At 37.1% G+C, this 144,179-nt stretch overlaps 1 protein-coding gene and 1 long non-coding RNA gene across 2 annotated transcripts; one reads left to right on the top strand and one right to left on the bottom strand.

The window, feature by feature from the left end:
- Positions 1–51,749: 51,749 nt before the first annotated feature.
- Positions 51,750–88,298, bottom strand: LOC129150052 (uncharacterized). The gene is made up of 3 exons (XR_008556823.1): positions 88,108–88,298; positions 86,077–86,174; positions 51,750–52,053 (listed from the first exon to the last, which is right to left on the bottom strand). It is a non-coding gene; the product is annotated as an uncharacterized LOC129150052 (long non-coding RNA).
- Positions 88,299–88,754: 456 nt separating this feature from the next.
- LOC103288378 (T-cell activation inhibitor, mitochondrial-like) lies at positions 88,755–133,840 on the top strand. The gene is given in 4 exon segments (XM_054719926.1): positions 88,755–89,099; positions 89,352–89,773; positions 103,468–103,529; positions 132,631–133,840. Coding segments are annotated over 4 exon segments (1,968 nt in total). The 5' UTR covers positions 88,755–88,825.
- The last annotated feature ends 10,339 nt before the right edge of the window (positions 133,841–144,179 follow it).

Here is a 144,179-nt window from a genome sequence, read left to right as displayed (position 1 = left end):
CTGCACCGGGCCTCTAATATATGTATATATATATATGTTTGAGCTACTAAGATCTGATTACTTTATTACTTTAATCAATCCTTCAATCCTACATATATGCTGACCAAATAACTCAGCTATCTTGCTATTAGCTATTTATCAAAACATTTTAAAAATTATGTCCACACAAAAGTCTGTATGTGAATACTTATAGCAGCTACATTGCTAATCATCAAAAACTGGAAGAAAACAAGGTATTTTTGTACAGATGCCCTTGAATGAATACGACTATGGTACATCCATAAAACAAAATACTGTCCATTGATAAATGGAATAAGCTATATGACTTATATGAAAATATAATGAAACTTAAATGCATTTTGTTAAGTAAAATGAAATGGACTAAAAATGCTATATATTGTATGATTCTATTTGTGTGATATTCTAGAAGTAACAATTATTAGCAGAAAACAGATATATCTGAGAGTGAAAGTTTACTACAAATATGCCATCCAGGACTTTTCTTAGAGTGATGAAATATGATACATTGATGATGTATTCTTCATATATTTACCAAACCCACACAGAATGTACTTTGCTGAAATTGGTTAAAACAAACAAACAGACAAACAAATCAACAAACAGAATCAAACAGGATATAGCGGCATCCCAGAATAGGATGGAAACAGTGACAAAATAATCAAATAACAAATGCATGACATAACCTCACTGAGAAAGGTGGAAGAAAATGGAGCTGACCTGATGCTAGGAACAGAATTGTTGTGTCCCAAATTCTTATGTTGAAGCCATATTCTCCAGGATGCTGATATGTGGAGCTGGGGCCATTAGAAGGTAATGAGGTTTAGCTGAGGTCATGAGGGTGGAGCCCCCGTGATGGGATTTGTGCCCTTAAAAGAAGAGACCAGAGAGCTTGTGCATATGCTCCCTTTCTCTCCACCATGTGAATGCACAATAAAAAGGTGCCTTTCTATAAACCAGAAAGAGGGCTTTCACCAGGAGCCCGGCTGTACCAGCACCTTGATCCTGGAGTATCAGCCTCCAGAATTGGTTTTCATTTAAAATATCCTGAGTCAGGTCCTGGCTCATGTGGTTCACTTGGTTGGGCATTGTCCCCTGCACTGAAAGACTGTGGGTTTAATTCCTGGTCAGGGCACATGCCCGGGTTGTGGGCTCAATCCCCAGGAGAGGGCATGAAGGAAGCAGCCAATTGATATATTTTTGCTCTCACATCTATGTTTCTCTCTCCCTCTCCCTTCCTCTCTCTCTAAAATTCAATTAACAAAACAAACAAACAAAAAAAATCTTTAAAATATGCTGAATCAGAGAGGAAGTTTTTTTTTAAGGAGTGAAAGGCATATTCCTAAATATGCGCATCTTTACCAACTGATCACAGCCATGTCCCTGTTATTAGATGGGGTAAAGCCTAAAAGAGTTTCCAAATAAAAAAATTTAAAAAGGTTTCTATCTTCAAATATATCCACAAACATTGTAATTGTCAATATTTGGAAAAATAAAGTTTCTTAAGGAAGATCATTTTATCAAAACAATAAAATAATTAGTATGTTGATATAGAATGTATTTTAGTACCCCTTTATATCTTTCTTGCATTTGGAAATCTTTTTCATCAGTGTAGAAATCTTGTAACATCATCCCTCCTTGTCCCAGTTTGATTTTCAGTAACACTAATATGAATGATAAATTTAATCATTTAAATCATCTAAATCAAAATGATTATTTTTATTTTTATAAAGTTTAAAGTAGTTTGAAAATTCAAGAGATAGCTTCTTTAAGAAAAATAAATATAAAAGCAAATATAGTACCCAAAATAATAAATAAAAAATTGTCAAAGCATTTCTTTGCTTACATTAGTCTGTGATATTCTAACTAAAATAATAATCATTTCAATTAAGTTCATGGCTTCTGTTGGAATTTAAGATTTTGAATAAAAATAATTCATATAAGTTATTTCCCTAAAATTTATGTTTTTCATATTTAACCAGTATATTACAAAAAGAATAATAGAAAGTTGTGACAGCTATTTTCAGGGAAAAAATCCATTGCAAAAGATTGAAAAATAATTTTAAGCTGTTAAAGGGGGTGTATTATAAACAGCACGTGGAAAGGTAGATAAGCAGTGCTTCATAGCCTAAGATGTTCAAAACTAATATACCCTAACAATCCATGTTAACCCACCACTGTCACCACTCCTAATAGCATATGCAATAATATTTCCTAAACTGTGCATACAAGAAATTATGGAAAGTTTTATCTAATACAATTTCATTGAAATTCAGAAAATATTTTGACTGAAAGTTTTTGTAATAACATAGTAAAGTAGTTCTTATAAATGGAATTTTAATGTAATCTTTTGGAGATGCATTTTTTCTGCCAAAAGAAGAGAATAGAAATTATCATTTTTATGAGTAATAATATCTAAGATACATGATAGCTAAGGAAAATACAATTATTATGTCCAATATGTTTATACATTAAATAGATTTATTCCTTTATATACATGCTAACACATGCACACACCCAATGCAGGCTGTACAGTACATTTATTACATACGTATTTGCCGAGAATCCTTTAGTAGTCCTAGTAGAGTATCTCTTTCAGTACTAGAGCTCACAGCAATGAACAAAATGGATAAAACTCATTTCCTCATGCACTTCCATTTTAATGAATGGAGAAGTAAATCCACAAACCAAATCTATATATATAAAAGCCTAAGTGACCAGCCAACTGGCTGACTGGCCGACTGGCCGGTAGCTGTGACATGCACTGACCACCAGGGGACAGATGCTCAACACAGGAGCTGCTGAGTGCCAGCAACTTTGCAAAGTGCCCTCTCACACTCCAGGACCCCTCGGGGGATGTTGGACTGCCAGTTTCAGCCCAATTCCTGCAGGCCAGGCAGAGGGACCCCACTGAGGGACATGAATCTATGCACCGGGCCTCTAGTAAATTATAAGTGCTAATGAGAAAAATAAAGGAACAATGAAGAAAAGAAATGGATTAAGGTCAATAGGAGTTTACTTTTTTTCCTAGAACTTTGCTAACAAGGAGAAAATTAATTTCATCCCACAGTTTGGATTAAAAAAATCTTAGTGATTGATTTTGTTTTACCTTGTTTGTGTCCCTTGCTTAACCCTTGGACCAATTTAGTCTTTCCATGTGCCCAGGAATCTAAGACAAACTGGATATCAATAAGTATAAGCTCTACCTCAAGCATATACTGAATTTTTCATTTCCTAAATTTCTCCTAATAATAAATTATATATTTTGTATATCTAATGTTTTTCTTTGTTGATTTAATTTCACTGAAAAATATTTTGTAATTTTTTTGCAGATTTAATTCTACAATTTTTGTAAGTATAATTTTCATTGATTTTAGAGAAAGAGGGAGAGAGAGAAACAACAATGTGAAAGAGAAACATAGATCAGCTGCCTCCTGCATGCCTCCTACTAGGGAATCAACATAAGCATGTGTCCTGACAGGAATACAATGAAAACCTTTTGGTGCATTGGATAGCACCCAACCAACTGAGCCACACTGGCCAGGCCAGAAAAACCATTATTTTTTATACCTTTTTTCTTATTTTTTATAGTACTCTTTCATCATCACATTCAATAATTAAAACATCCCATTTATAGACAGGCTTATGACTTGTTTTTCATGCAATATTAATTATTTCCTAATATTGATTCTTTTTTAATTACAGGGTAACTTTTTGATAATGAGAAAAATTAATTTCATTAGTGATCTGGATCCATCAGCACTCTCTGTATCATTCACCACCTTACCTGCATTCTTCCTTTATATGATAAGATATTTATAATTTACTCTTTTGCCTTGCTGTTTCTTCAATATGCAATTATCTTCTCTCAATGTATTAGTTTCTTGGGGCTACCATAACAAAATGCCACAAATGGGTGGCTTACCATAACAAAAATTTATTGTCTCACAGTTCTGGAGACTAATGTGCAAAATCCTGGTGTCAGCAGGCCCAGGCTCTCTCAAAAACCTGTAGGGGAACATCCTTCCTGCATTCTCTAGCTTATAGTGATTGTTGGAGTTCCTTGGCTTGCAACTGCAATATCTCAATCTCTGCCACCATTGTCACATGGCATGCTTGCCCTTGTGTCATTGTCTTCTCTTCTTCTGAGGAAACTCATCATATTGGCCTAGGCCTCCTCCTAAAGAGCTCACATTCATTTGATCACATCATCAAAAAACTTACTTCCAAGTAAGGTTCACATTCTCAGGTAATGAGGTTTAGAATTTCAACATATTTTGGGGGGGACACAATTCAACCCGTAAGGCCATAACTTCCTCTTTTGTTTCCTCAGTCTCTACTCAAATATTGCTCCATCAGACTGTTCATTCCTAATGATCCATTATAAAGTAATTACCTTTTATATTGTGTACCTTTAGTCTTCTCTATTTTTTTCAGGATATGAAATGGTATAGTTAACTGACACCATATTTATTTCTGATTCTGCTTATTAAACTAACTAGAGGCCCAGTGCATGAAATTCGTGCACAGGGAGGGGGGTGTCCCTTAGCCCAGCCTGCACCCTCTCCAACCTGGGAACCCTCAAGGGATCCCACCAGGATCGGGCCTCATCGGGCAGTCTGACATGCCTCTCAAAATCCAGTACTGCTGGCTCCCAACTGCTCACCTTCCTGCCTTCCTGATAGCCCCTAACCACTTCTGCCTGCCAGCCTGATCACCCCGTAACCCAGTGGTCGACAAATTGCGGCTCGCGAGCCACATGCGGCTCTTTGGCCCCTTGAGTGTTCTAACATCACTTCTTCAAAATAGACTCGCCCAGGCCAAAAACCGACTTCTGCACATGGGCCATGAAGTTTCAATCACACTGTACGTGCACACACGTACAGTATTTTGTAGAAGAGCCACACTCAAGAGGCCAAAGAGCTGCATGTGGCTCGCGAGCCGCGGTTTGCCGACCAGTGCCCTAACCACTCCCCCGCCAGCCTGATTGATGCCTAACTGCTCCCCTGCCAGGCTGATTGCCCATAACTAACCTCCCCTGCAGGCCTGTGTTCCCCCCAACTGCCCTTCCCTGCAGGTCCAGTCGCCCCCAACTTCCCTCCTCTGCTGGCCTGGTCACCCCTAACTGTCCTTCTCTGCAGGCTTGATCGCCCCCAACTGCCCTCCCTTGCAGGCCTGGTCCCTTCCAACTGCCCTCCACTGCAGGCCATCTTGTGGTGGCCATCTTGTGTCCACATGGGGGCATCCATCTTTGACCACATGGGGGCAGCTATCTTGTGTGTTGGCGTGATGGTCAATTTGCATATTACTCTTTTATTAGATAGGATTTCTGTTTGTGTGCACTAAATATGTCTCATGGAGATAACATGTCTTCAATAATATTGACTGCCCTGTTTGTAGCAATGGGAGCAGTTCTGGAAACAGTAGATGCTCAAGAAATGGTTATAGATTTTTTTGAGTAAATAAAACCAGATTAAAAGGAACTTGGTTACAGATTTAATCAAATGCCACATTGCAGTTTAAATCTTATCTACACTAATAAAAGAGAAAAATGCTAATTGTCCATACCTCCGCTACACCCATAGCCAATCAGGAGTGATATGCAAATTAACCCAGCAAAGTTGGCAGGTAAATTTGCATACACAAGCGGGGCAGGCAGAGGCCCTATGCAGCCGATGGTATCCAAGCTGAGATGGGGACCTGAGCAGGAAGCATCAGGCAACTTGGACCCGGGCAGGCAGCACCCGATGCCGCCTGCCTGGGTGCAAGCCACCCCGGTGTCCAAGCCGCCCCGCCGCCTGCCTGGGTCCAAGCCGCCCTGTGATCACAGGGCGAACAGGCCAGTCCAAGCCGCCCCACGATCATGGAGTGAACAGGCCAGGCCGAGCAGCCCCACGACCACGGGGTGAAGAGCCCGGGTCCAAGCCGCCCTGTGATCACAGGGCGAAGAGCCTGGGTCCAAGCCTCCCTGTGATCATGGGGCAAACAGGCCAGGCTGAGCTGACTCGTAATCAGGGGGTGAACAGGCCATGCAGTGCCTGGCCAAGCCACTCTGCAATCCCAGGCGAAGAAGCCGCTCTGCTGACCAACCTGCGCTAGGGACCTGTTCAGGCATGTGGTGCAGATTCCAGGGCCTCTAGCCTGCAGCCATGAGAAGTCTCCCTCTCCCCAGAGTTAGGAGCACCAGCCAAGGTCTACCCAGCGGCCTGGTCCTGACTGTGGAGGTGAGTTCCTGCAGACTGGTGTTTGATCCCCACACATTAGCAGTAGGAGACCAGTGCCTTTGTTATTGCTGTGTGTCCAGGTTTTAATTGGACAAATGCCTGGCAGTCCTGGTCACCAGCTTAGCAAAATCTTTTAGGAGGAGAATTCTGTCTGGGTTTCCTCAAATTCCCTCAGCCCCTACTCACCCCTCTGTAAAGGCACAGAACAAGTGAGGCCCTTAAATAAAAATCAGAGGTCTCCAGCAACGGAGGGCCTTTCTCATCACAGTCATTTGGACTGGATGGCATTTGAGTGTTTATCTAGACACCATGACAGAGAAACACAAGCTCAAGTCATGATCTCTGTCCTTAAAAAATTCACAATATTATTAGAGGGAGTGGATGATAAAAGTGCAGTAATAATATCAGAATGTAAGACAACAATACAGAGAGGAACAGAGGCAATTGCTAGGATGATTTTCCAGTAATTAGTACAGAGTATGTGCTATGAATTAAATAAAAAAATAAAAAAAAAACATGTGTGGAAGTAGCTGCTTCATGAGTATGGCATCCCTTCCTATTTTAAAGGAAGCTGAGTTCCACATGAACTGTGTACTATGCTATGATATCTGAGGCACAGGACAAGGAAGGTCCTAAGTGTACTATGCTTTGATATTTGAGTCTTTCTTTATTGTTCAATGTAATTTATTTCTGTACACCTCAGTTTTGTAATAGTTAAATTACTAGAATAATACATCTTGCTATAAAATATTACTAGAAAATCAAATGATCAGGTGACATTTATTGTTATTTTCTATAAATGAACACAATCTCTGGTATGCTAAAGTGATAGGTATTATAGAAATATTCAGATAGAGAGACCTACAGGCTTAATTACAAGTGAGGCTTACTATCACAACCCAAATATATTGCTTAAAAAAAAAGCAGGGAGCCAACTAGAAAATGAACCAAATATAAGCCCTTGAAGGGCAAATGTAAATTGGATAAGCTTTGCCATTACAAGAGCAAGAAGAGAAAATTCAGATGCAAGAATGAAAACCACATTGCATCCACTCTAAGTAGCTGTTAAAGAAAAAGAATGATATACTATGAAAATACTTAATACAGACTATAAAGACATTTGTTCAAAGAGGATTTCCTAGAGTAGGTGATGTTTCAGTTAATTTTTTTAAATATGAAGAGGTTAGCTAGATAAAAAAAAGGTGTAGGGGTCCCGAATTGCAGAGGGTGCAGGCAGAGCTGAGGGACCCCCCCCCCCCCCCCGCCTCTGTGCATGAATTTCGTGAACTGGGCCTCTAGTCTTCATAATAAAACTCTGTGAATCAGGCTTAATTAAGTAATAATAGCTTAAAAGAATGAGGAAAGACACTGTTTTAGTAACTTAACTTCTTCTGTGTTAAGTAATGTTAAAACTATTTCAATAGGTCTCTGATTAGGAGAAAAGCTTAGCCTTTTTTTTTTTTTTCTATTTTCTGGAGTTCTTGTATAGATGAACAGTTTAGCTTTCCAACAACCTGTTATTCTCATGGGTTTGTTTGATATAATGTCATTTTTTATCATTTCTTACCTGCAATTTGTTCTTTTCAATTTTTACTTTTATTATTTTTTAAAGTACATTTTTATTGCTTTCAGAGAGGAAGGGAGAGGGAGTGAGGGTAGAAACATCAATGATGTTTCTGGGATTGAGCCCACAACCCCAGCATGTGCCCTGACCTGGAATCAAACCTTAAATAGTCAAACCTCCGTTCATGCATGGGTCCACACTCAACCACTGAGCCACATATTGACTTATTCCCTTTGGGCCAATGGGTACAATTCTATTTTAATCCATGTTTTCTGTTGCATAGTGTCCAGATGGGGTGATGGAAAACAAGGTATTTGGAAAATGCAGAGCAGATACATAGCATGCACTCTATTTCATTTGTTATATGGCTTTTTCCTGCAATAAAATTAAAATGTTGGATGAAAAGATGTAGAGGTCTGCTTTGATGTTGTTAATTAAAATTCAAACAACACATTTTCAGTATACTTAAATAATTTATCAGGTAGGCACATTTTTAAATTGTGGGCATTAGGAAAATTATTTCTGAGTGAGTAGTGCAATAGGTGAGTAAATATGAGTTAGGCTCCTATATTCTTTACATGGTATTTGCATCTTTTGTAAATTTTGAACTACTTGAAAATGAGTGGCTTTTGTACTACTCTTGTTTTTTCTATAGCCTTTTTTTTTGAGTGTACAATCTTATACGGATTCATTCCTCAAAGGAGGGATTAACAAAGTTTCCTGCAGAAGTCAAGACTAATTGTCTTTGTTCATCATTAATTTCATATGAACTCTAAAATACGTTTCATTGTAAAAGTGATTCTGTAATTTATTAAGAATTGTATATTTTAGTGCTTAATATGTGCAGAATTGGCTTAATTAGCTGTTAATCATTATATGCATAATAAAATTTTATGAAAAATAGAATAAAAGTTCTTATACATATATATGAATACTTTTAATTAGAAAGCCTATAAATATAGATGTGTAGATGTATATATTTCAAAGCAAATGTATTCTGTTTTACTCAATCTCTCAAATTTATAGACAACATTAAATGTGTAGAGTGGGATTCGTTTTACTTGCCAAAATGATGCTGGCATATGGCAATAAAGTTTATAACTCACATTTCTGGGGTCGTCTAGAAGTCAGTGAGGAAGCTTTGCTGACCTTGACTGGGTTAGTTTACATATAGGGATTTGGCCAGCTGTCTGCTTATTAAAGATATACTTGGTTGGGACTACTGAAGCAAGTTATTCCTGGACTATATAACTCACATGCTATAGGCTAACCTGGAATGTTTTTATGACAATGGCAGAGGTGTAGAAAAGAGCAAGATCAATTATACATGTGCTTTTATCAGCCTTTCTTTCTATCACATTGATACAAATTCATTGGCCAAAGTAAGTTACACGCTCAAGACAACCATCAGAGTAGGATGGTATTTCAAAGCCATATGGCAAGAGGAGAGATGGAGACTTGGGGTCATTTTGCAATATCCCGAAACACATTTGTTGCACATAACTTACTTATGACTGCTATTTGATCCTATTTTATAATATAATATAATGTCCCACACCTGTCAGAATGGCTACTATCAACAAATCAAAAAACAACAAGTGCTGGCGAGGATGGAGAGGAAAGGCAACCCTGGTGCACTGCTAGTGGGCATGCAGATTGGTGCAGCCACTATTGGAGACAGTATGGAGTTTCCTCAAAAAATTCAAAATGAACTGCCTTTTCACTCAGAGATCCCACTTCGGAGAATATATCCTAAGAATCTTGAAACATCAATCAAAAAGAATATATTCATCCCTTTGTCAGTGGCAGTATTATTTATATCTGTAATAGTGTCAGCAACTTTAAAAAGTGGATTTATGGACCAATGAAAATCAAGAAGTGGTATTGCCATGGACTGGAACAAAGAATATCCTTACATGATATTATTCTACACTGTCATTAAAAATTTTCCCAGACTTGGATCACCCCCATTACATATAATAATTCCTCACACCCATGGGGTGGGGGGAATCATCTGTTTGGTGCTTGGAGACAAACGTAACACATCTCTAGATATTTTAGAATTACAACAGCATATTATATAATAACCCCAAACAAACTTACAAACTAATTCTTTGAATGTCTGGCAGCAATTTTAAAAGGACATGAAAGGGTTTAATCCCTTCCACTATGTAGAGGGCCCCCTGGGAAGGCACCTGAGCATTCTAAATTGGCCCCTCTTGCCCTTTTAGCCAAGAGGGACCTGCTTCTCACAATCCAATTGTCCACAGCTATTGCCTGAGCTTCTGTTCATGCCAAGGGTGAAACCTCATGATGGCTGGTACCATGGATGTGTCTCTCGCCCAGTGGGGTGAGCTGGGCCTCCCTGGAGAAGAAACCTGGGTTCCACAAGATATGTGATCAGTGCTGGGACCCTGCCAGCAGGCGAGGGGATCCCAAGACAGGTGCTGGGCGTGGAGGCCATGGGGACATAGGCGACCAAGGAGACAGAACTAAACCTCACATCACCCTGCTTGGCCCCGGAGGATGGCTGGTTAGCCAGAGACGGGTAAGATTCCTCAGGGAAGGAACAACCTAAGACAGGCACAGTCGCACAGGGGCCATCAGGAGAGAACTTGGGGGTCAACAGAGGTGGGGCACAGACCTTCACCCCCCCAAGTTTGCAGGGGCCTGAACCCTCACCCCTGCTGAAGGAGATCTCCTGCCCCCATGGCTGCTCAGCTTCACATGCCCAGCTCAAATCGGGACCCAGGTAACAGAGACTTGGCCGACAGCAGATGCCCTCTCACCGCAACAAGACTTGATGGAGATGTCTTGCACCCATGATCCGGGGAACTGGGGTCTAGGATATCTAAATCCAGCCTAGCACCAGGAATGCTCAGGGCCTACTCAAGAAGGCAAATAATCCTCTCCACTAATAATTACAGGGTAAAACAAGATGGTTGTTAGAATATTAAATTTGACAGTAAAATAGTAGTCAAGTTTTCAGACTAATTTAAATTGGCCAACCAAAATAAACAAATACTCTAGAAAAATCAATTGTACTGGACAAAAAAGCTGTTACTAAAGTGTTAACTAAAATTTTTATTGGTAGTTCATCTCATGGTAAAATTGCATAACATATAATGAACCTAAAGCAGTCACATTTTAGTGCAAAAAAGTAAAATTTAAAAGCTATCAAGATTACAGCATAAAATTTCCAAAAGCCTCCCAATATTTAAACCAAAAAAGGGGGGATAGTAGAAGAATATCATGTAAGGAAAAATATCCTGCAAATAAATTACATCTAGAAAATTTTTACTTTAGAAAATTAACTTTCATTTGTAATGCTAACAGCAAGTCACCCAGGTAAAACATACATGGTGTCAAAACAAGCCAAAGGAAAATCATTTGGGCAAAAAAATGAAAAAGGATCGCAAATCAAATTCATAGAAAATGTTCCTTTATTAACTTTTGGTCGAGAGTGTGTTTGTATGTTTTCAGAGAACAGCTCCGAGACATGTGGATTCCTGCGATAGAGGGGAATTGACAGGAGTGCTTCAGCCATGAAGTCAGGGGAGAGACAGTCCAGAGATGGAAGACGCTGACGATGCCTTGCCATACTAGCAGTCAGCAGATGTGCGTCACTGCAGATTGCCCAGGACCAAACCGGAGAGGGTCGGACCTGCAATACCACCATTTGTCCACCATCCAGAACTGAAGTATCATTGCTGTTATGAACACATTAACAACTGTTGGACATAGAAACCGGGACTCAAAAGAACTGTTGGCCCAGAAAGAAACTCACTACAGACTGATTCATTTGCCTCTCAGCATAACCATTATTGCTTGTCTCATTTTCAGTTCCTATAAGTGTATTCCTAGTATCACATGAGCTCACTCATCTAGGGGAAAAGATGAACAACATAGACTGAAGAACAAGAACAGCATCCATCAGACTGTCAGACCTCAGAGGGAAAGTAGGGGAGGGTGGGGACAAGGGAGATAGATCAACCAAAGGACTTGTGTGCTTGCATATAAGCCTAACCAATGATCACGGACAACAGGGGGAGGGGGGCTTGTGTGTGGGGGGGATTGGGAAGGGAACGGGGGGGAGGGGGTTGAGGACAAATATGTGATACCTTAATCAATAAAGTAATTAAAAAAAAAAAAGAAGTGGTACAATATACATAGTTTGAGTGCAATATGTTACTGATTCTTTTTCTTATATCTTTTACCTTAATAATTGATCATTAAATATAAATTTTTAATAAAGCAATGATAACATCTATGCATATTAAATGTATCATTTTCCATTGTTAATGCTTTTGCTTATATAATGAGTGTTATTTGAAAACCTTTACTGTAGTCAAACACTGAATGAATGATAAGTGAGAGATTAAATTATAACTAAGATATAGATCCTGGTGTTTTAACTTAACAACTCAGTGGTTGTACATGACAGAGGATTTACCATTAAAATGTTGCTTTGCACATGCTAAAATAAACAAACATGACCTCAGAATGCTAGAAGATGTACTCAATTAATCATGATGCAAATGGAGAAATGTAGGTTTAATCAAGAATTTCATGCTTTTATAACTTTGTACATGTTATTTAATGTTTATGATAAAATTTCCTACTACCTATTAGAGTAATACTAATTACTAAAACTTAGTTTGGATGTCCTCTGTGATTTCTCTTTGCAATCTCATAAATTTTTGTTTATTATTCTCTTTATTAAATCATTTAATCACAAGTGTTAGCTTTAATACTAGAATATGAAGGAAGTTTGGGAGGTCAAGGACTTTTTAAAAGATTTCTTGTTTCTGCTTTCCATACTAATTCAGTAATTGATATATGCTTAGTAGTAATGAGGAGTTGAGGATTTGGAGCCAAGTTGCAAGAATTCAAATATCACCTGCTAACTGCATAACATTACCTAAGAATTAGTTTCTCCTTTTTAATAAAGGATTTTATAATATCTGTATTATACAGATATTTTACAGATATATAAATTATACTTCATAATAAATTGTAGTTAGCTACCATTATCACATGCTAATAAGATCAGTGATATTTCTTATGAATGTGTTAAACTTACCAATGAATGGCCAAAGAAAGGACAAAAGAATAAAACCTTGATTATAAACTTCTATTTTTATTAGAGTTAAGTAAAATTAAATTATAACTTAAAATAATAGGCATTTAGAAAATAACACAGTATTTGGCTTCAATGACATTTCCAAGGGACATCCTATATAATAAAGAGGTAATATGCAAATTTAACCCTCACACCCTCGCACAAGATGGCTGCCCCCAAGTGGTCAAATATGGCCACCACAAGATGGCTGGCAGGGGAGGGTAGTTTTGGGCAATCAGGCCAGCAGGGGAGGGAAGTTGGGGGCAACTGGACCTGCAGGGGAGGGAGGGCAGTTGAGGGGAACCAGGCCTGCAGGGGAGGGCAGTTGGGAGTAATCGGGCTGGCAGTGGAGCAGTTAGGCATCGATCAGGCTGGTAGGGGAGTGGTTAGGGGCAATCAGGCAGGCAGGCAGGCGAGCGGTTGGGACCCAGCAATCCCGGATTATGAGAGAGACATCCCCCAAGGGGTCCCAGATTGGAGAGGATGCAGGCTGGGCTGGGGGACACCCCCCCCCAGTGCACAAATTTCGTGCACTGGGTCTCTAGTATTACTAATGAGCACATATTGAGGTATTGATATTAACCGTGAGATCTTTACTGCAGTCTTGTAATATTCTCTCCTAAATAAATGGATGTGTGAATCAATTGACATAATGACAGCACACAATAATCCTGAGTATGTTTCATTTCAAGATAATTAATCATCTATAAAAATAAAAGCATAATATGCAAATTGACCAAATGGACGAACAGCGGAATGACTGTCCAGACAAAACCAGGGGTCTGAGGGTCAAGGCATCAGGGCTGTGAGGGTCTAGGCAGTTGGGGCTGCGAAGGCCTATCCTTGCACGAATTTTGTGCATCAGCCTCTAGTTTTTATATAATTCATCAGTTATTTGATTTTAGGAATCAAAATGATAATTACATGCATCTGTATCTCAGAATTTTCTCTAATGTTAATCACCATCTGCTACCAGCTACGAATTATAAAATGCCACACTATTTTCTTACTATAGTAATTAATAATTTTTTTTTGTTATGTAAATAATTTGCATTAAATTTTTAGCAGGTAGGCTGCATATTTAAAAGTGGGCATGAATTACATCAAGTATTTGGTATTAATCACATGATCTAGAAATCCAAGCAACTTCTGTACTTTTTAAATAGTGTAATCATTCTTAATCTGCTTTATGCACATGTATTTAGTAAACAATACTGAAATGAGATAACATTATATCCTTAATGTGAATATTTATCTTATACACACTGTGTTCAGAGTTTATATGAGCATTAAAAACAGTGAGGAAGCATATGGATTAAGTCAAAGCATTAAATATCCATATGGAAACAATATTGTTATGGTTTTAAAATGTTATGACAACAGTTTTATTGGTTTTATAAACCAATTAAATTGTCAGACCTATTTTAATACTTTCTGAAATTTCACATGATGGAGATCTAAACATGATATAATGAAGGGGAATTTATAAACATATCAATTTAGAAAAATATAAGAAGGCCAGAAATTCATTTTACATATTTTGAATTAAATCCAAACTAAGTGATCTGGTACCTTAAGATATGTCTAATGCTCCTTAATTGGCAAATTAGAAGTGCCCTGAAACATGTAGTAATGAAAAGTTGGCATTTTCAACAAGTCTGTGTGTATGTCTTTTTCATCTCTACTCTTAAAGTAAAATTACTTGGGAATATGAAAATGACACTCAAAGAACTCCTATGCATGCAACTATACTAGTTTTACTTTTTTTATTGACTTGTACATATTTTGACATTTTCTCTTTTAGCAACTTACTTTAAAAAGAGTATTAGCCTGTTTGGTACACAGTGGAAACATAATTTAAAAGTGAATTTAAATTGAGCCTTTATTAAAAAAGCAATACCTTATATTCTTTTCAATGAATTATACTGCTAAATGAACACACCTCTAAAACTACAAATCTTCAAATTTATCTGGTGGAAAACTTTAAAATAGAAATTACTTTTCTTGCTTGCGAATTGCCCTATTTGTTTTCAGAGTAGTGCTGTCTTTAGAGAACAAAACACAATCTAGTCAAGAGACATTGTTATTTGTCACATGTTTTTCTGGAAACTTCCCCTACCCTTGTAAAAACTAAAGTTTAATTCCTCTCACCTTGAATCTTGGCAGCTATGAGTAGCCAGGAGTGAGCTGTGAGAATTCCCAGGTCTAGTTATCAACACGGATGCAGCTTCGACCTTTCTTACTGGAAAGCTGACTTACAAGGTAGAGACTGACTGGCAAACTTGTTCTTTAAAGGGTCAGATATTAAATATTTTAGACTTTGCCAGACATGTGAGCTCTGTTGCAACTACTCAACGCCGCTGTTGCAGTGCTAAAGCTGCCGTAGATGATCCCTAGATGATGCAGCTTGCCGTGTCCCACTTAAACCGTACGTCTGAAAAACAGAAAACTGTCCAGGTTTGGCTCATGGTTGTCAGATTTAGCAAATACAGGAAGCCCAGTTAAATTTGAACTTCAATTAAACAAATACTTTTTTAAAAAAATTGTAATTCAGTCCTAGGTATGGTCCAGAATGTATTTATATAAAGATTATTCATGTTTATCTGAAATTCAAATTTAACTGTCATTTTTCTGGCAATTCTACTTGTGCTGTAATTCCCTGACCTATGATACAACTGCTCTAATTCATGAGAAGTGACTCTGTTGTGAGGAATCAGCAAATAGGAGAAAATACATGGAGGAGAAATAAGACAACATGAAGAGAGAGAAACGTCCCGCTTGCATTCATGTATCCCACCTGACCCCTGCCATTTCAGCTTCAGCCACAATCTGCATAACTGTATGAGAGTCCCTAAGCCAGAAATCCAGATGAATCCTTGCTTAAATCATGGCATGCAAAACCATGAGTGATGAGAAATTGAGAGTAGTGATTATGTCACTAAATTCTGTGTGGTTTATTGTACAGTGATGTTAGCTGGCATATTCCTGCTACAAGATTTTTGTTTTGTGCTGTTGTGTTTTTCTTTTTTTTTTTTTTTTCCACCATTTCTCCCCTTTCTCCTGTCTGCATTGAGAATTCCAAGTTGTATGCTTATACATGAGATTTGAGATTTTTTTTTTTAATCCTCATCTGAGGACATGCTTAGAGAGAGGACGAGAGAGAGAGAGAGAGAGAGAGAGAGAGAGAGAGAGAGAGAATCAATGAGAATCGGTTGCCTTTCTTACGTGACCAGACCAGGGATCGAACCTGTAACCCAGGTATGTGCCCTGATGGAGAATAGGCAACCTTCCCATGCCAAGAATAATGCTCAACCAACTGTCACTTTAACTGGGCAACATGATATTTATTTATTTATTTATTTACTAGTGGCCCGGTGCACAAAATTCATGCATGGGTGTGGGTGTCCCTCAGCCCGGCCTGCACGCTCTCCAATCTGGGACCCCTTGAAGGATGTTCTACTGCCAGTTTACAGGGATCGGGCCTAAACCGACAGTTGGACATCCCTCTCGCAATCTGGGACTGCTGGCTCCTAACCACTCACCTGCCTGCCTGCCTGATTGCCCCTAACCACTCTGCCTGCTGGCCTGCTCACCCCAACATGCCCCCTCCCACCAGCCTGATCACCCCCAACTGCCCCCATGCCAGCATGCTCACCCCCAACTGCCCCCCCTGCTGGCCTGCTTGCCCCCACCTCCCCTCCCCACTGGTCTGCTCGCACCCAACTGCCCCCATGCTGGCCTGCTCATTCCAAACTGTCCCCCCCACTGCCCTGATCACCTCCAACGGACCCCCACTGACGTCCTGCTTGCCCCCAACTGGCCCTCCTACTGGTCTGCTTACCCCCAATGGCCCCAACCCCCACCAACCTGATCACTAACAACTGCTGTCCCATCCTGGCCTGATCACTCACAACTGCCCTCCCCTCTTGGCCTCTAACTGCCTCTACCTCGACCCTGCCACCATGGCTTTGTCCAGAAGAACATCCAGAAGGTCTCCTGGAAGGTCTCTCAGTCTAATTAGCATATTACCCTTTTATTAGTATAGATAGAGACCTGGTGCACAGTGGGGGCCGGCTGGTTTGCACTGAAGGGTGTCCCAAATCAGGGTGGGGGTCCTGCTGGGGTGCCTAGCCAGCCTGGGTGAGGGGCTGAGGGCCGTTTGCAGGCTGGCCATGCCCCCTGGTGATCCAGGCTCCCTATGGTGATGTGGCCAGCCTGGGTTAGGGGCTGAGGGCTGTTTCAGGCTGGCCACACCCCCTTCAGGTTGGGGTCCCCACTGGGGTGCCTGGCCAGCCTGGGTAAGGGGCTGAGGGATGTTTTCAGGCTGGCCACGCCCCCCGGTGACCCAGGCTCCCAGCCCCTCCTTTTTTTTTTTCCAGCACCTTCTTGAGCAGAGGCCAGGGTCGGCTGGAAGCAGGTATCTGGGATTTATCTTTTATAATTGAAACTTTGTAGCCTTGAGCGGATGCCAGAGAAGGCCAGAATAGGCAAGAAGCATGACTTCCTCCATTGCCGGGGGCAACCCAAGCCTCCTGCTTGCTCCAGCTCCGTGGCCACTGCCATCTTTGTTGGGTTAATTTGCATACTCACTCTGTTTGGCTGGTGGGCATAGTGGAGTTAAGGTCAATTCTCATCTTTCTCTTTGATTAGTGTAGATTTATTATTTATTTATTTATTTATTTATTTATTTATTTATTTATTTATTTTTGGGCAACTCTACCTGAAACAACACTCTATAAAGTTTGGTCATGGAATCAATATTTTTATATCAACTCAATCTCTACATCTTAATTTTCTGGTTCATTACCAACACAAGTAAAACAATTGCATTATTTAGAAAGCTATTCATTGAACATTTAGGTTCCCTCACACACAAAATTCAAATGTCAGTGAAAGTCCTCCTTTACCCCCATTCATGAGAAGTGTATTTGCAGTTAAATGACCACATATAGTGATCGCTACTCAAAGTTTAACAATGTCAAGCTAAAAATGACTGTTGCCAATGGAATAAAGGCTTTGACATCTATCAGATAACTTGCTTTCAGCTGTAGACCATTAGAAATGTCCTTTCAGAAACAAACGGTTTTTATTATCAAGGAAGAAGAGTAGTTTTTAAATCGTGTTGTGCAAAACTTTCACTTGGACGTTTATTAAAAATGTAGAAATTGTTTTTACCATGTGACTTCATGCTTTGTAAAAGAATTTGGACCAGGTTGGTGTCCAGAATATAAATTTCTAACATTTCCCTGCTGATCAAAATTGGGAAACAGTGAAGTGAAACTAAAACACTGAGTAATCTTAGTGTTATTTTAAAAGTTTCTCATTATTTTTTATTTATCTTTCAAGTTTCTATAATTAAAAAAATTATTAGCTTGATTTCCATTCACAGCTACACACACACACACACACACACACACACACGCACGCACGGATGTCATGAAAAGCTTCTATTAATTTTTGAGAGTGCAGTATTGGCAACAGAATCTGCTTCTATAAAGAAGTATACATGATACATGAAAAATAGTTTCTGTTTATTTTATATTTATATAAAGGTGCTTTGTGAACTGTAATTAGTAGAGAAATTGAAAAAAATTACTTTGGAGTCTGATCCATATTATTATTGTTAACTGCTTTCTATACTTCATATGTAGCTGCAAAATAAATGTCTTGAAAGTTAGTAATGTCTGAATTCTGTCTATCCATTTGTATTTTTAACAATTAATGTAATGAAATATATTAAGTCAAATAACTGGTGATATCAGTATGGATATCTGAACAAATGCTCAGAATATTACTAATGAAAATAATAGTAAAATATAGTATATCAATTCTGATATTACACAGGTAAAGAATATGTGTATCAGGTGATAAGGCTATTTTACCACAAAAACACTGTCAAGAATAATGAACATTCTCTCATTTTTTTTTGACAATGAAGTTTTTAATTTATGTAGTACATGTTATTGTTGTTAATTTTCAGAGCTAAGCTTAAGCCCAGGTGTAGACAGCATCTCAGTCTATATACTCGATATATTTGTTAAATAGAATTAATCATAAATGTTATGTGGTTTATACATCAAATTTATTTGCACCCATGACCATTTCTCTGCTTATCTTCATGTTTCTGTGAGAAGCCTCATTATCTAAGTCAAAGAGCCATTTAGACCAAATTTTATTTTTGAATATTAAACCAATATTATTATCCTGGAATAAACACAACTCAACTTGGTTGTGTTTTTTATTTCATGTGTTGGAGATCCAATCTGATAAAAATCTATTAATTTTTTTTGTATTGTTCATGACGTTGAATCCTAGCTTAGTTTAAGGTTTATATTTCCATTCAATCATATCTAACTTAGTGACTCTGATAGCCTTTCATATTTTTTCCCCAATGTCTAGTTGCTGTGCAATTCAAAATAGGTGTTGGCCATCAATGCTTCCAGCTTCAAACCCCTAAATTAAAAAGGATTTTGTATATTCTTCCTGAGTGTCTATTGCTTTTAGGATATCAAATTAAAATAATCCTTTATTTTTGGTGATATTTCTTTTATATATTTTTTAAATTATCTTTATTTTTTTTAAAGTATTATAGATGTCCCTCCTTTTACTTCCCTCCTTTTACAATTTTGCAGCTCAGTGGATTACCACAATATGATTGCATCTTTCTAACTATAACTGTCAAGAAATAGAAAAGTACTTACAACTCTGGAGACCCCTACTGCCCTGGCTCAATCACTATCAATCATTATCCTGATAATTAAGTGCCATTTCAATTTGCTTCTTTATGAATTTTAAGTAAAGGGCATTACAGCACCAATACTTTCCCACATTAGGTCTGTGAAGTTCACCCCACTGTTGTGCATAACTCTCATGCAGTGGTATTCAACCTTTTTCATCTCATGGCACATGTAAACTAATTATTAAAATTCTGCAGGACACCAAAAATATATTATAATATTTGCTGGTCTGACAAAAACATAGGTATAACTTTGATTCACTCACAGCGGGTAGCTATTGTTGTGCTGGCTGTTGTCATTTTTTTATTTGACAATATTAGGAAAAAGAAGTCATTGCCCCTGACTAAATAGTCAGGTACTGCATGTTTGAAAAATTCTTCAGCTAACCAGTGTGCCCCTTGAGGCACACTAATTGAAAATTGCTGCTCTACTGTAATCATTTTTATTACATACTAGGTGATAGCATAATATATCAACTTTTTCTATTTTTCAGTTGATACACATTTGGGTTGTGGCAGCTATTATAAAACAATCTCCCCATTTTCCTCATATATGTAACCAAGAGAGGAATTTCTGCTAAGGCACATGTGTACTAATCTTTAGTTGCTACTTCCAAAGCCGATATTCTCGCTTACACTCCCTTAAGAGCATATGTAATTACAAATTCCTCTACATTCTTGAAAATACCTGGTAATTAAAAAAAAAATAATTTAGCCATTTTGGTAGGAGCTAAAAATATCTCATTATAGGTTAGAATTAAATTTGTATTGATTACTTATAATTTGGACATGTTTTCATATGTTTCTTTGTCATTTGGATCATTATTGTGATGTACAAGTATTTTGATCATTTTTAAAATTTATGGATGTCTTTTTATAACTAATTGGTAGAATTGTTTGTGTGTTCTATATAGAAGATCCATAAAAGATATATGTATCACAAATATTTTCTCAGCCTTTTAAACTGTCCTAAATATTTTAATGAATCTTAATAGTAATGGTATCTAATTTTTAAGCTTTTTTTTTGAAAGAAAAATGCTCTTATACCTAATTTAAGAAATGTTAGCCTGCCCCAAGATTTTCCTGTTATGTTCTAGAAGTTTTATTTTTTTTACAGTTAGACTAGTGAAGTTAATGTTCTTAATTCCTATTGACATTAATATAAACTTATAATTAAATAAATATCCACTATACAAACAATAGTAACAAAGAGAAGGATACACAGAATCTCTCTGTATTATCTATCTGCATTACTATTACTAACATAATTGTATGTGAATATATAATTGAGAGGGTGGAGGGAGATGGGTGGAGGTGGTAGAGGGCAGAGGGGATAAAATATGATGGAAAAATTAAATTAAATAAAAAAATCAATAATCTTTACAAATAATGATACTAATAGCAAACAGATTTTATAAAAAATATGTCAAAAATTTCAAACACCACTTTTCATAATTGAAAAACCTTAAGAGCCATGCAACATCCACTTTCAGAACACGAATAATAAAAAGATAGTATATTTAAAGAATAAAATAGTATGCAGTATTGAAAACAAAAGACTATAGTATCATGCATCAGCATGGTTGGACTTTAAGAACAAAGTGAGTAAAACAATTCCTATAAAGATATGTTTTGTTTCATATTCCATGTATCTAATTTGAAATATATAGTCAAATTATGACATGTGTGCATAGATATGTGATAAGTTTTTAGAGAAACAAACAAAAAAAATGAATGAAAAACATTGGAATCAAGATAGTGCTTACCATGGGTGGGAGATGTACTTGTCAGCTTGGAGGAGGAGTACCTAGCTCTCTACAAGTTACTGGCAAGACTCTAACTCTTGTATTGTAGAGTGGATTAACAGATGCTCATTATTTTGAAAATAAGTACATAAATGTATGAATGAATTACAAATAATAAACAACATAGAAGCTCATATGTATACACACATTAATGAGCTGTTAATAATAAAGATTAAGGTTAATCAAATTCTAAATTTCAACTACATTCAATATGGATACTTTTAATAAATAAATATTTATTTTAAATGAATCCATTTAGTAGTACAACATCAAGCCTTATGATTGTCCCTTATTTCATTCAAGTTTTAAACATTAACATTTCTTCCATTGGCCTGTGCATACTGACTGTTCTCAGTACTAAATCTTTAACCAGGGAAAAATTATTGAACCGCTAAAACAAGATTACATTTTCATTAGGTTCCTAAGATAGCCTCTGAGTTTGCAATATTTTCTAATGCTCTTAGATCTTTTTTCTAAATAATCTAATGTAAATTCATATGCCCACATACAAATATAATTTTTGGTTAGGGAATTGTTAATGTATATAAGGCACATATCTAAAAAATATAAGAATTTAAGGAAGATGTATTTTTATGCTTATTTCAGTGAATATTTTATTGAGATCTCTAAATTGTTCAATTTTATTTTGTCTTAGAATCATGAATATACATGCTGTTTCAGGAATTATCTGCAAATAAGAGTGATGTATTGAATAGAGTAAGTTTTATAGTGCATGTATTGTTAATTATTTCTGTATTTTTCTTGTTTAATTACATTAAATTATTATCAGTGAATATTCAATTTATTTTAATAATTTTCAAACAATAAGGATAGTGAGAATTTTTAACTGTTTTATGTATTATTAGCTTAATCTAGAAAGAAAAAATACATACTCAAATAAGATTTAATTAAAGGCAATTATTTTAAGCTGTGGGGCTAGTGCTGACTTAAAACTCTATAATATTTTATCAGAGTGTGAGAGAAAAAAATTTATATTAAAGACGAGAGTTTTGATAATAAAAGGCAATGTTTCAGCAAAATCTTTATGCTTTGGTGGAAAAATATGCTTAACAGGCATATATTTTTTCTATAGTATGAATTATACATGTAGAGGAAAATGCATATAATAGTGTCAAATTACAAATCTCCAGGATTTCTTTGTCTAAAATAAAAGCCTTAACACTTTCCTTTACTGTCAAGAGTAATTTATAACAAGGTTTTTATGTTTAGATCCCAAGACGTTTCATTAAAAAAATACCATGGGCTTAGTAGCTCTGAAATCTTCTACTACAAAATTCAAGAACTGCTGTACAAAATGCATTAAGCCCATATTTGTAATATAGAGGCTTCTGATAGATCTTAAGGATAAACAAATCTTCTGAAACAAGATGAATTGTGGAAAAAATACTCAAAGAAATAAAAGATATTAGTGTATAAAACTGAAAATGTTTGTATGAAAGAAGACATTATAAAAAAAGTAAAATGATAAATCAACATTTAGGGAAATACATCTGCTACATAAAAGTGAACAAAGGTAATAAAAATAATAGAGAATAACTAGGTATAAATCCTTAAAACAATCAATCAATACTGCAATATGACAAAGGATAAAATAAGTGAACAAGTATTTACAGAGGAGAAATAAATGGATAGAAAAATAGTAAAAATATACTATAAATTAATGAGTAAAAATTAAAACCTTAATGAGGTACACTTTAACATATGTGAGAATAGCATAATTTAATAAAGAAAAATAAGAAGACTGAGATAGAGTGATGGTAGGAATCTTAAAGAAATAGATAGAGGAAAGAATAAGGAAGGAAGCGATACTACTATGTGGCTGTAAAATGTTAGAACTCCATATTGTCAATTGGGCTGTTAATTGCTACAACAATTTAGAGAGCATTTGGGCAACATTTAGGAAGAATGACAATGCACACGTTTGATTCTGAGAATTTCATTCTGAATCTAGATCTCAGGAAAGTGCGCATAGATGCACAAGGAAATGATATATAAAACTATAGATTGCAATATTGATTTTAATAGCAAAATATTGAAAACATACATGCCTATCATGAGTAAAATGAACAAGTATTTTGAGATTTATATTTACAATGTCAAAATCATAGAGTTAAAATAAATAAAACCAGTGTTGCACAGATGAATTTGAGTAAATGTCACAAATAACTAATTTAAAAGCCATAAATTGCTGATGGCTATGTACTAAGAGTAATAAAATACATTTTATATATAGTTTTAAACACACAAAACTATATATATGTGTGTTTTGCATATACACACTTATACATAAATATATATATATTTTCACATATACATATATATTCTAACTGTGATGATTTGGAACCCAGTATTGTGACATTTTAACTACCAATGTTATTTTATGAATTTACATTATAAAAATAACTGTACTACCTAGGTATAACTCAAAATATTAAAAATGATATAATGTTCCAACAATTTCCTCTAGTACTTTGTGTGAAATTAGCAGAAAATAAGGTTGTCGTTTGATCCATTACATTTTGGTTCAATAGTTTTGAAAGCAAGAAAATGTTATGAGGTGGTATAATGATTATTTCCTTTTCAGAAAGAAATAAATGGATCCAGTACTAAATGCAAAGAAGATTTTTTAAGGTAGTAAATGTTCACATATTTTCACACCTGAGTTTAATTTAAAATATCGCTAATTATATATTAGTCATTTTGCACAATTGCTGGAAAGTCACTAAAAAACACTATTTGAGGTTTGGATTTCTATAATTTAAACTGTTTCGCTACTTAGTATTTGCCACCTGCTAACTCATTTACAATATCATATTAATCATTGTCATGTTATTAGTCTTTCTAAAAGACACTTGTTATCCCAGGCTGGGGCTGCTCAGTTTGTTGAGGGTCTCCTTATGCACCAAGAGGTCGCTGGTTTGATTCCCAGTCAGGAAACCTGCCTGCCCTGGTTGTGGGCTTAATCTCTAGTAGGGGATGTGCAGGAGGCAGCCAGTTGACGTTTTTCTCTCATCCATGTTTCTTTCTCGCTCTCCCTCTCCCTCGCCCTCTAAAGTCAATAAAATAGACACTTGTTAGAGGGGATTTTTTCTGGGAAAGGACGTAAGTTTTAACTTCGTTTGTAGATATGATTTGTGGTCTTTCTTAGTATCACAAACAAATAACAGCCCATATAATAACTTAAGGTTTCAAATCTAATTTGTTAGTAATCTAGAAGGCCATTTTTAGGTGCTATGTGTCATATGTATTCTATCTAAATAATTATAATTTCAACTGTAAAAATAAAATTTATCATTAGAGAAAAAGTCATGAATTTGAAGTTTTTACTTTCCTACATCTTTTTTTCTTTTTAAATATCTGAAAGGCTGAAAGCAATGCTTTGGAATAATGTCATCCCCTATAATCAAAGAAGACGTATATATAAAATGTTTATCAGTGTGTAACTTAAAGATGGGAAACTGTGTAATAAATTTTGGCTATTCTCCCAGTTTAGCATAAAGAAAAACTATTAATTTATATTTATGAAATGCTTAATATTTGCAATTAAAACATTAAGCATAGGTGCTGTCATAATGATAATAATACAAGATAAAAATGATAACATGGAAACATTTTAAAAGTTGTTTTGTAGTTCATCCTTAAATCACAAACACAAATAAAGTTTACAGATAGAAAATTAAAAGTGTTCCCAAACAGAATATGGCATTAATGATAAGAACACTTCTATAATAATTGTGTGAACACCTTCTCAACTTTTCACAAAGGTTACTATTTATGGTTTATACAACTCCCTACTCCTTCATATCCCTGTCCCAATGGATTGTAGGTGCACAAGAAATAAATATCCGTAAACCCAAAGAACTTACTTTTCACCAGGAAGGGTTCTAAGAATCTTTTCTTGTAGCAGGGGCTCTTAAAAAGAGAATTCATATTAGTACTTTTTTTTTTTTTCTTCAGAGATATCACCCAAGTTGGTGCTAGTGCCTATATCTCATGTCTGTATTACCAGAAGTAATGGAACTATGACTAGGCTCACTTTCAGGGCAGATATTGTCACTACCATAATATTAGGGTTCTACCTGCAAGTCTATGTGAATAATCAACTAACGTTTCTTCTTTCTGATCAGACCCAGTTCTCTGAAGTACCAACCTCGCCTGCATGGCCACAACACACTAACAACTTCCACTGAGCACTTGGTAGAAGAACTTCTATTATCCCTCTAGGAATGAGATTCTAATTCTTAGTCACCTGGGTAGAGAATATATTAAAGGGTAGACATGGGAATCATCTTTCTACACTCAAAACCAACCCAATTCTGGCCACTAATATATTCCTGAAAGACATTCTAGGTATTTTCAAGTTTCTGTATTTAAAATATATTTCCATAGATACTTAATTTTGAGGTAAAATGTATGTTTCAGCTAATATTGATCATATTTAGTAGTTACTAAAGCAGCAATATTCTAGTTTCTGTTTGTTTTTACCTTGGTAAGATACAAGCATCACATTGTCCATTCTTCAATATATATTCTCATGGTAAACCTTGAATATTACACAAACATTATTCTGGTGCCAGAAAAATAGCCATAAAATATGCTGTGATTTATGTTAACTTAATAAAATATGCACTCTAGTCAGCCAAGAACATTGCTAAATCAGATATTCTTAATTAACATTATATTAAAAGAACAAAAGCTTTCTCCAAAGCAGCAGTAAAATGTATACAAATATACATAAATAAAAAAATGTGAATATTTCCATTGTCAGCTCAACATTTCACCATGATATCTAATCAGGATCACAAAATTAATATTTCTAAACATTAATTCTTGCCCACCATATTCACTTCTTTTTCTTCTCCTCTATTCCCCACTTAATTTTAGCATATTCTTGGCATAAAACAAGTAGAAAATTAATATTAGTGAATCTGTTTGTCGAGTGGTAGCCACTGGTATCACACTGCACGTGAGCTTACAGTGTGTTCATTATTATTAAAAAACTGCTGGAGTACTGCTCATGTGGTAGGAGCATTTTTTAGAGGGGCAATATTGCATATCCCTAGCCATGAAGCTGGAAGATCTCTCCAGTTATTTCTTCCTTTCTAATATGCATACATTTTATTTTGTTCGTTTGCTTTATTGAATTAGGTAGAATTTCCAATTGAGATTGAAATGGTGAGAGGGGCCATCCTTGCCTTGTAACAGATCTTAGAAGAAAAGCTTCTAGTCTCTCACCATTAAGTATGATGTTAGCTATAAGGTGTTTTGTTTGTTTGTTTGTTTTATTTTTATATATTTTTACAGAGACTTCAGAGAGAGGAAGGGAAAGGAAGAGAGAGAGAAAAAAAACATCAATGATGAGAGAGAATCTTTGATCAACTGCTTCCAGCATGCCCCCTACTGGGGATCAAGCCAGCAACCTGGGCATGTGCCCTGAACTGGAATGGAACAGGGAACCTTGACATCCTGGTTGATGGGTCTAAGTGCAATCACTGAGCAACACCGGCCAGGCTAGGGTTTTTGTAAATATTCATTATCAAGTTAAGGAAGTTCCCCTCTAATTTTAATTTACTAAGAGTTGTTATCATGAATGGATGTATGATTTTACCTTCCAAAATTGACATAATCAATAGTATATTATATACACTATAAAATAATAATATAGTAGTAATGTTAGTAATCCTCTATAATAAAAGGCTAATATGCAAATTGATCAAACAGCAGAACGACCTGACCAGCAAAACAACCAGTCGCTATGTCACACACTGACCACCAGGGGGCAGATGCTCAACATAGGAGCTACCCCTTGGTGGTCAGTCCACTCCCACAGCGGGAGAGCCGCTCAGCCAGAAACCAGGCTTATGGCTGATGAGCGCAGTGTTGGTGGCGGGAGCCTCTCTCACCTCCGAAGCAGTGCAAAGGATGTCCAACAAACAGCTTAGGCCCGCTTCCCATGGGGAGCAGGCCTAAGCCGTCAGTGGGACATCCCCCCACAGTTCCCAGACTGTGAGAGGGTGCAGGGCGGGCTGAGGGACCGACCCCCCCCCCCCCGCAGAGTGCATGAATTTTGTGTACTGGGCCTCTAGTAACAATATATTAATAGTATATTGTATACACAATAATCTGATTTTTCTTTTTTAACTTATTGGTGTAATGTGTTACATTAGTTGATTTTTAAATGTAATTGTTTCTGTACATTGTTGGAATTGATTTGCTAATATTTTATTGAGGACTTTTATATCTATGTTCATGAGACATATTGGTCTATAGTTTACTTTCTTTGTAAAGTTTTTGTCTAGTTTTGGTATTTGAGTGCTGGCTTTGTAGAATGAATCAGAAAGTATTCCTAACCTCTGAACTATATTGTAGAAAATTAATAAATATTTGGTAGAATTCCCCTGTGAGCTCAGCTGTACCTGGTGCTATCACTTTTGGAAGGTTACTAATTGTTGGTTCAATTCTTTAATTGATATAGGCCATTTCAGATTCCCTGTTTCTTTGTGTACATTCTGGCCGATTATATCATTCAATGAATTGGCTCATTTCACCTAAGCTATTAAATTTGTGGGCACAGAGATGTTCATTATCTTTTTTTTCTTTTATTTTCTTAATGTCCATAGGCTCTGTGGCAATGGCCCCTCTTTCATTATGGATATTAGTTATTTCCTCTATTTGTTTTTCCCCTTAGTTTTCCCAGCTAGAACTCATTGATTGCTTTGATCTTTTCAAAGAACCAGGTTTTGGTCTTGTTTGTTTTGTCTATTGATTCTATTCTCAATTTTATGAATATCTGTTCTAATATTTATTTCCTTCTATTTACTTTGAATTTAATTTGTTCTTCATTTTCTGGTTTCTTAACATGAAAACCTAGATTCTTGATTTCATATCCTTATTTTCCAACATATGCATTCAATGTTATAAATTTCCCTCTAGGCACTCTATGATTGCACTACACAAATTTTGATAAGTTGTATTTTTAGTTTCACTTAGTTCAAAATATTAAACTTTTTTTGAGATTTCTTCTTTGACCTATGTGTTATTTAGAAGTATATAGTTTAATCTCTATATATTTTAGAATCTTTCACTTGTTGATTTCTAGTTTAATTGCACTGTGAACTAAAAGCAGACATTATATTACATTCTTTTAAAATTGTTAAGATGTATTTTATGACAAAAAATGTGGTCTATCTTGGTGAATGTTCCATGTTAGATTTCATTTGAGAAGAATGTGTGTTTTGTTGTAGTTGGATAAAGTATTTTATATATGTTAATTAGCAAAATTACTTTGCCATGTCTTTTGGCCCATTCTGGTCCTTTCACGATCAAAACATGGTTCAAATTGATTATTTGTTGTTGGTAGCAATCAGTATTAATGGTTTCAGCTGGCTTTAGAAGCTCATAATACTCCATACCTTCCTGATCCCACCAAACTCAGAGCATTGTCTTCTTTCCAAAGCCATTTGGCCTTGCAGTCAATGTTGATGGTTGACCTGGATCAACCCATGATTTTGTGCATTTGGGATTCTCAAAATAAATCCACTTTTCATCGCCAGTCATAATTCAGTGGAAAAAAAGACTTTCTTTCATGCTGTTGAAGCAACATTTTACTGATGTCTTTTTGGTTTTCTATTTGTATTTTGTTCAGTTGATGTAGCACCCATTTTCCTTCCTTTAAAATCTTTCTCATTGCTTGTAAATTATCAGAAATTGTTTGCTGAGCAACGTTTAATCTTTTTTCAAGTTGTTTTTGAGTTTTACACGCATCTTCATCCAATAATGCTTGTAATAGTTGGTCTTCAAACTTTTTTGGTTGACCTGGATGTTCTTTTTATTTCACATCAAAATCTTCACTTTTAAAGCGTTTAAACCAACGTTCACAAGTATCTTGAGATGGAGCATGGTCCCCATAAGCTTCCTGAAATAAGATAACTTTCAGCAGCACTTTTCTTCAAAATAAAGTAATGAATTAAAACTTCCCACAAATGCTCTTATTTTTGGCACGAAATTTGCCATTTTTAAGCATAAAAATATCTATGATGTTAACACCTTCAGAAAATTTGACATATGAAGTTTTGAAGCTTGCTGTCAATACAACAAAATAACATACATATCAAATCACATATATATCAACATATGTATAACTTTATCTATTGAAAAAATTCGCATTATTAACCGGTACACTGTTACATTCTAATGGGTAAAAACAATTAGTCACATAAATATATAATATCAGGTGCTGTTTTAATTTTTTAAATATACCAATGAAAGTGAAGATACATTTGAGAGGGAAGGTGTCAATTTTGCCCAGAATTGGTCAAGAAAGCATTCTAGAAGAGTATTGTCATATCAAAAAGACATTTAAGTGAACAAAAGGGGGCTATTCTATGGAATTTTCTTAAGAAAAGAATTCCGTGTACATAGAACAAAAAAAATCAAAGTTCCCAAGGAAGAAAATTGGAAATTTATAAAACTGAAGTGTATTTATAGACTTGGTGATGTAGGAGAGTAGAGAGAATGTTGGAAGTGAAGTCAGAGCAGAAGGGAAGACATTTTAGAAGCTTGTCATAGTGAAATATTTGACCTTTTTTTCATAACTGTGCTGGGAAGTCATTTGAAGGTTTTTGTTTGTTTTTTAGTTGTGTACTAGCATATATATAAAGCAAATGGAAAGAAAAACTTAAGACTTTAATAGCTTTCATTTAGAGTACTTAAAACACAAATATAATCAGTTTATTTCAGAGTGGGTATTTCACAGTATGTTTAATTTTAGTTATCCTCCTAATCCTCTTAAATTATTTTGCCCTAAAATAATTATAAAAAGGTTTTCTACTTCATTTACAAAGCATCATTAGAAAAAGGTGCTTTATATAATTTTAAACATTAAATCAATTTTTTAAGTTTTACGAATGAACCAAAAATTGGTTACATTTAAGTTATATGCAGCTATCATTGTGTGTTTTTTAACAGAAATCTCATTTTTAAGGTTATTTTTTATTGATGTTTAGAAAGAGAGGAAGGGAGAAAGAGAGAAGCACTGATGTGAGAGGGAAACATCAATGGGCTGCCTTGTGCACCTAACAAGTCCATAAGCCAGGCCGTGCCCTGACCAGGAATCAAACTAGCAACCATTCAGTGCATGGGAGGGCTCCCAACCAACTGAGTCACACCAGCCAGGGCAGCTATCATTAAATTTTAATAATCTCCATAAATTAACTCACAGCTCATATTCATTTAACATATATTTATTTCCCTTCAATTTAGTGTAAGTGCTGGGGATATATGGATATTGTGTTCCTAATGGATCTTAGAGTCTATTAGCCAGAAAATTCTAAAACTATAGTTTACACTGTTTTTATCATTTCTAAAATTCATGTAAACTGCTGGAAGGCATGGTGATTGACAAAATGAGAGATGGGATGTATAAATTAACTTACTAGGTTTGTTCCAGGTTGTGAGCTAATTTTATTAACATTTCTACATAATGGTTGCTTATTAAGTGAGTAACTTCAAACCACGATGGTGATACAGAAGGCTCTTGACTTTCCCTTCTTCGACAGATGCACCAAATATACAGCTACACATTGAGCAATTTCATCTCAGAGAAATTTAAGTAATACCTGACTGATTCATACAGGTTGGGCAACTTAGAAAATGTTCACATTAAATAGGTAGTTAAGGCTGAGACACACTCTCACCTTAAAACCCTCACTAAGTATTGTGCCATACAATTGGAGGAAACCTCCAAATATTAGTTTCTCTATGAGGAGCAAAAAGTATACATCCAGTGCCCCAACTTTTAAGGTTGAATCCTGCGGGATGGGCATCCAAACTGCCTGGCTCTGAAAGCTAACAGAGGGTGCATTCATGAGGCCCACCAGACTATAACAGAAAAAGACATAGTTCTTAACAGGTTCTCTCCACAGCCATGCCTCCAGGGCTCAGTTCAGAAGGCTATCGCCTCACACATGTTAGAAAGTCTATTATCAAAAAGACAAGAGACCAGAAATGCTGGCAAAATATGGAGGAGAGGGCACCCTTTCTTACTGCTGGGAGGAGGGGATGTAAAGCCAGTATGGAAAACAGGGATTCCTGTCTTCCTGCAGACATGGATGGACCTTGAAGGTATTATGCTAAATTAATTTAATCAAATACTGTATCATCTCAGCCATATGTAGTATTGAAAGAAGCTGAACACATAGAAACACAGAGTAAAATAGTGTTTTACTCTGGGGAGATGTTAGTGAAAAGGTATACATTTTCAGAGTGGAATAACCATTATTTAACTCAGGGGTCCTCAAACTTTTTAAACAGGGGCCAGTTCACTGTCCCTCAGACCGTTGGAGGGCCGGACTATAGTTTAAAAAAAACTATGAACAAATTCCTATGCACATTGCACATATCTTATTTGAAGTAAACAAACAAAATAGCAAAAACACCCACATGTGGCCCGAGGGCCGTAGTTTGAGGATGCCTGATTTAACTAATGATTATGTTTGATAATACTATATTATATAATTCAATCTTACTAAGAGGATATAACTCAAATGTTCTCATAAAAATAAATTAATGAATATGTGAGATGGATGTGTTGACTCTATAGTGGAAATGTTTCCCCATGTACAGGTATATCAAATCAATACATTCTACACTTTCTATTATAATTTTATTTCTCAAGTATACATCAATAAAGCTGAAAAATAACAATAAATTATATGTATATAAATAGAATTAAATAAGAGCTATAAATTAATATATATTACAATCTACTCTATGTCACAAAACATTTAGTTTGATACTTAAAATGTATTATTATTTATCTGTATTCAGATTCATTTTTAACCCATATCTTAATGAAAAGCATAGATATTAAAACATTATTTTTAAATTAAATGCCTGATAATATAGATACAAATTCTGTTTGATATATTCTGTAATCTATGAGAGACCATGTGATCTAAGACAAAGGGTTTTTTAGGCAATTATAGATTCCAATTTTGATTATCAATGAAAACTTTTTCAAATTACTTATATTAGAAATTCTCATATTTTTAGGTAACTCTACTTAGTATTTTATTCAGTATTTTTTAAATGTATTTTTATTAATATCAGAGAGGAAGGGAGAGGGAAAGAGAGATAGAAACATCAATGATGAGAATCATTGATTGGCCACTTCCTGCACACCCCCTACTGGGGATGGAGCCTGCAACCCTGGCATGTGACAGACAGGGAATTGAACTGTGACTTCCTGGTTCATGGGTCAATGCCCTGGGCAATTGAGTATTAAATTATATAATCTGTTTAATAAAAATAAATAATAATGTTATTGATTCATAAAGCACACATATATCCTCAATATCATGCAAACAACTTTTCATACTATGGCTCTACTCTTTGCAGTACAATTGCAATATTTCTAGTTCTATTTTTTTTTTAAATAGAAACCTGAAATCGTTAAGTAAATGCCATTATTGTGTCTTTCAGTTATTATCAGACAAATTTTGAAATTAGAATATTCTAATGCAATCACTCTTTTGTCACAAACCCCAGAGTCTTTGAAAACAGAGTATTTGAATCAAAATAATGTCATTTTCTTAAGAGCAGTGGTTTTTCACTTTACAGTTTAATGCTGCTCATACTTAGAATAGTTCCTGACATAGTGATCACAAAATAAATGTCAGTATATTTTACTCACTATGGCTTTCCTTCAGAGGATCCAGCAGTTCAAAGAAGAGGTAACTGTTTATACAACTATTACAAAATATTGCTTTGAACTGTCCTTTTTTTTATAGCATCTTCTGACTGTATGTAATTACTTGTGTGATTTTAAAATTTATAAATGTTAGTTTTTATCTTGTCACGTGTGTTTATAACAGAACCAAGCATCAGAGCTTCAACTGTGTTTAATGTGTCAGCCAGGAAATTCTAAAGTCAGAATCATTTAACAAGTAGTTCCTGGAAACAAATATTAATAAGTGACCTACACTAACAAAAACATCAATAGGATATGGTGTATGCTACAGGTTATGAAAGCTTTTTTTCTCTTTTAAAGCGAATCATCAAGAGAGATAACAAGATACTGGAGACAAATACGAAAGAGAGATGCTTCAGAGGAAGAACTGTATATATTTTAACTCTCAAAGTCAGTGATCTCCAGGGACTGGAGCAAGGATAAAATATTGACTACAAATAAGCATATAAAAACAATTTAAAGGATGATAAAAATGTTTTATACCATGATTATGTTGCATGTCACATGACTGAATAATTTTTTTCCTCTTATTTTTACTATATATTTTATTGGTTTCAGAGAGGAAGGGAGAGGTAGAGAGAGGGAGAAAAAGGGAGAAACATCAATGATGAGAGAGAATCACTGATTGGCTGCCTCCTACATGCCCCACACTGGGGATGAAGTCAGCAACCTGGGCATGTGCCCCAACCCAGATTCAAACGGTGACCTCCTAGTTCATAGGTCGACGCTCAACCACTGAGCCATGCCAGCCGGGCACTGCATACTTTTTAAAGAACCCAATGATCTAGTCATTTTAAAAGCAAGAATTATACTGTACAGAAATGATACCTCACATACTTGAAAAAAATCGCCAGTTAATTGTTTTCTACAGTTAACATCTGTTGTTTCATTCTCTAATTCTGGATCCTATTGTGAGATTTGTCACTTTTTATATTCTACATGGCCACATTCAATCTGCTTTCCCTTTTTTAGGAAACTAACACTACCTAAACTCGTTCTTTAGTTCTTTTTCTAAAAGATAACCTGTGGACTAAAAAAGATCACCTCAAGACGAAGGCTACAGAGGGGGAAGCTGAGTGGAGACAGGCAAAGGAGGGGACAATAGGGACATCTGTGATAGTGTCAACAATAAAAATAAAGTTAAATAAAAGAAGAAGATTATTATTGTGAGGCTTTCATCTGTAGTCAATGCAAAAAGCAGTGCAGTCATCCAAAGTCAATCACAGCTGAGTCAGATTTTTTAAAAAGGAAGTTATCATACTGAGCAAAACCATGAATTGTGCCAAATGAATTGCTATGAGACTAATTGTATTTGGTACTAGTAAATTGTTTCTGAATAAGGATGCAGAGAAGAGTTCTAAAAATATTTTAAGTAAAGGAAGAAGCATTTAATTAGTTGTGTAGCCGCTAAAGATGACTATCATTATTATAATGATAAAATTTTATATGTGTCTTCATAGAGAATCATTTCTCTTGTTATATTATGAGATTTTTAATTAGTTTCTAATGCTCTTATGAACTACTTGGATTCTACCAATAACAAAAATGAGTAGAACAACACAGCAGAGTAGAAAACAATAATATAGCAGAGTAAAAAAATGCAGGTATCTTCGAGTGATAGAAAATTGAATTTTAATTTATCATGGGATTTTGGAAAAATGTAACTAAGCTTTATTAAGCTCAATTTACTCATGTAGAACATAATGATAAAAATATCTCTTTTATGAGGTTGTTGTGAAGATCATATGAGATACTTTATAAAAACCATCAACAACTTTATTTTAAAGGAATTTTAATAAATAGTACTTAATAAAATCATTATTTTTTATGCATGTGAGATACATTTTTCTTCAATCATTTATATTTCCTTTAATGTGGAAATGTATCCATGTTTAACAAATACATACAATCAATATAGGCAAAGAGCCAAAAAATAAAGAAATAAAAGAAAAGTAATTACAATTAATGCTAGAAATGGAAAGTATTCATGGCAAATCACACATCTCAGGGTCATACTGATTCTGACAAATTGCAAATAATATGAGCACAACTGTTGCAGTTCCAGGGTTTGTGTACTAGTTCATGTGCGGGGAGGAGGTGGGAGAATGGATTACTGGTTGCAAGCTGTTCATATAGTTTTCCCATTTCCTAGTTAAGAAAGAATCCTATATGATCCTAATATTTGACAAGTTTTTATTAATATAGCAGTTTGACTGATATTCAAACTTGTAGCTGTATTTGCTCATCACAGCAGTCCATTTTTGCAGATAAAAAGCTAAGAATTATAAGCCATTCTTGCTCTTTGTCCTACTCCCTAACCAAAGGAGAGAATCAATATTCAGATACAAAATATCCTTTTAAAGTTTGTTCATCTTTTACTCTTCAATACCCATAATAATTCTGAGGCAAATGTTTTAAAATTAGAGATATAAAGATTATATTTGAAAATAATTTTTAAAAAAAATATTTTTATTGATCTTTAGAGAGAGAGGAAGGGAGAGGGAAAGAGAAACATCCATGTGAGGATGTGAGGGCGGAACTTCGATCGGCTGCCTCCTGCATGTTCCTTATCAGGGATCAGGCTGCAACCTTTTGGTGCACAGGATGATGCCCAACCCACTGAGCAACACCTGCTAGTGCTGGAAATAGTTTTGATTTGTAACTAGTATATGTTTATAAAGGTGTCATACATACATGGCCCTGTGGAAGGCGGGCAAACTGAGAAGTCTAGTGTATGCCTATCAGAGAGATCCAGATGTTAAAAGCTAAGAATCCAGCCACACTAACCAAGTACATGATGTTGCAAGGGGGATGGGATGGAGGGTGGGAAAGTCTGTATATAATGATAAATAGAAGGTTATTAGGATAATAATTTGATTTCGATATTTAAAAACCATAAAATTAGATACTAACAAAGGAATATGGTGAATGATAGGTTTTCTACACATAGTACCCAAATAATGTCAGAGAAACCTTACATTAAAATAGAGAGCATAGGAACAGAAACAATCTTACTAGTGATGGGCAAAGCAAGGTGCCTTTCAATCTTAGATGAGTAGAAAATGTAACAGACAATCAAAAGGTGGGTCGGATTCACACAACCTATACAAAAACATTCTGAGGCGTAATTTGGAAACTAGTTCTGAGATAGGCATAGTATATGTTTGGAGAATCATCACAAGACCAGTTTGAGATGAGCAACAAGAGTGATGATGCAAAATCCAAAAACATGGGCTTAGGTGGTTTACAGTTTCTGTTCATAAATACTTTGTCCATAGAACAGTGACTCTCAAAATTCACTGCACCTAAGAGGCATCTGTGACACTTCATAACGTTGCAGATTTCTGGGTATCCTCTGCTGAACTTCTTATTCAGTGATCTGGAGTAGACTCAGGAATTTATTTCAAATTAATACCAAAGGCTTTTTTTCAAGCATGCTGTCCCTGAAGCTTCAGAACTTTTGAGAATGATTATTTAGATTAGAAGCTGGGAAATGCCTAAATCTTCCATTAGGTAATCTCAGAGCTGGACTCCCTTCGGAGCTTACAAAGAGAAATAAATAGTGATAGGAAGCATGTGGCATTAGAAGGGAAGAAACACTGTGTCCAAATGACTCTTAGTTCCTGCTTTTGTTAGAGACACAAACACATACATGACAATATTTGGTCTCATTAAATGGAGCTTTTACATTTTTTGTCACTGAATATTTTTAAAAGGTTATCATATTTTATTACACTTCTATGTGATGAAAAATAACAATTATTTTACTTTTTAGAGAAAACTTGTAGCCAATATATTGGTCAAGTCTTCTGATTTATTTATACATCATTAGTCACTTTCCAAAGGGAACTTGTTTTATTTTTCCATTTTCAAAGACGCAAACTTAAACTGAACTTCCTATTAACTGGAATGGCAGAAAAAACAAAAATAATTGTATCTATCTATCTATCATCTATCTATCTATCTATCTATCTATCTATCTATCTATCTATCTATCTATATCTATCTATCATCTATCTATCTATCTATCTATCTATCTATCTATCTATCTATCTATCTATCATCTATCTATCATCTATCTGTGTATCTATGTACCTATCTATCTATCTATCTATCTTCTATCTTGCTTTCTTTCTATCATGAATCTATCTATTCATCTGTTTATATCTATGACCAGAATTGATTTTGAGAAAGTTAAGTGTTGACAAGTTGTTTATGTGATTTTTATATGCCAGTTAATCTCATATTCCTTAATCCTTTGGTTAGTCCCACTATGTAATTACTAGTATTATGTTTTCAGAACAGAGGAAAGAGAGGCAGATAAGTTTCAAGTACCTTTGTCAAGATCACATAGTTTTAAAACCTGAATTTCTACCTGGAAATTCTGTCTACAAACTGTAGACTCCTATTTTACAGAAACAATGGAAAAAGGTCTTTCTTTGGAACTAGCAAATAGGGAGAGGGGAGTATAACAGTTATATATTAGTAAAAATACAAAACAATACATAGTTCTGAACTTTTTATTTACCCTACACAAATTATATTTCTCATCTCTGAACATCATTATCTAAAATTATATATACACCAAATTCATAGAAGGAAAATGCCAAAATGCAAAACAATTTTGTTGTGAAAAAAATGTGTAATCTAAAACAATTTCATATAAATTCTACAAGCAAAATAATCTGTCTGGATCAATAACATGTGCCAAGTATCTTTGATGATGTGAGAGGCAGGTGCTAGCAATTTTTTATTCAGTACAATATAAAGAAAATTAGCATAATCAATGGAAAAATATAGCATTGCTATGTAATCACCAATCGGGCAGCATCCTCCTAGGCTTAGCAATCACAACCAGTTGCATAATTCATTGAGATAATTAGGCAACACAATTTAAATATCGTAGAATCCCAGTATTTTTGTTCTAAGAATTCATGGGATTCTGAGGCTCAAATTAAACTAGAGAGATTTGCAACCATCCATATTTGTACCATGAATAGAGCAGTCACAGGAGGTAAACCTGATGATTACACATAAACACTGTCTGACATTTTGAAAAAGAAAAATGCATCAATAATTACAGGCACTGTAGGTGAGTATCTCCATGCCAGACTAACAGTGGGGTTTGCTAGTACAAAGATAATTGCTGCTGGTGGTATAGAACACCATGATAGATTGAGAAATTCATAACTACAAAATGAAGGTTGGAAAAGGTGCCAATTTTGCAGGTTTTCCTCACTTTATTTCCTAAATATAATACATATCAAACAAGAAGAAAATTCACTCATTTGTGACTTACTGACAAAGGGGAGTTATTGAAATAGCACTATTTTCATAATAAAAAGAAGGTTGGACACACTCTAATTCCCTCTGCATTTTTAATTCTTCTACATTTTCAGACAGTGAAAAGTTCCCATAGGGTATAGTCACACATTATGGATCAGAAGGTCTAGAAGCCGCAGCTCTGAGATCAGAACCCAACTTTCCTGAAAATTAGGTCAATGTTTTTCTTTTCTTCCCATTAATGTTATTGTCATCGATGTCCTTATTTGGATTGTGTTTCATATCTATTCATCCAATAAGTAATTTTTGAGCAAGCCACATGTCAAACACTATGCATTCTATTTTTGGCAAAAAAGTGTCCCAGGGTATATGGGTTTCATTTTTTTCTCTTGGTGGTGACACCAGCAGCCTAAAAGTCGCAAATAGTTGTGTTGCCTGATACCTGTGTTCTTTAGCTCAAAATGTATTTACATTTTCAATTACTGAGTCACTGTGAGGAGCGACTCAGATTATCTATCACTATGCACCTAGGATTATTTATTCTCTTGCTTCTCTGTACAAACTCTAATCAGAATCGATCTCTCAACCCTTCTTGCTTTTAAAGACTCACATTTTCCTTTAGAAACGAGTTTCTTATATCAGAACACCCACTGTTTGTCCCAAACCACTTCTCTTAATGTTTACTTTCCCACGAGAGCCCTGAGGAGAACCTAGTTTGTTTGTTTGTTTGTTTGGTTGTTTTACTTTCTCCCCCTACCCCCGCCCCCCGAGAATATTGTTCCTCCTGATGCATTCTCAAGGCAAGCCTTTAATTTTTCTGCTGTAAATTGTGTTCACTACATGGCAAAGGGTAGGCTGACTTTCTCATTCTCTACTTCTCTAAGAAATTCATTTCTTATAATGAGAGCATTTTGGAGAGGGATTATAGAAATACTGGAAAATGAAGCTGTTGAAATATTATTTCAAAGGAATCTTTCTTAGGATTTTGGTACTAAGTTTTGTAAGACATTACTTCTGAGTGGTTGATGGAAACAGATATGGAAAGTTAAAAGAATGTTTAAATAGGTGGTCAAGTAACTTTTCCATGATTTCTTGGAAGCTAGCTCATGAGCCTAATGTAATTGTATCTATATGAAAAGGGTTAAAGACAGAATATTAGTAACTCATTATAAAAAAAGGGACAAAATAGAAATCAGTTGCTGATTTATAAAGAGAAGAGAAAGTAATTTCAGAAAAAATGTCTAGCAATTTGGGGACTTACAGGATTGGAAAAGGCAAAGCTATAGCTCCACCACCAAAGGAAGATGAAAGTGAAAGCCATTTGAGCAATGATGTATGATTATAAACTCATCAAATTTTTCGCTGTTTAAAGGGGATATTATATATAAGCAAAGAACAACAACTACAATGAACTATGTCATATCACATAAAATTTGGAAACCCTGAAGTACAGGTGTGTTTTGAGCTAGGTTAGTATACACATTATTTTCCTTAGCTTTGTCTACTGAAAGACCTAAAAGCACTGTATATATAAATCTTATTTTAAAATAAAAGTTTATTACATGTTTAAAAAGAAACAAAGCAAAAGTAACTATGGATTTGAATGGAGACACAAAGAAATTCAGGAATTCCAGGTCTACCTTTCAAAAATAAATAGGTAATTTAATAGGATTTTTAAAATGCCACTTCTTTACCAACCAAAACTAAATAAATAAAATTAAAAATAAAAAGAAGTAAGTTTGAGTTGTGTGTTTTATGTATCTCTTAAAAGTCTACTAGTTTTCATTGAGCAGAACACCATAATAATAGAAAAAATATCAAAATCCCTGGCAAATAAATATATTTTAAAATATGTTGTAGTTACTAAGTTTAAAGGGTAATGAGATAGTCTTCATTTGTAATAGCTATAAAATTTAGGGGTACCTTTGTTTTCCTTTGTATGTTTTAATGATGAATTAATATTAACAGAAAACAAATCTAGAACATAGAAGCTGCCAATATAGACTTTAAAGTATGAAAATGTTTCCCTCTTCTCTTTATGCTACTTCCTATTTATCTGAAATCTTCCAGGGGAAAGGTTCTCAGGTATATTCTTAAGATACAGGCTGTCAATATAAATTGGTGAGAGTAATAGCTGGATAACTGTTGCACTGTTTGTGAGAGAGGAGATTAAGTAGCTGGTCATTGAGGATATGGAGAGAAGAAAAGACAGAAGTCAATAGCTTTGTATGATAATCCTATCTAATAAAGAGGGAATATGCTAATTGACCCTCATGCCATTGCAAAGATGGCAGCACCCACAGACAATAAGGAGGGAATATGCTAATTGACTGCCATGCCCTCAAAGATGGTAGTGCCCACAGCCACAAGATGGCAGTGCCTGGCCTTGCCTTGCACCTGCCTCCAGAGTCCCCCAGTCCCCTCAGCCCCACAGCTGCCCAGGGCCGGCCTGAGGTACAGGCAAGCCTTGGATGACGGCTTTCCAGCTGCCCAGGGCCCCTCGAGGCTCAGGTAACCAGGGCCTGCCGAGGCTTGCACTGCCGGCAGTGGCAGCAGCAGAGGTGTGATATGGCATCACCTTCTCCTGATCGCTGGGTCACCTCCCGCCCCTGAGGGCTCCCAGACTGTGAGAGGGGGCAGGCCGGGCTGAGGGACCCCCCCTCCAGTGCATGAATTTTCATGTACCGGGCCTCTAGTCTTTTCAATAAGAGTGACCTTTAAAATTAACAATATTAGGTATTATGTAAGGCATTCAAACAATTTATAGTTCCTGACCTGGGAAAAACACTTTGTGGGGGTGGATGTGTGTCCTGTAAGACTCAGAAGACAGATAAAGATAAAGATAAAGACTATGTACTTTCTATTTACTTTAGGTTTTATCCCACTATTCAAACATACCCTAACAACAACAAAAAAATTCTTTGGCCATGAAATGTTCAAAATAATTAGTTCCTAGAGAGAAGAAGATCTGTATTTTTTGCTGAGCCTACTAATTCAATCCAGACTCTAAGAAGTGCTGGGTCAGCATGATTCCATCCTTTATGAGAAAAAATATTTGAAGCAGCCTCCATTGGGTTACACATGTTTGCATGGGCAAAAGAAAACAAATGGGCAGATTGTCTTTGGGAATTATGTTCTTGCATATATACCAGGATTGGTCCTTAGTCATAGGGTACTGAATTTGTAATAATAAAATTGACCATCATAAATACTCATACAGTGCATATTATGTCTAAGGCTCATTTAATACTCACAACAACTTGATAAGTCATGTGTTATTACAGTTTTTCTGTTTACAAAATAGAACACATGCACAGAGTTTACATTAACTTACCAACAGTTACACAACTATGAAGTAGCTGGGCAGGTTTTCAAATCCAGTGAGTCCTATTCCAGTATACATGCTCTTAACCCTTGTGATATAATTTATCACCACATTAAAGAAATTCTTAATATTTTTAAGGAGTACTTTGGTAGTATTCCTGACAACTGAAAGATTTCTACTACCTCCATGACTTCAAACTAATCAATCCAAAGAATAAACTGTGGCTAGGAGGGACAGAAGCATTAGAACTCTAAGAAGATGGAACATCTGAAAAGCCAAGATGAGTGCAGGTCAAGTACCAAAGACCTAATTGCCAAGTCTAACAGAAATTCAAGTAATTTGAGCCCAATTTAGTATGACTCAAAATAGATTGATTTCAAAACTTTGCCATGAGAGTGATACTCTTTACCATACAAGAAGGGGGCACAAAAGGTTTAATTTTACTTAATCACCATAATTTGTTTTTATGCCATTTTCTGGTCCTCCAGCTTGTATGCACTTTTACTTCCAATCCTTCTTCAGAGACAATGTACTTACATGACCTATATTTTTCCTAAACTGTATGAATATATTTACACAAAGCATACAATATAAAAACAGAGCTTTGGAAGTGGAATCTTAGCGAGCAACAGGTGGGAAGAGGAGGGATGCTCAGATGTCTCTCTGTCACAACTCAATTATTCTCTAGAACTGCTCAAAATATTAAGTGACGGGCCAGGCTCATATCTGAACTTTATCTTTGGGTTAGAAGCATACACTGGCCATGATTAAACAAGGAAGAACCCTTATTCTTCTCTCCTCTCCATTTCATTAAGAATGTATTAACAGAAGTATGACCTGTCTCCAACTCATAAATTGAGTTGAATTTAACTAAAACAGCTCAATGTTTCCCTCAGCTTGACTGAACTTCAAACTTTTCTAATTGACTCTAGGCCCCTAACCATTTTCTTAGAGCATTTACTTTTGAAAATTTGCAATTGAAAATTCTTTCTCCACAGTTTGAGATGCAAATCCTTTTTCAATCTCTTGTCAGTTTTACAACCTAGGAATAACTTTATCTAGCACTTGAAAGTCATCCCTTTGCAATATAATCATTGAAGAAAATAGTGTCCAATCTCACAGTCTCTGTGCAAATTAGCAAACACACATGACCTAATCACATTGACAGACTTCACCGTGACATCTTCTAGTACATTTCCACTAGCTCACCACACCACTTAAAAACCATAGTTTTGTTTCACTGGAACAAAGTTCATTTTCTCCCTCTTGGTCTTGAATAAATTATTTCTTGCCTGTTTAACTTGCCTGGTCCAATTTTTCTTTGATATATTTTGTTATAAATGCATATTACTTGGATAATTGATTATGTATGGCTTAATCAAAATAAGTGTCCAATAAGATTATGCTTCCTTTTTTGACAAGGAAAATGTCAAAATCTTTAAAATCTTCAGTGAACATCCTCAAATTCTAAACCATTTAAAACCTATTTTAGTGGCCATTTTGAACATGTTGTCATTGTTATAGCTGTTGCTTTATATCACAAACAATTAGGAGATTACAGAAAAACACACAAACCCCCATTATTGTTTCTTTCTTTATATTAGTTCAGTGTTAAGATTGCTGAGTCATGGATCACATTCTTTACACAGGAAGTAGTGTATTCAACTGCAAGCAAAAAAAAAAATGCAATTCAAATTTCTTTAACCAATATAAAATTCTATTAGTCATGTTATAAGTCCAGAGATAAGTGTTTTGGGGATATTGACTGCTCAGAGATGCTATGAAACACCTCATCTTCCTGTTTGCTCTCTCCTCTCTCTGGCATGAGCTTTTAGTTTCATGAGTGTGAAATGACTGCTTTCAATTCAGTCATTGCACTTACATTTGAAAAGCAGAAGTGCAAAGGATGTAGCAATAAACTTTGAAGGGTCAAAACAGTAAGTCTTCTCTTTTAATAAACTTTCCTGAAAGTTGACATTGACTTCAGCTCACATTTTATTAGAGTCAGTCCTGGTCCACAAGACAAGCCCAGGCTACAAGGTCGTCTAAGAAGAAATATATTTATTCAACATCTCTGGAAGATAAAGAAAGGAGAGAAAGATGCCATGAATGGCTCTGGAGTGGTCAAGCCACAAAGTCTGCTTTAATGCTTTATTTATATTTTATCAACATTTTGATATATAATTTACATTAAAATATGCACATTTTAAATATACATTTTTGAGGCACTTTCACAAATGTATATTCTCATGGAACCACAACCCAATAGAAAACATTTCCATTACCACAGAAAGTTCCCTTACACCCTAGTGCTGCAAATCCCCCAACTTGTTACCCCAATTTAAAACTGATTTAACTTCTTTCATGAAAGGTTATTTTTCCTATTATAGAAATTCCCAAATGTATAGAATCAATAGTGTGAACTCTTTTGTGTCTCACTGTTTTTACTAGAATGATTTTGAGATTTCTATAAATTAAAACAACATAAAAACGCATTAGAAAGAATGACTTATTCTTGTGTTTGTTGCTGTATGATGGATTCAATTCTTAAAGAAACCCTTTTGCTATATCCTAAAAGTATTTTTATTGTTCTCTTTGTAAAATGACAAGTTTTACTTCCTTTTGTTCTCTTATTTAAAATTTGAATTCTATGCAGAATATAAGTATTGTTGGTTCTTTCTTGTAGGCGAAGCACTTCAGCAATTTTAGCATCACTGGTAATTCTAAGCAATGGTTCTTTGTTATAATAATGAACAAAGATAAATGGGAAAGAATTTGTTTTGTCAAAGCAGATATTACATTTTCACACATCAACTTCTCTATATGTTTGTCACAATTACAGCTCTTTGGCTTACAATCCACAAACTGAAAATTGCTGAAATTGGCCTTGACAGGCCCCGTTAATTGGCTCCCAAGGAGCCATTATGTTCTACCTGGTGAACAGTCCGTGACGCACACAACCACTTGTCCAAACCACACACAAGGCTAATTATAAAGCAGCAGGAGATATCACATGGCAACAGACCATGCACTGCTGTTAGTACATAATAATTCCATACCCATATCATCAATTAGAACACTCTCTCTACCTTGAGGAAAACAGTATCATGCAGGAACGATTACTTGGGGGCTCTTTCTGAGTAGAAACCATGCTATTTTTACTGTCTTACATGACTAATTCTTCTGATTTTCCTTAGGAGGTTAGAAACCCTGTCTAGTCACCAAACATAAAAACAAAATTAAATCATATAACAAAACAGAAACAAAGAAAAAGTCTCTTTCTGCTCTGTAGTAAGAAAAAGAAATATGATTCAAATAATGTTTATGTAAAAACTACTACTACTGCTAATTTTATTCTTTGTAATTTATGTTCAAATGTTTTATTTAATCTATAAATATTTTCAAAACACTTAATGCATCATTGCTTATAAATTTATTTTTATAAATATGTATGTACTTGCTTACTAATACACACATATCAGAAATGTCATTGCTATCATTCTTTGGGATGATCAATTATATTCATACAGAAAAGTGCTCTGTTTTAGCTTTGAAAAGTTATATAAAAACATATTTTTAAAAGCATAATTTATCCCAGACTGAGTCTGAGAAGTTGCTCTGCTTATTTAATTACCTTTTAAAGGAGTTTAGAGACAGGAGAGGCAGTTTAAGGGAAGGGAGTCCATGGGAGAGGAATGCATACCTGATGGGTGGAGACAGCTCCGAGCTGCCAGATTGTTTATCTCACATACACAGAGTATGGAGTAATGTTACAAGATAAGGGGAAGAAGAAGAGGGAGGCACTGGGTGGGTTTTGAAACTTTGGAACTGATACCTTGTAAGGAAAAGGGGGTGGGGGGGAAGCAGCTAATTAGGAGAGCACAGGGGACATAAAATGGGGAAGGGGTCAGATTAGAAGGTAGTGTATATACATAAAGAGCTGCCAGCATTTATAAACCCTTAGACAAAGAGGTTTCATTGGTTACCCATTTGGAAACCCCTCCCTACCCAGGAGTTTGTATATTCTTCCAATAAATTTCCACACTTTTACTAAAAAATCCGTTTAGTCCACAAATTTGTTCTTCAAACTTCGTGAATCAAGAACCTACTAGGGGAATCTGAGCTCACCAAATTCTGCGTATCACCTTCTTTTGGCAATCTATAATAATAAAAGAGTAATATGCTAATTAGACCAGATAGCCCAATGAACTTCCTGATGTCATTCCAGATGTTCTTCCAGATGAAGCAGCCACAGCAGGGGCCAAGGCAGATTTGGTTAGGGGTGATCAGGCAGGCAGGCAGAGGGATTAAGGGCAATCAGGCAGGCAGATGAGCAGTTAGGGGGAATCAGGCAAGCAGGCGAATGGTTAGGGGATATCAGGGAAGCAGGCAAGCAGTTAGGGCCAATGAGGCAGGCAGGCAGAGAGGTTAGGTTTGATCAGGCAGGCAGGCAGGCAGGCAAGCGGTTAGGAGCCAGAAGTCCCGGATTGCAAAAGGTATGTCCAAGGGATAGGGCCTAAACCAGCAGTCAGAAATCCCCCAAGGTGTCCCAGATTGCGAGAGGGTGCAGGCTTGGCTGAGGGACGCCCCCACCCTGTGCACAAATTCATGCACTGAGTCTCTAGTTTATTTTATAATCAGGTAGAGTTCTGTTCCAGACTTTTTTGATTTTGGTTTGGGGTCATCTTTTCTTGTCTTTAGATTGAAAAAAAAAAAGAAGCAAATTCTTGTAACCAAGAATGCTTCTAAATTTTTTCTTCCTCCTTACACTGTTTTCTAAAAATATATGTATATATATTTTAAAATATTTTAATTAATTATTATTTACACCACATATTTCAGGACACATTTTTTTTTATTTCTGCTCATTAAAATGGAGTTTAATTCTTTAATTCTTAGCTATTTTATTGGTACTAGACTCTTTTTTTTAAATACAACATGTGTAGTTTTTTTATAATTTTTTTAAAATATATTTTTATTGATTTTTTTACAGAGAGGAAGGGAGAGGGATAGAGAGTTGGAAACATTGATGAGAGAGAAACATCTCATCATGGATGTGCCCACAACCAAGGTACATGCCCTTGACCAGAATTGAACCTGGGACCCTTCAGTCTGCAGGCCAATGCTCTAATCCACTGAGCCAAACAGGTTAGGGCTAGACATTTTCTTTAACTCAGTTCCTGGATCTCAGTGGGGAATATAAATGAAGACAAAGCAAGAACTAATATTCATAACAAGGCACAGCTAACAAATTTTGTCTATAATAAAATGGTTTATGCTCAAAACTAATTGGTTAATAACTTTCAGTCATCTGTGTCTATTCAGAAAATTCAAAGTATATCAAAGATTTAAGCAGGCCAGTCATATATCATTTTGCTTTATGAATGATTTTACTTTATAAGTGTAATTTTTCCTAAAAAATACCTTATATATTTATTATTATATATCTTAAATAATTCAGATTTTGCCTATAAAATGAACCCATAAAATAAGATTTGAAGGCATATGTTTCCTTGTTTAATCAAAAGATACAAAGAAAATTTAATTTTATAAAATTGTTTCTTAAAATCCTTGACACAGTTTCTATGACTTTTTCATTATCATAAATGTTTTTATGGCAGAAGATTATTCAACTTGAGGCCATATTTCATAGATTTTAAGCCATAATTAATTATTATTATATTAGTATAACTGTTGAGAAAACTTCACCAGAGAGTCAGGGAGAATTATGATTTAATGTTCAATCCCTCTTTCCATCATTTTTTGGGATGACAGTTGGAAAATTTCCAAACACTCTAAATTTGAATCTCTTCAACTGTACCTAAGGGTGGCATGTGTTTTGGATCTGGATATAACTAGGTCCTTTGTATCCAAATCAATAACAAGTGCCTAGTCCTTCATGCAGATTTCATTTTGATAGAGGGCTTTTGTGTGGCCAGCTGACTACACCTAATTGCTTTATCTTAAGCTGCGTGATTGCTACTACAGCTTATAAACAAAAACACAAATCATGGAAAAGGAAAAATATTTGTAAAACATGTATCTGATAAGGGGCAATAACCAAAATACTATATATTTTTAAAAAAACTTCTACAACTCACCCAGCAGGTGTGGCTCAGTGGTGGCTCAGTGGTGGAATACTGACCCAGAAACCAAGAAGTTGCTGGTTCAATTCCCATTGGGGGTCATGCAGGAGGCAGCCAATCGATGACTTCCTCTCTTATCAATGTTTCGATCTCTCTATCCCTCTCCCTTCTTCTCTCTCTCAAAACCAATAAAAATATATTAAAAACAAAAAACAAAAAACATCTACAACTCAACAGCAAAAGAAGAAGAAAAAAAAAGGACATTGATATATTATGGCCAACGGCCTTGAGTAGATCTGTCTTCAAGGAAAATATACAGAATGATGCAGGGACATCATTCATCATCAGGGAAATGCAAATCAAAACAGTAATGAGATATCACTGCACACGTGTTAGGATGGCTAGTTAAGAAACAAAAGACTACACGTAGTGGTGAGGATATGTACAAATTTTAATCCTTGTATGCTGTTGGGAATGAGTAGTGGTGCAGTCACTATGAAAAACAGTATAAAGGTGCCTCAAAATTTAAAAATAGATTCAGCAATCCCACTGCTTGATATATATTCAAAATTATTGAAATCTAAGAGATATCTGTACTTCCATGTTTATTGTAGTATTGTTCACAATAGCCAAGATATGGAAACACCTCAAATGTCCATCCACTGATGAATGGGAAAGGAAAATGTGATATATCCATAAAATGGAGAATTGTTCAACTTTCAAAAAAAAAGGAAATCCTGCATTTGTGTCCAGGTGGATAAACCTTGAGGATGTTAGTATGTGAAATAAGCCAGTCACAAGAAAGACAAATACTGTGATTCCATTTGAATTAGGTAACTAAGATCGTCAAATTCGTAGAACCAGAGAATAAAATATTGGTTGTCAAGTCAGGGGGGAAGGTGAAAATGATGAGTTGTTCAGTATAAAATTCCAATTATGCAAGATGTGTTAAGTTCTAGAGATCTGCTGTAAGCTTAATGCCCCTAGCTAACAATACTGTGTTTTGCACCTAAAAAATTAAGAGTAGAGCATGTTCTTACAAAATAACCCCCCCCACACACACACACCCACACACACAAAACTCAAAACAAAGCAAAATAAAAACCAAAAAGGACAGGGAAAACTTTTAAAGGTGATGGACACATCTATTACCTTGATTACAGTGATAGTTTTACAGGCACATGCATATGCCCCAACTCATCATATTGTATCTATTAAATATGTGCAGTTATATGTATATCAATTATACTTTACAAAAACTTTTATAAAAGGATAAAGTGGCAAACATGATTTAACCAGTGGGCTAGCTACACATATGAAACATCAGAGAATAAGTCTTTAATTATGCATTTAATTTATGTAAAAATTTATGTTTAATGTGAAATTTTAAAAACAACATTCATGCTTGCTTAAAAATTTAAGAATCCATTAACCTCATAAAATACCCAAAACTAAATCTGAATAAAACTTGATGTTTACTTTTCTATTTAAATTAACCACTTGCTTTTCACTGATTTTGTGTTCTCTTCCTGTATATTTGAATATTTGTTTGCTTTAAGATTAATAGGATAAAATTGTCAGCATGTCATCATTTGATTAAGAGTTTCTATCTATACATGCATTTAAATACTTGTTATAATTGTGAATCAGTAGACTCATTTTTAAGCATATTTGAGGATTCCTGAAGTAATTTAAATAATGCTTGAAATTTTATGTAATTACCTGAGAAATAAGCAAATTTGTAATTTTGGTATAAATAGTAAAGACATTTATTTTTGTGCTTCAGTATCACTAAATCTAAAATCAAATCCTGAAGTCACAGGAAAGTGTTAAGTTATATTTTCTCCTCCAGCCAGGATAGTGAAGTAGTTACTCTGATTCCTGGTTAATTTTCTTCCCAAATTAATAAAGACATCTAAATGACATTTATTAATTTTTCAGGAATGCATTACTGATGAGACATTTCTGTATAGTAATGCCAATTTGAACAGAGTGTTGAGAATTGCATAAGTCACATAACAAAGTATCATTAATGAATATGTTACAATGTGTTGTAAGAGAGGAGCATAGAATGTGGGCAATACTGGAGAATTACAGAAATAATATGAAAGAATGATACATACACTTATGCAAATTTTGCAGTTAAATTTGATTTTTAATTTCTGCATCACAGAAAGTATTTTTCAAGAAAATTAATTGTAATATACATATTTAAAGTACATAGCCTCATTTAATGCATTTTTTTCAATGGAAGTGCACCCATGTAGATTATATTAGTAACTAAAGAAAGAATGAAAGACAAGCAACACACCAGTAATCTACCTTCTTCCCTCTCACTTCTTTCATTCTTTCCAAAGGTAACAACTATGTGAACTTTCATGATAAATAATTTCTACTATATAAGTACTTAGCCTCTCTAATATGATGCATATGCAGATTATTTTTATTTTGTGCTGATTAATATTTCCCTGCAATAAATTTATATGCATGACTGCAGAGATATGTATGCATATGTCCCAATTTCTCTTGAATATATAACTTCAAGTGAAATACTTCAAAGTGGAATAAGGTATGCATATGTAAAGATTTAGTAAAATGTGTCAAACATTAGTTCAAATAATTTGCATCAATTTATATTCTAATAAATAACATCAGAGTGATCTAATTCATCTATATCCTTGCCAACTCTTGATATGTGTGTGTCTGTGTTAATTTTTTAAGGCACTCTGAGGGATATATAGTGATATTGCATTGTAATATTATTTTATTGTTTTCTAATTTTCTGATGACTAAGATAATGAACTAGTCATAAGAGTCGATGACTATTTTGATATGCACTTTTGTGAAGTGATTTGTGCTCATTTTAATTAATTGATTCATCTTATTTTAAATTATTTTTCCAGATTATATGTGTGAACATGTATATATATTAATACATACATATATGTGTATATATGTATACATATACATTCTTATATTTTATTATTATTATTATTTTGTTAATCCTCACTTGAGGATATTTTTCCATTTGATTTTTAGAGAGAGTGGAAAGTTAGGGGAAGACACAGAAAGAAACATTGATGTGAGAGAGACTCAATGATTGATTGCCTCCTGCATGAGCCCCAACCAGGGCCAGGGATCAAGCCTGCAACTGGTAAGTGCCCTTGAACAGAATGGAACCCAGACCCTTCAGTCTGCAGGCTGACACTCTATCCACTGAGCCAAACCGACAAGGGCTACTTACATTATTGTTGCAAGGTTTTGTTGGCTAATAAATAAAGCACATTCTCCCACTCTGCTGCCTGTTTTTTCATTCACTTGATAATATCTCTTGATAAACAGAAAATCTAATTTTAAAGTAGAATAGTTTATCTCTTTATCTTGTTTTGTATCTTTTTAAAGAAATCTTTGCCTATAGGGGTCATGAAGATTTTAAACTATGTTGTCTTCTAAAACCTTTACTAGTTTAACATTTACATTTAGGTCTAGTATATATGCATATACCTATAAATGTGTGTATATATTCATGTATTAAATAACAATATTTTCATTTATATTTCCACTAGTTCTTGAAAAGTTAACTTATTAAAATGGAAATTCCTTTTTTTGTCCTCAACACTGTTCTTTAGCAAATCTCTCCCATTTTAGTGAATTGCATTGGCATATATCCAGTTCATTAAATTGAAAGCTTAATAGTCACTCATAATTTTCCATTTTCACCTCCCCCATCCATTCCATTAGCAATTATTCTTGCCCTGTCTCATTTTTACTTAACCCTCTGCATTTTTTCAGCAATTAAACTAAGAAAAGCCACTGTATTTTTCTCGAAAACGGCTTTTATTCATATTCTATTCAGCATTGCCCACCTGCAGGAAGTCATCTTGAAATGTTTCTATTTGATAATGTCACTCCTCTTAAATCATTTGATGGTTTTCATTGTACTTTTTATAAAGTCTATGTTCCACAATTTCTCTACAAATGTGTTGTTCTTTGTTGAAAATGTTATATACGCAGGAGTCATGAGGGTCACTTTGGCTTGGGTTTGTCCTGAATGACGTGGATGGCATGTGTTAATAAGCAGTTTTTGTCTTGTCAAGATGTCTTTTTGTTCGAGTAGCAGCTGAAAACATAATAAAATTAGTAGAGTTTAAGTTTTGCATCCCCCTAGTTGGTGTAATAGTTTAGTTTCTTACATCTCCAGGAAAAAAAAAAAAAAAAAAATCATATATTTTGTGGCTTAAGATAAAACAAATGTATTACCTTATAATTTTGGATGTCAAGAAAACCAAAATGGTTTTAAAAGGTAAAACTAAGGTGTCAGCAGACAGAGCTGCATTTTTCTGGAGGCTCTAGGGAGAATCCACTTCCTTGACTCTTAAAGCTTCCAGAAGCTGCCTCATCCCTTGGTTTATGGCCCCGTTTCTCCATTCACAAAGCCAGCAACGTTGAATTGAGTGTTCATCACAAGCCATCTCTCTGGTTCTTTCTCTTTTGCCTCTCTCTTCCACTTTTAAGGACCCTCGTGATTAAATTAGGCACAGCTGGATAATCCCATTTGAATATATTTGGAGCCCATTTTTCTGCCTACGATAGTAGGTAATCATAAATGTGTTGCTTTGTTTTGTTTTTCAATGAGTGAACAAATTATAAATTTTCATTTAAGTACCTGTCTTTTAACTCTCCACTAAAGATGTTTGTGTAGGTGTGCTGGTGACATTGCACTACTCCTAAGCGTATATGCAGAATTAATAAAAATGATTTTTTTATTTATTCATTCTTTACTGATAATATTCTCCTTCAAACAAACAAACAAAAACAGAATTATCCTAACTATATAAGACATAATATTACTGTGGGCAAGTTTGCATTTGGGGGGAAAAATACAGCTGAAATTAACTTGACACTATTACAGAAATTATTCAAATGGTTGGTAAAATCATGGTCAACATAGCAGAAAACAGCATGGTGATTGCCAGAGAGAAAGGTCTGATGGGGGAGGTAGAAAAAGGTAAAGAGGGGGGAGGGGAATGGTGATGGAAAGAGCCTTAATATAATATATAGAAGATGTATTGTAGAATTGTATATCTGAAACCTGCATAATTTTATTAAACATTGTCACTCCAATAAATTCAATAGAAAAAAAATATCAGGGATAACTCATATAACTTTTCTGTTTCTATTTCTTGATACACAAAATAGGGATATTATTTTTAATACTTTAATCCTATTTATGGGAAGTATTTCACTGCGGGGAGGTGTCAATAAGTACTACTAGTAGTTGTTGATGATATTTTTATAGTTATTATCATTAAAGAATACCTGCCTGAACAAAGATATTCAATAGTTAGAGTTACAGTAATTGGGACTGTTAAAATGTCTCCACTCAAAGCAACTCTTTTCAAATAGTCAGTGATTTGGCAACTCGTGTCTGTCAAAAGTGGACTATGAGGAAGGTCACTGAAAAGATTATTCCAGTTCTCTAATACCCCTTCTTCTCAAATGTTGGTTTCATTTCCTTTAAACATCTGCTCTGAAACAATTTACCATTTCAGCTCTGTTTAACTTCCAGCAGTGGTGACTCATTCTGCTTTCTTAATCACTTCCAAAAAAGTAGTCATAATCTTCCTCAATTGCTTAGGGGAGAGGAAGCCGAACACATTTAGTCCCTTTCATCACAATTTAAATGGGATGCTGTATTATTCTGAAAAGTGGATCAACTCATGTTTATAAAAATAATTTTCAAAGGATGACAAATTAAAACACTTCTTTTTATATCTCTTCTGATAAGAATTCATTGACTCTACAAGTTTTTGAAGATTGCAATGAGAGAAATGTTATAATAATTTCTATTACCCAATCCATTCTTCTTTGTTAGCCTTTTTATGTGAACTGTGAAACATCAGAAGTGTCATCAAAATTGCCTTCCTGTGTAAGCATGGATACTTTCAAGTAAACACACATATATATAGGTTTGTGTTTTCACTACATTTATACGTGAAGTTTATTTCACTTTATCTGTTCTACTATTATATATTTGATATTTGAGGGCTTTTTTATCATTTGTATTTTTAAGTTGCTTTTTGTTTGTTTTGTGCCTGAGAAGTAAATTTACATAGTTTTAAAGTCACAGTGATTTGTGATTTGTGAGCTTATCCTAAATAATAAAAGGCTAATATGCAAATTGTCCTCTCAACCAGGAGTTTGACCAGGGGGCAGGGCAGGCCGGCCAACCACCTGCAGCTCCTCCCCCTGGCCAGTCTGCCCCAATAGACCCCTATCAGGGCGGGCTGTCCGGACCCCACACATGCATGATTTCGTGCACTGGGCCTCTAGTAAAAAAAAATAATAATAATAATGGAAGTTCCCTGGCCTCTTCTTCTCTGAACACTATTCAACTTTTTCAAGGCAGGACTTTTCATTGTCTCATCTGTTCTCATCCACTCAAACTGTGATTGAGTTCCTTCATATGTAAAGGAGAGATAATAAAATACTAAGTGCTTCTTAAGGTTGATGTAAAATTTAAAGGATGTACTAACTATATTAAAAATATCAATAAAAAATTACTTATACATTGCCTGGTCCATAAGAGAAATATAAATGGTAGTGATTTATGTTACTTATTATTATTGTTATTATTCCTATGTGTATGCATATGATGTAAAATAACAGAAATATAAAATGCATATACTTATTATGCATACCTATCTATAATACTATCTATAATACATATCATCCTATATAATAAAGCACTAATATAGTAATTAGAATGGATGGCGGAATGTCCTTCCAGAACGAACTTCCAGAACGACCAGTGGGGTGGGGGCCGCAGGGCCATGAGACAGCCAGGGCTGCGAGGGCTGAGCCCCTTGCATGAATTTTGTGAATTGGGCCTCTAGTATTTATACATAATATTGCTGGCTTATTTATTAAGTAAGAATGACTCAGTTACTGAGATAGCTCTATATGAAATCTCTGTAGTTTTCTCTGATAATCTCAGTATGGTTAATAAGAAATATTTACATAACTGCATGTTCCAAAGGTATCTAAATTTCTACAGTTAGTATATGACAAACTTTGGAGTAAAGCTTAGTCAATTTAATTGATCAATTATTGGTTGATTAAGTATTTAATCTTTCAAACTTAGATATTTCCAAAGATAACATTTAGGAGCATTTATTTTAACTATAAGTGCATTTTATAAATCTTTATTTTTTTATAAGGTTAGTATTCAGGGTATTAAGAGAATTGTATAGAATATATTATAGCTAAACTTACTTTATTAATTTAAAGAGTCAGAAATTAGAGAACAACAACAAAACAAAGTACAGAAGGCCAGATAAAAACAAATAAGAAGGGAAAATATTTAAAAAGTAACATAGTAGATATGACCCTCAAATATTTGTAATTTGTAATTCATTTAAAAAGAAATGATCATATACTGAAATAAAAATACTAATGTTAGGTTAGAGGAGAACAAAATTCAACTATATGCTGCAGAAAAGAAGCACTTCAAATAGAAAGACTGAAAGTAGAAGGAAGGAAAAATTTATATCATGGGAACAATAACAATAAGGAATCTTGTATAACTGTACTAGTATTAAACAAAGTAGGTTTTAAAGCATGTATATGTAGAGATAAAGAGAGGAGTACTTCGAAATGATAAATGGTTCATTATATATGTATAACAATATTAGAATTATATGCATCCTATAATATGACTTCAACATATATAAAGCAAAAACTCAGTGAAGTAAAAGGAAAAATAGACAAATCCACATATCTCAATACATTCAATAAAAAATAAATTATGTATTAGAAAATGTCAACATCAAATGGTAAAATTTTGAAAGTCTAAAAACTAAGCAATCTCCTACAAGTCTGAAAAATGAGTGTGAAAGCAAGCACTAATTACCAATACAAAGCTTGCAAAGGAATATCATTAAAAATATCTGTCACTAGAAATTAATAAGAACATTGACTATAAAATATTTTAAATGAAACTAACAATATGCATGTTCATAGTATTTCAAGATGTCAATTCTCCTTAAGGCAAGATATATAATTGAACTTATCATAATAAAATTCCCAACATTAAAAAATATGTACAGAAATGCAAAGAACCAAATAACAGCCAAGGCAAACTTGAAAAGGGAGAAAGTTAGTTATCTGTGCAGTCATCTCTCCGTATCTCCAGGGGATTGGTTCCTCGATCCCCATGGATACCAAAAATTCCTGGATGCTCAAGTCACTTATAAAATGGTGTAGTATTTGCATATATTATATGCACATGCTCCCGTATTCTTTAAATCATCCCTCGATTACTTATAATACCTAAAACAATGAAAATACTGCACAAGTAGTAGTTACACTGTATTATTTAAGGAATTACAAGAAAAAAATCTGAATATTTTAGTACAGATTCAAACACCATAAGCCTAACTACATAGTACAAGTCAGCAACAATATAACATTTTTCCCAAATATTTTCTAACTGAGGTTAGTTGAATCCCTGTATGTGGAACCCTCAGATATGGAGGGCCAACTATGTCATGCTACATATAGCAAAAGCAACAATAAACAAGCGAGGGTGATGTTGTGAACAGGCCAGCAGGTAGATACACCATTGGAACAAAACTTCCTGCATATAGTCTCTTGGGTTATTACATGTGTAATAATGCAGTGCTATTGCAAAACTGTGATATTTTCAATAAATGATAATGAGGCAATAAGATAAACTATGAGAAGATTCTTGACATCATACTACATACAAAAATAAATTCCAGGTGGCATATACTAGTACATAAACACACACGAAGCATGCATTCATATTAGATTGTCTTTGTGTATAAAATTTAATGAGTCAGGCCACTATATTTTATTTGTGATTTTTAAAAAGATAAATGTACTGTAGCAATGTTTCTGATATTAATTAATAATACATATATTTTTATTTTGTTATAGATTCTTGAGGTTATACATAATGCGATGCTGTCATAATGTTGGTGAATAAAAATAATTATCTATGGGTTAAATAGTTATAACTCTTAATGAAATCCAAGTTAACATTTATTGCTACAAGATTATAAACCAACAGTTCTTAGAACAAGATAAACATAAACAAACAAAAAAAAACCCAGCAATATTATAGGAAGATTTACTTTGCTCTTTTTAAAATAGAATATAAATATATATATTGTAGATGTCAAGATAGACAAAAAATTGAATTTAAATTATGTTATATGGTAACTGGTATGCAAATATTCATTAATATGCATCCTTTTTTAAATCCAAACAAACACAAATTGTTAAGTGCATTGAATTCTCAAACGCATTTGTGTCCTGTCAAGTTTTCTGCTATTGGCATGTGGCATATGGTGTTAATCAAATTTTATCAAGGCTAAATTAAAGATATTTACAGCTTGTGATTATGATTTTACAAGTGTGAAGCATCAGCCAGAAACCTGGGAGATGATTGGCACAGAATTTATATATAAAAACCACAAGAATGGATGAGATGACTCAGAAAGTATAAAGAGGAAAAAGAAAAGAAAATCTCAGTACTCGATTCTGAGGCATTTCATGGAGAGATGTTGGGTATAATACGAGTGGCAAATGAGGTGGGAGGACAGCCCCAAGAATCTAGGGCGATTTAATCCAAGATAAAATGAGAGTCGTTCTCTGTATTAAATAAGAGGTTGAGTAAAATGCGGACAAAGCCTCTAATAAAACACAGTGGTAGCCAAAATTTTATTCCCCGCTGTGGAAAGCTTATGGAACTCCTCATGAGTGGCCATGGGAAAAAGCCACATTGCAGAGTGAACGCAAAGCCTAGACTCTGCCATTTTATAGCAAAAGGTGAAAACAGAAATCAGCTATTTGCCTATGCTGGAGGGAAGAAGCAGAGACCCCTGTTCAAAGAAAAAAAAAGTCCTGATAATTGATTTTTTTTAAATAATCATGTATTTATCAATCTAATTTGTGAATTCTCTAGGAGAGAATAACTTACGGTTTCAGATAATGCTCTTAACCTAGCAAAATGGAATAAAAAGTTCAATAGCTCTTCATGTGTAGGCCAAAATTTATACCCCTAATTAAAAATTCAGTGTTCTCACCATCCCATCCCAGCTTTCACTGAAAACATATCCTTCTATTATTGGTTACATGGATTCTGTAGCTATCAACTAATTACAAAGCCATGTGTATTCTTAATCAAGCTTGACACCCTCATTCTCTTTAATAACTACCAGAACACTAGTCATTTTAATAAGCCTTTTAAATTCAAGTGAAACCATCATACAGAAAAACCACAGTAATGATAAATGGGCTCAATGAATGATCTCAAAGCGAACATATTATAAACACCACCCAGGTCAAGCAAAAGAACATCAGGTGCACACCAAAAAAGCCTCCCTGTGCCTCTTCCCCTTCACCGGGTCCCGTCTTCTCTCTGATAAACACAATATTAACTTCTTGCACTTTTACCACTTTTGAGCTTTATATAAGTGGAAATATAGAATATGTATTATTTTGTATCTGCTTTCTGTCAGTCAACACATTTGTGAGTTTCATCTATGTTATGCTTATAGCAGTTTTCTATTTATTTGTTATTACTGTACAGTTTCATTTTATGTTTATCTACTTAAATTTGGACAGTTGCAAATAACGTTGCTATTAGTACTTGTGTAAATCATGAGAGTTCATGTATACATTTATACTAAAGTACAAACTATCTGAATAATCAGATACTAAAAAACTCAGTAGCCTAGCTGGTGTAGCTCAGTGGTTGAGCATCCACCTATGAGCCAGGATGTCAGGGTTAGATTCCTGGGTTGCAGGCTCAAGCCACAACCTGGACATGAGCCCTGAATCAAATCGGCGACCCCTCAGGTGTCTGGGTCTCTGCTCAACTAACCTGGTCACACTGGCCAGGGCTAAAAAATATTTTTTTTAAAAGCCACTTTATTGAGGACTGTTTACCATACCAAAAAATATAGTTATAATCCAGGCTATGGAGCCTCATAATTTGTTCTGTGTAGTTACAGTGGAGATGAAGGGTAAAGTGGATTGATTTGGGAGGTATTGATAAATTAGTTGGTAGGGGAAATAGTTAAAGAAGGAAAGATAAACTAGAGATAACTCTGAAGTATTAAATTGAGCCACGTAGGCAGATATGACTCCTACTTCCCCAAAACTGAAGGCAGTTCAGATTTGGTGATGGGAGAAGTATGGAAATAAAAAATAAAAAATAAATTGTGCCTGGCCATAGTGGCTCAGTGGTTGAGCAATGACCTGTGAACCAAGAGGTCATGGTTCCGTTGCCAGTCAGGGCACAAGCCTGGGTTCTGGCCCGATCCCTTGTGGGGGGAGTGCAGAGGCAGCCAATCAATGATTCTCTCTCATCATTGATGTTTCTATCTCTCTCTTCCTCTTCCTTCCTCTGTGAATCAATAAAAATATGTAATTTTTAAATTGGCTATTTTAATGTAAGGAATAATGCCAAATGCAGAATAAGTGCTCATAAGTATTAATTTATATTTTCTGTCTTTTGGACCTTTAGAAATAATACTTTCTCATTCAAAAGTACCATTACCAATTTAGGATACAACCAGTTACTTAAATCAATAGAAGACATTCAATAAGAAAGAAAGCAATATATCTACCCACCTATTAAATATTAGTTACTGACAGACATTTTATTGTTTACCTAGAGGCCTGGTGCATGAAACTCGTGCACAGGGGGGAGGGGTGGGGGGGTCACTCAGCCAGGCCTGCACCCTCTCCAATCTGGGACCACGGCTCCTCACTGCTCACCTGCCTGCCTGCCTGATTGCCCCTAATCACCTCTGCTTGCCTGCCTGATAGCCCCTAACCACCTCTGCCTGTTGGCCTGATTGTCCCTAACTGTCCTCCCCTGCTGGCCTGTTCTCCCTTAACTGCCCTCCCCTGCCAGCCTGGTTGCCCCTAACTGCCTCTGCCTCGACCCCCGCCATCATGGCTTTGTGCAGAAGGACATCCAGATGAATGTCCGGAAGACGTCCAGTCTAATTAGCATATTACCCTTTTATTAGTATAGATTATACAACATAAGCTTTAAGGTAGAATTGCATTAGTAGAAATGAAGTGACATTTCATTAAAAAAATGTATATTGGTTTGATATGATTCAAATCCACTTATTTATGACAAAAATCAAATCTTTAAGAATAGGATTGCTTGCCCTAGCTGGTTTGACTCAGTGGCTAGAGCTTCGGCCTGAGGACTGAAGGGTCCCAGGTTTGATTCTGGTCAAAGGAACATCTTATTGCTTTAAATTTGCCTGAAAAAAATAAGTGGGAAATAAACACATGAAATTACTGATCCAAAAAATCACAAGAAAAATACATTTTTTAAAAAGATATAAAAATGTAAAAGAAAATCTCAGTGATTTTGTACCAATTTCTTGCCAATATAAAGTGTTTTCCTGCAGCCTGGCCAGCATGCTCAGTGGTTGAGTGTGGACCAATGAACCAGGAGGTCATGGATCAATTTCCAGTCAGGGCACATGCCTGGGTTGCAGGCTTAATCCCCAGTAGGGCACATGCAGGAGGCAGCTGATCAATGATTCTCTCTCATCATTGATGTTTCTACCTCTCTCCCTCTCCCTTCCTGTCTGAAATCAATAAAAATCTATTAAAAAATAAAATAAAAGAATAAGATTGTTTTGCTATCAAAGCCAAGTAAGATGTATCATTCATTGTCCCTGACGAAGTCTGAGCAGCTCAGTTGCTAAGCGACCTCGTTGGGTTCTTAGCAAATAAAATCTGTGGAGAAGCAACTAAGCCCACCATGCATTTAGGCTATAAAGACCGAAAGTTGGGGAGGACAGAGTGCTTCTGGGGTAGGAGACAGTGAGGGTCAGCGGCTGGGAGGCAGGGAAGATGTGGGAATGCCTGGTGCCTGGAAGCACCTGAGGGTCTGGGATATGCAAATCCGCTGGGGGCCGGGTCAGGCCCTGCACTCCTCCAAGAGGTCAGGTTCAGGGCTGCAGTTCCCAGAGATCCACTTCCTGCGAGGCTCCTCCTCCTCCCCTTAACCCCCTAACCTGTCCATTTGGATGAAGGGGGTGGGAAGCAGGTACGCAATGCCTGGGCGGGACACCCCTCAGTCCCAGATCCCTCCCAGGGTGGGGAGGGCTGTTTGTATTGGTTTATTTGATTCTTCTTACACATTGATGGGGGTGGCAGGGGAGTCGTCTGCCAGACATGGTTTCCTTCTGCTTGCTCACCTGAGCTGCCCTGCATGATGCCTTTTTCCTTCCTTCTCTGCTGCCCCGAGCTAACACGGGGCCCCCATTGTATTGCGTGGAGATTGTGCTCCACAGGAACCTGCCTGATCCAGGGAGGGTTGGGCTCATTCACTGTGGGAAAGGCTCAATTTAAATGAAGATGCCACTTAGGTAGGTGCCAGCTGAGCTGTTTGTGGAGGGTTTATCATCCCTTCTGGCTGTGTCCTTGGAAACCACAAACTCAAGATAGCAGTGAATGCTGAGTCCCCTTATCTAACACCCTGATTCTCTAGGCCAGTGACTTAGATGCCCCAGGCAAGTGTGGGATATCCCTTTCTTACAGATATGATGGCATATAGCCACGTTTTACATAGGCTAGGATTTGGACTCCTACCTGGGCCTGCGCAGGGGGCAGGGATGCAACCTGCTGACCCGGTTGTTACATGATGGCATCCCGGACAATTTGCATATTCCTCTATTATTAGTATAGATTTTTAAAACAATTCTGGATTATAGATAACTAGAGGTGCATGAAATTCATGCACAGGGCGGGGGGTGTCGGTCAGCCTGGCCTGCATCCTCTCACAATCCGGGACCCCTCATGGGATGTCAGGCCTAAAGTAGCAGTTGGACATCCCTCTCACAATCTGGGATGCTGCATGCATCAGTGACCATACTTTTCATACAGGTGAAAGGCATCTTGCTGTTGTATGGGCAGCTACATTTTTTTGCCCTGATTACAAAAAGTAGTACATAACATGATCTTTCTGAGGCAGTAGTATCATTTTCCCCATCTTATGGGTGGAAAAACTGAAGCAGAGAGAAGTTAAGTAATTGGCTTTGTCACACAGTAATAAGTGTTAGAATCAGGGCTGACTACAAAATGTGCAAGCCAGAGTCCACACGTGTTATCACTGCATCATTATGTTTTTTCAGTGTTAGAATAACCTTGCCAGGTTTTAATTTTTAAATCTAAAAGACTGTTCCCAATACATAGGGTAGGGTCCCTAGACCTGGCTGGCAATCAAGGCCATCTGTGGGACCACTGGCGGGCAGGGCAATCAGGGGGCCACCGCTGGTGCCTGCCTTGGCTGGTGCCTGGCGCTGCCCACTGGTCAGCCCCATCCCCCCGATCACCACCACTGGTTCTCCCTCTTGGGGAGCAGACACTCAATTCAGGAGCTGCCCCTGGGGAAGGTCCTGCATTGAGAGTCTACTCCCTGGTGGTCAGTGTGCATCATAGCAACCAGTTGTTCCAATGTTCAGTCAATTTGTATATTAGGGTTTTATTATATAGGATTAGAGGCCCGGTGTATGAATTCATGCACCAGTGAGGTCCCTCAGTCTGTGGAATTGGGCTGAAAATGATTCTCTGACATCCCCCGAGGAGTCCCAGATTCCAAGAGGGTGCAGGCCAGGCTGAGGGACCCTACTGGTGCATGATCAGGGCTGGGGAGGGATGTGTGAGGTTGGCCAGCCAGGGAGGAACCACAGGAGGGCTCCAGGGTGTGTCTGGCCCATCTCGCTCAGTCCTGATTGGCCGGACCCCAGCAGCAAGCTAACCTACTGGTAGGAGCATCTGCCCCCTGGTGGTCAGTGCATGTCATAGCGACTGGTCAGCCAGTCAATTGTCTTCCCCCTCTAGTGGTCAGTGCATGTCATAGCGAGTGGTTGAGCAGCCTTAGCATATCATTAGCATATTATGCTTTGATTGGTTGAACAGACAACTGGACGAACGTACAGTTAGCATATTAGGCTTTTATTATATAGGGTAATAAGGGGTAATAATATGCTGCTATTAAAAGAGCTTAAATAACACTTTATAATATTTTCCCCATAAAATGTGATGAGTCAATATCACATATAGGTTTTTGAAATATAAGTTATGTGAATTTTATTTGTCTCTCCACACTTCTTTCTCTAGGATATGGTAGTAATCTTCCATAGTGATGTTGCAGTGTGATTACTCTGACAAAGATATGTGACTCTAATTGCAAATTAGCCGGGGAGAAAGGAGTTTGGTGCTAAGACAATAATGGATATTGTATTAAGGTTGGAGCACAATCTTTGCAGAAGTGCAGTATCTCTTATGTTCTGTTTTATATCAAAGAAAGGTAGAATACCAATTCAAATATTCTGATTTCACCCCTTGGAAATGAATCAGATGCCCAGAATGAAAATTAAAGGAACAGATGTCTAGTCTAGGACATTTTCTAATTCTCATTAAATTTATGAGGCATTTTACAAAAACTTTGTATAGAGGTTTTTAAATGGTCAGCATAATGTAAAAATTTGATTGATCTAAATACACATCCAAAGCATAATAAAATGTCAACTTTGTGGCATTCCCCATATTGGGATATGAGGCTCTAGTGTCATAAAGGAGACACTTTGAGTTGAAATTAAAATGAAATTGCATTGAGTGTAATTATTTTGTTTTTACTTTTACTGCTTCCCATGAGTATAATATTTTTATTATTGACTTAATATCTTTACATATTTAGTTTAGTTTTACATTTTTACAAAATTAATTACATCTTTTTATTGTTCATTTGACAGTTCAAACATTTGAATAAAATGACATTGATATGAAATATTACTAAATAATTAAGAATGCAGTGATTTGTAAAGCTTTTCTTTGCTTTTGGAAATGGCATTTTAATGCCATTTGATTGCTCTAATTGTCTATAGCTACTTAAAGTATTATTAATTATGGACATAAGAAAGTTAATAATCTTCATATCATATTTTTTAATAATTTTGTTTTATCTGAATTTAAAAAGTAGAATTTTACAAACATATTTTAAACTCAAAGACTGCTGAGAAGTATTTCTAGTGATTAGACTTTCTAATAGCTTAAAAATAATATATACTTCCTTTAATAGTGAAAATATATTTTGCCTATGGTATATCTATAAATGTGTTTGTTTGTTTATATGTAGATTTGTGAGTTTAAGAATCACTGATATATTGGTATAATAAACTTTTGAGCTAATAACTTCAGCTCTATTAATGAGCTTTTCATTCTCATTAATCCTTTTTACTCAAATCAGTAGATTTTCCACACTGGTTCTTATGGTTTAGGAAAGCAACTTGAGGATAACAGAAGTGCTTTCTTAATATTCCACAGTTAAGAATCTGAAGAACATTTATATCAGGCAGTTCCCCCCATACCCTGCTCTCTCACTAAGTAAGTTTTTAAAGAGGAAATGTCTTGTCTTAATTACAAAATAAGCCAGCGAGGATATCAGAGGAATATCTGATCACGAAACATATTAGTAAGAGCAATGCTCTATGACATTTTTAGAATAGATGCCACAAATATTGTTCTTGTTGCATATTTCCTGAAAAATCAGTTGTGCTTATCACTACTTTGAAATTAGTGTTTTATTAACACAACACTATATGATGTTATTAACTACATTAATACAGAAGAACATAAGTTTCCATATTACAAAATGTTTATTAACTACCATGTTAACAGAATTAGTTTCCTTTAAATTCCCCTCTATTTTTTTTGGTATTTTTGCATTTTTAGAAACATTCTAAAAAGAGGTCCATAAGCTTCACCATACTACCAACAAGGTCCACTCCAAAACAAAAGGTTAGAACTCTGTGAGAGGGAAGAGGGGAGGAGAGGGGGAAGGGGAAGAGGGAAAAGGGGAAAGAAGAGTGAGAGTGGAGGGGTTAGAGGAATGGGTTGGGGAAAAGCAGTGACAATAGAGAGGAAGATGGGACTTCTGCTTCTTGAGATCTCACTTTTCCTTACCTTCACTTAGTACTAGCAGGAGAAATATTCATGGGTAATATAACAGGTCCTTGTAAGTAGATAATAGGAAACTTCTTCACTGTTGAACCTTGCATGAGCTCTTCCAAGGAGCTGCTCTACTTAGGGAAGCTCCTTTGACATTTCCACACTGTCTGAGTGTATTTCTGACATGGTTGAGGGTAATAGAATTTCTGAAATGTGCATTTCACCTCTCAAATTCTATGCCTAAGGAGGGAATCCTAATCTTCTCATCAGTACTTATGGATAATGTATTCATCCACTCTCTGCACCAGGTGCTCTGCCCTGAGAATTGTTTTTATCTGTTCTTTCTTCTCTTTTCCTCTCTCTCTCTCCTAGGGCTCCCCTCCCTCCTCCTGCTCCTGTCTCCAGCCTGAGCCCTGTCTCTCCAACTCTCATTCTCTCTCTCCTTCCCTCCCTTACTGCTACCTCCTCCCCAAGTTCCTCTCTCTTCCTCCCTCCCTCCTTCCCTCTCTACTGTCTTTGTTCCCTTTTCTTTTATTCTTTCTCTGCCCACCCCTGGAATATGATAGCAAAATTATTCTCAGCCTAATGTGAGCTAAATATATATTTGGAGAAACATTTTTATAAATTAACACTTTTTTAAAACTTTATACTTCATAAACTTACGCTTTATAATTCTCTCAAGAACTGTTTTATCTGAAAAGCATCCTTTAAATAGGTGTGAATAATTTTTAAGAGGCTCCAAATGTGAAACATTTCTTGAAAACCATATATAGAACAAATATGTTATATGCAAACTACAAATAAATTCACACACATAGTTGAAGGCTTCAATTATTCATATAGATTTTTTTAATATATTTTCTGAGTATGGTGCTTGCAATAAAGTCTAAGCGCGCCCCCCTCCCTAATTATATACATTTAAAGGAGATACAAAAAAAGTATTTATCCCTCTGTAATGTGAAGAAACATTATTAGCATAATTAACTTCATGATAACATGATGTTCCACTATTGAATTCTTAAACCATGTGTCAGTAAGGCGTGTCCACTGCTTATGATAAAAAATGCAATAACTACAATTGAAATATTATAAAAATAATTCATATATTTATTACATTCTTGATCCTCCTTTGAAAAAATCTCCAGTTGCCTAATTTTTAAACTCAGACTTTATTAGCATATTGTTAATACATAAAGAACTTTCCACTAATACATTGGGATTTTAGATTTTTTTATAAACATTTTGTGGAATTTTTCCTATATCCTTGTGAAGTTTGAAACATTTCCACATAATATTTTATATGATAATAAGAAGTATTTGATTTCTGCCTGATTTTCTATTACATTACTTTGGAAATCATTTCAGCCCTATTAATAACAATATTTTTTACCGTGGGGATTTCCCCCCCAAAAAAGATAGTTATTTCATGAACATATCAAGTCTGAAATCATACACATTTGCATGGATATGTATTCTGAATGTGAATCAGCAAGGCATGTGATGTCTAAAGTAGTATCCATCATGCTTCTCCATCAACGAAATACGATGCTCATCAATAGCTGAAGCTTCTTGGCGGTGTCTTTTTCTCTGGCTGGAAAGTGTTATTTGTTTCCATTCCTTCCATCTTCCTGCTTTTTACCATGTTTCTCTTTAGTCCTTATTTCGTTTGAGTGGTGAGTGAGCACAATACTTTGTGACTCTTTTTTCTCTACTAGGAAATATTTTCCACTATTGAACCTGATCACTCTGTGAATGCAGACTTTCTTGGATACCATTCAATGGATGTTTTTGGGCCACCTGTTAGGTCCCAGACCCTGTATTGGACACATGTTTTTAAAAAAATAAAGATGTAATATTAATTTTTCCTCTAAAACTTACATATTTGGGGCATCTGAAGAGATAGCAGTACATTAACAAAGAAATATTACCTTATCTGCGAGTAAATTTACTGAGCAAGTTCATGAAATGCAACTTGGGGATATCAAACTTCATTTATACCTAATAACAAAGGCTCTTTAAATAAACTAAGGACAATAGGTCATTGCAAATAGTGAAATATATATATATATATATATATATATATATATGAACATTCATTGTGAATAGTTAAATACTATTATAAAAACTGTTGATTATAGTCTTCATTTAATAATATAGGTTATATTTGTATGTGTGAAATTTGATAATTCAGTTATCTGTTTGAATTTTTTAACATTGCAATATAATATCATGTTATCAAGTCTTGCATTTTGTATTTGATTTTTTTTTCCATCAAAATCATCAGGGGAACTTATATTTAAAAAAAAAAATCAAGAGATGCATCAATTGTCTAAATAACCATTTTTTTTTCTTGCATTTACCTGTCATTTTCTTTTTTCTTTTTTCTTTCTTGTACTGTGATTTTTAGCACTTCTCTAGGATCATTTCAATATATATGACAGAACTGTATTTTTGGCTGTATTTGCAATTTTACTTTGCAATTGATTTTATTGCAAATCCTACAATCAGCAAGTCACTGATTCAAAGCAAATTGCCATTATAAGTAAGGAATAGAATCAAGATGTGAAAAATATATTTTTTTAGATCAGACAAATTTAATACATTGTCATTAAGGATATTTGCTTGTCATTATTTGTTTTGCTTTAATATACCACAGAAACTCATGTAAAGAATTCTTGAATAATTAGGACACATATAACTATAGAGAATAAGAAAGTAGTAGGGTGAGTCAAGAGCAGGACAGGAGATTTAAAAAAAAAAAATGGCCAAAACTTTTAAAAGACACAGATAGTATAATGTGCTTGTAAAGCAAATTATGTAAATGCTGTTAAATAATGGTTATATACAGATGTACTTATGCAATTCTAAAGATGTTAAGTAGAGGCAAGTCTAACATACTATAAAGAATGTATTTTATTACAAAGGGAATGAAAAACCATTGAAATTTCCTCTTCAAAAAACTGGTCAGATTGTATTTAAGGTAGACTTTGTCGCCAGCAAGATCAATTGATCTAGTGAGGAAAAACTGGAGGAAAAGAGACAAGTAAGGAAGCTACAGAGATTTTTAAGGAGGGGTGGTGTAGTAGATTGTCACTACACATGAAATGAACCACCACAGGTGGTCAAGCAAGACAAAAACAAATTGACTGATCGATCTACTATATAACAAAACCACCACTCTACTATGTAACAAAGAAGAAAAATAAGCAAACCTTAGCAGTTGACTATGTGTCAAAAGTTTGTTTATTTTTTAATGAAGAGTTAAAGGCAAATAATTTCTAACTTGGGAGATTAAAAGCTGATAAAGACAAAGGTTGAAAAATAAAGACTGGGATGGAAGAGACACGTGGGGCAGGTATGTGCACAGTCTAAGATGCCTATGGCAAATGTAGCTGAGGCTACACAGCAAGAAAATGCACAGATGCAAAAGAAGTACATTGCTGGGGATGTTGGTGTTTGCTTTCCCTTGTCTGATAAGTGTTATTGGAAATGAAGTCAAGAGAACACTAAGAGTGACTTTTGAAAGTTGATTGCAGTGGATATATGTATAAAACAATAAAAATATAGGAGACATAATACTTTAGAGAAAGATAATGAGATTCTGATTTTATATAGGACATCTAGATGGAGATAATCTGAAAAGATGGTGTTGATCTCAAATTTTAGTTGCAAAGTACACCAATCCAAAATGGATCTGGAGATTAGTTAACAGTTGAAATATAAGTAGCAGCTGAAGCAATGAGAATAACTTTTTTGGGAAATTGTATGGAACAAAGGAGGATAGGATTTTAGAAAAAAAATGGAAGAAATGACAAAGAATGGTGCTAAATAAGGTTCTGATAAGAGATCTAGAAGGAAGATGGAAAAAGCAGATGTAGGACTTATAAAGTATGTTTCAAAAGAATCCAAAGAAGAAAATAATTCAGTACAGAGGCTGTGACTAATAACATAAAACACATTCTAGATTCCTCTGTAAGGAAAAAGGTATATAATGGAATGACAAATCATGAGAGCAATAAAGACTTCATTGTGAAAATCTTATATGAGAGATGAGAGAAGAGCTCAGATTGAAGTATATTAAGAAGTTAAAGTAAATAACAAAAGGGTGCCTTCTATTTCATGGAAAGTAATAACAGTGTGCAGAGATAAGGGAGGGTGTTTTATTTTTTTTTCCTTGGGAAAGTCCTGAGTGTATTTCTAGATTAGCTTAAACAGTGAAATAGCAATAGATTCAAGGTATTGAAAAGGGTTTTAAAAGGACAGGTATGGACTGAATTACAAAAATCAGTGAAGGAATAGGAAGAGAAAGAGCCACCTGAGAAGAGTGAATGTGCAAGTATGTGTGTGTAAGTGTTTGTGTTTATAGAATTAATTTTTAGTGCAAAAGTATTGACAGTGATGCAGTTTTTACCCAATAGATTAAATTTTTCTGAAGGAAGTAGGGGATGGTTACACAGGAAAGTTCTCATATCAGCAGAAGAAAGGAGATGCACAAACATCAGTGAAAGGTATGAAAGGGCAAGAGGATTAAAGAGTAGTGCCAGTTGCCCTACCCATGTTGCAAATCATTTATCTGAAGTCATCCAGCAGTACTGGAGTCGCTAATCATTATTAACTTATTGGACTTAGAGCTGAAGAGGTAGGCTGTAAGATTGATTAAACTTTAGAATTTTCCAAGGGTAACTTTCTCCTTTTCGTTAACCAAACATCAGATATATGCCAATTTGGCATATAACAATTCCAAATACATGAATCTTACAAAGGTTATCTCCACAGAGGGCTGCCCTAAATGGTAAATCAATACTTGGCTTTGTTTTCCTTAGACTTACTCTGCCTTCAGAGCAGGGGCAAGCACTAGCACCAGCCATGGAGACCAGGAAATAGAAGAAACTCTAAGAGAAGAGGTCAAACTGCATTTGCTATGCTCTCAGTGAGTCTCTGTCTATGAGAAAGGCTCCTTCAAATTTTCTATCTAAAAACAGTGAAATTGTAGAGTGCAGGAGTCATCCTGAGGGTAAAAATTCCTGCTGTGTGTTTTTTCTCCCCCAGAAATCAGAACATAGACGAGTCCAGAAGCACTTTTCCAAAATAGTACTTCTTCTGAGGGTTGACCTTTACAGTGAATGTCATTTTCTATATAGAATCATTTTATGACCAGAAGCCCTTATAGCTGATTGCTGATTCCAAGAGTTCAAAAGAAAGTTATGAGAATACAGAATCAATGTTGATTTCAAAAATGCTCAAGACAAGACCATCCAACTCATGCACCCAAAATATCTCTCTCTCTCTCTCTCTCTCTCTCTCTCTTCTCTCTCTCTCTCTCTCTCTCTCTCCAGTTGGAGAGAATACCCAATTCTTCAGATGGAATAATCTCCCATCTCTTTGACCACAAAAGCAGGTCTGCTTCCCCATTATGTAATACATAGGACGTTGAAATTTTCCTTTCTATGACCATTAGATATAGTTATCCTAGAAGGTGTCTGGTTGGTTTTATTTAGAATTACTGTCAGGTGCTTCTTAAGAGTGACTAACCATTTGTCTCCAATATGTTTGCACACTGCTGACAAAAATGGCAACAATCATTTTAGTTATTGACAGTTAATACAAATTTCATTGCCCCATACCTATGTGTTCTCTTCTCTACTACAAATCTGTGCCTGATATCCCCTTTTATTTATGACACTGCATTAAATGCATGCTCTCTATCTATCATCTCTAGAGCAGAACTCCAACGCTGATGTTCAGCTGCAAAAAAATGACTATGTCTCTATGGGTTATTTCCAGTGCACAAAGATTCTGGTTGCTTGGTTCTTGTACCATACTGGTAGTTATGTATTTAAATTGCCTATAACATGATCTGTACATTTAGACTTAATAGCTCTTTTCCTCCAAATTACCAACTTTTCTAGAATGTATTTTGAAAGTCCTATATGGTCAATAAGTGTTCCTTTGAATGTTACTCCTTGTTTTTATTATTTATTTTTTACCATTTAACACTATTACTTTCTTTTAGGCTACATAACTCAGGGGATGGAGGTGGCACTGGTATCAGCCTTGCTTCCAAACATCACTTTCAAAATATTGCTTTTCTGTTATTTGTTAAAAATGCTGCTTCCTCTGAGTATCATGTTATGTGTCAATTGCTTTCCCATGACCTTCCAATGAGGATTATGTATTTACCTCTGCTAAACCTCTATAATCCTTTAACAGCTTAAGCTTCTACATTACTTTCCTCTATTGCATTCAAACTCTTCTCATTGATATATGCTATATGAACATCCATGTGAAAGGGCCATCTGTCACAGTGCTTCTCTTCCGCTTCTATTCCACTTCAAATACCCATAGAGAGTCTCAGCCCAGAATTTTTTATCATCTAAAAATGAGTCATCTCTTAAATCACAAACTCAAACAAGCTATTTTCTAGTTACAACCTCTTTACTTGCAATAGGCTTATACAAGTTAATAACTGAACATTCTATTCAATTATTCTTTTGCTTCATCAGATTTTCCATTCTCTAGCATAGCTAGTTATAGACTATCTATCATCAACTTCATTTATTTAGTTATTTTCTGAATAATTTTCTTCATTGGTATATTCTGAATATACTTGATTATCTCACAAAACATTACACTTTTATCATCTAACAATATCAACTCTATTAAAAGGCAACCATATGACTTATCCATATGCAAGAAGTAAGGTGCTTCTAAAAAAAAACCAACATCTCATAAATTGGAATAAAACTGTGACTTAGATTGTTCATTATCAGTCTCAACTAGGCCTTAAATTTTCTAGAAATATCACTACAGTGATAGATCCAGGGAGTGTAGATTAACATTTTGGAGAGCATCTGACATAAGACTTTTGGTAGTTGCTCAGCTAGGTGGTTCTGGCTTGGGACCTCATGAGTTATCCTGCTATTTGTAAAATTTTATTCATATATATATATATATATATATATTTAGAAAAGTTTTATAAAATTTCTAATACATATACATGTACAATTGTACTAAGTATAATTGGAAATAAAATTAATTTTAAAAAAAACATGTTTATAATATTATGTTATCCCACTCAATATCATGGGGTGTCTTTTCATTTATCCAGTTTTCCTATTACTTTATTTTAAAATGTTATAGAGTTTACCAAATGGAATTCTTATGAATTTTTAGGTTCTAGATTCTTACTGCTTTTATTCTATAACAGTGTATTTGGCTATCAAAACTGTATCAAAGAATCAGAAATTAATTGTAGATATGAACTTTTACAAAATTGAGGGGGCTGATTGAAGAGTCTTTGGGTGGGAGTTGCTTCTGCATATGGTATTGGGTTTGAAAAACCTATAGGTCAATCACTGAGGCAGCTGTGAAGAAAGGATGGATGTGAAACGGAAGAACAAACTGAAACCCATGAGGACAAACTAAAAGCAGTAAGGATGAGGCAGATCTTTTAAGGATGAGGAAGAGCATATTTACCTGAAAAAATGAACCTGCATGTGTCTCTGATCTCCTCCAACTTCAGTGAGCAGGTGAAACTCAGGAGACCCTGGTGTCCTTAGCTATGGAGCTGGAGATGTTTATTCCCCTAGCGTGGGACGTGTAGAATCCACAGGAGGAGATTCAGTGGTGGCTGGAACACCTGTGCCCCTGCTGCTACTTCACACCACAAGGTAATTTAGCACATCATTCACAATGTGCTTGAGCTATGATGGTGCTTGAATACGGACATCAAATTCCAGAGCTTAAAACATAGCTTCTGCTAATTTCTATCATGGGTTACCATATTCTAGACCTAAAGAAGAATTTTGCAAAAAAGCATTCCAACTTTGTTAGATTAGTTGCATATAAAGCCACCACAGTATATAATTTTTTAAAAAAATATATTGTATTGGCTTTATAATGATAAAGTAAAATAATATAGATTTTAAAATTGATCTTGTATGTACTATCCTTTTGAACTCTTATTAATTTTAAAGACAGCAGTGAAAATTGCTGATTCTGTACTTTGTTTTACAAATACTCTTCAAATAATGACTGATTATCTCTTACTTTTTCATCCTTACACATATATTATTTTGGGGGGTGGGGTTTCTTTCCTTATAGCATTGACCAGGAGCTTTAAGTACTGGCCAGGATAATGTTTCTTAATCATGATAATTCGTATCTCACTCTAAAATTTAAAGCCCCTTGAGATAGAGAACTCTCCTAGATTTTCTGGAAACCCTAAATGCAATCACCTTTCTTATAAAAGGGAGTCACAGGGAGATTTAACTACAGAAGACAAAAAGTGATGGGATTTTGGAGGCAAAGACTGCAGTAATTAACTTTAAAGATGAACTATAAACCAGAAACACAGTGATCTGCAAGCTGAAAAAATCAAAAGAACAGATTATCCTCTCAGAGCTTCCAGAATCAACCAGCCATGTTGACACATGGAAACAAATTAGTCGAGGGAAACTAATAATTTTGGACTTTTGGCCTCCAGAAATGTAAGACAAGAATTTGTGTTGTTTAAAGCTACTACATTTCTACATTAGTAGTAATTCATTATAGTAGCAATAGGAAACTAATATAGGTACCACTGTAAGGAAGTAAAAAAAAAAAAAAAAAAAAGGCCAGGCAGACTATTGGAAGCTAATGCAGAAAGTACGTGCAGTAGAGTGAAGAGTAACCCTTGAGCCAGGAAGCCATCAGGGGCATTTTATTTTGAGGATAATTTCTTCTAAAATATAATGTAAGGAATCTAAGATACATCTGAGAAGTAGCTATTATTCTTTGTAAAAGGCTAATTGGAAGTAAACATATCTTGACTCCTCACAAATGCATGGTTATTAAATACACATTTATTTCAAATATATGAAATGAATAAATTATTATAAAATGAATAATTTAAAATATTAAAATAAAATAGTTTAAAAAGCATATGTCATTATAAAACAACAGTATTTTAAATATTAACAATTAGCCAATTAAGAATTATCCATAGGTATGAAAAATCAATTGCAAAATGTTAAAGTAACATGAATTTGAGATGAAAGAATTGGATCTTGTATGTACTATCCTTTTGAACTCTTATTAATTTTAAAGACAGCAGTGAAAATTGCTGATTCTGTACTTTGTTTTACAAATACTCTTCAAATAATGACTGATTATCTCTTACTTTTTCATCCTTACACATATATTATTTTTTGGGGTGGGGCTACTTTCCTTATAGCATTGACCAGGAGCTTTAAGTACTGGCCAGGGATAAAGAGAGGCCCTTAATCTCTAGCCTTTATCTCTGTTCTCTAGTAAATATACATATATAACTTTCCAGGGAAAAAATTATCTTGCAATTAATAAGAACTCTTTCCAAGGAATGCCCTAGCTAGGCATTTGGAACCTGAAATACTTGGACTTCTACTAGATCACATGAACCCATAAAATATAAATGCTAATGACTGTGCCCAGGTATGTGTGTGTGTGTGTGTGTGTGTGTGTGTGTGTGTGTGTGTGTGTGTTTGAACCTGAAGATTAATTGCTTTCTTCTGCTTCTCAAAAATGTATAATTAAAGCCATTTCAATGTCTCAGAAACTTTCTACTATTTTTAATTAAAATATTATTTTAACTTATGAAATTTTAAATTGGAATTTTAAACTTCAGTTTAAATGTTTTGTACCATGGCAAAAAAAAAATCTCCTATAAAATTTAAAAACTTCTCTCAAACAGAACACATAATGTACACATCGAAAACCAATATTCATATTTGGAGAGAGAACTTTTTGTAAAGATAAGAGAATCTCAGCTGCAGATTTGGGCACTTAAATGTTCTAAAGTCTGGGGAATTGACCATTTCATCTATCTTACTGAATGAAATGTGAATCAATCATAGTCCACCTGAAAAAGGAGCAGTCTGAATAAATCTTCAGCAGACACTTTGAAGAAATGATTTCAAACTGCAGTAAGATGAAGTAGAGGATAGCCTTTTTGAGGTCTCAATTGAACGCCTGAGGTGCTTGGTGAGATCTCTCCTGTCTGGTTACCCAGGGACTCCAAGGACCAGAGCATTGCATAACTGATTGTCATTCAGTTCTTGTCTCTGTAGGAAGCAATCTTTCTTCAGCTGTATGTGAGCATATGATTTTACTTTTTTTTTTTAAAGAAAATTGACCTTTAACAGATTTGATTCTTTGGATTATATTCTTCACACTTTTGTTTGTACTTGATGCTTAGTGCAGAGCATTTAAAAATGATCTGACTTAAAAGTCTCATTTTACAAATGACATAATTAGAGCTCAAAAAGTTTCAGTGACTTCCCTATGGATACATCTAACCATCTTAGCATAAGATAGAATATAACTTCATATATGCCGGTTTTTTTTTTTTTTGTTTTGTTTTGTTTTTATATATGCCGGTTTTTATCTGGGGACAGAAAATGGAAGAGAGAATGGGGTTCACAGGGAGAAAAAGAAGGAATCACATGACACTCTCTAAAGGAGTAAAGGAACTCTACAATTTACTCTACAGAATAGATCCTGACACTCTCTAAAGGAGTAAAGGAACTCTACAATTTACTCTACAGAATCAGGGCATTTGTTCTTTTATTAATGGACACTATATATATTTTTTAAGCCTCAGTCATTGGTACCTTAATCCTGATTATTTAATCCATAAAAGTAAATCTAAAAAAGTAAATTTATAAATGGGTTGCATCTTAAGTTGTCCTAAAATTCCAACTGTGTTGGCAGACAGTAATATCTTCACAGAACTTTTAAATTAAAATCTAACATGTGAATTTTATCACTCAGTTAGACATTTTAAATATAATTGCCAAACTAAAATTTCAGAGTCTCTAATATAGCTAATTATCTTAAGAATTACATTTTTATTTTAAATGCAAAAATTGTCCCTAAACAAAATATTACTAATGTGTGCTTAATTTACTCCATCATCTCTATATTTTAATCTAAACCTCTCCGGGGTTAAAAGAATCAAGGTAAAATTACAACATTCCAAGTAAATTGGAATTATCTCAAGTGAATTGAATTTAGTAACTCAAGTTACTAAGAATACTTATTTGACGAATAATTGTTGGTGAGATGAGAATATGTTCAGAGCAATAATTTAATGCAAACATGCACACATACATACACTCACAGAGACCAATTTTTCATAGTTGTCAGGTAACTGGGGCAATTGTGCTTTCACTTTTCAAAACCCTGTCCCTAAGTCTCGTGTTTGAACCATGGAGATAAGCATGTCTAAACCTCTGTCCCACCTACACACACATATACTAAAAAAGGTTAATACTCTTTATAATCAGGATACATTTTATATTTTTCAGTGTTAGAATTTAAAGTTTTCTATTTTATCTTAATAATAGTTTAGTACCAATCTATCTGATTTTCTATCCTTACACAGATTTGCACATACCTGTTTCTATGGATTGACTGAGCACTTAGTCTCTTTCTTTACTTTCTGTCAGGATAGGCCACAACTACTGCTGTTAAAATTAACAATGCATGACTTATGGGTATTTACCAGGGGTTTGTCTGGATCTAAAGTTACCTACTTATATCACTAAAATAAAATATTTTAGAAAGTCACTTCCTAAAATACAGTTTGTTATTTGACAGAACTTCTTATCAACCTATTTTTCATTTTATCTATACTAAATCAATGAGAAAAATTGATATAATTAGTTGAATTGTGTCTGCATAAATATATGCTCATATATTTCATTATTCAATATTAAAAAATCCAAGGTTAAAAGTGAAAGGAACAAAACTACAGGACTTAAAGCCTATATTAAAATTTTAACAAAGAATATCATTTCCACAAGTTTCTCTTTTTTTATTGTTGACACTATTACACATACCTCTTCCCTTTGCCCCCTCATCCTATGAGTTTCTAGAGAGTAATTTATGAGTACACCAAAAAATATTGTGTTCTAGAGATACAGTGACTAGCAGTCCTTTCTTCCCCTTCCTAGTTGTAAACAGAGTAGACAGAAAGTGGGTCCGGGTAGTATAAATGTAAATGTCTGCTTTATACCAATGATACTATTGCAATTAAGTAGTTATAATAGGAAAGAAGCAAAAGGGAGGCCAGACATTATAAACAATTTTTTTGTAAAACACTCAGGGGAGGGAACCACATAGGGAAGGTACTTTGTTGTCAATCACACCTGGGGGAAGAGATGATTGGCCAGAAAGGGTGTGGCCACTGAAAGCAAGCAGAAATTTAGGATATAAACCCCTAAACAAAGAAGTTCCTTCTCTTATGCTCTGGGCTCCTTTTGATATGCTTGGCTCATGGTTCACACTTGTCGTCCTGGCATTCTCTTGTGTTTTAATTGGCCATACAGACCACCCCACACAATGGACTAATGAACTGCAACTAGCCTGATGCTGAACTGGACCCAGTTCTAACATGGAACAGAAACTCCAGACACTGAGTCTGATTTTAGCTCTACTGAGATCCCAGATACACTTCTTCTATGACTGGGCTAAGGGAATGAGACTTTATGAATAGAGTGCTTTAATTCTATGAACATACAAATCACTCATTCTCCCATATGAGTCTCAGACAATTCTCTTTTCTTGGGATATTATAAAAAGCCCACCAGCAGCAGCACCCAGTGGAGAAGAGGGCTCCCTACTTTGTCCGTTATCACTGATAGGCGTAGAACAGGCAAAATTCTACCCTCTTTGGATTTCTGGCTGGGCTCAAGAATTAAATTGACCTAAGACATTAACAGGAGAAAAACATACAAATGTAAGTTTTATGTTACACAAGAGCCCTCATAAGGAAATGATGAAACAAGAAATGACAAAACCCAAATGCTTTAATACTAGGTTGAACAAAGAAAACCATTTGCGGAAAAATAAGTAAACTGTGGGAATGCTGAAGGAACATAATTATTTTAACAAGGTCTGTTTGCACAGAATTTCCCCTTGACTTTGACTGCCTGATGAAGAATGTTTCTTTTCTCCTGGTACAGGGAGAGGATCATTCACATGGGAGTTTTAGCTCCTGTTTTCAGGAAGAAAAGTGGATAGTAGAATGTTTTCCTTACATCTGCTATTTCTCAAGTGCCTTTAGCTCAAAATAATCCTTATGCCAGAGTGGCATATTGTGTCAGGTTCATAGGCTAATTGGAGAAAAGCTGCTCTAGATTTGAGGATCTGAATATCCACCTCCATCCTGAAACTTGGAACAGCCTTTCCTAGGACAATATTGACATAGAAGACTGGATATGTTTAAGTGGGTTTGATTTCTCACAGGAGGGTGGAGTAGAGGAAAAACCAAGAAGAAAAAGATCTCCAGTGTTTGTGACTATTTAATAGACTGGTTCCACACAGAGAAACACGACACAACACACGCCACACACCAGCAGGGCACACAGTGGGGAAGGCTGAATATAGAGTGCAAGAGACAGAGGCTGACTCTATCTAACAACCTCTTCACATGGAAATCTGAGGCAGGGGAAGAGAAGTGCCCCCAAACTGCAATGTAGTGCAAGACATAACAGTTTACTTGAAAGGATTGTTAAACATATTATCTTATAAATGAAATATATATATATATATATATATATATATATATATATATATATATTTCAGAGAGGAAGAAAGAAGGAGAGAGATAAAAGCATCAATGACGAGAGAGAATCAATTGGATGACTCCTGCACACACCCCACTGGAGTTTGAGCCCTCAACTTGGACATGTGTCCGTGACTGGCATGAAACCGTGACCTCCTGGTTTATAGGTCTACATTCAACCACTGAGCCATGCCAGCCAGGCTCTTATAAATTTTAATAGAAAGGGTGTATACAATGCTAATTGTTTGTAATATTTTAAATTAACATAGCAGAAAGCAATATTGCTATGCTATTCAAAATGTTGCATTAACATGAGATGTGTAAGAACTCTCAAATGTTTTTGTTTTGTTTTTAATATATTTTATTGAATTTTTACAGAGAGGAAGGGAGAGGGATAGTTAGAAACATCAGTGAGAGAGAAACATTGATCAGCTGCCTGCAACCAAGGTACATGCCCTTGGACGGAATCGACCCTGTGACCCTTCAGTCTGCAGGCCGATGCTCTATCCACTGAGCCAAACCAGTTAGGGCAGAACTCTCAAGTTTTAAATAGGAAATCAGGCACTTCAAATAAATTCTACACACATTTTGTCTAAATTTTTTTTAAAATTTATATGTGTTGTCATGCTGTAATTTGAGATTTGTTCCTTTAAAATTTGGCAAAACAAGCCTATTTTTGCTGTTGTTTTTGTATTTTTTTTTGCTTTCTTTTCTTTTTTTTCTTTTTGACATTTATATGCACTGAACATTTATGTGTCTTGCCCAAAGCACCAGCCAATAGTCTAAGCAGTGTTAACATTAGTCACCTTCAAACCTTGTACCATAGCAGCAAATGATTTTCATTACCACTAATGCATGTATCTCCAACACAGCTCCTGCCTCTCTTTTGAGGAACAAATACCCTTCCTGGTGAACAATAAATAATATTTGTGCTTTTCAGGATATGCCCTGATTTCTCAAGTTTCTAAATTAACTGTTGAGCTTCCTAAAAATAGTAAGTTGCCTGCTTTTATTATATTTCCATTACAAACGCTACTGACTTTGCAACATGGAATTGTCTCTGTTTTCTGTTTATGTCCTACATAAGCATATGAGTTAGTTTGTTGCAGATTTTATATTACTCACTTTATTGAGTATCTACATTTTCTTAAAGTCATACTTCCCAGTCAATAAATAATTAGTGGAATAAATGAAGGAAGAGAAGAAAAATAAAAAAGAGAGGGAACATAACTGGATATATGTCATCATACATTTTTCAAAATTCTTAGAATGTACAATACAAAGAGGCTTTATTTGTTTATCTCCCATACTTGTTTACCTCCCAGAACAGTATGGGGATAATGCTGTACGGAGGGATCTGGAAAGTATTATGATAAGCGAAATAAAGCAGTCAGAGAAAGACAAGAATCACATGATCTCACTCATATATAGAATCTAATGAACAAAAAACTGATGAACAAAATAGATTTAGAGACATGGAAACATAGAACAGACTGATGAATCTCAGAGGGAAGGCAAGGTGATGGAGGGTGGGTGGGAAGAGATCAACCAAAAAACTTTTATGCCTGTATGCATGTCCTATGGACACAGTCAATAGTGTATTGAAGCCTGGGGAGGGGGAGAGGGCAGGCTAGAAGGGGTGAATGGGAAAAAAAGGAACATCTGTAATACTTTCAACAATAAAGATTTAAAAAATAATAAATATATTATATAGTAAATGTAAAATATATTTATAAATTTATATATGTATATATAAATATAATAAAATTGATATTTTTCTTGAAATTTCTCTTTTAACACCCAATGTACCTATATTATACCTTATACAATCAGTTTACATTTGCTCTAAATTCTTTCTCTATTTTTCCAAACTTCATCTTTTCACTCTACTGGACTCTGAGGCTGAACAGCATATATCTTGAGTATGTTAATTATTTCTCTATGCCTCAATTTTCAGCTGTAAAATGGGAAAACTAAAATCTCCTACCTCATAATCCTATATAATAAAAGCCTAATATGCTAGGTGTCTGGTCGTCCATCTGCTGCTCAACAAATCAAAGCATAATCTATAATAATAAAAGGGTAATATGCTAATTAGACTGGACATCTTCTAGACATCCTTCTGGACAAAGCCACGGTGGCGGGGGCTGAGGCAGAGGACATTAGGGGTGACCAGGCCGGCAAGGGAGAGCAGTTAGGGATGACCAGGCCAGCGGGGGAGGGAAGTTAGGGGTGACCAGGCCAGTGGGAGACGGTAATTAGGGGTGACCAGGCCAGTGAGAGAGGGCAGGTAAGGGTGACCAGGCAGGCATGCAGAGTGGTTAGGGGTGATCAGACAGGCAGACAGGTGAGAGATTAGGAGCCAGCAGTCCCAGATTGTGAGAAGGATGTCTAACTGGCAGTTGGACATCCCCCAAGGGGTCCCAGAATGCAGAGGGTGCAGGCCAGGCTGAGGAACGCCCCCCCCCATGCACGAATTTCTTGCACCAGGCCTCTATTATGCTAATGATATACTAAGGTTGCTCAACCACTCTCTATGATGTGCACTGACCACTAGGGCCAGATGCTCCTACTGGTGGGTTAGCTTGCTGCTGGAATCCGGGTGATTGGGACTGAGCGAGATGAGCCAGACACACCCTGGAGCCCTCCCTCAGTCTCCTTCCCCCGCCACCCCTTGGCTGGCCTACCTCCTGCATCCCTCCCTGGCCTCGATCATGCACCCGTGGGGTCCCTCGGCCTGGCCTGTGCCCTCTTGCAGTCTGGGACCCCTCAGGGGATGTCAGAGAGTCAGTTTTGGCCAGATCCCACTCTGCGCAAGAGCTGACCCCTGGTGGTCAGTGTGCTCCCACAGGAGCACTGCTTAGCCAGAAGCCGGGCTCACGGCTGACAAGTGCAGTGGCAGTCGTGGGAGCCTCTCCCACCTCTGCGGCAGTGCTAAGGATGTCCGACTGGCGGCTCCCAGACTGCGAGAGGGCACAGGCCAGGCTGAGGGACACCACCCTCCCCTGAGTGCACAAATTTTGTGCACTGGGCCTCTAGTGTTGAAATAAAAAACAAATGAAGTAATTTATGTACAGACCTTGAAAAATACATGGAACAAGGTAAGGATTCAAAACATTATAGTTATTACTATTATCATTTTCCACTTCAGTTTAACCTTCCAATTAAAATAAGTGAATATTCTCTGTGTTCGATTCTAGCCAAATAGAATCAATAAACATGTTATATACTTTTATGAGTAAATATGACTCAAAAATGTTTATTGAAAATGGGTTTCAATAAAAACTTAAGTATTTAAATAGTTTTAGAACTAAGAGAATGATTACCGATGAAACTTCATTGCAATTTTTCACCAATATCTACCTAAAACTGATTCTATATTTTAAAGTACAGGTACCACTAGAAATAATAAAACTAATTCAACTTCTTAATTTAAGTATGGGAGAAACAAAACATATGAGCCATTGCTAGAATATAATACACTTCCAAGAATGTATTACAAATTTGACAGCATATTAAGAATAATCTTTCTGGAAAGGTAGAAAGCATTACTGAGCTTCACTTAACAACTGGTTAAAACACATAAATTTTCTTTTTTTTCCCCTTCTTTCTTTATTGATTAAGATATTACATATGTGTCCTTATCCACCCATTGCCCCCCACCCCTGTTCATACCCTCACCCACCCCCGGTCTCTGTGTCTATTGGTTATGCTTATATGCATGCATACAAGTTCTTTGGTTGATCTCTCCCCCTAACCCTCACCCTCCCCTACCTTCCCTCTGAGTTTTGAGGTCTGATCGATGCAACAATAAATTCGGTCTGTGGCACATTACAAAGACTCTGGCAGGGTTGTAAACAAAGCAGAAAGGTCCTATTGTCTGTGTATGCTACTTCTTTAATGTGCTGTGTTGCCCATATTGTCATAGTTATCTCAGAACTATTTTTAACTATCTGGCTGCATGAAAATTATATTTTAAAATAGCACCAAAACAAGAGAAACATTTTCAGAAAGTATGATACCAATGTGCAAATGATCTATGGCCTCCCTACACTGCCCTTTTCCTTAGGGTCTTTCTGTATCATCTGAAGCCTCTAGATTCATTCGGTGTCCTCTTTCTTTCCAGACTAGGTATTCTGTGTTTTTACAGGACTGCTTTGCATCTGTTTTGTGGCTTAATAATTACAAGTTTTTCTGTATATAATAAATACTGTATATCAGCACTATATAAAATTGTAGTAGCCACTACTATTGTACATTTACCACTTTCAGGTATGTCACCAATGCAATTTATATATTTTCTTATGTCATTATCAAAAAAATGCTAAGTATTATTTTTAAACATGTGAAATTGTCATTTCCTAAGTAAAAATTATTTAATATTGGCAATTTATGTGTTTGACTTAATATTCTTATGACAGATTCAAAAATATGGAAGCCGATACTTATGACTAAGTTACTTTTCAAGGTCATTCATTTAGGGTGATAGTTTCCTTTCATCTTGAATATAGATGGTCTCTACAGCGTTATAAGCAATGATCGACTATTTCCAGTTTAAAGACATGAAATATTTTATTGCTCAGAATATTAAGTGTCTAGCAAACTTTTATAAGGACACTAAATGAAGTAAAGTCTTTATGGTAGATGACAAATGGCCTCCTTAAGATGCACAAGTCCTAATTTTCAGAACCTATAACTATGTTAGTTTGCATGGACAAGAGGACTTTTTATATGTGATTAAGTTGAAGTCTTTAAAGAGAAATGACCCTATATTATTATCAGGGTGGGACCAATGAAATTATAAGGGTGTTTATGAAGAGTTGGTTATATTGACTTTTTCTATTTAAATAATACATTTTCTTCAAAATTTAACAGAGAAGCATGAAAATAAATTATAGTTACATGTTGATTATTCTAGCCTTTGATTAATTTCATGGATAATTTATGTCACATTAAATTTAATTGTTCACCATCTTGCTAACATGTTAAAGGGAAAGAATGAAAGGCTCAATGTGAACTAATTTCAATTTTTTTTTACAAATTGTAGCAACTGTGATGAAAGATTATGGTAACAATTTTTTGAGGATCTCGATACTATTTTCCACAGGGGCTGCACCATACAGCCCAGCAATTCCACTTCTAGGTATTTATCCAAAGAAAATGAAAACAATGATTTAAAAAGATACATTCATCTCTAATTTCCTTGCAGCATTATTTACAATATCCAAAATATGGAATCAATTAGGTGCCCATTGATAGATGAATGAATTAAAAAGAGTTGGTATATATATACAATGGAATATTAGTCATAAAAAATGAAATCTTGCCATTTGAAACAACATAGATGGACCTAGAAGGTACATACAAAGGGAAATAAGGCAAATACCTTATGGTTTCACTTATATATGGAATCTAAAAAAATAAAAGAACAAACAAAACAAAATAAGACAGACTCAATGAAACAGATCAAACTGATGATTGCCAGAAAGGGCGCGGGGGGCAGGTGGGGGGAAGGGGAATATAGTCAGTGATATTGTGATAAGTTTGTACAGTGACAAATGTTTACTAGACTTGGTGTGTGATCACATTGTAAGGTATATAAATGTTGAATAATTATATTATTCACTTAAAATAATAATCCTATATAATAAAGAGGTAATATACAAATTGGCCATCACTCCAACACAAGACGGCAGTTGTGGGGAACCAGGCCATCAGGGGAGAGCAGTTATGGGTGACCAAGTGGGCAGGGGAGGGCAGTTTGGGAAGAACCAGGCCTGTAGGGGAGGGCAGTTGGGGGCTACCAGGCCAGCAGGGGAGAGCAGTTAGGGGTAACCAGGCAGACAGGGGAGGGAAGTTTGGGGGACCAGGCCGGCAGAGGAGGGCAGTTTGGAACAACAAGGCTTGCAGGGAAGGTCAGTTGCGGGGAACCAGGCCTGCAGGGGAGGGCAGTTGGGGAGAACCAGGCCTGCAGGGGAGGGCAGTTGGGAAGGATCAGGCCTGCAGGGGAGGGCAGCTGGGGGGGGGGGACAAGGCCTGCAGGGGAGGACAGCTGGGGGCAACCAGGCTTGCAGGGGAGGGCAGTTTGGGGTGGACCAGTGGATCAGGCCTGCAGGGGAAGGCAGTTGGGGAGAACCAGGCCTGTAGGGGAGGGCAGTTGGAGGCTACCAGACCAGCAGGGGAGAGCAGTTAGGGGCAACTTGGCCAGCAGAGGAGGGCAGTTAGGGGTGACCAGGCCAGAAGGAGAGGGCAGTTGGGAGGAACCAATAGGGGCAATTGGGCCAGCAGGGGGACAGTTAGGTGTCGATCAGGCTGGCAGGAGAGTGGTTAGGGGGTGACCAGGCTGGCAGGCAGGCAAGCGGTTGGGAGCCAGCATCCTGGATTGTGAGTGGGATGTCCGACTGCCAGAGAATTCCCATATTGGAGAGGGTGCAGGCTGGGCTGAGGGACACACCTCCCCCCATGCATGAATTTCATGCACAGGGCCTCTAGTATATTATATAACATCTATGCTTAAATTAAAAAAAAAAATCCTAATAAAAGGTTATAGCAAGGGATAGCATTGAAACCAACAAGTTAGGGTTTACTCATGCTTAAAATAAAAAAGAATGTGGAAGTCAGAGAAAAGGTGATTTGACAATGGCAGCAGAGAATAAGAAAGATGGGAAGATGTTACTCTGCTTGTTTGAAAATGGAGGATGAATCCACAAGCCAAGGAATACAGGAGGCCCCTAGAAACTAAAAATGATATGGAAACTGATTCAATGTTAGAGTCTCCAGATGGATCATTTCCAAACCCCAAACTAAGAGAAAAAATTTGTGTTGTATCAAATATTAAATTTGTGGAAATTTGTTACAGCTGCAAAAAGTCTTCTCATTATAACTTTGTATAATGATTTATTTGATTGAGATATTAAAATGTTATCACATGAATTTAATAACTGACTATGATACTATGGTAGATTTCTGTAAAAATTACAGATGTATAATAAATCTGGAGGTTGTTAATTTGGGACATTTTACCAGTCAATTTACCTTAGTCTCCATTAATATTATTTGTATTGTCAACTGTGTTTTCCTGTGTACTGTTTTTCTCACTTTAATTCTCTTAATACAGGGTGAAATTGTGATATGTACATTGTCTCATATACATTCATCTTTCTTCATTTTCTATAGGAAAAGATTTCTTTTGTATTCAGTGCTCAAGCTGAACATGCAGAGTCACTAAAGATCTAACAGGCAATAACAGTAGAAACACTGTAAATACTTTTGAGAAAAATGAGTGAATCATAAATAACATGAATCTAATAAAGCGGAATTCAAAACTTTGTTAATGAGAAGGTATAGATTTGGGGGAACATAATTTATTTTAAAAGTTATAAATCATTACTTGGGGTTTGGATTAAGCATTAACTTTTATTAGCATACAAAAGAAAACTAGAAGAATATCCTATGGGAATTATGGAATCCATATTGTTGCACTTGAAAGTCTTAACTTTGATCCATATATATGAATATAGATTTGAAACAAAATTATCTCACCTACATCCTCTTCAGCATGTTCAGAAAAGTCAATAACTCAGATAATTCCCATGAATCATTTCCATGAAATGTTATTTTTCCTTTACAAATGGAAGATGCTGCAAATGAAAAAAAAGTTTCAATTCCAGGTGCATCTTTATATTCATAACGCATTTTTTCTCTGGCCCACCTTATATATATATATATAAATACATTTATGTGCCCCAAAACCTGAACATTATGCATATTAATGCCTTATATCACTTTTGCTATGAACTTCATCTCAGTTAATATTTTCCTGATTCATTTTCTCACCACATATACTCTAGAACTCTGCTTTTAATATTATCATTTCCCCTCAGATTTCTATTTGTAACATAAATCCCTTAAAAAATTAGAGAAGTACACTTAGGTGTGTTTTTTTCCCAGAACTCATTTATAAAAAAACTTTTAAAAATATATTTATTGTAAAATAAAACACAACAAAGTAAGACCATGCAATCAAATGCATAGCTTAATCAACTATTATAAATCAACTATTAAAAGTAATGGAAAAGAACTTTGGCAGCCACTTAGAGGCCCTTGCCTATGAGTTGTGACAATCACAAACTGCCCCCTCCTCTAATAAATAACCATTATCTGAATTTTATAGTTCTCACTTCTTTGCATTTTATGTAACATGCTCACACAAATGTGCTTCTCTTGACCCTAGAGTTTGGTCTTAACTCATTTTTTAAAAATTAATATAATTTTACATCTTTTTGGATATAGAGGTTTTTCATAGATATTTCAAGTAGTTTGATAGATGAAGAAGACAGAGCTGCTTAATACATAACTAAATGTCCTATACCTAGAGTAGTGATCAATAAAATCCTACCTAATAAAATGGTAATATGTAAATTACCATCACTCCGCTATGCCCACGATTGGGCCAGCAGGAGGTGCAGGGGGCGTGACTCGGGTTGGCTGGGTTAGCCAATTGGGCCAGCGGGATGCTGAGCTCGCTTTGCCAGCAGCAGCGCGAGCTCAGCGTCTGCGCCATGGCTGTGCTGCGGAACAGAAGGGGCCTCTGGGGCAGCAAGCTCACATCCCGCCGCAGACCATCAAAAGTGGGGGAGCTGGGTGCCTGTCTGCTCCGGCACCAGGCCTTTCAGAAGCTCAGCAGAGGTTTCTGAAAGGCCTGGTGCACCAGCGGACAGGCACCCAGCTCCCCCGCGATCAAAAGCGAAAGCATGTAGGGGACCCTACATGTGCATGATTCAATCATGCACTGGGCCTCTAGTAATCTGATAAAAAGGAAGACTTACATTAGGGTTATCTGGGACTGTTTCCTTGGCTTTGTACAATTCAAGTTCTTAAAATAAACTCCTAGCTTAAATATAAAAAATTAAGCATATTAATACAAGTAACTGAGAGAATTAATAAATACATTAAATGAGAGAACTAGAATACACAATATTTGTTGCCAGAAATAAATAAAACAAATTTAATAATGAAACATTTATGAAGATCTGCATTCATGTCTTTAAAATAAAAATAAAATAATAAAAATAGCTACCACAACTTAGGAGCAGAAGCAGATTGGCATAGAAGTAAGAAAGGAGTTGAAAGGTAAAGTTTTGAATCTGAAGAGGGAGCTGGGGTTTCATGGCTGGCTTTGGGGAGAATGAGGACTTCAGTGTCAATCTCTCTTTGAATAAGCTTTTAATAGGCAAGGCTAACAGTGACATGATCTCTGTTTGAGTGAATGATTTTATGGTTCTTCACAGAGTGTCTATCAAAACTGAAACACACCTCAACATAATAAAAGCCCTATATGACAAACCTACAGCCAACATCATACTCCATGGGCAAACACTAAAACCATTTCCCCTAAGAACAGGAAAGAGACAGGGATGGTGACTATCACCACTCCTGCTCGACATAGTTCTAGAAGTGCTAGCCACAGCAATCAGAAAAGAAGAAGAAATAAAAGAGATCCAAATTGGAAAAGGAGATGCTTGGGCATGTTGAGGAGGTGCTTGGGCAAGAGGACCCAGCCAGTGACCTCACCTCCTGACAATGGAGCCCAACAGAACCTGGAGCCCCGGTAACCAGGCAGCCACATTCTATAACTGCCCTTCCCACTCACTCGGATAGAGACCTTGGAGAGGACACCATGTTTTCGTGTTGTCTCCCCGTGTCCCGAGGCCGATGCCTCCAGAGAGGCAGCGAGGAGAGTGTGTTTAGTCGTGGCCGCCGCTGGATCCGGACCCGGACTCAGCACAAAGGACGCCTGTGGCCCTTTTCCCGGCGGCGGCGCTCAGAGGTAACACAGGAGGTTTGTTCGGGCCAGGCCACCACCCTGATCCCACCTGAGCAGCCCTATGTCCCCTCCCCGTGTGTTTGGGGGGTGGGGGTGTTCACCTGGGGGGGGAGGGTCTGTCCAGAACAGGAACAGGCTGGGTTTGGGGGTCAGGACCAGTGATGTTGACACCCCAGGTGAAGGCTGGCTGGGTGGATGTGGAGTGTGGGTGAAACCCTCTACCCGAGGTCTATCCTGAGCCCTGAAGGTGAGTCTCATTTCCCTGGGTGGATGTGTGTGTAGACACAGGGCTGGACCCGATCTGGGAGCAGAAGGTCCAGTGGGCAGAAGCAGCAGTGACCAGGGCCAGGCTTGAGTCCTCCCAGTCAGCTGAGATCACTGTCATTGCAGAGCTCAACCCTGGCCAAGAAGAGGCCAAAGAAGGTCAAGGAGGAGCAGCAGCTGGTCCATGAAGATCCCCATCCCATGCCCAGCAGGGAGGGGCCGGTGAGCCACACCACTGAGGGCCAGCGCAGGCCTGAAGTGTGTGTGGCCACCTGGGGGTCCGGGGAACCAAGACCCATGGGTGCAGGGAGAAGGACTCCTCCACCCGAGCCACACAGGCCCCACCAGCCTCCAACCTCGAAGCCGCTCAGTCCCAACAGGCGGATGGCACTTTTCAACTCGGTGCTGCAGTGCTGCGCCTGCGGAAATCGCACCAGGCCAGAAGACCTGGAGCCCAAGGAGGCAGAGCCCAAGGGTGAGAAGGTGGGCGGTGGGGGTGGAATGGGGGGGCGGTCCCTGTGAGCTTATGGGGAGGGATTGTTGCCAGACACACAGGGAGCCCCCCAGAGCCTGGCCAGGAGCAAAGACTGGCTCAGACCACCCGCCTGCTGGACTTTGGGCGGGAGGGCATCCTGTGGTGGGTCCTGGGCTCTAGCTGTGTTCTGTGTTTGGGGGGCACAAGGGAATTCTGGCACGTGGGTGACCTTCTCTCCTCTCACCACTCCAGCAACAGCCCAGGGGGCAGACGTGGCTCCTCCTGTAACATCCAAAGTCCACCCTGAGGAGCTGGAGGCAGAGCTGGAGGCAGAGCTGGAGGCATGTGCACCTCCAGAGCCCGTGCCACCTCCAGCAGCCTCTCCAGCTGCAGCTGTGGAGCCAGGGCCGGCCCCAGACACAACTGAGGCCCCACCAGCGCTGGAAGAAGAACCCTCCCCGGGACCCTCGCTGGTTCCTGCCTCAGAGGAGGAGCTGCCTGTGGAGGAGCCACCTCAAGGGCCGCTTGTTGAGTGCCCTCACCCTGTCCCAAGGGGAAAACTCGTTTTCCCCCCACTCCTTGATATTTCCATTTTCTTTATTTTTCTTATTTTGTTTTTATGTTCTCCATGGCGTACTTTCTTTTGTGATCTTTTTATTACTTTGGGGGTTTGGGTGAGTTTGGCTTTTATTATTTTCTTTTTTTCTGTTTTTGTTCTTTATTTTTCCATTGTATAATCCCTTTTAAATAATAAAGTTATTGTTCTGTGTTAAATGGTGCCATTCCTGATCATGAAGTACATCCACGAGGCTGAGCAAGCATCACCACTATCCTCCTAGAGGCAGTGCACACACCAGTCCATCTCAGAGATGCCCCACCTCCCCAAAGGGGAGATACACACTGTGAACCCTGGGGAGAAAGCACTGTCACCATTAGACTGACAGGCTTCTTGTCTAGTGGGGACCGGTCCTGGGGACAAAGTGAGGCAGAAGGGGCGCCAGCAGATTTTCTAGGGAGCAGTGGGGAGACCCTCCTCTGGGAGAACAGTGTGCAGGACCTGACAAAGTCTTACAGGTGCACTAGCTCCCCTAGCAGCGCTCACCCTAAGAGGTCACCTCAATGACATTCTTGCACAAATTTTCAAAGATGCGTTTTTGAACTACCCGTCATGCAATGATGAAATTGCAGGGAATTTGAGAGGGGATGGTCTTCACCAATCCTGGTCCACATGGAGGAGGGAAGCTCAGCTGCTGTTAAAGCCGGTGCAGGGGTCTCTACATGCTGACAAATTAAGAGCTCAGGGTTCCTCTCACATGAATTGAAAAGAAGATAAAGAAATAGAATTTGATATCCTAAAAGAAAATATTGACTTACCGAAAGAAATGTCTCTAATTTCTGACTATTTTTCTGATAATCAAGAAGTTCATGTAAAAAAACATTAATTTTTTAATTGTCTGAAGTTTTACATATGTCTCAAAACATTACTTTTTAAATTATTTCTTAGTCTTTCTGTTTTGATTTAGTTGGGTTTCAAGCCATAGTTCAAACCTAATTTATTCATTTATTTGATTGTCAAAATAGTTGTTTCAAAATATTTTGTTTAATATAAATGAACACACACTTTTTTTTTTCTTTATTGATTAAGGTATTACATATGTGACCTTATTCCCCCATTTCCCCCCAAACCCCCACTTATGCCCTCAACCCCTGGTATCTGTGTCCATTGGTTATGCTTATATGCATGCATACAAGTCCTTTCGTTGATCTCTTCCCCTTACCCCCACCCTCCCCTACCTTCCCTTTGAGATTTGGCGGACTGATCAATGCTTCTCTATCTCTAAATCTGTTTTCATTCATCAGTTTGTTGTTCATTATATTCCACAAATGAGTGACATCCTGTGATATTTATCTCTCTCTGACTGGCTTATTTCGCTTAGCATAATGCTCTCCAGTTTCATCCATGCTGTTGCAAATCATAAGAATTCCTACTTTTTAGTATGGAGTTTCCTCAAAAAACTAAAAATGGAACTCCCATTTGACCCAGTGATCCCACTTCTAGGAATATATCCCAAGACACTAGAAATACCAATCAGAAAGGATATATGCAACCCAATGTTCATAGCAGCACAATTTACCATAGCTAAGATTTGGAAACATCCTAAGTGCCCATCAGCAGATGAGTGGATTAGAAAACTGTGGAACATCTACACAATGGAATACTACGCTTTGGTAAAAAAGAAGGAATCACTGGCTCCCAACTGCTGACCTGCCTGCATGCCTGATTTCCCCTAACTTCCCCCCTGCCAGCCTTGTCACCCCCAACTCTCCCCCCAGCCTGGTCACCCCTAAGTGCCCCCACGCTGGCCTGTTTGACCCTTACTGCCCCCCCTGCTGGCCTGATTGCTCCCAACTGCTCCCCCTGCCAGCCTGGTGGCCCCACACAGCCTGCTGCTTGGTCATTTGGTCTCCCCTCACTAACTCCCTTGCAGGCTTGGTTGCCCCATGCAGCCTGTTTGGTGGTCTGTTGGTTGCGATGGTTGCTTAGGCTTTTATATATATAGATTTTGGGGTAGATTCTTTCATTTATCCCTAGTTCCTTCATTCAGTTGTAGAAAAACTGAATTTACTGTTAGTCATATCAGACCTAGCAGAGAGCATGTGTATAGACTGTACTTGTGATTCCAATATTTACAATCATAGAACAACTAATTATTAGCTCACTATAAGACAATACAAAATAAACTACATTTCTTTTTTTAATATATTTTATTAATTTTTTACAGAGAGAAAGGGAGAGAAATAGAGAGTTAGAAACATCGATGAGAGAGAAACATCAATCAGCTGCCTCCAGCACACTCCCTATTGGGTATGTGCTCACAATCAAGGTACATGCCCTTGACCAGAATCAAAACTGGGACCCTTGAGTCCACAGGCCAACACTCTATTCACTGAGCGAAACTGGTTAAGGCAAACCTTACATTTCTTAGTTTTCCTTATAAGTAGGTTATATTTTACCGACTTCTGGTTAACGAAATGTGAGTACAGTGGCCAGATAACATGTAAAAATTTCAGATAAATTTTATATCATGTATACATATTACTTTATGTATTACTAGAGGCCCAGTGCATGATTGAATCATGCACGTGTAGGGTCCCCTACACGCTTTTGCTTTTGATCACAGGGGAGCTGGGTGCCTGTCCGCTGGTGCACCAGGCCTTTCAGAAGCCTCCACCCCACTGGAGGCTTCTGAAAGGCCTGGTGCCTGAGCGGACAGGCACCCAGCTCCCCGCTTTTGATGGTCTGCAGTGGGATGTGAGCTCGCTGCCCCAGAGGACCCTTCTGTGCTGCAACACAGCCATGGCGCAGATGCTGAGCTCGAGCCGCCACTGGCAACACGAGCTCAGCCTCCTGCGGGCCCAAATGGCCACCCAGGCCACCCGCTGTCCCGCCCACCCCGTGCCTCCTGGCCAATCGCGGGCATAGTGAAGGTATGGTCAATTTGCATATTTGTCTATTATTAGGTAGGATTATATTGTACTAGAGGCTCAGTGCACAGATTCATGCATAGGTGGTGTCTGGCTGCCCCACCCTGATTGGGGCTGATCAGGGCCAGCCGGCTGGGGGTAGGAGTCATGGGAGGTTGGCTGGCCAGTCCTGCCCCCATTTCGCCAGTTGGCTGGCTGCAGTGAGCATCATAACGACCAGTCATTTGGTCATTCTGGTCACTTGGCTTTTATATATATAGACTAGAAGCCTGGTGCATAAAATTCATTCATGGGGGTATATCCCTCAGCCCAGCCTGCACCCTCTCCAATCTGGGATCTCTCCCCTTGAGGGATGACTGACTGCCCATTTAGGTAGGATTGGGCCTAAATGGGCAGTTGGACATCCCTCTCACAATCCACGACTGCTGGCTCCCAACTGCTTGCCTGCCTGCCTTCCTGATTGCCCCTAACTACTTCTGCCTGCCAGCTTGATCACCACCTAACCACTCCCCTGCCAACCTGATTGATGCCTAACTGCTACCCTGCCAGCCTGTTTGCCCCTAACTGCCCTCCCTGTAGACCTGGTCACCCATAACTGCCCTCCCTTGCAGGCTTAATCACCCCCAACTTCTCTCCCTTGCAGGTCTGGTGCCTCCCAACTGCCCTCCCCTGCTGGCCTGATCACCCACAACAGCCCTCCCTTGCAGGCTTGGTCCCTCTCAACTGCGCTCCCCTGCTGGCCATCTAGTGTCCACATGGGGGCAGTCATCTTTGACCACATGGGGGCAGCCATCTTGTGTTTTGGAGTGATGGTCAATTTGCATACTATTCTTTTATTAGATAAGAGAGAGGCCTGGTGCATGGGTGGGGGCCGGCTGGCTTGCCCTGAAGGGTGTCCCAGATAAGGGTGGGGGTTCCCTTGGGGCGTGGGGCGGCCTGAGTGAGGGGCCTGTGGTAGTTTGCAGGCTGGTCATGCCCCCCAGCGAACCAAGTGGAGGCCCTGGTATCTGGGTTTTATTTATCTTCTGTAATTGAAACTTTGTAGCCTTAAGCAGAGGCCAAGGCAGGCCTGGGCAGATGGAAAGCTTGCCTTCCTCCATTGCTGGGGAAACCCAAGCTTCCTGCTCTCTCTGTGGCTGCAGCCATCTGGATTGGGTTAATTTGCATACTCGCTCCTGATTGGCTGATGTGTGTGTGGCTGGTGTGCGTGGCTGGTGGGTGTAGCGGCATGATGGTCACTTTGCATATTATTACTCTTTTATTAGATAGGATGTGATGTGATGGGATGTGATGTTGTTATGGTATGTTATGTTAGTTATGTTATGTTATCATATTACATTGATCACTTAATCTGGCAACCCAAAATTTGGCCAGAAATAATATACACAATTTCCATATTTTTCCATCAAAGTAATGGAACATCTTTTCTCTTTGTTTTTGATCTAGGTTCCTGGAATGAGGTCCATATAGGCCCAGTTTGTAAAATGCAGATGTGGCCATCAATTTAAAAGCAAAGCAGCAATAAGACAGAGAAGACAGGATACGCGATCACATTTGGGTACAGAGATCTCTTGCAAACCCTAAAAAGGCTATACAGGTTAAATACAGACTATAACATTGGAGAAAATAAACTTTGATTTTGTTTAAGCCACTGTTAATTTTTTTCTCTATTATGTACTGAAATTGTATCCCAATACAACACTATACTAACAAATGCCTTTCTCATTTTCATTAATTAGACCTAGATTATTTTCTTTTTCCCTTTTCCCCTCCATTTGATAATATGAGGTAAATTGCACTGTTTGTCACAATTGCTAATAGCCTAATTATGATTAATTGCTTTCCTTCTATGTTCATTAATTGGCCTTAATAAGCAGAGAGCAATTTAAACTGTGTTTTGCCCTGAGGACCCTGATCATAATTATGTGAATACAAAAATGACTGAATAGTAAAGATATTTCAGAAATGAGTAATGAAATGGAGTTTTATACTAGGCCACTTTAAAAAAAAATAGCACTTTATTTTATTAGTGAAGTGTTACTTTCACAGCAAAATTGAGTGTAAAGTATAGAGATTTCTCATATACCCTCTGTCCCCACACATCCATATCCTTTCCCATTTTCTATATACCCCAATATAGCAGATTTGTTACAATTTGAATGGACATTTTTTCATAATTGTCTTCCAAAGCCGGAGAGAGCAGGAAGCTTGGGTTGCCCCCGATGATGGAGGAAACCAAGCTTCCTCCAATAAGACAGAGAAGACAGGATACACGATCACATTTGGGTACAGAGATCTCTTGCAAACCCTAAAAAGGCTATACAGGTTAAATACAGACTATAACATTGGAGAAAATAAACTTTGATTCTGTTTAAGCCACTGTTAATTTTTTTTTCTCTATTATGTATGTAGTTTACATTTCACTCTTGATGTTGTACACCTAAGGGTCTGAACAAATATATAATTTCATTCGTCCACTAGAGGCCTGGTGCATGAAATTCCTGTATGGGTGGGGTGTGTCCCTCAGCCCAGCCTGCACCCTCTCCAATCTGAGATATCCCTCTCACAATCCAGGACTGCTGGCTCCCAACTGCTTGCCTGCCTGCCTTCCTGATTGCCCCTAACCGCTTCAGTCTGCCAGCCTGATCACCCCCTAAACACTCCCCTGCTAGCCTGATTGATGCCTAACAGCTCCCCTGCCAGCCTGATTACCCCTAACTGCCCTCCCCTGCAGGCCTGGTCACCCATAACTGCCCTTCCCTTCAGGCCTGATCCCCCCAACTGCCCTCCTCTGCAAGCCTGGGTCCCCCCCAACTGCCTTTCCTGCTGGCCCGGTTGCCCCCAACTTCCATCCTCTGCAGGCCCGGTCCCTCCTGACTGCCCTCCCCTTCTTGCCTGAGCACCCACAACTGCCATCACTTGCAGGCCTGGTCCCTCCCAACAGTTCTGCCATGCTGGCCCTCTTGTGGTGGCCATCTTGTGTCCACATGGGGAAACCATCTTTGACCACATGGGGGCAGCTATCTTGTGTGTTGGAGTGATGGTCAATTTGCATATTACTCTTTTATTAGATAGGATAGAGGCCTGATACACAGGTGGGGGTCGGCTGGTTTGCCCTAAAGGGTGTCCTGGATCAGGGTGGGGGTTCCCTTGGAGCATGGGGTGGCCTGGGCGAGGGGCCTGTGGTGGTTTGCAGGCCAGCCATGCCCCCCAGCCATCCAAGAGGAGGCCCTGGTATCTGGAATTTATTTATATTCTGTAATTAAAACTTTGTAGCCTTGAGTGGAGGCTAGGGCCGACCAGGGCGGGTGGGAAGCTTGGTTTCCTCCATCGCCAGGGGCAACCCAAGCTTCCTGCTCTCTCCTGCTCTGTGGCTGCTGCCATTTTGGGGGGGATTTATTTATCTTCTATAATTGAAACTTTGTAGCCTTGAGCGGAGGCCAGAGAGGGCCAGAGCAGGTGGGAAGCTTGGCTTCCTCCATGGTAGGGGGCAATCCAAGCCTCATGCTTGCTCCAGCTCCATGGCATCCACCATATTTGTTGGGTTAATTTGCATACTCTCTCCTGATTAGCTTGTGAGCATGGCTTGTGAGCATAATGGAGGTATAGTCAATTTGCTTGTTTCTCTTCTATTAGATAGGATATTTATGGTAGTATACAGAACTATTTTCACTGACATAAAAATTCTCTGTTGTCTGCCTATTCATCCCTAACCCCTTGCCATCACTGGTCTTTTTACTTTTTCATTGATTTGCCTTTTCAAGAATGTAAAATAGTCAAAATCTATGTATGACTATCAGATTTGATTCTTTCAATTCATATTAATCATTTAAAGTTCCTCTAAGTTTATTCATAATTTGATAACTCATTTCTTTTTAGCACTGAATGATAGGTCATTATCATAATGTACCACAGTTTATTTACCTGTTTGCCCACTGAAGAACATGTTGGTTTCTTACAAGTTGGCCAATTATAAAAAATACTGCTACAAACATCCATGTGAAGGTTTTTGCATGGACACACTTTCAACTCCTTTATGTACTAGTAAATACCATAGACTGCAATTGCTGGATCATGTGACAAAAGTATGTTAGGTTTGTAAGAAACTGCTACATTACCTCCCAGAGTGGCTGTATCATTTTGCAATCTCAAGAATCATGAAGGAATGTACCCTTTGCTCCACATCCTTACCAGCATTTGGTGTCATCTCCCAAAAACTGGCCATTTTAATGGTTTCTCATTGATATTTTAGTTTGCATTTCCCTAATGACATGTGATACTCAGCATCTTTTCACATACTAATTTGTCATATGTATATGTTTTTTGAAGTCTGTTAAGGTATGTGTCTGAATTTTAATCAAATTGTTTGGCCATTTGTTAGTTGTTAGTGTTCTTTGTATGCACTTGTTAACAATTTTTTTTTTTAATGAGATGTGTCTTTAGCAATATTTTCTCCCAGTGTGACTAGTCTTCTAATTCTTTTGACATTCTCTTTAGAAGAGGATACATTTTTAATTTTAATAAAGTCCAGATTATTCATTATTTCTTTCATGGTTGTGTCTTTGGTTTTGTATTTAAGTCATCACCATACCCAAGGTTATCTGGATTTTCTCCTACATTATCTTCTAGAAGTAATCCCACTCATTCTTGAAACTTATTCTAATTTTTAAAAATATATTATTTTCCAAAGACTTTGTCTTTAGACTTTTTAAAAATATATTGTGACATTCTGATAATGTTTAGTCATATTTTGAAACAATAATTCAAGCAAATATTTAACAGGTCATTTAATATGAGCTTTTAGAAGTTGCTCCATTGAGGCAGCACTTATAACATGTTTTTATATTATAATCATTTTGCACATAAAGTAGATATTTAGCTTCTAAGGATCAAGTCTGATTTATCAATGTGTGATAGTTAGATTGGTGTGTTATAAGATCCTTTCATCAAAATTCTCCAGTGATAGATAGTTAAGAATAATTAAACAACATTTTGAATTGTTACTAGTAATTAACAATATTACCCATTATTTTATGGGGAATGTGGTTTGATCTTAAAGACATTTGGACCCATAGCTGTCTATAAGTCAATGCCACACCTAATTTTTAAAACTAACATGTTTCAAAAGATTGCCTTTGAGCACATTTTTAAATCCATCGGTAATATGAAATAACTAGAGGCCCGGTGCATAAAATTCATGCACTCGAAGGGGTCCCTCAGCCTGGCCCATGCTTTCTTGCTGTCTGGGAGCCCACAGGGAGCAGGCCTAAGCCAGCAGTCAGACATCCTTAGTGCTGCCGAGGAGGCAGGAGAGGCTCCCACCACCACTGCTGCGCTCACCAGCCGTGAGCCCGGCTTGTGGCTGAGTGGTGCTCCTCCTGTGGGAGTGCACTGACCACCAGGGGGCATCCCCTGCATTGAGTGTCTGCCCCCTGGTAGTCAGTGCACATCATGGCGACCAGTCGTTCCGCTGTTCAGTCAATTTGCATATTGGCCTTTTATTATATAGGATGATCATTTTACAAAGTCAACATACTGAATTTTATAAATTATCAATCCATCCAAAAGAGATAATTATATTGCAACTGGGGAAAATATATTGGCCTTGTTGGTAAATACTGATATCTCAGCAGCTGTAAGTTACTCATGAATAAGTTATATAGGTAATCCAAGAAATAACATAGAATTTTAAAAACAGTTTCAAGTCTATGAATCTTGCTGTGTATGTGTAGTTATTTGAAGATTCTCAATACAATAAATTCAAACAAATTTCTCAAAACTCCTATAGTTTCATTTGAGCTTTGAAAATATTTAATCTTCTTGATATACAAGATATATGGGTAGCCTCTGGTTGCCTTGTTGTTACACCAAGAAGTAAGCATTTCACAGCATGCATATTCACTGCATAAATCACTACATAAGCCAATTATCAGAGTCATCTCAAAAATGCACTGCTTTCCTGCAGTTCAAAATAACTCTAGATCCAGCAGGCAGAACATGTCACCTTTGTAAATCATTTTCTTATATGGAAAGAATTAGTGGATTAAAAGGAAAAATAAGTATGTAAACTTCACTTAACTGATGATAAAAGTTTTCAATGTTATCTATGGTAGGATATTTAACCTTCTGTAAGCATCATTTTAATCTTGTTATCCGACTCTAGAAACTAGAATTTTCCATATTACTTGAATGAACATGTTATAAGTGCTGCCTCAATGGAGCACCTCCTAAAAGCTTTTATTAGGAACCTGATAAATATTTGCTTGAATTGTTGTTCTAAAAAATGACAGAAGTTTATGAAAATATCACAAACTATTTTGAAAAGTCTGAAGACAAAGTCTTAGGAAATTATTCAGTATTTCAGTCAAAACTTGTTCATTGTTTTGTTCAAAATACTTAGAATTCACCTGTTGTCAACGTTAATATCAACATGAAATATATAAATTGATTTTTATTATTTATTGAGTATACAACTTAATAAAACTCATATTAAGATACTAGACACGATATGCCTAAAGTCCTTACCTGTATGGACTGTATTCAAGATGCTTCAAGATAATATCACATAGCCTTGCCAGTGTGGCTCAGCAGTTGAGTGTCAGCCTATAAACCAGGAGGTCACAGTTCAATTCCCAGTCAGGGCACATGCCATGGTTTCAGACTCAATCCCCAGTAGGGGGCATGCAGAAGGCAGCCTATTGATGTTTCTCTCTCATCAATGTTTCTCTCTGTCTCTCTTTTGTCCTCTCCCAACCTAATGTATTTTTTAAAAAAAGATAATATCACATAGTATGTCCAGTAGCTCAATATTGTAGCAGAATTCCAAGAGATACTATTGTAGCCTTGATGCTCATTCAAGTTACATATATCAGATTGTGTGTTAAAATAATCTGTGAATTTTGACAAAACTATTATTACAATAGCTAATTTAATTTACCCCCCCCCAAAAAAAAAAAAAAAAACAACTACCAGGTGGTTACAGTTTGCTTTGTTCACTTTTAAATATTCTTTCATAATTAGCATCTGCATTTCTTCCTTATAAATATCTCAACATATGGACCTAATCATCTCAATTACTCTGTTTTAAATGACAATATTTTGTCCTATTATTATACACTAGAGGCCCAATGTACGAAATTTGTGCAAGAGTAGTCCTTCCTTTCCCCTGCTGCCGGCACCAGCTTCCCTCTGGCACCCAGGACCAGGGCTTCCCTCACAGCCCTGTTTACGTTCTTGTCCAGTCTAATTAACATATTATGCTTTTATTATTACAGATTGTTATCTGGCAATTTAGTGTTTTTCATAGCCCAATCAAGTTAAGATCTTTTGGGTTTTTTTTAGATTTGTGGGGTTAAAGTATTTACACATAGGTAAAATTTAGTGTAAAAATTAGCTTTTCATACTTTCACACACACACACACACACACACACACACACACACACACACACATATATACATATATATATATATATATGAAAGTATATGTGTGTGTGTGTGTGTGTGTGTGTGTGTGTGTGTGTGTGTGTGTGTGTGTAATAGAGGCCTGGTGCACAAAATTTGTGCATGGGGGGTTCCTGTACCCTCTCACATTCCGGGACCACTGGCTCCTAACTGCTCACCTGCCTGCCTGCCTGATTGCCCCTAACTTCCCACCCTGCCAGCCTGATCACCCCTAACTGCCTCTGCCTGCTGGCCTGATCACCTCCAACTGCCCCCCCACCAGCCTGGTCACCCCTTACTACCCCCCTGCCTGTCTAGTAGCTTCCAACTTCCCCCTCTGCCAGCCTGGTTGCCCCCAAATGCCCCCCCTGCTGCCCCTGCTGGCCTGGTCACCCTTCACTACCTCCATCTGCCGGCCTGGTTGCCCCAAATGACCCCCATTGGCCTGGTCTCACCCAACTGCTGCTCCCGCTGGCCTGGTTCCCCCCAACTGCTGCCCCCACTGGCCTGGTTGCCCATCACTGCCCCCCTCTGCTGGCCTGGTCACCCCAACTGGCCCTTCCTGCTGGCCTGGTCTCCCCGCACTGTCCCCCCTGCCGGCCTGGTCACCACATGCAGCCTGCTATTCAGTTGTTTGGTCATCCATCACTAACCCCCCTGCCAGCCTTGCTTGTCACCCCAGGCAGCCTGCTGTTCAGTCGTTACTATGAGGGCGTCCTGACCAATTTGCATATTACCCTTTTATTAGTGTGTGTGTGTGTGTGTGTGTGTGTGCGTGTGTGTATATAATTAAATATATATATTAAAAACATAATATGCTAATTAGACTGGACATCTTTCCAGAGGAAGCTGAAGCTGCAAGGGAAGCCCCGGTCCTGGGTGCCAGAGGGAAGCCAGTGCCAGCATCCTGGGAAAGAAGGCCTACTCTTGCACAAAATTCATGCATCGGGCCTCTAGTATATATGTATAATTTTAAAGAAGAAGGGGGAGGGAGACAATGATAAAAACATCAATGATGAGAGAGAATCATTGTTTGGCTACCTCTTGCACACTTCCTACTGGAGATCAAGCCAGCAAACTGGGCATGTGCCTTGACCAGGAATTGAACTGTGATCTCCTGGTTCATAGGTTGGTGCTCAACAGCTGAGCCAAACTGGCCGGGCACTTTCCTAAATGTTGTACATATATAGAACTAACTAAAAGGATTTGAGTTGACTAACTTTTCATCCAAAATGTGTTTGTGAAGAAATCAGGAAAACAATGATCATTCTTTCTGATTGGTGTTTCTGAGTCCTTGAGATATATTCCTAGAAGTGAGATTACTGGGTCAAATGGGAGTTTCATTTTTAATTTTTTGAGGAAACTCCATACCATTTTCCACAGTGGCCACACCAGTCTGCTTCCCAGCAAGAGGGTTCCTTCTTCTCCACATCCTCACCAGCACTTGTTGTCTGTTTATTTGTTGATGATAGCCATTCTGACAGGTGTGAGATAGTACCTCACTGTCGTTTTGATTTGCATCTCTCAGATGATTATTGACTTTGAGCATGTTTTCATATATCTCTTGGCCTTCTGTATGTCTTCTTTGGAAAAGTGTCTATTTAGGTTCTTTGCCCATTTTTTGATTGGATTGCTTATCTTCCTTTTGTTAAGTTGTATAAATTTATACAATGCATACAAATTTCTATCCTAACAATACATGCAAAAAAATAGGAAGGAGTAATTGTTATATAATTGACTTGATTATATAAAAAAGCTATTTTTAAAATCAATTAAAATATACATGGTTTAATATTTACTAAAGAAGCACAATGTATCAAGAAACCATTTATTTTGGTAGCATAAATAAATAACAGTCACAATAATAGCATCAGAGTTTCAGCTATGTGTTTAACTCAATTCATATTCATTTGAAATTGAATAAAAACATAATCATGAATAGTATTAAATTTTTAGGAGCAATAAAGATGAAAGTATTTCTGATAATCTTCACAGATAAAACTTTTATTGAATACCTTAAGTTAATAACATCTTACCTAATAAAAGAGAAACATGCAAATTAACCATCACTACGCTATGCCCACAGCCAATCAGAGTGAGTATGCAAATTAACCCAACAAAGATGGATGTTAATTTGCATATGCAGGCATGGAGCGGCCAGAAGGGGCGTGATGCCTGCTATGAGGGGAAGAGGGGTGGAGGGACCTACTGGAGCCATGGTCCGCACAGAAGCGAGGACTTGCCAGCTCCAGGCGGTCGGGAGCTGGGACATGCTGGCTCCCGGGCGGCTGGGAGTGAAGCCAGGGGAAGAAAGGCCTATTTTTGCACGAATATCATGCAACGGGCCTCTAGTCCTATATAATAAAAGGCTAATATGCAAATCAATTGAACAATGGAACGACTGGTTGCTATGACACACACTGGCCACCAGGGGGCAGACACTCAATGCAGGCGCTGCCCCCTGGTGGTCAGTGCTCTCTTACAGGAGGAGTGCCTCTCAGCCAGAAGGACTGGCAAGCGTAGAGGTGGTGGCTGGAGCGTCTCCCACCTCCATGGCAGTCGGGTATCTCCTGAGGGCTCCCAGACTGCGAGAGGGTGCAGGCAGGGCTGAGAGACCTACAGTAGTGCACAAATTTCATGCATTGGGTCTCTAGTAATAAAATAAGAATAGGCAGTTTTTTAAAAGTTTAATTACCGCTGGTAAACACTTGAAAGCTATTTCCAAAACTTGTCGTTTTAAATTGCTGTGTAGGCTTTGCTTATTCAATTGTTTTATATTTATAAATCGTATAGTTAATGCATTTGATATGTGCATGATTAACTATATTTTATGAAGAAAGAAAATATGTTTATGTTATCTCCTTTGGTCAACATAAATCTTTACACACTGTGAATATTTAGCCAACAATAATTCTCAGATAAAATAATTTTAATTCCTTAAAATAACTTATAAAATTACCTCTTGTTTGCATTTGATAATTTAACTATACATTATTGTTATATAATGGAATTGTAGTAAAAGGTAATATATGTTTAGTAAAACATATGAGTGGCTATGCATATGTACACACATATGAGGGATTTATAGCTTTGTTAATGTTATAAGGATGTTGATAAATAGGCAAGAATTTTGGAAATTCCTCCCAGTGTACAAAGTCTGTCTCCTCTTCGTGTTTTTATAACAAAGATATTTTGCCCATTGGTGTGTTTTTTGTGAGGACTAATGAAAAATTCTATGCTGAGCATTATAAAGGATAACAAAAAGTTTCAGACTTTTATTGTTTAACTGATACATCTCAATGTATCCTCAGGGATCCTTCTAAAATGTTATATCTATTCTTACTTTACCTAATTCCCTTTCCACACCAACACAGCACTGTAGTAATATTTATTATATTGTATTATACTTGCTTGTTTATCCTCTGTGTTGTCCCCATAAAGGCAGAGTTTATGTCTCCATCTCAGCTTGTGTTCCCAGAAACTAATTCAGAGCCTGGCTTCAAGTTTGTGCTGAATACATATTTATTTGTTGTAGGCTTATGATTAAATGATGATTGGATTTTCATTCTCAAAAAACTTAGGATTTAGTTGGAAAGATAAGTATCACCTGTTTGAAGTAATCCAAGGCACTATAAAGTGCTCAATAAGTAGCAAATAACAAAAAGAGCTGAGTGGATAGAATGATTTTATTACATTTGTAGATGTAATTTCTTAAATATGAAAAAAATATATAATTATGTAAAACAGTCTTCCTAACAAGAGAATCAGATCTATTAAAAGTTTAAAGTGATTCACTAGAAAGATGAAAATAAACCAGTTAAAGAAAACAGATCAGGCACGTGCTTCAGTTTTTACAGGGTCACACAGCACTGATCTATTTTCAATGCTATATTCATCTTTCAGTGTGGGGTTGACTCCCACTGGCTAAAAATAGTGCACCCTTTTTTAGTTCAACATTTGAGGTTTAAAATAACTGTTCATTTTAAATATTGGGTTAAGTTGTGTCTGGCTTTAAATCCTATAATTTGTAACATGTGAATGTGCTTCCTAATAGCATAGCCTATAGTCTAGGCCAGTGGTCGGCAAACTCATTAGTCAACAGAGCCAAATATCAACAATACAACAATTGAAATTTCTTTTGAGAGCCAAATTTTTTAAACTTAAACTTCTTCTAACGCCACTTCTTCAAAATAGACTCTCCCAGGCTGTGGTATTTTGTGGAAGAGCCACACTCAAGGGGCCAAAGAGCCACATGTGGCTCAAGAGTCACAGTTTGCCAACCACGGGTCTAGTCTGTTGATCATAATCTGGACTGAATTTAAAAATAGGGTTGATTTACTTCAGTAAACTATATGTGAATATATCCATGTGTTCTTAGATTGGGAATCACTATGCCCAACATCTTCAGAAATATAAACAGGGTCAATATTTCTATGTATTAATTTAAACAGTGCCACACAATAAGGTTTTCCAACTTGTGATTCCTGCTCAACACATAAATGGTTTGAACAGTAAGTGGGTATGCAAAGGTAGTTGCCTTTCCCCTTAGCCACTTTAGATTCATCTTCTCCTTGTTCGAATACTGATATTATCAATCACTCTAAGGTGACAATATATTATTTCTAAGATTGATGGTCCTATTAACTCAAGTGTCTGTGCATACACAACAGCCTGAAAATATTTTTGGTGAACAGTATTATCTGGTTGAATTTAATCAAGATTCACCTTTCTTCTAATGAGCTTTGTGACTGCTGACAGCTTGCTTATGCATGAATCTATAAAATCCTTCACTCTCTTTTGAAAATGTGGGCTCATTCTGTGTTTATTCACTCTGCCACAATTAATGTTCCTCAAAAAGGTAGCTTTGCCTGTCTTTCCAGTTGTCAAAAGCATAGCTAAGCCGCTCTGTGGTATTGCTGTCTGGGCATCCATTTCACTGGGCCAAGCTGACTGCATGGACCCTCAGCTGACAGCAGGCTCCTGAAAACACATGCTTTAGATGGCAGCCCACAGTGTCACAAGCAAACATAAGTTCCTAATAGCACTTCCCCAAAGCCCTTGTCATCAACAGTGCCCCCTGCCTTCTATAGTGTGCCCTTCCTCTGCCCCTTAGGTAGGACCCCAGTGGAGCTTACTAAAACACTGCTCTTTTGATTTGAACTGCCAATCTTGCCCTAGCCCAGGAATCCCAAAGCACAACATCCATGGGGCTTACTAAAGACAAGTGGCCCAGGTCCGGCCCTTGTCTCTGCTTGCACACTGCCTTGGCCTCCTGTAGGGCCCCTCCCGGCATGCCAGATACTTCCTCTTGGACCTCTGAGTAAAAACTCTCTCTATTTCTTTCTCTCTTGTGGTCTTTTGTGAACCTCTACTCACATTCTGGCAACATGGGCTTCCCTGAACAATTTTTTTTTTAAATTTACAAAGTCATAAGACCAATATGTAAAGATATAACACCCCCCAAAGAAAATATGTAAAAAGCACCTCAATAGAGAACAAATGCCATTTTTAATTTATATTATCTTAACCTAATTAATGATATCCATAGTAGTAATATTATTAAATATGTGTTGATCAGGGAAGATGTTATGATTGTACTAATACTAATGTAGAAAATTTTATAAATGTTATAGGAAATGTTTATAATGTAAGTTGCCTTTAAAACTTTCTAGTCACAATTTTGAAAACAAAGGCGATTTTCCTTATCCTATCTAATAAAGAGGGAATATGCTAATTGACTGTCACACCCTCACAAAGATGGTGGTGCCCACAGCTACAAGATGGTGGCACCCAGTCCCCTCAGCTCCCCAGCCACCCAGGGCTGGCCTGAGGCACAGGCAAGCCTTGGATGGCGGCTGCTCAGCTGCCCAGGGTTGCCCAAGGCTCAGGCAACCAGGGCTGGCCAAGGCTTGCGCTGCCGGCAGTGGCAGCAGTAGAGGTGTGATGGGGACGTCGCCTTCCCCTGATCACCGCTGAAGGCTCCTGGACTGTGAGAGGGGACAGGCCGGGCTGAGGGACCCCCCCCTCCAGTGCATGAATTTTCACGCACTGGGCTTCTAGTCAATATATAAAAGGACAACCATCTCAGTTCTTGCTGGGATATTGAGACTGTGAAGTAGTACATTTAGAGAATTGTTTTAACATTTTTTTGCTGAAAATCAGAGCAGAGAAAGAAAATGGTTGCTGTTTAAGGCTATATCATCAAGATAAATGTTTGTGTCTTTTTCTTTTAATGTGATATATTAGAGCACACTTTTAAGCTTAATGGGAATAATTCAGTAAAGTGAAAAACAATTTCATGATAAAGAACAGGGAGTGAAATTTTGCAATAAACTTCCTGAGTTGTGCATTGAGACTCAGATTTCACTGATGAAAGTATGAGATAGATGGGTAAAATAGTTCATACAACTAGCAACATAGGAGACACACAAATACTGAAATAAATAGTATGTATAAATTGTATAGATTCAATTATATGAGCTTTTTCTTCACATGATTACATCTATTCTCTTGGAGAAGAAAGCAACATGTAATTAATTGAAATTGAGAGAAGGCAGCAACTTTAGTAGAATAAAAGAATCAGTAGAATGTAGAAAATGAGAGTGAACTTATTAAGGAAATGCATTAATAGAGAATTAAAGATTAGAGTGTTCACTTTGGAGGGAATTTGATTGTGTTTTTATATTAGCTTTTCTATTCAATGTTATCTGAAACAAGTTACTTAATAGTTCTGTGTCTAATTTTCCTCTCTGTAAATGTATAATAATAAAAGTAACTACATTATAACACTTTTTGATGATTAAATTTGTTTATATATTTAAAGTGCTTAGAAAAGTATCTGTTTTATAGTTTTGTTTATTAGTAAGCACTTGAAATTTGTGGTCATGTTTTAAATTTTTTAAAAGTTGTGAATGTTTATTGATGTTGGTGTTCATTTACACAGTAACTTCAGCTTCCGTTTCACAAAACCATGGGTGGCATTTTCCTAGAAGATTTTAGCGAAAAGACTGAGTAGCAAAATAATTGAGTTGGTATGCCAAAGAGCAACTTTCATTTACTTCATGGAATACAAGTTGGGTAACAGATTGAATGAGTTGGCCATCCTAATAGGATAAATGAATGCTGAGGTGTGTGTGTAAGAATATGTGAGTTTTAAAGATAAACACTGAGGTATAGAAAGGAGGCCCCTGACCCCCACCGAGAGTGCGCTTCAAAATAGTAATAATAATATATCCCAATGGGAATGAGAGAGGGATGGTGCTCCCCGTTATATCCCTAGTTAATTCACAATGCTCACGCCTACAAAACCAGATGGCTTCTCTAATGTTCAGGTGATCGCTCCCTTGCCTCTACAGCAGATTAACATGATGGCGTGATGTTAGAAACATGGTAAGGGTCCATTAGTAAGGGCAATGGGTTATTTCTCATTACTACTAGAAAAGAGAACCAGAAACATTTCAAATTCATTTGGGATTTTTTTTAAAGTATAGATTTACATTTTGGTTCTAGGGAAATATTAATTCTTCTGCTTTCTGAAGCAGCCTATTCTAAAAGGACCTGGAGTTTCTGTACATCCTCCAGAACATCACATTGGTCCATTAAATGGATGATATAATAGTAATCTGTCTGGGTAAGAAAGCAGTATAATGGAAGGACCTAATAGACACATGGCCCCAGACAGTGGGATACAACCCCTAGGAAGATCCACTAGGCACTGTTCCATCAGTGGTGTTTCCAGGGGCATGTGATTTTGGAGCATGAAACTAATCCTTCCAAAGTAGTGGATAAGTTATTATAACTCAAATCTTTACAAATTAGGAGGAAGCACTCTTTTTGGTAGATACCTTAAATTCTGGAACCAGCATATTTAACACTTAGGAAAAGCACCGAGTGGCCTGAATGGAAGGCTGTTAGTATTGGCTATGTCCCAGAGGAGAAACTATCAATCAGAACTAAGTTGTATTATTAAGTATTTCTGCAATCAGGACCTCATAACCTAACCACCTCCAAATTGCCCCTCCTTCTAATGTCATCACCTTGGGGGTTAGGATTTAACATGTGAATTTTGGGAGGACAGATTCTGACCATAGCAGACCAGTAGCTAGAATATATAAAAATCTCTCATATCTTAACATGAAAAGAATAACAGTTTAATCAGAATGTGGATAGAAGACACACACAGGCATTTCACAGAAGATTCTATATGTAGGCAAACATGGAAAGAAAAAATGTTGAACATTATTATCCCTTAGGGAAATATAAACAAAATCATGAGATGTCATTACATACCTATTAGAATGATTTTTTTAAAAAGTAGTGATAATACTAAATGCTGGTAAGAAATCAGAGAAACTGGATATCTTATGCATTGCTGATTGGAATGTAACATAATTAACCACAGTGAAAAATAGTTTGGCAGTTCCTTTGAAAACTAAAAGGAGAGTTGTCATAACACCCAGTAATTACCATCTTTTACATTTATCACAGATAAAGTTTATTTTTATGCATAAACTTGTAACCACAGCTTGAAAAGTCTGAAAGTGAGCAGTTTCATCTATGGATAGCCAAATGAATTAAGAAAGAGAACAATGTAAAAAAGAAGTTGACAGCAATTATATAAGGTATTGTAGATTAAATTGATGACAGGCAATAATATACAATGAACAAAAGAAATAATTGCCTGTCTTTTGAGATGCAGCTGTATGTGATTTCATTCAATCCCATGGCTTTCAATACCATTTAAGTACAAGTTATTTTCAAATCTACATAACTAGCTGCTAACATACACTTAAATTTTAGACCATTTACCTAATTACATACTGATCATCTCCATTTGGCTGTTTAACAAATTTCATAAGTTTAACACTTCTAAGAAACAATATATGATACTTCCACTCCCAAAATTCTTTCTCCAGTGTCTCCCTTCTTAATCATATAATCATTCACTTTGATGCTAAAACTTAAACCTTGAAGTATCATCCTTTATTTTATTTATTTATTCATTTTTTACCTCACAGCTCATTAGTTAGTTCTGTCAGTTTTATTAAAAACCATTCCTCTAATTTAACAATATAGCACCACCTCCAACTCCAAAATCAATCCGAAGACATAGGCATCCCTGACCTGGGTCAGTCTGTTTACTTTTTATTCCAATTCCCTGTTATCATTTATTTCCCTGGGGCCACTTTACCTTCCTTATAGTCTGTTCTCTAAAACAAGTAGTGTGATATTGTCTTGTGCAGATCTTATCACTCTTTTGATCAAATCCTCCAAGGCCTTCATGCCACAATAGATTAACGTTTTGCAAAAGCACACACATACACCCCTTTACAAAGTTTCCTAAAGTTATTGCTAAAATCTTCTTTACCTCCCTTTTCAAAAGGATTTTTTTTACATGTCATTAGCTATCACTGCATTGCTTCTCTTTCTTCCTTGAAAATGCCAAGCTTACTTCCACCCCAGAGCCTTTATACATGATGCCTTCTAGCATGAAATGCTTTCACCATAGATAATCACAAATTAAGTTTTTGTTTAAATGTTACCTCTTCTGAGAAGACATTAGTGATTTCTATCAGAAACACCTGGCCTTCTCCAAACATTCCTAATTATTTATTCTAATTAGCTTTACTTCATGGCACTGTCCATTACATGAAATTGCACTGTTTATTTTTCCTCTTTATTTTATCCTGTTAGAATGAGAATTTAAGTTTCATAAATCAGGCCCATGTAACCTCAGCAATAAAAGTAGTGTCTAGCACATACTGGGTAGTTGGTAAATGTATTTTAGATGGCCTATAAATAAATAATCAGTTTAATAAAAATATTAACAAAATATTTAAATGTATATGTATATATGATAAAAAGGGAAATACAAACAAAAAACTAAAATATAAAAACTACAGATATTCAAATACATTACTTTTTCTCTAAGGGGAATTTTATAGTGAGAAAGCCATGGTGCAGTGAATGGTTATCCTTATTTTATTTATTTATTTAATTAATTAACTTTATTGATTTCAGAGAGGAAGGGAGAGGGAGAGAGAGATAGAAACATCAATGATGAGAGAGAATCGTTAATTGGCTGCCTCCTTCATGCCCCCTACTGGGGATCGATCCAGAAACACTGCCTGGGCTGGTTATCCTTATTTTAAATGATGTGAGTCACTTTTTTACTATCTCTTGCCATAGACTATATCAAAATTGGTATAGATTAACAAAGTATTACACAAAAATATCTTTGTAATTGTTTCAGGATAAAAGGGAATATTTTGTGGAAGAATTTTTTAGCTTCATAGATACTAAATTCCTAAAGTATTTCTTTACTTGAAGGAGAAATAACTTCTAAAAGATCAGTCACCATTGGAGTCTCCACTTGGTTAAGTTACTATCATCTTAAGTCATTCTCTAAGACCCATCTGTTTTTCACACTTACCAAACTGGTAATTGAAAGGAGATGGAGGAGGAACAATCCACACAAATCTCACTTATGTTTTATGGTGGCGCTGGTTAATGGGATTTCTCTAGAGATTCAGTATTGCTTTTCCACACTTCAAACCAATGTTAGAATTAGATCTATTGCTAAACATGCATAAGGCACATATAAAACCAAATTCTTGAGGAATAACCTCGGATCATTTCAGGGATGCATCTGATACAAGCTAAAGTGAAATTTGATCAGAATTTATGTTCCCATGTGTTCTCTCTCTGCTGCATCTCATCTACTTTGAATTAGAGATTGTTATTATGCTTGAAATATCCAGAAATCACTAGCTTAATTGCACTCTCCAGTAATCCATGAATTTTCTGTATTTCATTTGTCTCTACACACAGTAGCAAGGATGGATAGCTTCATTCCCTTTAGAGGAATACTACAGGACGATTCAGTGTGTATACTAGTATATGTGTGTATATACACTGAGTGGCCAGATTATTATGATCTCTGAATGCATAATAATCAGGCCACTCAGTGTATATCCTCTATAATAAAAGGCTAATATGCAAATTGTCCCCTTGACCAGGAGTTAGAACAGCAGGCAGGCCGGCCAACTGCCCATGTCTCCTCCCCCTAGCCATCTCCAATATATATATTAGAGGGGTATATATATATATATATATATATATATATATATATATATATGCTGAGTGGTCAGATTATTATGTGTTCAGAGATCATAATAATCTGGCCACTCAGTGTGTGTGTGTGTGTGTGTGTGTGTGTATATTATATTATATTATTACATACACTTTTGTACACAGGAAGGATCATTGACAGGTGTTTTAATTTTCATGATCATTTTACTCAATTCAAATATCTAGTGAAAATGTTTGAAAAATATCAACATAATCTTCTTAATTTATATTAAAATTAAATCATATTAAACCATATATATATTAATGATTTTTATAAAGCCTTAATCTGTAAAATAAACAAGACATATAGTGAAAACTATGTAAAATCGTTACTATGGTTACATCTACAACAATAATAAAAATACCAACATTATTTAATGATTCTACATTTGTTTTTTTATATCTACCTAGGGTTATTTCTATTCTCCTAGCAAACTTGGTATAACCCTACTGAACTTAAAAATTAATATATACATTAGCATCTAATGGCTAGGCAACCTTACATGATCTTAGTTACCCTCTGGTTGTTGATCACAGTGGAGGGTTTGGTGACATCTCATTGATCTAAGTCTTGATCACTAAGTCTCAGCATCAACTTAACAAGAAAAATGAATTTATTATAATACTAGGGGCCCAGTGCATGGATTCATGCACCTTGAAAGGAACTGTGGGCTGTGAGGCTGTAGTGGGCACAGGAGCGGGTCTCGGCCCATCCTCCATGCCCTTGCCTGGCCCTTCCCACCACGGCCCTTGGTCCCCTGTCTTCCAGCAGCCCTGCTCCTGCTGCCACCACTCCCATGCACTGATGGAGCCAGCCCTGCTCACACTTGCTGAGGGCACAGAGTGATTGGGGCCAGTGCTGTCAGCAGGTGCTAGTGGCAGCTGCTGCCCAGATTGCCCCTCAGGAGCAGGGGGAGCTGGAGAAGCCCTCAGGGGCAATTGGGGCTGGCAGCCACCACTCGCACCCACTTATGGCACCAGGTGACTGGGATTGGCGCCGGGCATCAGCAGTGGGTGCGAGCCGTGGCTCCAGTGCTGGCAGCGGATGCAAGTGTGGCTGGCGCCTGCAATAGGTGCAAGAGGCAGCTGCCGGCTCTGATCACGCCTTAGGAGCAGGGGCAAGTGGAGAAGCCCTGAGGAGCAATTGGGGCTGGCAGCCACTGCTTGCACCCACTGATAGCGCTGAGCAATCAGGGCCGGTGCTGGGCACCGGCAATGGGTGTAAGCGGTGGCTCCGGCGCTGGCAGCATGTGCAAGTGGGGTCAGCGCCAGCAGCAGGTGCAAGCACTAGGTGGGACCATGGCACAAGGGAGCAAAGAATTTTCAGTAACCACCAGAGGTTTGCCCTGATGACAGTGACTGGTGCCCCGCCTTGGTCTGCCACCCCCACTCACCTGCTCCACCATCCAGCCACAGCCAACGTTCGCCATGTTCCGCGATCTGCTGCCTGCTACAGATGCCCGCCATGTTCCACACGTGGCCCCTGGTGGTCAGTGAATGTCATAGTGGCTGGTTGTTTGGTTCTTTGGTTGTTCCACCGTTTGGTCTATTTGCATATTAGGGTTTTATATAGAGAGAATATTTTTTTCATCTACATCTGATGATTTTGTTTGATTTTGTTTTTGCTTATACAATTCAAAACATTGTATAAGCAAAGATGACAGTCTGCTTATAATTTTTCATTTCTTAGAAATACATTTTTTTCTTTATTGATTGATTAAGGTATTACATATAGGTCCTTATCTCCCCATTGCCCCCCACCCTCCCACTCATGCCCTCACTCCCCTGGTGTCTGTATCCATTTGTTATGCTTATATGCATGCATACAAGTACATTTTTAAATGTGACATATACAGTTCCAATTTTAAGGATATATATATATTTTTTTTTAAAGAACAGTTTATTGATTTTTAGAGAGAGAGGAAAGCAGAATAGAAAAACATCAATATGAGAGCATTATATCTATCAACTGCCTCCTGCACGCCCATTACCACGGATGGAGCCTGCAACCTGGGCATGTGCCCTGACAGGGAATCAAGCAGCAATCAACTGAGCCACATCAGCCAGGGCAAGGATATACTTTAATAAAGGATTCTAAAAGTAAGCTTGTTTATAAATATTAAACAAAAGCACACAAATTTGGAAATAAAATATACAAAAAAATTAAATGAATTATTGGACTGTAATTGGTGTTGCTGTGTATAGGTGGAATTACAGAATATGATACAAGAAATTCTCCTAAAGAGTGGTTTTTATTCATTTGTTTGACAATGTAGATAAGATTATTTGAGATTTTACTACAATTCCTTTTAAATTAAATTTAGGGGGTGACATTTGTTCATAACATAAGTTTTAAGTGTGCAATTCTATAATACATCATCGGTATCCAATTTCAACCTTATTTTCTCATTAAGCTTTATTTTTTGGAGTGGTATACAATTATATGTAGATATACATTTACAGATATTTACATATATACATATACTAGAGGCCTAGTTCATGAAATTTGTGAGAGGTGTTTCCTCAGCCCAGCCTGCGCCCTCTCACAACCTGGGACCCCTCGGTTTACAGGCCTAAATCGGCAGTCGGACATCCCTCTCTCAATATGGGACGCTGCATGCACCAGTGACCATCCTACCTTATAATAGAGAAACATGCAAATTGACTGCACCTCCGCTATGCCCACAGCCAATCAGAGAGAACAAGATGGCGTTTAATTTGCATATGCGGGCACTGAGTGGCCTGGGTCCAGGAAACATCCTCCGGACCCAGGCCGCTCCTAGCCTGTAGGCCCGTGCTTAGGTCCTGAGCGGCAGGGGTCCCAGAATTCCCCCTGGCTACTCAGAGCTTATGGGTGTAGGCGCCAAGCAACCTGGTGGGCGGAACATCCCCGCGTCGCTATAGCGACGGGGGGATGTTCCACCCGGCCCCAGTGGCTTGCAAAGGCTCCTGCACAAAGCGGCGGTTTGGGGCCACGCCCCCAGCCAGGCGCCCAGGACCAGGGGCTGCTGCTGGCCTCCTGGGTTTGCCGAGACCCTGGCGGCCACCGCTGCATGCTGCCCAGGGTCTCTGCAAGCCTCGAGCCTGGGGCCCATGGTGGGGCTGGCTGCTGACCTTGGGGCATTTGGAGACGGGGATGTTCCCACCCAGCCCCAGAGGCTTTCCAAGCTCCAGTACCAAGTGGCAGATTGTGTCCATGCCCCCAGCCTAGCGCCCTCCACAGGGGGATAGCTGCTGGCCTCTGGGGTGTGTGCAGACCCTGGAAGTCACCACCGGGTGGCAGGGACATGCCCCTAGCCCAGTGGACACAACCCAGGGGCTGCATGAGCTGCAGAGGATACACCTTTTTAAAAAAATTTTTATTGATTTTTTTTTTTTTACAGAGAAGAGGGGAGAGGGATAGACAGTCGGAAATATCAATGAGGGAGAAACATCCATTAGCTGCCTCCTGCATACTCCCTACTGGGGATATGCCTCCAACCAAGGTACATGCCCTTAACAGGAATCAAACCTGGAACCCTTCAGTCTGCAGGCCCACGGTCTATCCACTGAGCCAAACCATTTTGAGAGTAAATACCTTTTCTGACAACTCATGACTAAGCTCCCTGTAGGTCACCAATTGCAGTGTTCTTGGTAATTTGGGTTATAAGAATCCAAGAAGGTAATCTAGGGTTTTTCCACCACACTCTTGGAGGAAAAAATGAAGGTCCCTTGAGGGGTCCCAGATTGGAGACACTGCAGGCTGGGCTGAGGGACAACACCCCCTGCTACCCTCCCTCCCCACCGTGCACGAATTTCGTGCACTGGGCCTCTAGTACTTTTCATAAAGGTGAAAGGTATCTTGCTTTTCATGGGCAGCTACATTTTTTTTTGCCTTGATTATAAAAAGTAGTACATAACATGATCCTTCTGAGGCAATAGTACCATTTCCCCCATCTTACGGGTGGAAAAACTGAAGCAGAGAGAAGTTAAGTAATTGGCTTTGTCACACAGTTATAAGTTTCAGAGTCAGGGCTGACCACAAAATGTGTAAGCCAGAGTCCATGCATGTCATTGCTGCATCATCCTGTTTTTCCAACGTTAGAGTAGAGTTGCCAGGTTTTAATTTTTAAATCTAAGAGACTGTTCCCAACATATAGGGTAGGTGACCAGGACTGATCTGTGGGGTGACCAGCGGGGCAATCAGGGGGGCCCCACTGGCACCCGCCTTGGCTGGTGGCCTACTGCCGCCTGCTCACCAGCCTGCCCCCCACCTATCGGTCGTTCGGCAGGTTGTTCCGCCATTTGGTCGATTTGCATATTAGGGTTTTATATAGATAGATATTGTGATATATGCATCAGTACTTAAATAACTGCTGAATAAAAATGGAATATTGATCTATTCCTTGGTATAGGCTTGGTTCTTATTATCTAATCCATTTGTTAAAATATCCTTTCCAGTGCTACTATAGAAAGGCGCATAAATACATTGGATCAGATAGTCACTAATTTTCCAAATACTGGTAAAACATACTACCTATTTCAGGTAAATATTTTCTCTACACAATTCTTTTGGAAAAAAATCATATTATAGTCATAAATCATTTAATTTGTTTCATTAACTAATTTAAATCATGCAAAATTTTTATTCAAATTTCAATTGCAACCTTTCAAAATATAAAGGTTATAAATGCCATCTTGACATACATAATTATTTCTCTTGGGGATGTGAATGAATGATTGGAATGATTGTGTTTTTTGATATCTTGATATTTCAATTTTAAGTCATACGTAAATCATAACCATCTTAAATGTCAAGGACAATGCTTTAAATAATGATATTGAAAACCAAAGAAATCTTGAGACATAATAGCAGTTAAGATAAATACTTATTGAATGCTAGGGCAATATATACATTTCCTTAGGAAGGGTTCTCTTTATGGAGAATAGGTCTTCCTTATGGAATAGCAGGCAGGTTTGTTGTTAAAATAGGTAAAATAAATAAATAAATAAATAAAATAAAAAAGTGAGGTCTGGGATGAGAGACCCAGGGATTCAGGGATTACAATGATGATTTATTAGAAAAATACATTATATGAAATTGAGAGATAGTAGGCAATATCTTTTTTTTTTTTAGGTAATGTTTTTACAATGTTCTCAGGCAATATTAACATCAGATTACATTTCTATAACTGTTACTTAGTTTTATTACACATTTTATAAGTTTTGACAAGTGTTACTATACTTGTTTTGTCAAGAGCTACATCGATAATTTTTAATCAATGTGTAACAACTTGACATTTTCTACAGCTCTCAGAATCCCCATCCATATGAGTAATATACTTAAATTGCAAAACCCCATTTTCTTTTTAAGTTGCTAAATACCACAGTTTCACAGAACTAAGTGAAAATGAAAATATTGACATAATGCAAAGTTATGACATTGATAATATATTGTTGATTGCCTTTATATATATTAATACTTATTCAAATTTTCATTATTTATATAATTCACTATCTATGTCCTCCCAAATGAAATGATAATGTTTCATATATATATGTGTGTGTGTAAATATATATATTAGTATATATGATTATAATATAATAGTAACAGCAATTATATTACATTATAATATAAATATAATAGCTAACAAAGGTACTCATCCAAGTATTTTACTTATAATAACTGATTTAATCCCATTCTGTTGATAATAATTATTCCCTCTTTACAGATGAGACAGCTGAAGTACTCAGAGGTCCTACAACATGTCTATAATGGGTTGAATTATCTCTAAAATGCAAGAAGATATGTGAACTAAGAATGTAAATTTAAATGGATGTTAGGTCATTTTAGATGCCATTCAGTTAAAATGAGGTCACACTAGATTCAGGTGAAATTTGGACACAGGCACGGAGTCACACGCAGACAATGCCATGTGATGGTAGAAGCAGAAACTGAAGTGATAAAACCGAAAGCCAAGGAACGTAAAAGATGGACAGCTACCACCAAGAGATACAAAGAAGGCTCAGAAAGATTCTGCCTACAGCACAAGGGGGAGCATGGAGCATGGCCTGCTGACAAGTTGATTTTGGACTTCTAGTGTCCAGAACAATGATAGAATTCATTTCTGTGGTTTTAAGTCATCCACTTTATGCTACTTTGCTACAACACCCCTAGGGAGTTAGTACACTTTTCAAAAGTCACGGAGCTATTAAATGTCAAGAACTGTGAAGGCTCCAAGATTTTACCCTTTTACTTAAAAGCCAATGAGTTAGTTGAACACAGTTTTATAGATGCTGCTAGAAGACATTTAACTCCAGGGATAGAAACAAAGGACATTATTTCGGCAGAACAAACATATAAAATTCAACATATCTTTTCCAGTTCCTCCTACACCAAAGCCCAGTGAGGGCCACAAATGTGAGCCAAAACGGATGCTCGCACATGCACGGTTTGTATTACAGGAGAATCCTGCGCTTAGGCTGCCCAAATATGACAGGAAGTAAGTGTGCCTGTCAGTCCTTTGCTCTGGGAAAAGACAACTATTTCTAATCTTTCAAGGCAGTTAGCAAATCTGCCCTTTGTTTTAAAGGAAGACACTTATTTTCCAGGGCTATTCATCTTATACATAATAAATACAAACATCTTAAATCAAACTATTAATTGTTAATTTTTGTTTTTATGTTGTAAATTTTGAAGCAATATTAATCTCACGCATGTTTTACAGAAACTTTATTAAAATACTAGGGGCCCAGTGTACGAAATTCATGCACTGGGGGCTGGGGGTCCCTCAGCCCAACCTGCCCCCTCTCACATACTGGGAGCTCTCAGGGGATGTCCTACTGACGGCTTAGGCCTGCGCCCACAGGGAGTGTACCTAAGCCGCAGTCTGGCCTCTCTTTCTGGGAGGCAACTGGGCTGATCAGGGGAATGCACCAGCTCCATCACCCCACTGCTGAAGCCACTGCCAGTCACCATAGCCACCAAGGTGTTTTAATCAACACGGACTCCAGTCCCTTCACCAAGAAAAAATGAAAACTTTCTTTAGGCATTTTTAAGATGTGTCTTTCATAGGATATGCATTTATTTATTTATTTTTTATCCTCATCTGAGGATATGTTTCCATTGACTTTTAGAGAATGTGGAAGAGAAAGGGAAAGACAGAGAGAAACATCAAAGTGAGAGGAACACTTTGATTGGTTGCCTCGTGCATGAGCCCTGATCTGGGCCCCGGCCATGGAGGAGCCTGCAACCTCGGTACATGCCCTTGATCAGAATTGAACCCAGAGCCTGTTGTCTGTAGGCCAAGGCATTATCCACTGAGTCAAACCGGCTAGGGCAGGATATGACATTTCTTAGCCCTCCAGCAGCTGACCTTCATTTTTTTCTCCAGGAGTGTGGTGGAAAAACCCTAGATCACCTTTTTGGATTCTTATTACCCAAGTTACTAAGAATATCACCAGTGGCATACAGGGAGCTTAGCCAATGTGCAGTCAGAAAAGGTGTTTCCCCTATATTTCACACCAATCGAGGGCTGGGCCCTGCCCAGGCTTAAAGCCTCTGGCTGAAGCTTTAGGCCTGGGAAGGCCTCTTCTGCTCCCTCTGATTGCCGGCTCTGTCCCTGCCCAGGCCTGCCCAGACTGAAAGCCTCTTGGGCAGGAGTGGACCCCCAGCTCCCTGCGATCAATCGCAGGGGGTGCGCTCCTGCCCAGGCCGAAAGCAGACCCCCAGCTCCCTGCCCAGGCGATCGATCACAGGGGGTCCGCTCTTGCACCAGGTTGAAGCAATCCCCAGCTCCCTGTGATCGATTGCAGGGGGTCTGCTCCAGTACCAGGCCAAAAGCCTCCACTGGAGGCTTTCAGCCTGGGGCCGGAGCAGACACCCAGCTCCCTGGGATCGATTGCAGGGGGTCCATTCCTGCACCAGGCCAAAGCCACCCCAGCTCCCTGCAATCAATTGCAGGGGGTCTGCTCCAGGACTCCCAGCTCCCTGCGATCCGTCACAGGGGATCCGCTCAGGGCACCTATGTATGCAAATTAACCACTATCTTGGTTGGGTTAATTTGCATACTCACCCTGATTGGCTGGCGGGCCTGGCTTGGGTGTAGCAAAGGTGCAGTCAATTTGCATATTACTCTTTTATTAGGTAGGATTGGGACTTTTTTCAAAATCCTTCAAGATTATAAATATATCTTTAAAATATATCTTTAAAAGAAAAAAAATAACAAACATGTACTTTGAACATGTACTTGTTTCACGCTGTGGCAAGTTCTTATTTGATTATGACATTAAAAGTAAATGCAATGTTTGCTTTAATAAATACTGATGTTCCCAATGAAGTTTGAAAGAAAGCAGGGTAAGGTATATTTCTTTCTCTCTGTCTGGCCTTTGTCTTTCTCTCTCCCATGTCCACTATATTGTTTTTGAAATTAGCCTTTTAATGCTATATGAAATATGTTTTAAATAATTTTAAAATTATAAAATTAGGGTCTGAGACTCTGAGCGAATTCATCTGAAGTTCTCTCTATATGTACTGAGTAGAATGGAGATGGAATTTTCAATTCTAAATTCAAACTCTTAGGACTATGATGATGGTTATTACTAGATAAATATGAAGTATACTTCAGTGATGAAACAGAGATTGATAATTTTAAAATTAACTTTAGGAGATTAACCACAGAAAATCTAATATATTCTGCAGAATTTAATAGGGAGATATAGATCTTTGTGTGGGAGTGTGTGTGTGTGTGTGTGTGTGCAATTACATGCATGTAGAGATTGCCTCACAGAAATAGTTGATATCTGCTGTTATTTTTCTATGTTTGCCTTTTACAATTAACTCTCAAACATAATTGAAAGTGGACAAGTGATCACAATCATCCACCACTCATCCACTGATTTGGCTTGATGAAATTTAATTTTGCTTCACTGGCTCCAACGTTAGTGTTTGGATTGCCCCAAGTTTAAATAAACACCGAGGTGCAAAATACCCCATTTTAACAGTTCAATCTGAGACTTGGCTCACCTCAGGAAGAAACATCTCCTGTAGAAATGTCCTGTTTTTCCCCCCACTTGGCCCACTTGCTTGGCCTCCTCCCCACAAGTTCCTGCAGGTCCTGCTTTCCTGTCCTTATTGAAGTAAGGCCTTTTCTGGTTGGATTAGATGCTTGCAAACTGAGGTTTGCACACTCTCCCTATTATAATCTTGAATGAAGTCTCTGCTTACTTAGGTCTAGTTTTGTTCTATTTGACAAGTGTTTGGATTTTTCAAGAATATTAAACTTTCTTACTTGCATTATTCTGTTCCTCTGTAAACTCTTATAGTTTACAGAGAATGTAGAACTAATAAGACACAGGTATTTGTAAATAACAGGTCAACAATGTGTGTGTGTGTGTGTGTGTGTGTGTGTGTGTGTGTATACTTGTGTAGAGAGAACAATGAAATAGAGATACAGAATTTTTTAAGACTGCATAACAAAAAAATGAAGTCAATTTTATTTATTTATTTATTTGTTTATTTATTTATTTATTTATTTAAATTTGCAGAGCATCAGTGACTTTACTGTGTCCTGGTGCAGTGTAGGGAATAGAACATTAGTGAGAAACATATTACTTCAAAACAACTTGACATTTTCCAAAGCTCTCAAAACTGAGATTCGTTTTAATTCAACATTCTTGTACCTGCTTTAAGTGGATAATGAGGTAAGTCATGCAACAGAAATTTTGAAGATGAAGGGACACGTTTCTTTCTTTTTCTTTTTTTTTTTTAAGCTGGCTGTGTCTATAACTAATACAATTTCACAATAAGCAGCAATTTCTGGGAAGAAAACTATTTTTCAAAGTAAATATGTAAAATAAAGTGAGTCATTCATTGAATATAAATTTTAAAGTTATAAATACATATGAAAATCTTATTAGACAAGAACATGTACAAACTTAAGCACTGGAAAGTGACTAAATGTTAACCTAAATTAGTTTTCTATATAAAGCTATTCTTATGTATTTCTATTTGTAAGATATTATGGCTTTCTAAAAGTTTTCTTATTATTTAAATATATTTATTGAGATATACTTTACATACATGCTATAAAATTCAATCTTTAAAGTTCATGATTCAGTTGTTTTTAGTATATTGAAAGAGATTACATAGAGATGTTCTTAATTAACAAAGATGTCTCCCATTTTGACAAGGTGTTCCCTGTGCATATTTGGGGCTGGCTGCAACGCCTGGCAATTTAAAACTCTGCCTTAGTCTTCACTCTTCTGTGTGTGCAGAGTCTCATGATCAGCTGGAGATGAGAGATAAGGGTTTTCTCAGATACCTACAGGGCATGTACAAAGCCCTACACATATATGCATGGCTTTTTACATTTTCAGAAAAATGTCAGACTTTTTCAAAGCACCTTATGGACATCTCATTCCCTGCTTTCCTCTATGGCCAAACTCTGCCCACAGCCCTCTGTTGGTTGAGCTGATACTCTGTACACAAAGCCTTCACAATGATTTTCTGTTAGCTTCGACTCCATTTCAACAGTTTAGGAATTATCTCCCAGGAGCCAGGGGCAAAGGTCCGACAATGGGTAAGGTCAGTTGTTTAGCACACACTTATTTTCAATGTCAGTTGAACAATGCATGGACTTTATACATACCCTTATCTGCACTACCAACTTCTTCTTGTCCTTTGTACATCTTTGAACAAACAGATATAACTTTTCACAGGAATAGAACTCTATAGTACGGTGGTCATAAAGCATTATTTTCCTTTCTTATGACTTTAATCTATTTTATCTTTATCTGACAAGGGACTTCAAAGTAAAACAATTATTTTTATAGTGGTCACATTTTCCCCTTTTGTATGACACCCTTTTCCACTAGTTTTCAGACAGTTTACAAGTTTAGATGCTGATCATTTGTGTTTTAAGGAAATAGTTACTGAATAAAATATATTTTTAAAATACTTATTTTTTTTATAATTAAGATTTATAAAAGCTTAAAAAATTTAGTTTACTTACAGTTTTCACCCAGATTCTAATGGTACCCTTTTTTTTCTTTAATTGATTTCAGAGATGGAGAGAGAGAGAAGAAGATCAATGATGAGAAAGAATTATCAATTGGGTGCCTCCTTCACGCCCCACACTGGGAATTGAGCCCACAACCTGGGCATGTCCCCTGACCTGGAATCAAATTGTGACCTTCTGGTTCATAGGTCGATGCTCAATCACTGAGCCATGCTGGCTGGGAAATGGTACCCTCTTATATAAACTTAATAAAAGTTATGGAAATGAGGAAATTAACATAGATATAATACTATTAACTAAACTTCAGACATTATTCAAATATCATTAATTTCCCACTAACATCTTCTTCTCTGGTTCAACATCCAATTCATGTTCTACATTGCATTTATTTGTCATAGCTCCCTAGTTTCATTCAATATACATATATATATGTTGTCAAGGATACAACTTTTATAAATTGAAATGTCACTCCTCTCCAATGTGATGTTGAAGTCCTAATTCCTGTTTCCTGTGAATATAACCTTATTTGAAAATAGGGTCTTCACATAGATAATCAAAGTAAGATGAGGTCATTAGGGTGAGGCCCTTAATCCAAGGGCAGTGTCCTTATTAGAGAGAATGAAGGCTGTGGGAATGTACAGATTTGCAGGAAGAAAGACATGTGATGACAGAGGCAGAGGTTGGAGTGAAGCAGTTGCAAACTAAGGAATGCCAAAGAGTAATGGCCTCCACCAGAAGCTAGGAAGAGGGAAGAAAGGATTTTCTTCTACATGTTTCAGGATGAGAATGGCTCTACTGACACCTTCATTTAAGACTTCTGGCCTCCACAACTGTGACACAATAAAGTTTTATAGTTTTAATCCACCTGGTTTGTGGTATTTTGGTATGGAAGCCCTAGACACCTGTACAGTGACCAAAGTAATATGCTCTTCTATGTATATTACACTGAGGAGTATGCACTATCCAACCTTGATTATCCTTGCCTGCAACAATTATTATTGTGGTGTTTGATAATGTTAATTTCTATTTCTATTATTTCTTCTACATGTATATTGGATTTCTACTATAAGGAAGAACTGTTTCAACTCCCCTATTTGTTTACTCAGTTGTTTATTTCTGTATGGAATCAAAGTAGGTATTTTAGTCTCTCTCTATATAAAAGGTTAACATGCTAAGTGTCTGACCATCTGACCACCGGTCATTATGATGCGCACTGACCACCAGGGGGCAGACACCCAATGCAGGTGCTGCCGAGCTGCAGTGACTTGGCAGCAGAGGTTCTTGGGTGATGCACCCCAAGACCAGAGAGGAGGGAGCCCAAATCCTCATGGGGCCACATGATTCCACCTTCAGCCATGGGTTATGTTGTTGCTGGGGCACTGTCAGTCCAGAATCTGGTTTAATACACACTTGCATTTGTGTTCCACACCCTGAACGACACCAACTTTGCAGAGTGCCCTCTTGCACTCTGGGACCCCCCAGGGGATGTCAGAGAGCCGGGTTTGGCCCAATCCCAGCAGGCCAGGCTGAGGGACCCCACCTACCAGAGGGACCCCACTCACTTCCCAGATGCCCTTTGAGCCCCGGCGCCGCCCCAGGTTCGGCCTGCGGGGGAGGGACCGAGGGAGGTTGGCTCCAGGGCTTCTCCAGCCCATCTTGCCCAGTCCCACCCTGCTAGCCAGCTTCTAATTTATTTCCTGTCAATGTGCATGAATCTGTGTACTGGTCACTAGTATATTATAATCTACTAGTATTATTATCTTTATACATATTTTATGCTCAAATCATCTGAGACCATTGAGAACTCAGTCAAATGGATGATCTCTCTTTAAATACATAATCATTATTTAGATATTTTCTTTATTCTCTAGTGCCATAAGGTGTTTCTGTCTCAGCTTCTATTTCCTTTGTCTTAGTTATAGAATCAACTATTTCTTTTTTATTTATTTATTGGAAAATTAAGTGTTTAAAGAACAATTTTCTCCAAAATTTTTTTTTAATCTTTTGTATAGAACTCTACAAAGTCAAGTGATGAGATGCATAAACCTGAAAAATTCAGTGAATATACATAGTTTAGTATTATATTTTTTAAAAAGTTCTTAGAAATTTTATCTGGTAAATTTTAAGTTCCCACAGTATTCATATTGTGAAAAACCTTTAGGTAACACTTGTAGATAGGCTTTGATACTGTCACATGCCTGAGTCATAGGATACCCATCTGCAACAATGATGTCATTAGTTAAGATGTACCTTCTGCCTATAATATTTGGAGCAATCTTTAATGCGCCTTATAGTAATTTTCTTAATTTTCATGACAAGTCTCATTGTTCAGGTAACCAATCTTAAGTTCAGAGAGACTGACAACTTGATAATAATCTCATAGATTGATTCGATTGGGAAGGAATTGACCTCAGGTGAATTGACTCCAGAGACTGTTCCTGAAAATCACCTTTAATAATGTTTTCTAATAAGCATTCTAGTTAGTATGCTTTGACAGAAAATAAGTGAAAATATAAAAACACATAAATACACGAGTATGTATTTTTACTTAAACTGGTTTAAATCCTTTTAAAGTATATTGAATCCTATATTATGGCAGGCTTCCAAGCAGAACATTACTGATATTCTCAAGGACCCTATTTTAACCACTGTCATCTGGACATTCTGAATAGCATCACGGTTGCTGTGGCATTGTTAGCCTTCACATACAGATATACCAATTGACAACTAAGGAGATGGATTATTTTATTTCTGTGGTTTTTGCTTTAAAAAGAATCACAACCACAACCACCAAGAAAAACTACAACAAACAGTTCCTAGAATTCTTCTACAAGGGCCACCTCATGAGTTTATAACTAGTCCGAAGACAAGCAGTGGTGATGTGAATATTATTTTAGTGAGAAAATTAGAACAATGATTTTCTATGTATTATATCATGGGAATTCTACCATAAATAATTCTAGATTTTGGAATTTACTCACCTAATCGATATTTTAACAAATTATTACATATGTCCAAAATGTTTTTTGGCAGCTATAGTTAAATATCTGAATAAAAAATAAGCAACCTCAATTTTTGATGGCAGGTGAGGAATTTGATTAAACACTATTTTATGTTTTTTGATACACTTAAGAAATATGAAGCTTTTCTCAGTCCATGTCCAGTTATTGTGGCTATCCCAGAAAACACTTAATGGTTTCTCTCCATTTCCTTCATATGGAGGATATGTACTCAATGGATTTTATTAAAGTGGAATTTTGTCTTCATTTATAAGGCAGAAAAATATGTTTTTCTAGATTTAAGCAAATAACCCTTTGAGTGGACACTGACTTTCTGGAAATAATGAGCTGGCATAATCTCCCTGAAGTTAAAATAAATTAGAAAGTTTATTGTATATAAAAAAAACTAGAGGCCCAATGCACAAAATTCATGCAAGGGGCTCAGCTCTTGCAGCCCTGACTGCCACATGGCTCCAGCTGCCTCATGGCCTCACGGCCCTGTCCACTGGTAATTACGGAAGGTCTTGCTGGAAGGTCGTTCTGCCTTCTGGTCTAATTAGCATATTAGCTCTTTATTATATAGGATACTCTATATAAAGCAAAAAATGTTCTTGTTTTTGTTTTTATTTATAGACTAGAGGCCTGATGAATGAAGATTCATGCAAGAATGGGCCTTCCTTCCCCTGGCTGCCAGCATCACCTTCTCTCCAGCTTGGAGCTGCCTTTCCATCTTCCCACGCTTCCCAGAGGCCCGGGGCAGCTGGGGTGGTGCGCAACGCCCTGCTCCCGGCCGCTTGGCACCTTAGTATGCAAATTAACCCACCATCTTTGTTGAGTTAATTTGCATACTCACTCCTGATTAGCTGGTGGGCATCACAAAGGTACGGTCAATTTGCATCTTTCTCTTTTATTAGTGTAGATGCCTTCCTTCAGAGGGCTAAGGAATTGTTTTCATGCTATATACCTAAAATACTAAGTTGAACTTATATAATTAACATTCTGCTTCTCTGCTGGACCCTAAGCCTATTATTGATAGGAATAAAACTGTATTTTCATCTTAGTCTGTTTATTTTCCAACTGTACTCATGGCACATATTGAACCCTCAAAAATATTTTTTCCAAAATGATTAAACTGACACTTTAAATGCTTCATTTTTTAGACCAATTATTGCATTTACCAAAAGAGAAATAGAAAAAGAACAAAGAAATAAAAATCATCTTAGGTAGAAATTGTACGGTATTTCATATAGGGTAAAATAATTTATAGATATAAGCTTGATCTAATAATGTAGTAAGGATATAAAACAACTTTGGAAGAAGAAAGGGTACTTTGGATTAGTTTAATATAATAGTTGCTAGGAATAGGGAGAAAAGGATGAAGATTGATTAATTTAATTATCTTAAGTTCAATAGTATTTTTACCCTTAAATAATCACCATTAAAATTTACCATAGCTGTGATTTATATTATGAAGACCATGACAAAAATCTACACTAATAAAAGAGAAAGATGCAAATTGACGATACATTCGTGACACCCACCAGCCAATCGGGAGTGAGTATGCAAATTAACCCAACAAAATGGTGGGTTAATGTGCATACACAGGTGCCAAGTGGCTGGGGGTGGGGCGTTTCACACCACCCCAGCCACTCCGGGCCTCTGGGCAGCATGGGAAGGCAGAAAAGTGGCTCTGGGCCAGAGTGAAGGCAGTGCTGGCAGCCAGGGGAAGGAAGGCCAATTCTCGCACTAATCTTCATGTACCAGGCCTCGATTATCTATATGAAATGGTATACCTTAAAAACTTCATTCAATATACACTGAGTGGCCAGATTATTATGATCTCTGAACGCATAATAATCTGGCCACTCAGTGTATATCCTATATAATAAAAGGCTAATATGCAAGTTGTCTCCTCAACCAGGAGTTTAACCAGCAGACAGGCCGGCCAACTGCCCATGTCCCCTCCCCCTGGCCAGGCTGGCCAGACCCTACCCTACCCATACATGATTTCATGCACCAGGCCTCTAATATACATATATATATATATATATACACACACACACACACACACACAGACACACACACATTGAGTGGCCAGATTATTATGCATTCAGAGATCATAATAATCTGGCCACTCAGTGTATATTAGTTGATAAATCATTTCATTCTAGCAATGTTTCTGGCTTTGGTTATAGCAATTAATTAATAATTTTGTCAAGTACAGTTAAAGAAAAATATCTAATATAAACATCTAAAATTATACTTTTATATTTCTTGAAATCATGAAATATAATGCTTTTTCTACCTCACACCTTTCTTTTGGAAGTATATCCTTTAGAAGTTGCTTTATGGAAGGCCTGTTGGTGAAAAGCCTTTACAAGTTTTATTGTATAAAAATGCCACTCATAAAACTGTATATTTGAGAGGTATTGAAGCATAAATAAAATGCCTGATAACTGAATTCAGGGACATTTTAAAATTCAAATGAAAAAGATGGGATTGTCTACTTAAAATGACTAGAAGTGTGTTAATTTTCATATCCATTGTATTACATTCTAAAAATTATTAAATCTCTATTGTGTATATGTTGCAAATATGTTCTCTCATTTTAGGACTTGTTTTTCTTTCTTCCATAAAAGCTTGTTGTGATGAAAAGAAGTTATTACTAATATAAGCAAATTATAATTTTTTGTATATACACATTTTGATCTTTAACAATCTTTTTCCTGCTACAATGTCATCCCTTTTCATCTGTTTTCCCAAATCTTCCTGTTAAACTTACAGTTGGGCTGCCATTTTGTTTTATCAGTAGCAACATTGATATTTTGATTTTCCAGATGTCTAAATAATATATCCATCTCTCAACTTATTCTGAACTCGGATGAGTCTAAGGATGGTATACCCTACATATCTCAACATTAACACATCTTGTTTTTCGCCATTGTAAAAATCATTATTTTTTCCTTAAAATTATATTATGTGTATTTTTATTAATCTAGTTTTTAAAGTTAACAATGTAACAATATAACTTGATGTCAGTGCATCATGTTATTCCACGTAAGTACAAATTTATCAATGTACTTTTTAAAGTCTGCATAAATCCCATCCTGTGGAAGTCACATAATTTATTTAATCGGCTTCTCCCAAACATGAGATAATATCTGGCTGCCTCCTCAAGAAAAACAATACAATTCTTAGTCTTGATGCAGATTACTGGAGTCGAAACATGATTTTCCTTCCCACCAGTGTTTGTTAGTCAGTTAGACACCTACTTACTAACTTACCTCCCACTTCTCTTGGTCTTCAAATACATATGTTTTTAAAAAGAGCAATTTTACTTTTATTCTTGGACTGCCTAAAAAAGATACAACCCAGCATTATCCCACAAATGGGATATCCAGCATTATCCAACAAAATTTTTAAGTTTCTCATATTTACTAGAAGCTGCCAAAGGATAGTGAATGAGATCCACACATAAATATCAAGAAAAACTTTAATAGGCCAGGTGTCAAAATTAACCCATAACGTACAAGTCTCTAGTAATTATTAAAAATACACGTTTTAAATATCTACCTGGAGATTTCTGTGGATTGATACATTTACACTATAATAGAAAATCCAATTTTCTTAGACATCCTCGCCCTTATTCCTGCATTTTTGTGTCTTTCTTCTAAACTTAGATTCCAAATATCTGTGATTTTATCACATCACAGCATCCTAAAACTTGCTGCATTCTTCTTATTTAGGACATATATCTTGCAAGCCAAAAATCTTTATAAAATAATTTGCCTTCTCTAACCATGCAGGCTTTTGATCACTACCTATAAGAATTGGTTCCATCACAAATGCACAGACACTGACCATTAAGGGTCACTGAAAAATGTCCTGAATGACTGCAACACTTCCCTATGGCACTCATCTTTCTAGATAGCTTTCGAAATCAACTCCAGTCTCTGCAAAACTTGGCAACCCTATTTTCATCTGTATTCACAACAGCAGACGTTGCCTTCTAGTACACAATCAACTAGAAAACGCTAGATTGACAGACTACTCAGTTTTTTCTGCCAAAGGCCTGGCACCCATGTCCATCATGTGTGGGGTTTTTTCTACTTCTTTTGTGTTGGAGAGGTGTTCCACTTTCTTATATGCATCTTATTCACTCAAAATCTACATTGACTTAATTTTTTTTTAACCTGTATTTTCCAACATTCTCTATACAGGTTCTTTCCTATCCAGTTTTTTTTTCAGTAGATGCTCACACAAACAAAAACCCTCCTCAACTGCTACTGTAGTTCCCAGCATATATATATAGAGAGAGAGTTCTTTTTTTCCTCTTCCCTTCATAATATATCAAAAAACTGATTATCTTGCCATCTTTATTTCTACATCCTCCACACATACCTCACTGAACTTATTAATGGTTGCTGCACATACCACATATTTGAAACAACCTCTATTTCTTTTACTCATATTTTACCATGTCATTCAATTGTAGGTTTTATTTTTTCATCCTGGTTGCTTTGGAGGGCTCTTTGGACACTGCTGAGCACACTTGCCCTCCTTGAAATAATCTTACCCCTGGCTTCCTAAAAAACACCACCTCTTAGATTTTCTTCTTATTTAGTGGCTACTCCTCTTCACCCTCCACTCAGTTTCATCCTCTTCTACCCAATCCGTAAGTAGGCGAAACTGTCAAGGTTGCATCTCAGTCTCAGATGGTATTATGTCCAGATCTCTTGCTTGACTTCATCCATTCTAATGCCTTTAATTATATTGATGATTCCCAAATATATATATATATATATATATATATATATATATATATATATACACACTAGTGGCCTGGTGCACAAAATTCATGCACTGGGTGGGGGTGTCCCTCAGTCCAGCCTGCACCCTCTCCAATCTGGGACCCCTCGGACATCCCTCTTGCAATCCAGGACCGCTGGCTCCTAACCGCTCACCTGCCTGCTTGCCTGATCGCCCCTAACTACTCTGCCTGCTTGCCCCCAACTGCCTCTCAGCCAGCCTACTCGTCCCCAACTGCCCCCCCCATGCCAGCTTAATTGCCCCCAACTGCCCCTCCCACTGGCCTGATCACCCTCAACTGCCCCCCACTGCCAGCCTGCTTGCCCCCAACTGCCCCCCCCACTGGCCTGATTGCTTCCAACTGCCCCCCCCCCTTACTGGCCTGATCACCCCCAACTGCCCGTCCCTGTCGGCTTGCTCACCCCCAACTGCCCTCCCCTCCTGGCCTGATCACCCCTAACTGCCTCTGCCTCAGCCCTGCCACCATGGCTTTGTCCAGGTCTAATTAGCATATTACGCTTTTATTAGTATAGATGGTCATTTCTCCAATGGTTCAGAGAAATGCAAATGTCTCCAAGACCTTTTTGCTTTTATGCCTCTTAACCGTATCAAATGCACAACACTAAAGTGAGCTCAGAATTAATCTTTATTACATCCAAAACCTTATTCTGTTCCGTATACTTTAAATACCACTACCTTTCAAGTTAAAAATCTGAAATCCATAATTTACTCTGCTGTATCTTCACTCCTCATAATCATTACATCCTGAAGAAAACGTATTTTAATTATTTGTTCTATGTACTTCTTTACATTTATACGAGCTACTCTCCCCTTGTTACTGGACACTTTTTTCTCAGCTTAGCCTTCTTTAACAATTTAGCATATTCTGTATATAGTCTTCTTTATGCTCTTAGCATATTCTGAAGTTCTTCTTCCTTGGGTCATTTCTTTGATAAACTCTTACTCATCCATCAGACCTCAGATCAACTATCACTTCTTCAAGAAGCCCTTCAAGATTAGATTAGGTACACACCATAACCTATAGAGTACAGTGTACATTTTTATAGCATTCATTCCACTTCATTTTTTTTGGCTGTTATATATCTCTCAAAGAATGTTTCATAAGCATAGAACCTGTTTATGCATTGTTTAAGCATTGCATTGTCCATGCAAAATAGCCTAAACATAATATTTAAAATGTATGTGCTAATTATTTTCCAATGAATACTTTTCAGATGTTGGTATCTACAAACAATGCTGCAGTAAGCATCTTGTACATTTATATTTCCATGTATTTTTAAAATATTTGTATTAAACTCAAAAATTAAATTATATATACTTTTTTTCACAGATCATGCATATTGCAAATCAAATACTTGTTCAATTCTATGCACTTTCATTAAAGATAGTATGAAAGTGCGTGATTTTCAAACAATGGCTGATTTGGAGCATTATTTTGTAAAACTAAAAGGAGAAAATAAGCCTTCATAATTATCTTAGTTGGAATGTTCACTTATTACTCAGTGGTTTTAGAATATTTTGCTAATTGGATATATATTTATTTGTAAACTATTTTTCTGGACATTTTCCCACTGCACTTTTTGAAAAATTTTTAATTAATGAGATTCATTTGTTTTTCAAGTATAACTATAAATATTGATTTGAAAACAATGCTGTTGCAGAAAATGCCATGTGTCTCAATTAATTTGAAGAATTGTTTCACAAATAATGGACACTGTATAAATAAAAATTAAAATGCATTTAGCTATAATTATTTCTAAACACTGCCTAGAAACACATTTAATAATAAATGCTACCATTATGGATTGCACAGTAATAAATATTTTAAATGCCATTTGAAAATACTAATTTATTGCCCAATAAATAAATAAGGTTTTAATTGCATAATTATGTGAATAGAAACCTATGACATGCCTCAAATCAATATAAAAATGAACATTTTATTCATGTTAATAAAATTTCAAAGTATTTGATAAATACAGACAGTTTATAGTTTCAGAAGGAAAACAAATTATAAACCAAAAAAAATGAAGACAAGACAGGAGCATGATTTGTTATCTCTCCCAAGACTATCTTAGAACAGAAATTATCTGAAGATTGATTTACCCTTTATCTTTCATGTTTGCAACCTTTCGAGTCGGGAAAGCTGTCACTATTATGATTGGGATTGAACATTAGCTCTACACACAACAGTGAGTAGATTAGGAAGCAAAATTGGAATTCTGACAGCCATGACTTGGATGTACCCATCCTGTTCATTTTGCCCCCTATTTATTCTTGCTATATTTCTTATTTAATGTTAAGAAGAAATACAAATTTGTAATTTTCCTTGAAGGATAGACAGCATATTATGGTTTCTTGCCACAACAGAGTAATTTATCTTTACACGGAGATGAAATCCTGTAAAAACATAACAAATGATAACCCTATTTGACATTATTTCAAAGTATAATTTTTTTCTCTTATATTAGTTACTATAATGTAAGATATATCCAGAAGGGAAAATGTTAATTAAATAATACATTAATATAAATTTAAAGGTGATTTTATTATTGTAAGTAGACTTTAAGTTATTACAAATTATTAAGTTTACATATTTGTGCTTCTATTGGATGTGCCATTATTTTTTATATTTTGTTCTTATCAAGTTATACAGATATCAATATTTATGGTTATATAAATATAAAATTTCGAGCAGTCAAATTTACTCTGCACACCAGAGATCTGCTAAGCACAGTATTATATATTCTCAACTCCTGCAGATTATCGGTTGAACACGTCCAAAGCTTGAACAGCAATGTGCGTCCCCAGCCGCCCAAAGAGGCGAAGAGGATGTCTGACAGGCCCCTCAAATGGGACACGTCTTACCACTCCTTTACTGGATTCAAAGACCCAGATGAAGACCTCGAGCATGTCTCAACAATGGAAACAACCCTGACATCCTGGTTAGATAACAATGGGAAACGTGCTATTAAAAAGCTGGAGAACAGTTTGCCACTTAGAAAAGAACTAGATCGTTTAACAGATGAACTGTCTCCGCAGTTGCAGCTCTCAGATATCAGGTGGCCGCGGAGCTGGGGCCTCGCCCATCGCTGGAGCCAGCTGCATAGTGTAGGCCGCTTAGCGCAGCAGAACTTGGAAACACTTAAAAATGCAAAAGGATGTACAGTAATATTTACAGACCGTCCCGGGATCAGTGCAGTGGGCCACGTGATGCTGGGAACAATGGATGTCCACCATCACTGGACGAAGCTTTTTGAAAGGTTACCGAGTTACTTCGACCTTCAGAGGAGGCTAATGCTCCTAGAAGACCAAATAAGCCACCTTCTGGGGGACATCCAGGTGGTTAATATTGAAGAGCTCCAGCCAGTGCTGACGCTGCACGAGTGTTACTCTCTTCTCGACGTGTTCTAGAAGAGGCTGTTGAAAAACAGAGTTCCTTTCCACCCACAAAGTCTGCGTGGCTTACAGATGATCCTCAACAGTGACAGATACGCTCCCAGTTTGCATGAACTCGGGCATTTTAACATCCCCACGCTCTGCGACCCAGCCAACCTGCAGTGGTTCATTCTCACCAGAGCCCAGCAGGCGAGAGAGAACATGAAGAGGAAAGACGAGTTAAAGGTTATTGAAGATGAATTGATACAGGCTTCAACAAAGAAATTTCCCCTGGAAAAGTTCTATAAGGAGCCCAGCGTTTCCAGTAAGCAGACGGTGGATTGCTGTCAGAGACTTCTGGGGCAGTCGCTGCCTTACCTACAAGGGATGCACCTCTGCGTTTCACATTTTCACTCCGTTATGCAAGACGGAGACCTCTGTATTCCTTGGAGTTGGAAAAATGGAGACACGATTAAGTGACACAAATCTGTATTATTTTTTAAAGAACTAAGAAAGAAGCTGTTAAATTAAACTTATTTAAGTCCACAATTTGCTATAACAGTATTATTTACCTACTACAAGAACAAAGTTTCTGATTGCTGCTTTGAACGTAGACTAATTTTTAAAAATTAATTTCCGCTGGGAAACTTGTATGTAAAAAGGTTTTCACTCCCCATCTTATGGTGTTTCGTATCTGATTGGCAAGACTAGGTAAAAAGCTGTTGGGATGAAAGAACGTATTTGTGGTATGTAAGTGTTAAAGATACATATTTTTTATATGAGTGAATGTGGGTAAATATGTAACCCAATTCAACATGCATCTTCACAGTCACATCCCATGTATCAGTACACACATGTATTTTGCAACCAGTGTGGACAGTTGATGTCCAAAACACAAGATTGATGGGTAGCAAAAGCTAGATAATGAAACTTTGCCAAACAGAAAAAAATGGAAGGAGGAAAGCCATTGAATGAATATATGGTATTGAACATCTTCAGTGACAGAGAATTTAGTTTTAAACCTGTAAGTTTTCCTTCCCATTGAAATAGTGTAATTGTAGCATGAAGCCAACAGACTGTGAATTTTTCTGAATCATTTAATGAGGTGACTCATTCGTGGCCATGGAAAACACGACCCAGAAAAATTCTTGTTTCCCAAAGATTCCCAGCAAGTAGGGTCAAGGGTAACATGGTCCCAGTCAGGCAGGATTCTGTCACCCTTGCTGTTCCCACCAGTGTTCAGAGCCACCGCTGGTCCGCAGCTGTGTGGACGTCCCCGTGGTGACAGCCAGCCCTGCCCCAAGGGGCATGGTGTGGCCACTCTAGGCACAGGGCTTCTCTCTCTGCAGCTACTTCTCTTAGGATATTTTTAACCAGTTCCAGAACCTCTTCATTGTTTCTCAAGAGGACAAAGTGAATCCTATTTGGGACACCATTTTTGTGGCTCTTACTGCAGAAGAAATGAGAGGAATTTTTTTCCCACAGTGCATTACAAGGGAAATGTGTTTTAAAACATTCTTGAAGTATGTTTTAAATTAATCTAAAACACTGGTTATTTAAACTTAAAATTCAAATGTGTATTCAAAAGAAATACTGTTTTGTAATTATTCCAGGGTGTGTGTGTCATCCCTTTTAACCTGTGCCTAAGAGCTGTACTTACGTTTTTTTTTTCTAATGTAACAAATGTTGTTTCCAGAGCCAAATGATGGGAGGTTACGTAAGAAAATTTATTGGAAAAATTTGTTTGGATTATAACTTTTGTAAAATCAGTAATATGTTTTGAATTGGACTTTGTCTTGAAATTAATTGTTACATAATAAATATATATTAATCAGAAACAAAATAAAATAAAATTACAAATGAGATATGCTTTAGAAGTAATTGGCAATAGAAACTCACATTTAAGGTTTTAAAAAAAAGTTCTAAACAGTATTAATGGGATAGACCAGATTTATTAACTAATATACATTGAAATTTTTATATGAATAAGGATTTATTTTTATAGCCAGCAGGGGGAGAGGGAATTGCAATGAATTCAATATATTTGGGTTAAAAACATAAGGGATTTTGACCTACTTATTTCATTGTATTATACTAATATACACTCTCATTTAATCTTTTCTCTGTGTGTATATGTGTGTATTTATTCTTCCTGATAAGTAACATATCTTATGTTACTTTTTATTCTTGAAAGCCATTAGCACAGGGTAAATATATATATAATGCTCCAAATGTATATATTTTTCTATGAAAATGTTACAAATCCTATCAAAAATTGAGTGTACATTCAAAGGGTCACAATAAGTAATATATCTTTACTAAGTAATTTTTCTGTATCCGTATGATAAGATAATATGCACACATAAATAACCTTATAATAATAGAATTTGTAATAATATTAAATGCTCATGATAAAAGTTTGAGGAAATGTTTTGTATAAAGTCAATATAAATATATACATAATTATAAAATATAAATGACATTATAAAAGCATGTTTTATGTGAATATTCCCATTGGACCAGTACATTTAAAAAAGGAAATAAAATAAATATCAGAATAATGTTAATGAGTATTCATAGTGTGTCTTCATTTACTTTTATAAGTTAAAATATAATTTAAAACATTACCATAATTGACAAACATAATATATCAACAAAAACTTAAATATTATATGCTGAAGCATTTGGCTGTAGATTCTGATTTATGGCTAAAATGTTGGTAGATTTGTCATTTAAAAATCTTGGACAAAAGCCAAACATCTATTTTCCATCCAAACATTAATCCACCGAATTTTCAGACAGCTATCTATCTAAATATAATAAAGACCTTAGAGAAAAGGGAGACACAACCACAAATATATGTAAAGTAACATACTGTTCCTTTGTCCTTTTGCATATATTCTTTCTGTGTACAAATGTATTTATCAGTCTGTCCATATGTATGTCGTTGTCTGACTGGATTATGTCTCTTGTAGGGTACTTCAAAGCCAGTTAGCACCCTTTCTATTCTGTGACAATGTAGTGACTCAATACAAAGTTTCTGAAGCCAAATTAAGCCATTTGAATAACCTTTTGTTTGGCTAGAGTGGGCAGGGGGCAAATCCAAACTGATGTTTTAGAACAAAGATTATTTGGGTACTGTAAAAAGGATAACTTAGAGGTGGAAGATTGCTAACAGTGAAGGTTAACATTCACTGAACAATATGGTTTTCCTGTGTAGCTTCAGAGACTTAATATGAATATGCATTTGACATTAGAGGAAAATAAAACAGGAAAGTAATAATGACTTCATACATTTTGTAGTTTTTTTAATCATATTATAATCATGAATAATTTTATCTTTATTTTTTTAACCTTAAACTCAAGAATCTGTATTTATTTAAAAACAGTGCACCTAGTTTTGGAACAAAGTTCTATTTTCACTTGGACTCTTGTTAAAGCTTCAAAATGTATTTTCTTATTTCCTATTTTTATAAAAAGCCTCCTTAGCATTTAAAACATATAACTTCTTTGCTCCATTGCTGCATAAAACTTTCTTCATGTTTTCTAAGAGGAAAATGTCCAAAATGGTAAGCATAAAAACTTTAAAGGGATAATAAAAACAATTATGCTGAAACTACTAAAAATAAATAAATAACTCTGGCTCTTTATCTAAATAAGACACTCTATAAAGCCATTTACACTTAAGAGCAAATTTAGTCCTTTAAACCACATGAACTAAGGTTTATCTTCAATTTAGCAATGAAGACACTGAAATAAGCACTCAAAAACAGGAAATGAGAAGACCAGCTGAAAGCATTGGCTTCTCTATTGTCAAAACCCATGCTTTAAAGCTGTACATACTTGTGTTATGTAAGATTCTATAAGATTCGAAGATCTGGACTCATCCTATTCACCTTGTCTCTTTATCTAATAAACCTTAAATTAATGACTATAATATTCTTAGATGCCTTCATCAAAGCTAGTCATTCTGAAATATCCTTTGACTTTCGCTTGTTTCATGAACTCCTTATTCTTTCCTGCATGCTGCAACTCAACACTGAAAGCATAGATTAAAAATGCTATTATTTTGCCCAGCTGGTGTGGCTCAGTGGTTGAGCATGGACCTATGACCCAGGAGGTCACAGTTCAATTCCCAGTCAGGGCACATGCCTGGGTTGTGGGCTCTATCCCTAGTGTGGGGTGTGCAGGAGGCAGCCAATCAATCAATGATTCTCTCTCATCATTGATGTATTGATGTTTCTCTCTCTCTCTCCCTCTCCTTCGTCTCTGAAATATATATATATAAATAATAAAACCCTAATATGCAAATAGACCAAACGGTGGAACAACCGAACAACCGAACGACGGGGCACTGTAATGTGTGCTGACCACCAGGGCTGCGTGCAGAACATGGTGGGCATAGGCCTCAGTGGAATGGTGGAGCAGGTGAGTGGGTGCCAGACCAAGGTGGTGCACCCGTCACTATCATCAGGGCGAGCCTCTGGTGGTTAATGAAAATTCTTTGCTTCCGCGTGCTGCGATGCCGCACAGTGCTCACATCTGCTGCTGGTGCTGGCCCCACTTGCACCTGCTGCTGGCATTGGAGCAGCCACTCATACCCACTGCTGGTGCCCAGCAACAACTCCATTCGCTCAGCGTGATCAGCGAGTGCGAGGGGTGGTGGCTGACCCCGATTGCCCCTCAGGGCTTCTCTACCTCCCCTTGCTTCTGAGGGGTGATTGGGAACAGCAGCCACCTCTTGTACCTGCTCCCAGAACCGGCACTAGTTGCTCCGCGCCATCAGCGGGTTCGAGAGGGGCCTGAGTGATCAGTGGGTGGGAGCAGTGGCAGTGTGAGCAGGATTGCCAGCAGACAGAGGACCGGGGACTGTGGCAGAAGGGTTGGGTGGGGGTGCGGAGGATGGGCTGAGACCTTCCCCTGTGCCCACCGCAGCCTCGCGGCCCACAGTTCCTTTAAAGTTGCACGAAATTGTGCACTAAGCCCCTAGTCAATAATAAAAATATATTTTAAAATGCTGTTATTTTGTTCTACTGGGATTGTGTCTGTAGCTTTTACAAACAATGCTACTTCATGTGTGCATGTCTGTCCTCACAATTAAGTTATCTTAAGGCAAAAATATTAGCTCTTTCATAATTGTATGTCTGCTGTATGGCATAGTTTATGGCATCAAGTATGCATTCAATAAATTTTTGTTAAATTATTTCAATTCACTTAGATTTAATTTTAAAGAACCTTCATTAGCTAATTACTTTGTAAATCCCTAAGAGATCTAAATATGAAAAGAACAGGGTTACTGCCTCTGAGAAATAAGTACTCATATAGTATATACTAGAAGCTCGGTACATGAATTCATGCACATTTGGGGTCCCTCGGCCTGACCGGCGATTAGAGCCAATCAGAGCCGGTTGGCCAGGGGGTGGGGGCAGGGACCATTAGAAGTTGGCCAGCTGTGGGAGATTGGCTGTGGGAGTGCACTGACCACCAGCGGGGAGCTCCTGTGTTGAGCGTCTGCCCCCTGGTGGTCAGTGCATCATCATAGCAACTGGTCAACTGGTCATTTGGTCGACTAGTTGTAATGGTCGATTAGGCTTTTATATATATAGACTAGAGGCCCAGTGCAGAAAATATGTGCACTGGGTGGGTGTGTGTCCCTCAGCCCAACCTGCACCCTCTCCAGTCTGGGACCCCTCAAGGGATGTCCAAGTGCCTGATTGCCCCTAACCACGCCCCTGCCAGCCTGATCAACACCTAACTGCTCCCCTGCTGGCAGTCAGACATCCCTCTCACAATCCAGGACTGATGGATCCCAACTGCTTGCCTGCCTGCCTGATTGCTCCTAACTACTTCTTCCTGCCAGCCTGATCACCCCCTAACCACTCCCTTGCCAGCCTGATAGACTCCTAACTGCTCCACTGCTGGCCCGATTGCCCCTGACTGCCCTCCCCTACCAGCCTGGTCACCCTTAACTGCCCTCCCCTGCCAGCCTGGTCTCCCCTAACTGTCCTCCCCTGCAGGCCTGGTCACCTCCAACTGTCCTTCACTGCTGGCCCAGTCACCCCTAACTGCCCTCCCCTGCCAGCCTGGTCTCCCCCAACTGCCCTCCCCTGCCAGCCTGGTCTCACCCAACTGCCCTTCCCTGCAGGCCTGGTCACACCCAACTGCCCTTCCCTGCAGGCCTGGTCACTCCCAACTGCCCTCCCCTGCAGGCCATGTTGCCCACAACTGCCCTCCCCTGCAGGCCATGTCACCCACAACTGCCCTTCCCTGCAGGCCTGGTCACTCCCAACTGCCCTCCCTTGCAGGCCTGTCCCCTCCAACTGCCCTCCTCTGCATGCCTTCCCCCTCCCCTGCAGCCCTGGGTCCCCCCCAACTGCCCTCCCCTGCTGGCCATCCTGTGGCAGCCATCTTGTGTACACATGGGGGCGGCCATCTTTGACCACATGGGGGTGGCCATTTTGTATGTTGGAGTCAATTTGCATATTATGTCTTTATTATATTGGATTATAATTATCAAGGCTGTTTCCCCACTGATAATTTACAAAGATCAAAAATCTATTTTAATTGTAATTTATCAATATATGAAACATATATTTCAAAATTTTCACGCTAAATCAGAACTATTTTTGAGTATCCAGTATGTGCAGTTTAGTATATATAGAAATTAGGGAATTTTAAAGTAGGTTTATTAGCACATCTTCAGTGACTTTTTTTCAAATAGCAGAACACCACTAGCTGCTGTGCTGGTTTTAACATCCTCTTATCTTTGTGATATTTCATTAAATATAACATGTATAAGGATCATCTATTTTAAAATATATTATTTCAAGTATTAAAATAATTGTGCTATCAACCTTTTTTTGGTAACTCAGATATATCTATATATTTATGTCTATATATCTATAAAACATTGATATCTTTCAATAACATCTCTCTATATACCTATATCTACATCTCTGTATTGGACTATTATTAATAAGAAGACTTAAATTTTATTGGTACTAAATATCTTTTACTAAACTTTTGTAAATTTACAAGAAAGAGTTTGAAATAAAAATATTGAAAAATATTGTGAGTAGTATGATGAAAACAACCCATGAAACATTAAAACATAAGTAAGTTAATTTTAAGAGAAAAATGAACAAAATTATAACAGCACTATTGAATATACTCCATAACATATACTTAAATGTTACCTTTTTGCTATTTAGTTGTGCTTCCTAAAACAGGTAAGATATGTTTTATTTAGCATGGAATAAAATTATGATTTTTATTACATTTTAAAATTTTATAAATTACATGTTACTTATTTATATGATTAAATATATTTAAGGGCATTATTGAATTATAAACTGAATATCACATTAGTTCAAATGTACTATCTAAAATTGTTTATTTTAAAACACTTTTTATAAATAATAAAAAATGAAGACACTATTAATAATTGTTTTGAAATGTTTTTTATATATTGAAATGTGTTACAAATATTGGTTTGTGTATTTAACTTAGAAAACATGAGAAATGTTTATATACACAATATTGCTATAGTAATTGAAACAAATTAAATGTTATTGAGGCACCATTTTTTGGCACACCAACTTATAGCATGTAAGTTATCAGCATTGGCCATATTTATTACTAGAGGCATGGCTTGGATGTAGTGAAGGTGCGGTCAATTTGCATATTACTCTTTTATTAGGTAGGATTGTTAACTATATTACCTATGCTTTACCTTGCAAACCCTTGCCTATTTTGTAACTACCAATTAGTACTATTTGTAAATTTTCAACTACATTCACATTTTAATTTTTTATTTCTCATAAGTACCCCAAAAGTTTTCACCATGGGGCAACTAAAGCCATTAATTAGAGCTGGCACTTTTGTTAAATTTACATGATAAATGTTATTACATATTATTTATTTATATGTTAATTTTCATTCCTAGTTTTCTTTTTTTTATTTTTAAATCTAACTACTTTCATGTAACAAAGCACAAATGAAATTAATTGGCACTGCCATAAAAGGCATAGGTGGAGAATTCTTGTGGCAGTTTATTCAAGGCAAACACTTTCTGGTCTTAAGTATGTATCTACTTCATAAATTTTGTCTCTTGATATCCTCAACTCATTTTAGGCATAGCAAGCACCAAAAATGACAACAGGCATTAACATTTAATTCCTTGGCCCTGGCCAGTGTTGCATAGTTGGAGTTGGAGAGCCTCAGCCCACATTTGATGTGTCCCTCTCACATCGATGTCTCTCTCTCTCTCTCTCTCTCTCTCTCTCTCTTTCTCTCTCTCTCTCTCTCTCTCTGTCTCTTTCCCCACCTCTCCGTTCCACTCTCTCTAAAAACCAATGGGGAAAAGAAATATCCTCGGGTGAGGATTAACAAGAACAACAAATTTAATCCCTTGGATCTTGAAAGCTTTTCAGTCTCCAGAGAAGGCTATTTCCAAGCAAGTGTTCTTGGGATTCTATCATTGTCTGTTTATACTTTGTTAATTTCTTCAGAGTTGAAGGTTAGAGGATTTAGAATGAATGGGATTCCTAAGAAATGAACATGTCATCAAAGTGAAATTAAGTAGTAGTCACTCAAGCAAAAATCCTTTTTATCCTAACTTTGCCCAGGTAGGTGGGCAATCATACAATCAATAAGGGCGGTTAGAAGTAAATAAAAGAGAGAAACCAGTAGTTTCCTTTACTTTAGAAATGATAAATGTAGAAATGATCATTTTGTAGTCATATGCTAACCTAGCATATTGTAATCACCATTTAGGAAAATGCATTGATTCACTGAATTGAACAGTGGACATCCTAAATGGGACAGCTGAGACTTCCAATTACATTGTAACAGAGCTTCTGGAGCATGAAGGCAAGTTAAATATAAAAAGAATGTGCTGTGTTCACAAGCCATTTTTATTTGCAACACGGAATTTTAATGACCCTGGTCTCATTGCAGCCTTTGATGCTCAACTATCGTACAAAAAACTCTTTTGGGAAATAACATATCCAAACACTGGAAACAATATCCCCTCCCTCATCAACAATTGCTTGTGTGATTAATGATTCTGAAACAACTCCAGTTTAACACATTACTCAGGGTTTTGTGGTTTACTTATAAAACTTCACTCCAATACGATGGTTATTTTGTATCATTTGGTAATGTATTGAGCAATATGATTGTTTTTTATAAAGTCTATATAAACTTAAAGTTAAATTTTGGCCAGAAAATAATATTGACATCAGAAATAAAAATTATTGCTACAAGTATATGTTTTGTAAATAGATAGACAATTAGATTATAAAATACTTGGCAAAGTTAATAGAAAATATTCTCCTTTCTGCTGTTTATCTTTGAACAAATAAACATCACTTTAGTCATTTAGCAACTTAAATTTTAAAATTGGAAGGTTAAAATGTAATTGTATTAATTCTAGATGAACTAGTACCTTGCTACCACCATAAGTGTAATCCACGACCAGCCACATTGGTATCATATTGGAGTTTGTTAGAAATTTAGACTCTTAAGTGCCACCCTAGGTCTACTGAATGAGTGTCTCCATTTTAACAAAATTATTAGGTAATTAGGTATTCACTGAAGTTTTATAAACATTCTTCAAGCATACAAGTGAGAACTGAGGATTACTACTAACATTTTTGTGATTGGTGTGGCTCAAGTCAAACATTTCAAAAAAACAAAACAAAGCAAAACATTTCTCTCTACAAAGAATAAAAAGAAAAAAAGACAAAGCAAACAAATAAACAAAAGTCTATCTTGCAACTTTGGACCGATATTTTTTCCCTGACTTCATTTGGATGGAACAGAATAGTGCCAGCTTCCTTTAAGAATCATCTGATGATTACAATGGTTTTTTATTACAGTTTGATATCTGGCATTGTGATCCCTCCAATTTTATTCTTCTTTCTCAAGATTGCTGCAGCTATTCAGGGTCTTTTTGGTTCCATATAAATTTTAGAATATGTGTTTTAGATCTGTAAAATGTGCCCATGGTATTTTAATAGGGATTCAATTGAATGCATAGATTGCTTTGGGTAGCATGGCTATCTCAATGGTGTTAATTCTTCCAATCCATGAACACGATATATGTTTTCACTTGTATGTACCTTCCTTTATTTATTTTTTCAATACCCTATAGTTTTCTGAGTACAGGTCTTTTTTTAAATATTATTTTATTGTTTAAAGTATTACATATAGTAGTACAAATATCTCCTTTTTTTCCCCATTGACCTTCCCCCAGCCTCCCCTACCCACTGTCGCATGCCCTTATCCCCCCCACCCCCAACCCCCAGTATTTTGTGTCTGTTGGTTGTGCTTATATGCATGCATACAAGTCCTTCGGCTGATCTCTTTCCCCCCAACCTCAACACTCCCCAGCCTTCCCACTGTAATTTGACAGTCTGTTCGATGCTTTACTGCCTCTGTATCTATCTTTTTGTTCATCAGGTTATAATGTTCTTTATTTTCCATAAATGAGTGAGATCATGTGGTATTTTTCTTTCATTGCCTGGCTTATTTCACTTAGCATAATGCTCTCCAGATCCATCCATGCTGCTGCAAATGGTAAGAATTCCTTCTTTTTTATAGCAGCGTAGTATTCCATTGTGTAGATGTACCATAGTTTTCTAAGCCACTCATCTGCTGATGGGCATTTAGGCTGTTTCCAAATCTTAGCTATGGTGAATTGTGCTGCTATGAACATAGGGGTGCATATATCCTTTCTGACTGGTGTTTCTAGTTTCTTGGGATATATTCCTAGAAGTGGGATCACTGGGTCAAATGGCAGTTCCATTTTTAGATT

The sequence above is a fragment of the Eptesicus fuscus genome, chromosome 8, assembly GCF_027574615.1.
Source record: "Eptesicus fuscus isolate TK198812 chromosome 8, DD_ASM_mEF_20220401, whole genome shotgun sequence".
NCBI classification, from domain to species: Eukaryota; Metazoa; Chordata; class Mammalia; order Chiroptera; family Vespertilionidae; genus Eptesicus; species Eptesicus fuscus.
The sequence above is the reverse complement of the archived record's forward strand: the minus strand, read 5'-3'. Positions and strand labels throughout refer to the sequence as shown.